General features: G+C 43.1%; 1 protein-coding gene across 1 annotated transcript; it reads right to left on the bottom strand.

Moving 5' to 3' along the window:
* Positions 1-8,647: 8,647 nt before the first annotated feature.
* On the bottom strand, positions 8,648-109,765 carry LOC126235428 (protein decapentaplegic-like). The gene is made up of 5 exons (XM_049944152.1): positions 109,507-109,765; positions 64,871-64,972; positions 48,625-48,872; positions 29,744-29,983; positions 8,648-8,881 (listed from the first exon to the last, which is right to left on the bottom strand). The coding sequence occupies exons 1-5, from the start codon at positions 109,763-109,765 to the stop codon at positions 8,648-8,650; spliced, it is 1,083 nt and encodes a 360-aa protein (XP_049800109.1).
* Positions 109,766-128,939: the final 19,174 nt, after the last annotated feature.

Raw genomic sequence — 128,939 nt, 5'->3', positions numbered from 1 at the left:
GTAGCGTATCCCCGATGTTATTCAATATGTATATTGAGCAAGCAGTAAAGGAAACAAAAGAAAAATCGTAGTAGGAATTAAAATCCATGGAGAAGAAATAAAAACTTTGAGGTTCGCCGATGACATTGTAAGTCTGTCATAGACAGCAAAGGACCTGGAAGAGCAGCTGAACGGAATGGACAGTGTCTTCAAAGGAGAATATAAGATGAACATCAACAAAAGCAAAACGAGGATAATGGAATGTAGTCGAATTAAATCGGGTGATGCAGAGGGAATTAGATTAGGAAATGAGACGCTTAAAGTAGTAAAGGAGTTTTGCTATTTGGGGAGCAAAATAACTGATGATGGTCGAAGTAGAGAGGATATAAAATGTAGACTGGCAATGGCAAGGAAAGCGTTTCTGAAGAAGAGAAATTTTTTAACATCGAGTATAGATTTAAGTGTCAGGAAGTCGTTTCTGAAAGTATTTGTATGGAGTGTAGCCATGTATGGAAGTGAAACGTGGACGATAAATAGTTTAGACAAGAAGAGAATAGAAGCTTTCGAAATGTAGTGCTACGGAAGAATACAGAAGATTAGATGGGTAGATCATATAACTAATGAAGAGGTATTGAGTAGAATTGGAGAGAAGAGAAATTTGTGGCACAACTTGACTAGAAGAGGGGATCAGTTGGTAGGGCATATTCTGAGGCATCAAGGGATCACCAATTTAGTATTGGAGGGCAGCGTGGAGGGTAAAAATCGTAGAGGGAGACCAAGAGATGAATACACTAAGCAGATTCAGAAGGATGTAGGTTGCAGTAGGTACTGGGAGATGAAGAAGCTTGCACGGGATAGAGTGGCATGGAGAGCTGCATCAAATCAGTCTCTGGACTGAAGACCACACCAACAACAACAACAACAACAACAGTTCACTGCGTCACTGTGGTGCCATCTGCTCAACTGCTGCTGAACGTGCCGTACGGTGCGCCAGAGCCATACGACGAACATGATAATCTTCCCTCTCGGTAGTGCCAAGTGGCGTCCGGAGCCAGGTCATCTTGCGACCGCATACTCTCGTGACCACAGCTGCCACCAGTCATGTACAGAGGCTACATTCCTGCCAAGTCTTTCTGTAATATCGCAGAAGGAAAAGCCAGCTTCTCGTAGCCCTATTATGCGACCTCATTCAAACTCACTGATGTGTTGATAATGGCGTCTTTGTCGCCTTTAAGGCATTCTTGCCTAACATCCACTCATCACATCCAGTGTCGGTCTCTGTGGCCGAGCGGTTCTAGGCGCTTCAGACCTGATCCACGCGGCTGTTACGGTCGCAGGTTCGAATCCTGCCTCTGGCATGGATGTGTGTGATGGTTCAAATGGCTCTGAGCACTATGGGACTTAACATCTGAGGTCATCAGTCCCCTGGAACTTAGAACTACTTAAACCTAACTAACCTAAGGACATCACACACATCCATGCCCGAGGCAGGATTGGAACCTGCGACCGTAGTGGTTGCGCGGTTCCAGACTGAAGCGCCTAGCACCGCTCGGCCACACTGGCCGGCTATGTATGTGATGTCCTTAGGTTAGTTAGGTTTACGTATTTCTAAGTTCTAGGGGACTAATGACCTCAGATGTTAAGTCCCATAGTGCTTAGAGCCATTTGAAGCATCACATCCAGTCTCGAAGGTAAGTAACGCTCACGACCGTTACAGTGTGTATTTAAAGAAAACTTTATCTGCATCCTCATTGTGGCTCTAGTAGCGCCACTCTTACGTGACTGACGCGATTTGAATACACATCATCTTTCACATGTAGAAAAACATCTACCAACTTTCGTTTATGTCACACAACTTCTTGTTGGTGTTGCGATTTTTTTCCGTCAGTGTATTTACAATGGAGGGCGAAGCCATTTCAAGTAATACAATTTTAAATACTTATTTCATTGACGAGCATGATCTCTCAACCACAAAGTCAAGTGTGTCGCTTGCACCAACCAAACTTAAGTGAACTCATGAAACATACAGGTGAACAGAATTAATCACCGACGGCCATGTAACAGCCTTACAGTTGGTGGAGGTGCTTCAGGATTAACAGAAATTAGTAAGTATTCGGGTGGATCTTAAGTTTAAACATAGCTTTACACCGAAATGGCCGAACGAAACATGAGATGAAACTTGTACTAGAGCTCGCATCTAGGCGGTGTCGCTCATATTAACTCAAGCAGGATTTAGATAAGTTGCTTTAAAACCATACACGTTCGACATATAAAACACCGATGCAAGACAAGCTCTTAATTTCAGAGGTTGCTGGAAAGTAAATAGCGGCAACAGCCGACCAAATACTCCGTAGTCAACAACAATAAATAAACCAACTACATGACAATTAGCAAACAGGCGTCTTGTTCGGAAAACAGCAACAAGTATTGTGGACTTCATGTAATCAGATCGCCAGGTGTCTTACCAAAATCGATACATTTTCCGTGGATATTTTACGGAATTGCTGTGAGTACTGGGCGTGAGTCGTGCTTCGGTAGCTCAGTTGGTAGAGCACTTGCCCGCGAAGGCAAAGGTCCCGAGTTCGAGTCTCGGTCGGGCACACAGTTTTAATCTGCCAGGAAGTTTCATTTTACGGAATTGTTTGGTGAATCTCACCAGCACAACCAAAGAATAAAAGGTGGCTCCTAATGCATTGAATATTGTTTAACCTGTCCTGTAACATACACGTATAGACAGAATTGAACATTATTCTTATTATATACAAAATCAGTGCATAACACACGAGTGACCTGCACTGAAAGTATTAAACACAATTCTAACGAAATACAGGATTCCAATGAATTGGGAGTTGGGCAAGCATTAAGCGGCAAACACTACTCTAAAGATATACAAAACCCAACAATGAGCAATGAATAAGGAATATTTTCGTAAAATAAAAGACACTAGATTATGTGGCCGGCAGGTAGTTATGGTTAATGTTATCTATAACTACCTGTAACACTATTTTCATAAAATACAAGTCACATGAAAAAGTTGACGAGAACGACGTAAGCAGAAAAATGAGACAGGTAACTTAGAGATGGATATGACACAAAACCCGTCTTACCCATAAAAACAACCCAGTAACGCTGCTCCACAGCGTGGCAAGTAGACAAAATCTGAAATGTAATATAAGTTCGCCACAGATCGCGAATACGTGTCCAAAAAACTGGCCAGACACAGCCAAAAGTAGCAAAACACAAACGAGCGCCGATGGCTCAAAAAAGCGAACCGGAAGAACGACATAGATGCCAAATAAGCCTGAGAGGAACCAGGATGCAGTAGCCCACAAAATGCCTGAGAACGAATTACTGCCCATTACTAATAGAACTCACTATATATTCCACAATTTTGTCACGCCACCGTACTCTGAGCAGGCAAGCTTCCTTCCGCTGTCGAGTAGGAGGCAGTAAACTCCAGCTGGCTTGATGTCGCCAGACACAATCCTCAGCTCAGTCCGGAACCTTCCAGCAACGTTCAGCTCAACACAGCACTCACACTTTGCCCTTAAACAAGGACTTCCAACTGCCCATTCCTGCCCCCGTAGCTAGTCGAGCACGGGCCTTCGTCCGCGTCCGCCGCAGCTTAAACGCGCCCTCTTCCGGTCCAGCGTCATCTGGTCTCCCAGAAAAAGCCAAACAATGGCCCGATGCAATCGGTACCAGAACTTCAAAGACATAGCTCACACATGGTGCGAATGTTATTCGCATAAAAAGCTGAAAGTAAACTGCCATTGTTTTGAGTCATCAGTTTTCTGACTGGTTTGATGCAGCTCGCAACGAATTCCTCTCCTGCGCCAAGTTCCTCATCTCAGACTAGCACTTGTAGCCTACGTCTTCAGTTATGTACCTTATGAATTACACTATCTGTCTTCTTCTACAGATTTTAAACGTTATAGCTCCGTCTAGTTCCATGGAATCATATCTTAGCAAACGTCGTACCGTTTTGTCCCTTCTTGTCAGTTCCTTGTAGTGTCCCATACCCATTATCTTCATTACTCGCAGCATTTCGTAGATTCCGATAAGAGTTCGAGCCTGGTGTGCGTCTGCGGTGAAGAGACCATTGGCCGTCTCGCCAGACTTATATATATGTGGTGGCAATTCTTTTGGAAGTGTCCGAAAGAACAAACACCAAGTACATTTCCTACAGCTTGGGTCGCTGATATTTCGGGAATGTAGCAGTGCTGTTCCCAGGGTATCGCAGTCATTATATTGTCACCGATCTTTTTAAGCATGATGTTGTGCCTTACCTTGAGCTGTGCTCATTCCAAGGCGATCTCTCTATAGAAAGCCGCTCAGACATCACAGCCATTTAAATTCAAAAGATCTAAAGAAAGTTTAACGACACCAAAAGTTTAAAAAATATTGCGTCAAAAAACTTATAATAAAATTAAACAGTGTAACTTCTACTTTTAAAACAACTAACTCTTACACCCACAAAATTCTTAAGCCCAGTTAATTTCAGCAATTTCAAAGACCAGACACACACCCGAATGTCCGAAACACGAATGAGCCTTTTCCTCTAATGTCGTTGTAAAAATAAAAAAATAAATATATTTACATTCAAATGTGACACTCACTATGCACTGAAGTGTTGCCTCGTTCTCCGCCAGCAAACATATGTTGGGAAACATCCACAGTAGGCGACTAATACTGGGAGTGGCTGACAACTCTGTTGTTTCTGGTCGCCGATGTGCAGCACCTCCGTTAATAGACCGCATATGGCGACCATCCACCTATGGCTACCACGGTTACTTCACTGCTAGGTGGGTTACTTCGGCAAAGGAAGGACACAATACGTCCAACTGTGAAAGCGCCACCACACAACCCCTGCAGGATCTTCCCTCACACCGCAACAACAATACACTAGCCGGTGCAGACACTACTCGTCCGGCATCACATAGAGCGCTACTCGCAGACGGACCATAGAGCCCTTTGCCGAGCAGTGCGTGGTGCGTGGTGCGTGCTGCCCTTTGGCAGAGTCGCGACTCTATCGCCTCCTAGCGGGGCGGTAGGGTGGTGTGGCCTCGAGCGCCGTCAGAGATCGTTGACAATCGGTGACGGGCCGCCCCAGGAGAAATAATTTTAAGAGATAATCCTACAAGTCAAAGCTTCCAACTAAATCCAAAAGTGGACTTCCGACCACCGGTTCAGCAGCAAGTGCTCCATCTGGCAGAGGTTGTGTGGTTGCACAACCAAATGCCGAAGTTTTGCAATGCAACAATACCAGCTGTACTTTGTCTCTAGAGCCTAGTAACTGCCCTCCATGATGAACTAACGGAATGATATAGACAGACTGGTGTAGTGCACTCTAGGTTACAGATCCAGCCAGAGACGGTAGTTGACTCACCACTAGCGGTAGTGTGACTGCCATTACTGACAGTCAGTTGGCAATATGCGTGTGGAGTTCCACACTGGAGTTGCAGCTATTGCTGTCATAAGCAGAAGACTGCCATGGTAGTTTTGATAATGGCTCTGAGCACTATGGGACTTAACTTCTGTGGTCATCAGTCCCCTAGAACTTACAACTACTTAAACCTAACTAACTTAAGGACATCACACACATCCATGCCCGAAGCAGGATTCGAACCTGCGACCGTAGCGGTCACGCGGTTCCAGACTGAAGCGCCTTTAACCGCACGGCCACACCGGCCGGCTTTTTTTTTTAAGTTCGTTGTTGATCGATTAGCTCAGTTTTTTTATTACAGAGGGCTGCTAACCCTCTGACCGAACACGCTGAGCTACCGTGCCGGCTTTTTGATAATGCTCTGCCATCCTGCATAAATAGTATTTGGCAGCATTGTGCGTAATACATCCTCTCTTGGCTCTTAGTAGCACTGTGCCTTCCAGTCTATATAATGCTGACTCGCATTCGGGAGGATGATGGTTCAATCCCGCGTCTGGCCATCCTGATATACGTTTTCTGTGATTTCCTTAAATCGCTTCAAGTAAATGCCGGGATGGTTCTTGAGAAAGGACACGGTCGACTTCCTTCCTCATCCTTTCCTAATCCAATAGGATCAATGACCTCGCTGTGTGGTCCCCCAACCAACCAACCAACCAACGTATTGCTCAGTCGATAACTATGTAACGCTAAGTCGATATGTATTGGATGGGAAATGGAGCATCTCTATATTGAATTTCACATCAGGATTTTGTGCTCTCCAAAGCGGACCTGAGGGCTTCACGACCTTTTGTAGGAGTGTGGTCTTGGCGCACTTTACGAACGAAGATGATGCTCTTGACTGTAGCAAGAATTTTGTGAGCTTGTATCGAAGATATCAAACTTAGTACGTGTACTTCCTGTAGATAACATTTATCAATCAATAAGCAGTCTCCCTTCACATCAAGATTTGAATCTATGAATTAGCACAAGCTTACCCTGAAATATTTCAGTTTTTTGGATTTTCTCAACACTGAGTATAAATTCATGGACCACCTGCAAGCTCTAAGAACGTATCTCCTGCCGAGTCAAACAGACTTCCTTGAACGCCTTATGGAGATACTTCAAATAGAGTCGGCAAATCCTGCCTCACAGTTGTATCTTTACTATTTATATGGCATTATTGAGCCTGCTGTTCTTCCGCTAATACACAATATGAAGATATTCTTCAGAGACTGGATGTGGGATTACTTGAAATGTATAACGGTGATAGTGGCTGGGATGTTTCCCGTTGGGCACAGGAACGGTTTTTGCTATGACCATGCCATCCTATAAGATGCTGCTTAGTGTCGTTTGACGATCAAAAAGAACGAAACTCTTACTCAGCCTGGCCGTCAAGCGACAGATAACAGCTGCTAAGCAGATGAGATGCCTATCTGGAATGAAGCCTTTATTGGAGATATTAAATCTCAGAAACGGTGCACTTTGTGCATCAAATGTAGTATTGCACACCATCTGAGGTGTTCGAATGCTCCGGGGAGACATTGAACAAGGACGTGCAGCAAATAAATGGCCTGGATGATCATACCAGAGTACATTTTGCACTCCTGGCGACGTTTCGAGCAGGGGCTTTCCTATACGAAGGAACACAGATTTTGGCAGTCAGATGTGTTCTGTGTTTGACTTGATGGTACAGCTACAACGCCTAGAAGGAAAGTTGCACGGTGGACCTTCAATGGAAGTGGAATATGAGAAGCTAGTTGGAAAGGGTGGTTTGAACATTACAGTGGAGGAAAGGGAATCTACACGAATCAGTGTGTACCAGAGACAGTGCTAGAATAGAGCAGATAAAAGCTCTTGGTACTTTTTTTTCCTTTCTCGGTCCTTCCCTGTTCCGCAATTTAGTCGACTGTTTTTACCCTGCGTTTGTAGCAGCAAAAATGACCTGCCGAGACCGTTGATGAGAGCACCAGAAATGACCTGCCCAGATCATTAATGACAACTGATTGTTAGTGAAACCTGAGATGGGCGCGACAAAAATGGAAGGAAAGAGAAGATAGCGTCTTTCAGAGTCGTGAATATGTAAGTGCACCACAACGGTCAGGAGTGAGGCGAAGAAGAAGAAAAATTGTGAATTTATGGAGTGAGTTAAAAGAGTTTGTAGCAGGAAGATGAGCCAACAGGGACATGTCTACTCGTTACTTTCAAGTGTGTTCATAATTCAACCAACTATCTTCAATGTTGATGCAAGTTTTTTGTTATGTAGGCATTCTGAAAGTTTTTCCCCACTCCCATCTGCAGAGCCTGTTTAGAGGCAAGCTGTGCGTCTGTAATAAGTGCAGCGGCACATCAACTGCGGTCGAACACTTCTAGAGAATACTAGCTGCTTGTCTACTCGTTTTAGTTACTCACACCAACATCTAATTTCTTCTTGTAAAGTAGTTTGGTCCCCATCCACAGGGGTGATGTAGAGTTGTTCACCGGTGACTACACAATAATCACACTAAACACTGTACGAAGCAGAAAAGGCTGTCCCTCCAATAGTGCCAATATGTGTCAAAATTGTGAGGTTCCAACTACTTACTAAACAGACGCCTTCAACTGAGACAGTCGGTTGTTGGAAGATTATGAGGATGGAAAGATTAGTACATAGGACACAGAAACAAAGGATCTGGAAAAAATAAAATGAGAGACTGACGACTAAATATTGTGTTCTTTAAACACTATCAGTGCTACTCCTAGGTATTTAAATAACATCAATCTGTTGCGTTTGGTGCATGCATTTGTCCATACGGTCCTTCACCAATCATTTTACAATACAAATTTTCTGAAGTTCACATTATATTCTGTCATTATAGGTAATCGGTCAGATACGTAATAGTCTGCTTTACTTTTTAATTTTTATAAAACAGCAGATAGTGATGCAGCTGCAGTGACAACTGTTCACGCTAAGAGAGATGTTTCAGCAATGAACTCAGTCTGTGACGACAGTTATTTTACAGGCATCCACAGCCTTGTGTCGACCATATAGCGATACACGATGCTCTTGTAGTAAGAAATCAGGTTAAGTGGCAGCTGCAGTCTGTGATGACCATCTTGTGAAGAGCTGCATTGGTACATGATGAGGCTCCGTGGCAAGCTGTCGTGGCAGTTCGTCATACCGTGTCGTCGAAGAAGCAGCGGCAGGTAGTGCAGTTTGCTGAGAGCTGCAGTCTGTAACAGTCAAATCGAAGTATGTGATGCGGCTCAGCGGCAGCCACACTCTGCGACCACCATGTCGTGGTAGCTGTAGTGGTAGGTGACGACGCCAGTGGGCTCCATGTAGAGCACGGAGATGGGCAGGAGGCGCGTGGGCACGCAGCAGGCGCGCGGGGCCAGCCCTGGCCGGAACGTGTGCAGCAGCGCCTGCACCAGCGCGTGCTTGGTGGGCGACAGGTGCTCCGGCAGCGGCCACGAGCACCGACCCGCGCACTGGAACGCCTGTAACTCACGAAGCACACACACCTCACTCCCGGCATCAAATGGGACTAGCGAGAATAGAGTGGTGGGGTGGGGTGGGGTGGGGAGGTGAGGTGAGGTAAGGTGCGGCGAAGGGCGGTGAGAGAAGGGGTGGGGGAAGGGAGAGGAGGGGTGGGGAGAAAGGGAGAGGAGGGGCTGGGAGGGAAAGGTGGGGAGGGGGGAAAGGGAGAGGAGGGGAGGGGGGAAAGGGAGAGGAGGGGAGGGGTGGGAAAGGGAGAGGAGGGGAGGGGTGGGGAAGGAAGGGGCAGGGAGGGGAAGCAATGTTCTAGTCGAAATGGACGCTTAAGCCTGTTGAGAGATTAAGAACTACCCACTTGTTCCATTTTTGGGATCTGCAGGACAGACCCTATACTCCGTATGGCGGGAGAAGAGCTCTGACAGTTGAAGTGGCCTTGCCGCACGTGCTTGGCCAACCAGATTACGAGATTTTACATTACCATGGCAACACCCAGTGTTGCCGAGTTGCTAGGTGACCCTTGCTTTGTCAGTGGTGGCAAAGGCATCGTTCAGCTTTGTGTGTCTACATGTGCATTCCACTAATTTTGCAAGTCTCTTGCTGTGCGTGTGTGCGTGCGCGCGCGTGTGCGCGTTCGGGCGTGTGGGGGTGTGGGTGTACATGCAAATTTATGTACAGATTTTGTGTTTACTTTGAAAGGGAGAATTGTGGGCTTTTAATACAAGTGCGTAAAGCGATTAATAGAGTAGCAGAAGTATTGAGCATCTCTACAGCGACGGTGAAGAGTGTCACAAATGATATTGAGGCTACCTATTCAGCTGGGGGCCTTGTTATTGTGATGCATGGAAAGTCAGGGAAGAGATAGTGTTGTGTGACAAACAGGCAACGTTGAAAAATGCTCTCAGACAATAAGTATACGCATCCTACAGCATGAGGGAATATCTGACACTTAAAAAGTCGAGGGTGTAACAATTGGGTAGTGGTTCGTTCACAGGCAGGATCACAAGGCTCTCCATTACTTTAAAGGAATTGCGTTCGGGTGGAAATAATTCACAGGAACAAAGGTGCTACAGGAATGGAGAGACATTTTAGCGTGGAGATGTTGTTTCCTGCATGAGATGCTAGCAGCGAATCAGGTCAATGTAATATGGATTCACGAAACATGGACCAACTTGCGTCACGAATGGTCCGTCGGGTGGGCAGACTACACGCACCATAGAAATATGAGCGTGCCAACTGGTAAAGGAGGACGACTAATCGTTCATGCTGGCTCTGTGAACGGTTTCGTGGCCTGTGCTATGATAATGTTTCAGTCAAAATAAAACTCGATTTGCATGAGGAGGTACATTTAAAGACCGGCTTGTTACTTGTTTGCTACCAAATGTTGTTTTGGTTATGGACAACGTGCTGTATCATTTTGGCTGCTGTAAGGGGAGATGACAGTCAGCTGGTTGAAAGATAATAAAATAGGCTTTGAAAAGAATATGAGAAATGTGGAACTGCTGGAATCAGTGAAACGATACAAGCCACAGAAGATGCTGTATGCTATTCGTTAGTAGAGTACCACAGCTATAAAGCTATACTTCTTCCATCGTACTGCTGCCATTAAAGTACCATCGAACTTATCTGGGCCCAAAGAAAAGATGTCGCAGAGCAAAATACAACCTTTACATAGCGAGATACAGAGAAGTTCGTAAATGAAGCAGTCACACGAATAAAGCTACAAAATTGGAGGAATGTAATGAACCATTTGTGTAAAGATATTACAAAGTCGAATTTAGAAGAAGATGGAAGAGTAGAATCCACACAAAATTTTGTAATTTCTTTATCAGACGATGCGGACAGCAGCAGTGAAGATACGGAAGCCTGTGTGGCCATGAATACAGATGATCATTAAGACGATTATGATCTCGGAGTTCCCGTTCTTCAGTACAAAATATAAATATAATGTCTTCATTCGATTTCTTACACGTAACATTTGTGACTTTTGCTGTACCTTGTTAAAATCGAAAATCTATTTGTCTGTGTTTGTGTAAGAAGACAAATACCTCTAGCACACGAGGAAAAAAAAAAATTATCAAGCAACGCATCACTCAGTGCAATGCTGCCAGCAAGAACGCTGCAATGATTCATGCGGCATTGTTAGGCTTTGTAGACCTGGTTGCCACGCTGCCGAAGGGTGGGAGGGAAAGGTCCGTTGCCCCTCACCCCGCCGACCCAGTAGCTGGCCAACTGCACTTCCATGTCGAAGACCGGCAAGTGAGCTGGTAGCTGTCAGAGCTCTTGTCTCGCAGAACGGAGCATACCTACACCAACAAAATTTTGAAGGTTATTCACATGTACTTTCTGACTATACTATTTTAGCACGAGTGGCCCCGTAATGTGTAACGTGACAATTCCTACTACTGCATAGCCTGTTGCATCGTGATCATCACCTAAGGCGAGGTTGTTCACGTGAGGTCTTGTTTTCTCACCTCTCCTTGGTTGGTCGTAACATTCCTTATATGGCAGCGTTGCCTTTCCTGCCCTTTTATTGGCTCGAACTAAGAGAAAAACAATTCCATTGCAACTTGAGCAAAGTCCGAAGGCGTACGTTATCAAAAGTATCCGAATACCCACAAAAACATACGTTTTTCACATTAGGTGCATTGTGCTGCCACCTACTGCCAGTTACTCCATATCAGTGACCTCAGTAGTCATTAGACATCGTGACGGAGCAGAATGGGGCGCTCTGTGGATCTCACAGTCTTCGAACGTTGTCAGATGATTGGGTGTCACTTGTGTCATACGTCTGTACACGAGATTTCCACACTCCTAAACATCCCTAGGTCCACAGTTTCCGATGCGATAGTGAAGTGGAAACGTCAAGGGACGCGTACAATAAAGGTGTACAGGCCGACCTCGTCTGTTGACTGACAGAGACACCGTCAGTTGAAGAGGGTCGTAATGTGTAATAGGTAGACATCTATCAAGACCATCACACAGGAATTCCAAACTGTAACAGGTTCCGCTGCAAGTTCTGTGACAGTAAGGCGGGAGATGAGAAAACTTGGATTTCATGGTCGAGCGACTGTTCAAAAGCCACACGTCACGCCGGTAAATGCCAAACGACGCCTCACTTGGTGTAAGGAGTGTAAACATTGAACGATTGAACAGTGGAAAAACGTTGTGTGGAGTGACGAATCACGGTACACAATGTAGCGATCCGAGGGCAGGGTGTGGCTATGGCGAATGCCCGGTGAACGTCATCTGCCAGCGCGTGTAGTGCCATCAGTAAAATTCAGAGGCGGTGGTGTTATGGTGTGGTCATGTATTCCGTGGAGGGGGCTTGCACCCCTTGTTGTTTTGCGTGGCGCTATGACAGCACACGCCCACATTGATCTTTTAAGCACCTTCTTGCTTTCACTGTTGAAGAGGAATTAGGGGACGGCGATTGCATCTTTCAACACGATCGAGCATCTGTTCAAAATGCACGCACGGCCTGCGGCGGAGTGGTTACATTACAACATCCCTGTAACGGGCTGGCCTGCACGGAGTCCTGACCTGAATCCTACGGAACACCTTTGGGGTGTTTTAGAACGCAGACTTCGTGCCAGGACTCACCGACCGACATCGATACCTCTCCTCCGTGCAGCACTCCGTGAAGAATGGGCTGTCATTCCCCAAGGAACCTTCCAGCACGTGATTGAACGTATGCCTGCGAGAGTGGAAGCTGTCATCAAGGCTAAGGCTGGGCCTAAGCCATACTGAATTCTAGCATTACCGATGGAAGGCGCCACGAACTTTTAACTCATTTTCAGCCAGGTGTCCGAATTCTTTTAATCACATAGTATATATACAGGGTGTAAATTTTAAGTTGACAAACCAGAATACCTCGAAAAGTAAGCTTCATACGAAAAAGTGTGTAGAATCCAAAGTTGATTGTTTTCGAGGGGGACATCTGCTGGTGCTAAAATTAGCCCGCCAAACCAGCGCCCTGGGGATGGGGCCGGAGGCAACTTTAAAATTTCAAATGGGAACCCCCATTTTTTATTGTAGAATTAGATTCTACATAAAAAACTACGTAAATTTTGTCTTCAACATTTGTTTTGATTGTTGGTAGTTGGCGCTGTAATTCTAGAAAATCCATGTTCTCATTTCTGCGTGGAAAATGGTTACGGATAAATAAAAAAATATTTATTTACTTCGTAATTTTTGATTCGCTAAAATTAAAATTAGAGATTTACAAATGTTTACCCAAATACTGCATTAATTTTTTCCGCAGGTTAGGATAAGTTTTATTTGTTTCGTGGTCATGAGGCCAAACAATTTTAATTATCAAACAAATCATCTAACTAGCTACCTAACTAACCAAACAACCTACTTACTAACGAGTGAACTCATTTTTATTTATCCGTAACCATTTTCCACGCAAAAATGAGAACATGGATTTTCTTGAATTACAGCGCCAACTACCAAGAATCAAACAAACGTTTGAGACAAAATGTACGTAGTTTTTTATGTAGAATCTGATTCTGCAATAAGAAATGGGGGTTCCCATTTGAAATTTTAAAGTTTCCTCCCGTCCCACCCCCAGGGGGCTGGGGTGTTGGGCTAATTTTAGCACCAGCAGATGTCCCCCTCGAAAATCATCAACTTTGCATTCTACACATTTTTTCGTGTGAAGCTTATTTGTCAAATTATTCTGGTTTGTCAACTTAAAAATTATATATATATATATATATATATATATATATATATATATATATATATATATATATATATATATATATATACGCCTTCGAACTCTGGCCAAGATGCAACGGAATTGTTTTTCTCTTAGTTCGGGCGTATCAAAGGCCAGGAAAGGCAATGCTACCACATTAAGGCCATGTTACGACCAACCAAGGAGAGGTGAGAAAACAAGACTTCACGTGAACAACCTCGCCTTAGGTGATAATCACGATGCAATAGGTTATGCAGTCGTAGGATTTGTCATGTTGCACAACATTATATTACGGGGTCAGTCGTGCTAAAATAGTGTAGTCAGAAAGTACACCTGAATAACCTTCGAAATTTTGTTGGTGGAGTTATGCTCCGTACGGCGAGACAAGAGCTCACTGTCATTGATTTGGAAGCATGTAGGAGGAAATAATTGTAATAGCATCAGAACTGTTTTTTAGCGTTGCGACATACATCGCAATTTGGAATAGATTTCTGACATTCCTGAAAAAAATTACATATACATTACTGGGAAGTAGACCTGCTCATTCCCGTAGCAGATTGCCAGAGCTGAATCATCAATGGAAACACGATCGTGCGAGATAATCTGCGAAAGGGATCAACTCTAGAAGACGCAATAGCAAACAAACTTTTGTACGTGTGCGTGATGTATATATTTCTCTTCCACATGAAATGTTAGCTTGTTACATCTAGGGACACACGAACGACCTTGAGATTATCAACCCGAGGTCGCCAGTGGCTCACTGCAGAGTAATTCCATTTCGTGTTATTTCTTACTCGTGTTTGTCTTTGTACGCGTATTGATTGACGATATCTGCACAGGAGTATAAATGTCGGCGGTATGCGTTACGTGTCTTGCTTCGAAACAAACATGACAAACACGTTCCACTCACTTGCCACTTTCGTAACTCTTAACAACAGTAATGTCGCGTTTGTCTTCGACCTCAGCCATGCATTCTGTACTGTTCTGTGTAGGGTTTGTTTTTTTCCGGCAGTGAAATGAAACGTCGTGCTGCTAGGGCCTCCCGTCGGATAGACCGGTCGCCTGGTGCAAGTCTTTTGAGTTGACGGGGACTCTGGCGACTTGCGTGTCGATGGGGATGAGATGATAATGTTCTACTTTAACAATGGTATACAGCTGTATGGATTGGTTTAATGAAGAAGAGTTGGCCGATATCCATCTTGCGTTTGTCTTCACTGAATGCAATGGAACAGTGGCTCAACGTTAAGCTGTTCCTAGACAGGCAGCAACCTAATCACAGTATTTTTGCATCTGTACATGTGTTTTACTTTTTGGCAATAGCTTATTATAGGCTTTCTCACTTTTAAGATATTTCCACTGCAACAAAGGTAACTGGGGTAATAAATCCAGATCTTAGTTCTATTATTACTCGGTAACGACACACCGGAGACCTTGTACCCCTGGTACTAAAATACTCAGAAAATATGAATGAATAACTCATTAAATTTTGTTGGAGTTCGATTTATCCTATATAAGCTATCAATAAACTTTACTGTATGATTAAATGATGATGGCGTCCTCTTGGGTAAAATATTCCGGAGGTAAAATAGTCCCACATTCGGATCTCCAGGCGGGGACTACTCAGGAGGACGTCGTTATCAGGAGAAAGAAAACTGGCGTTCTACGGATCGGAGCGTGGAATGTCAGATCCCTTAATCGGGCAGGTAAATTAGAAAATTTAAAAAGGGAAATGGATAGGTTAAAGTTGGATATAGTGGGAATTAGTGAAGTTCGGTGGCAGGAGGAACAAGACTTTTGGTCTGGTGATTACAGGGTTATAAATACAAAATCAAATAGGGGTAATGCAGGAGTAGGTTTAATAATGAATAAAAAAATAGGAGTCCGGGTTAGCTACTACAAACAGCATAGTGAACGCATTATTGTGGCCAAGATAGACACGAAGCCCACGCCCACTACAGTAGTACAAGTTTATATGCCAACTAGCTCTGCAGATGATGAAGAAATAGATGAAATGTATGACGAGATAAAAGAAATTATTCAGGTAGTGAAGGGAGACGAAAATTTAATAGTCATGGGTGACTGGAATCCGCCAGTAGGAAAAGGGAGAGAAGGAAACATAGTAGGTGAATATGGATTGGGGGGAAGAAATGAAAGAGGAAGCCGCCTTGTAGAATTTTGCACAGAGCATAACTTAATCATAACTAACACTTGGTTCAAGAATCATAAAAGAAGGTTGTATACCTGGAAGAATCCTGGAGATACTAAAAGGTATCAGATAGATTATATAATGGTAAGACAGAGATTTAGGAACCAGGTGTTAAATTGTAAGACATTTCCAGGGGCAGATGTGGATTCTGACCACAACCTATTGGTTATGAACTGCAGATTGAAACTGAAGAAACTGCAAAAAGGTGGGAATTTAAGGAGATGGGACCTGGATAAACTGAAAGAACCAGAGGTTGTAGAGAGTTTCAGGGAGAGCATAAGGGAACAATTGACAGGAATGGGGGAAAGAAATACAGTAGAAGAAGAATGGGTAGCTCTGAGGGATGAAGTAGTGAAGGCAGCAGAGGATCAAGTAGGTAAAAAGACGAGGGCTAGTAGAAATCCTCGGGTAACAGAAGAAATATTGAATTTAATTGATGAAAGGAGAAAATATAAAAATGCAGTAAATGAAGCAGGCAAAAAGGAATACAAACGTCTCAAAAATGAGATCGACAGGAAGTGCAAAATGGCTAAGCAGGGATGGCTAGAGGACAAATGTAAGGATGTAGAGGCTTGTCTCACTAGGGGTAAGATAGATACTGCCTACAGGAAAATTAAAGAGACCTTTGGAGAGAAGAGAACCACTTGTATGAATATCAAGAGCTCAGATGGCAACCCAGTTCTAAGCAAAGAAGGGAAGGCAGAAAGGTGGATGGAGTATGTAGAGGGTTTATACAAGGGCAATGTACTTGAGGACAATATTATGGAAATGGAAGAGGATGTAGATGAAGACGAAATGGGAGATAAGATACTGCGTGAAGAGTTTGACAGAGCACTGAAAGATCTGAGTCGAAACAAGGCCCCGGGAGTACACAAAATTCCATTAGAACTACTGATGGCCTTGGGACAGCCAGTCATGACAAAACTCTACCATCTGGTGAGCAAGATGCATGAGACAGGCGAAATACCCTCAGACTTCAAGAAGAATATAATAATTCCAATCCCAAAGAAAGCAGGTGTTGACAGATGTGAAAATTACCGAACTATCAGTTTAATAAGTCACAGCTGCAAAATACTAACGCGAATTCTTTACAGACGAATGGAAAAACTGGTAGAAGCGGACCTCGGGGAAGATCAGTTTGGATTCCGTAGAAATGTTGGAACACGTGAGGCAATACTAACCTTACGACTTATCTTAGAAGAAAGATTAAGAAAAGGCAAACCTACGTTTCTAGCATTTGTAGACTTAGAGAAAGCTTTTCACAATATTAACTGGAATACTCTCTTTCAAATTCTGGAGGTTGCAGGGGTAAAATACAGGGAGCTAAAGGCTCTTTACAATTTGTACAGGAACCAGATGGCAGTTATAAGAATCGAGGGGCATGAAAGGGAAGTAGTGGTTGGGAAGCGAGTGAGACAGGGTTGTAGCCTCTCCCCGATGTTATTCAATCTGTATATTGAGCAAGCAGTAAAGGAAACAAAAGAAATATTCGGAGTAGGTATTAAAATTCATGGAGAAGTAGTAAGAACTATGAGGTTCGCCGATGACATAGTAATTCTGTCAGAGACAGGAAAGGACGGAATGGTCAGTGTCTTGAAAGGAGGGTATAAGATGAACATCAACAAAAGCAAAACGAAGATAATGGAATGTAGTCAAATTAGATCGGGTGATGCTGAGGGAATTAGATTAGGAAATGAGACACTTAAAGTAGTAAAGGAGTTTTGCTATTTAGGGAGTAAAATAACTGATGATGGTCGAAGTAGAGAGGATATAAAATGTAGACTGGCAATGGCAAGGAAATCGTTTCTGAAGAAGAGAAATTTGTTAACATCTAGTATAGATTTAAGTGTCAGGAAGTCGTTTATGAAAGTATTTGTATGGAGTGTAGCCATGTATGGAAGTGAAACATGGACGATAACCAGTTTGGACAAGAAGAAAATAGAAGCTTTCGAAATGTGGTGCTACAGAAGAATGCTGAAGATAAGGTGGGTAGATCACGTAACTAATGAGGAGGTATTGAATAGAATTGGGGAGAAGAGGAGTTTGTGGCACAACTTGACGAGAAGAAGGGACCGGTTGGTAGGACATGTTCTGAGGCATCAAGGGATCACAAATTTAGCATTGGAGGGCAGCGTGGAGGGTAAAAATAGTAGAGGGAGACCAAGAGATGAATACACTAAGCAGATTCAGAAGGATGTAGGTTGCAGTAGGTACTGGGAGATGAAGAAGCTTGCACAGGATAGAGTAGCATGGAGAGCTGCATCAAACCAGTCTCAGGACTGAAGACCACAACAACAACAACAACAACAACAAGCTATCAATGTTAGCTTTCTGTGAGAGGAAACAAGTACAGTTCATGAACGAATTTGCTTGTTTTATGTATCCATTATTTATGGTTGTTAGATTCACACACCATTGAGTCTGACGTTATATAGCCATGTAACATCAACAAATACAAGTGGAGGGAAAAGTTCTCTTTCAAGCAACTCACGTCCCTCCAAAGTTTGGTTCAAATGGCTCTGAGCACTATGGGACTTACCATCTGAGGTTATCAGTCCCCTAGAACTTAGAACTACTTAAACCTAACCTAAGGACATCACACACATCCATGCCCGAGGCAGGATTCGAACCTGCGACCGTAGCGGTCGCGCGGTTCCAGACTGAAGCGCCGAGAGCCGCTCGGTCACACCGGCCGGCCCTCCAAAGTTTATTAACATGGAAGAAGATGTGGAAAGCGAGCTGTGTGCGATAGGGAACCAAGATGCTGTGTTTATTCTGGTGTGATTGTAGTAACCTTGTAATTAACATACATTAATGCGAAAGGTAATGTGATAGATGATCGATATATCATGTGGCGAAGTAAGCATTGTCATTGTGTGAGATACAGATACCCCAATTCACTACTATGAGCGTCACATCATTATAACGTGCCTGTGCTTAGAATACAAACGACTGCACCGTAATCTGAGGGTGAAATTAAAAATTAAACAATGGCTCTGAACACTATGGGACTTAACATCCGATGTCATCAGTCCCCCATAACTTAGAACCACTTAAACCTAACTAACCTAAGGACATCACAAACATCCATGCCCGAGGCAGGATTCGAATCTGCGACCGTAGCAGTCGCGCGGTTCCGGACCGAAGCGCCTAGAACCGCTCGGCCACCACGGCCGGCACTAAAAATTAAATTAATTTTTCCAAACTTCGTCAGTGCATGCTTCAGTGTATTAATGTTAACATAGTGAAGTCTCAGAATGAGCAAATGAATATGTTTTGCTGATTATATTTGTTTTAAGAAAAAATTAATAGGTGCTAAACAATCAAGCTGGAAAGCTAAAAATTGTTGAGAATGTGCAAATTTATGTCACAATCATAAGTTAGAAGTCTCAACTCGATCGGGGCAATGTTTTGGTCAAAATTGGCGTTTTTACGCAAAGACGAAGGCGCTAAATATTAAACTCATGGGATGAAAATTCGTATGCAGCCTCATTTTGATATAAAAACATTAACTACGTGACTCTATTAAGCTGCCTCTATTAGTTTTCAAGTTATTTACTAAATGCCAAATTTGGGAAAAAAGCATCCTTATTCATAATAGATTAAGTATCATTTGTATTTGTTGTACAAAGTTCTAAATACAGCAGCAAATGAAACAATAATCACAAGGAATCTTAAAGAGGCAGTTCAGAGGTCACGTTCTACTATCGGTACCATCCTAAAAATTCTAGCCAGCAACATTTAAATGCAGTCGAGCTAAAACTTTTTCAGTAACTAAAGCAAACTGAACTTTAATTATACGAAAATTAAGACGTTTGCAAATTGTTAAACGACAGAGTTATTAATTAATGTGGGTTCAAGAAAGGGGCAATTTAGATGCTGCTACCTGTGCCTACAGTGGCTGACAGCACTTGTTCCGTTCGGCGTTCCGCTGCGCACATAAATAAATACAGTCAGAGAGGCACAGAGAAAAGATACTTCGCACCGAGATATACTTGACGCAGTCAATCAAACGCTTGCGTATGCTGTGCCTGCCGGCCGAAGTGGCCCTGTGGTTAAAGGCGCTGCAGTCTGGAACCGCAAGACCGCTACGGTCGCAGGTTCGAATCCTGCCTCGGGCATGGATGTTTGTGATGTCCTTAGGTTAGTTAGGTTTAACTAGTTCTAAGTTCTAGGGGACTAATGACCTCAGCAGTTGAGTCCCATAGTGCTCAGAGCCATTTGAACCATTTTTTTATGCTGTGCCTCACATGACGCCACAGCCAGGCAGCTCCCAAACACATTTTCAGTGAAAGTAGGAAATCAACTCGCGTGGATTGTACACTGTCCTGGATCGCTTAGATTTCACGGAAGTAACTGTGTGCCAACCACAATGTTGACTAAACCGTGTGGCGAGTGGCGAGATTATTTTCCACTTTTAAGGCGAGCATTTAACTTTTTTGATTACAAGTCAGGGCGATAGATCGTTTTACTTGGAACTTTCTGTACAGGTCGTCTCTGAACTGTTAATAGTGCTGATTCACATAAGGAAAACATTATATATTGAGCGTGTGAACTTTTACTGAATATATCAGTTAGTTAAAACTCTAAACTTTTATTTATAGTGATAGTTTCCTGATCCTGCTGAATAAATAGCAAGTAGGAACACTTTATTTCAGTGAGAACAATGAGTAATGTGGACTTGTAGACTGGAAATTATGATCAGTAAGTTCTCCATCGCTTTCTGGCTGACTGCAAAAATAGTTTTCAGGCTCGTGTAAATGGCAGAGATCATAGATTATTTTACCAGTCACCCCACAATGTTTTGATGCAATTAAACATTATCACTATCTGAGAGAGCTAAATTCAAGCGGGAAAACTGAAACAGAGCATGAGAATTGGAATCAAGTTGGGTGGAGAAGGAAAACTAAAGATAAAGGAAGACAATTAAGTTAGCAGCATTTTGGAAATGTGAACTACACCATTACTGTTTCCTCTATGACAATGTGAACGTAAATATTGTAAAAGTTTAAAGAATTAGACGGATCCTAACCACAACAATACCCAAAGATGAGCTAAGAACATCTTGAAAAGTTCTTTCTGGGTATGTCACATCACATTAGACCATTAATCAAAGTGATGATGGATGTAATTATGTTGTAACTGGAGACATACTGACCAGGGTACATAGCTTTCATATTGTTAACTCCTCCGCTTCGTTGGTAAATATTAAATTGTGGAGGATTATTTTATTTTGTTATATTCTCTGATCACAATTTAGAACTGTTGTTGTAGTAACACATTTTTAATGTTTGTTTTATTGACCTTTTGCTCATAAATATGGGAATACATTGAACAAAAATTAATTTATGTAAGGGTATACAGGTTGCACGCAGCCTTACGGTACGTAACATGCGCTCGCCAGCCGGCCTATCTGGAATGCTGACAATCTGCTTGGTCAGTACACGTGCGTCCGGCCACAGTGCGATGCAGCGAGTAAGCGGTCCACAGAGCGCTATATAACTAGCCTCAGGCGCGAATATGTCTTTTCTTAGCTCACCATGGATACCCTCGATACGAGTGCAATTAACCGCTGTTAGGATGACAGACACAGTGATGATCGGTGCGCGTAGCGTGCGTGTTTTATAATCAGCCTTTGTTAATAAAATTGTTTAAACTTACTTCTTGTGTTCGTGTATTGTCGTACTTCAAGGACCCACTGCTTACAAATCCTGACAAATATTCGGGTAATCATCATCTGGGGCAACAACACAAACAACCCCCTTATAGAAGTGGTGTCACGAAGGGGGTGATTATGGAAAATCTACAGTCCTGAAGTGGTGCAGCACAACGTGAACTTCGAGCAGCAGCAGCAACAACATTAACATCATCTGATTATGTGGCGACATCCAACGTTGGAATTCAGGTTGGTCTACTCCAGTTTGGCAATAATACGAAAGGCAGTGATGGATTTTTATTTTGTATTTGAGTGACTCATTGGCGTTGTATTAGACGAAATGTCGCAATCCAGAGTAACGTTATCGACCTACAAACTGTTATTAATGAACTGCAAGAAGAGATTCGGCAGTTAAAAGCAGAAAGAAGCGAGCGTAACATTCCGAAAGACTTGGCAAATGATAGTTCATGCAGTACACGTACAACTACAATAAAGAATTTTTCATTATTGCCATCAGTACCAGTATTTAGCGGGAAACCCGAAGATGATGTGAAAGTGTTTTTTCGTAAACTTGAAGGTGCCGCCCTGTTCGGATTATGGACATATTCCGATAACCTAGCGGTTGCCAAATTAAGAATTTAGGGAGCAGCACAAGATTTCATTAGCGCGGAGCCTACTTGCGTGAATACAGAAGATTACAATGAGTTTAGAACGATTGTTGTTCAGAGATTTAAACGTAAAAATGCGATCAGATTTTACAGAGAGCAGCTTTACTTTTTGCGAATGCGACGAGACGAATCTATCGGCCAGTTTTCCGACAGAATTCGAAACATCAACGCTCAAACGTACGAGTTAGTAGAAGATGAAAATGAAAATCGCATTCAGTTGTTCGACGCCGACCAGAGAGCCTTGGACACATTTATTCAGGGGTTGCACGGAGAGGAAGTAAGCAAGGCTGTTCGATTGGCACGATGTAAAACGTTTCAGGAAGCAACAGAATCAGTTGCTGGTTTCGTTGAAGCACTAAGACGACCGAATGAGAAGCAGAAACAAGAACGCAGTCTTCAACACAACAGTACAATGCTACAGATGCAATAAGCTGGGTCACAAGCGTAAGGATTGTAAAGAGAAGCGAATCTGCTATCATTGCCGGATGCAGGGTCATGTTTCGAGGGATTTCTGTAACAAGAAGAAAGGTAATGCGAACAAGAAACAATCTGCCAGATCTTTAAACGAGTACGGGGCGTACGCCCGTTGCCAGAGACAGTGATTCCTGTTAGTTCCAGTGAAAATCTGACCGAAAATGACTTCGTGATAGGTGCTGTATATCGTGGGAGAAACATCAAACTACTTATTGACACAGGAGTACAGACCTCAATGTGGTGTGGCATAGGTAAACGGGATAAAGTGCGAGGGTTAAACGGAGGAAAGCTACGTAACTATGGAGTAGTTGACGTAGAATTAATTCTTGGCCAAGACCAAGATGAAGGTGAAAATAAAGAAATACACAGCATTGGTGCAAATAGTTTCAAATAACGAAACGCGATACGACGGTGTTCTTGGATTTGGTTTCTTGTCCACTAATGAGGCAGAGATATTTGTCGCAGAAATAAAGATCAGACTAGGCCGTAGCAACTACAACCTAGGAAATCGTTCTTCAGATCGTACTCAAAGGAGCAGCAATACCAACGTCGTGGGAATAGACCGTCCAAACGATGCACCAGTTCCGAGTCCATGTTCAAATTGATCAGCCTCAGCACATTCCCAAGGGAGCAGGAAAGACAATCTACGTTGAAGTTAGGTCACCCCGATGCAAGGAAGGAACTCTGTTATTAATTGAGCGATCCGAGAAAAGTGAGTTACTGGATACAATGCATTGTTATGTTGCTAGAAGTGTAGGTGTCACTACAATGGTGAGACAATGTCGCAAAAGTCCCGGTTAAAATAACGAATATGAGCAATGAGGATGTTTTGCCACGAGGAACGAAAGTTGCTGAAGTGTCGAGCGGAAGTAAAAGTGACGTAATACAGAATCCAGATGAGGTAACAAATTCTACAGTTAAAAACACAGATTTTTGTAACAGTACCGCAAGATTGCGACGAGGAGACGAAGTTAATAATAAACCGAAGCGCAAGATTTGGAAGAAGACAGAACATTTGACAGCTGATGAACAGAAGATTTTAGCACCTTTTTTGTTGGAGTCCGCAGATTTATTCCGAAAACGTGCAAATTTACCTGTCACTCGTTTAGTTTAGCATCGTATTCATACAGGGAGCAGCAAACACGACAATTGCTATGTCTGTTTACCGTACTTGGTAAGTTGTTACAATGCCAAAATGCACAGCTCAACTGGCCTAAGTCCATATGAGATCGTCTATGGAAGAAGAATGCATTCACCCTTGGACTTTGCACGATCGACTGCCGGAATCAGCAATGAACACGTAAGGGATCTAGCACGCAAGCTAAAGGAAGCATGGAGGGGAGTGAAACAGCGAAAACATCGATCCTTTCAGCAAGCAAGATAACACGACCGCCAAGCAGCAGTGACACAGTATCGAGTTGGAGATACTGTGTATCTAAGCAACGTGGTGCTAAAGAAGATTCAAGTCAAAAAGTTTAAGAAGTTCTGGAAAGGACCATATCCAATCGCGGAGGTGTTATCGCCAGTCACTCTTAAGCTCCGACTGCTCTTTCGTTCCATTGTCGCTCACGTCAATCGTGTAGAGCCATTTCTGTGTACTTTTCCTGTAGTGTCGCAAGACGACGAGGACCGACTGAGAGGCAGACCTGCTGTTCTCAAACCCAGGAAGAGAGAATCGCGAGGTCGCAGTCCAGACTTCGAGGCCGAGGCATCGCCACGTTCCGAGCGATCCTGTTCCAGACATGTGCGTAAACGTGTGTAGTGTCTGAGAATGCAATGCATGTGTTTATTTCAGCCATGTGCTTTTGTGAATGTGTTGTGAAAATTTAGTATTGAAGCAATTGCACGAGTGCACAAGTGAACTAAACCTTTTATTCCGCAGGTTAGCACAAGAAACTCATTTATTTTATGTTCATTGTTAACTCCGGTATTTAGAACTAATTAACCATGTTCATTTTTATTCTAATGTTTGCTATGATAGCGTATTCTACTAATGCTGTATTGATAGTACCACAGAGAACAGGTGTTTTGTTTGAAACACGATCAGACATGGTAGTTTCAACAAGTGATGCAATACTTGTCCTCAAGTACAATTTGAATGAAATCCAGCAACAGTTCAATTCTGTAAAGAAGCAAATTGATCTAATTCGTTCTGTTAAGGGCAATGATACAATTTTGGAAATGGGTATCTTGATATAATAACTGGATCACAGCCAAAATGCAGGTAGAGTCTACATTTGCTAATTATGAACAAGAGATGTACTGTTTCTTTGTTTTTTTTTAAAAGCTTTTGCAACACAAAACTTTAATTAAGCGTAAACGTGCCTGGTTTGATTTTGGAGGGAGTATCCTTCGTTTTGTACTTGGTACTTTAAACTAGTCTAGATCTACTGGCAGTTAAAGGCAAAATATTAGCTCTTGAACAACAGTCCAGTACAGATTCAACTAACCTCTCTAATGAAATTGTCGTATTAAAGAATATGTGAAGAACCATCACTAACCACACAGTTTTCATTGAACAGCTTGTAAAGCAGTTTATGTCACATTTCCACGTAATTCGTAGTGAAACGAGCGCAAATATCCAAGAACTATTCTAAGGATTAAATGCTGTGAGTGCACACTTAGATTTAAACACTCTTTTGCTGAGGATTACTGATAGTTTATCAAACGCTAGAATTGATGCCCTTAACTTAAGAACAGCCTTAGAAAGTACCTCAAATGATTGTTTGAGCAGCGTACTACTACATCCAGGACAATTTTTACAGGTCCTAATATCAACTGAGCGAAAGTTAGATGCAACCTATACTATGATTTATCCTGTTAACTCTTACAATTTATGTGATTACTATAAGTTAACCACCACACACTCTTTAATGATTGAAGGTGAATTAACTGTTATTGTTTCTATACCCATTGCTAGATCAAAGCATAATTTTGAAATGTATAAGATTTATACTTACCCTGTGAAACAGAGACAGGCAGGTATCCATGTAAAGTACACACTGAATGATTATCTACTGATCAGCAAGGATCGAAGATATTTTGTGTCCCTAAATGAAAACGATCTGCATATCGTAAACGTAGTCATAAGTTAATTTGCCCTGAATTGGTAGTATTCTTAGACAGCAGAGTGTACAGCTGTGAGAAAGAATTGTTTATGAATCATCCCCCAAGAGATGATTGCCCTAGAATTTTAATGCATCTTTGTCACCCATTTCTTAAAGGATGTTCTGAAGGTATAATTTTTTCATTTAACTCCACCCTTGATGTCACATTTACATGTAAAAATTACGACACACCTGAGCTACCCTTTACACTCAAATTGAATGACAGTGGATTAATCATGATTGCCATACATTGTCATTTATTATGTGAACTATTTGATATGCCTGGTGTATTGCCAACTACATTTCATGCAACTGAACATTTGCCATTAACGAGAATGTTATTTTTTTATTACAATGATTCATACATATCAACATATGGAAAGCATTCCTTATCAAGTTTTTCTGAAGACAACAATTTAATTAAGGATATCCATGAAAATTTAATTTCTTCCAATAATGAGCTAAGCTTCATTGAAGCAGCAAATAGAATTAAGTTCTTCGATTCATCCAGTAATGTTAATGCATACCTGATTGTCAGTATTGTGTTTTTATTGCTTTTATTAACTTGTCAACAGCATTAGCCATGTATGAAAGTGTCATCCTGAAGACACGCTTCTCTGTACAGAAAGTTACTGTGTGTGCAAATGAAATACATGTTGCAATGCCTTCTGATGCCACAAATGATGAAATAGATTCATAATGCCCAATGGTCGTTTTGAGCCACCTATGGTTGCTCTTTTTCTCTGGGGAGAGTGATGTAAGGGTATACGGGTTGCACGCAGCTATAAGGCACGTAACACGCGCTCGCCAGATGGCCTATCTGGAATTCTGACAATTTGCTTGGTCAGTATACATGTGTCCGGCCGCAGTGCGATGCACCGAGTAAGCCACTGGCTGCGGTCCACAGCGAGCGATATAACTAGCGTGGCCTCGGGCGCGAATATGCCTCTTTCCTTAGCTCACCATTGAGCCCTTCGATACGACTGTAATTAGCCATTGTTAGCATGACAGACACAGTGATGATGGGTGCATGTAGCATGCGTGTTTTATAATCAGCCTTTGTTAACAAAACTGTTTAAACTTACTTCTCGGTGTTCGCATATTGCCGTACCTCAAGGACGCATTGCTTACAAATCCTGACAAATATTCGGGTAATTATCATCCGGGGCAACAACACAAACAACCCCCTTATATTTAACTTAACCACTCGTGCAGTCTTGGATACACTAATATTTTGGTTAAAACTGTACATAAAAAATTACAATCCTTCCCATCTTGAAGCCATTACCTTAAATTTTGTATGGTGTCGTTCCTGTTGTTGTTGTTGTTGTTGTTGTAGAAGTGGTCTTCAGTCTGAAGATTAGTCTGATGCAGTTGACCACACTAGTGTTTCTGGTGGAAACATTTCTGTAAAACTGCTGCAACGGACATCCATGTGAACCTACTTATGCGTTCATGCCTAGGCCTTCCTTTATAATTGTTAGCCCCGACACTCTTCTCTACAAAAAATCTGAAGATTTCATGATGCTTCAGGATGTGTTCTACCAGCTGATCCTTTCTTTAGTCAAGAGCCACAAATATCTTTTTTTCCCCAAATTAGGTTCAGTGCTTCTTCATTATTTACTCTATTTCCCCAGCTAATCCTTAGTAATTTACTTTAGCGCCACATTTCGCTAGCTTCTACCCAAAAGTTTAAAAAAGTTCACTCACCAAAATTTAGTACTTGTAATCCAGTGTTTCAGTATAAATAAAATCTACATCTTCCTAAACAGAGGATTGAAGTACAAAATCACTTCTGAAACGAATGCAGAATTTATAAATACCACAACTGTGGAACTAAAAAGCACATATGCCTTGGTGAAGATCGAGGAAAAGCGCACACACAGATATAGGTGCTAACCTCAATAAAGTCTTACCAACGAGCAGCAAAAAAAATGGCTCTGAGCACTATGGGACTCAACTGCTATGGTCATAAGTCCCCTAGAACTTAGAACTACTTAAACCTAACTAACCTAAGGACAGCACACAACACCCAGCCATCACGAGGCAGAGAAAATCTCTGACCCCGCCGGGAATCGAACCAGGGAACCCGGGTGTGGGAAGCGAGAACGCTACCGCACGACCACGAGATGCGGGCCAACGAGCAGCAGTTAGCTGTGAAGAATGTAGGGATCCATGCACCTTCAAGAACGATTGTATTTTGGTGGCATTTGTAAACGAAGTTGGAATTCCAGAGGGGGTGGGCGGTGAAAATGTGGTGGGATCGTAAACCAGTACGCATACCCATTAAGTATCCTGTTCAAGTAACTAAAATTTACTGAAGTATCAGAAAATTCTATGAGTCGAATGTATAGAAGTAATTGAACATGTAGAATTGGTATATTCTTTTAACTCCTTTAACTTTAGCCACTGCATTGATCAGCAGACAGATGCTATATCAAAGGGCAATAGTTTATCTGGGACATAAGCAAATAGTTTTTTAAATTACCTAGAAGGCAAATTCTTTCCCAAAAAGCAAGATAGAGAAAATAAAATTGTATTCTTGCTATACTAATAACAAATCTGTAAAACCGGCGTTTCTGTCAGTCTTTGAACACGATAGTTTCCAAAACTGCTAGACGAATAGAATAGCTTTGGGAACCTACCAGACTTTAGTTCGCCGAAACCAGATCGCCGGCCGCTGTGGCCGAGCGGTTCTAGGCGCTTCAGTCCGAAAACACGCGGCTGCTACGGTCGTAGGTTCGAATCCTGCCTGGGGCATGGATGTGTGTGATGTCTTTAGGTTAGTTAGAACTAGTTAAACCTAAGTTCTAGGGGACTGATGACCTCAGATGTTAAGTCCCATAGTGCTCAGAGCCATTTGAACCATCTGAAATCAGATCATGAAAAAAGAAGATATCTACACATGTTATAGAAATGTATGTATGTATGGATTTATTTATGCTTGTTTGTTTGATTTCCTCTGTAACCATTTGACCGATTTCGTCCGAATTTGGTACGCTTATCTTGTTGGAAAGAATCGCTTTGGGGGTAAGAACTGCCTACGTATCAAAGGTGTTTGAGTGAAACAGAAGTGTAGGCCACTATACGCGAATACAAGAATTTTATTCATCCTGTATTTAAGAACAAGAGCATTTTGTGAATTGCAATAAACTTTACACATAATTTGAAACCTTTAAGAAACTTATTCTTGCCGACCCTCCGCCCCCTCCCCCCTCCCTCCTGTTCATTTTCGCATCAGGCATGGCTATGTAATTTATTCCTTCTTTACTACTAATCGTATAACACATTTTGCAGACATTGTTCAAATAACCACCAAATGTATCTGCAAAATTATATCACTATATGACACATAGTTCAGAATATATGATGTTAAACACTGAGATGCCTGAATAAATTCCGCATCATGCTTAACGTTTAAATTTGTTATTGCTAACCCGCATAACCGATTTCGATGAAATAAGCAAAGGATATAGCTTGAACCCTGATGAAGAAGATAGGCTACTTTATAAAGTGTAAAGTACTTTGCTAGTTATTGAGGTGAAGACTGTTACGCGGATTAGGGAAAAGTATTTACTTCGACTTCTGAGCTTCACCATATTTGTAAAAATGCTTTTATTGATTGGTGTGTCTTACGTAATACAACTGGAAGTAATGAATACAATGGTTATACAATTTTCAATGTCTTTAATCCATGCCTCCAGACTGCTTCAGTAGCAGGATGCATAGGAATGCGCTCTTGATTGGCGACTCCATGGAGTGTTCTGTGCACCACGACCAAATAGTGGATAGAATTGGAAGGAGAATCAGCATTGGTCGTATTTTTTTGTTTTATTATCCACAAAATCGATTTTCGGTCACTTAGTGACCATCCTAAGTGCTGTAATACACAATTAAAATGGGTAGGTACTGGTATCAACAAGCTTAGAGCGCTGATTCTCCTTCCAATGCGCTCTTGGCTATGCTCCTCTGTACTTAGGAGAGGCGGGGCGGGGGGGGGGGGGGAAGGTCATACTTGACATACTTGCTATGCTTTATTTGCATTCGTTACCTCGTATCCAGTAGGGGCGACTATCCAGGTGTCGTAGTTGATCTCCGAGAAGTCGACGTAGAGCGGCTTCCTGCGGCAGTTGCCGCGCGCCCGCCGGCCCGACCTGGCCTTCACCTGGAGCTGCAGCTCTCCGCCCCCGCCGCCCCCACTGTCCCTGCTCCAGACGCGGTTCGTCTCTTCCTCGTAGTCCTCGGCCTCCACCTGCCGCCTTCTGCGTGGAGACTCACGACCGCCGCCCACCTGCGAGACAACACGCACACTTTGGCAGGCAACGCGGCATTCGCAATACTCAGTGTGCACGCACACGCACGAGGTGGCGAGCTGTTACAATGACAGTGACACCCTTAGTTTCACACACAGTAGAAGACTGATCATCCCGATTCTGCTGTTTTCGAGTTCTTCGAATACAATGATTCCCAGGCTACCGTGCAGGTGCGCTTTGACGCGGTGGCTATCTTAGAGGCTAAAGCCCGTTAGCTTGCACCACTAAACATTAAAACAAAACAATTTCTTACGTTTTGCACTTTACTTCGGGACACATCTTATAATCGTGAAAGATAAGAGAGTTAATTAATTTGTGTAACACTGAAAGTCGCGAGTTCTATCTCCTTATCTCGTGTTTTCTACTGAAAATCTCGTGCTTGTACTCTTGTTAACTTTACTGTTACAGAGATCGCCTAAACTTTATTTTTTTTATTGGTCCTGTGCGCAACAAATAACTTACTTGGTCTTTCTGCTGCCACTGCTTGATCTGCTACATTCCATTATTTAACAAAAACATAATAAAACCTATTATTCATGCTGAGTGGAATGCATGTTCTGTATGGCGGCTCCTGCTGTTGCTTGCGGCTTCTGCTTACTACAACTACATATAATTCACGAGAAAGTATTTGGTCAGATCTAAACTCTATAAATGATAACCCAAACAAGTAATTCCTTTTTTCAAAAACTATATTATGAAAGCGATTCTTTCTCATTCAATTAACAAAACGCTAGAAGCTCTTTGAAGAATCGCTTCGTATGTAAATCTGCCTCCAATGGCATTAAAGCAATATTACAAATTAATCAGACTCTTGAGACGGACTGAAATAATTCTCAATTAAATACATAGTCAAACAATTGCCTGACAATTACAAAATAAATCAATGACAAAAATCAATACTTAATCTATTCGCCTAACAATGGTTTCCCTTCAGAATTCAGCTCCTATTTTTATCAAAATTACCGTCTACTGCTACGCACATACACAAACCCTTTTCCTTAAATTAATAAGTGCGCTGAAAATTATAAAAAATATCAACTCAATACCAAATCCTGTGTCGCTGCTGGCGGTCACGGCAGTACGGCTGCTCGGCGACGACCCCTCGCCCAACACGTGCGCACCACAGCAGGCGGGCTCCTACACTGGCTTCCAAACTGCCACTAATTAATCCGTGCGTTGTGAAGCGTGACAACAATATCTTAGATTCCAGAGCTTGTGTATGCGCGCTGTAGCCAACCTTTAAATCCTAAGAGAGTGTTGCCAACTCTCAACATCACTCATACAGTGCCTCCATAGCCGAATACTTAGATCTGCTGCTTTTGGCGCAGAAGAGCGCCAGTTCGATTCCTGCTAGCACCTTAATTTTCTGAGGTATGGATGTGGGGCATGGCCTGCCGCTGTGGACGAGCGGTTCTAGGCACTTCAGTCCAGAACCACGCAGCTACTACGGTCGCAGGTTCGAATCTTGCCTCGGGCATGGATGTGTGTGATGTCCTTAGGTTGGTTAGGTTTGCGTAGTTCTAAGTCTAGGGGACTGATGACCTCAGATGTTAAGTGTCATAGTGCTTAGAGCCATTAGAACCACTTAATTGTGGGGCATGGGGCCCATTTAACGCTTCTGAGGTCGAATGACGAGCTGCGTGAATAAAGAACGAGCGGCAATATCATGATTCGTCTACTGGCAATAACGGCTCGGGGAATCGCCAGCATGCTGATCACATGTCCCGTCATCACATGTAACTCCTCAAACTGCCTTGTAGACAGCAGTCGCCAGTCTGAACAGTCCTAACGCCTAAACCGTAAGTGGTGTTTATATACTTCACTAAGATTGTTCACCAACACAATGAACCATCGATCTCGGCGATATAGGTTGGCTTGCATGCCACTTCGATACAGATACACTATGCCATCAAAAGTATCCGGACACCTGGCTGAAAATGACTTACAAGTTAGTGGCGCCCTCCATCGGTATCGCTGGAGATCACTATAGTGTTTGCCTACCCTTAGCCTTGATGACAGCTTCCACTGTCGCAGCCATACGTTCAGTCAGTTGCCGGAAGGTTTCTTGGGCCCATTCTTCACGGACTGCTGCACTGAGGAGATGTATCGATGTCGGACAGTGAGACCTGGCACGAAGTCGGCGTTTCAGAACATTCCAAAGGTGTTGTATAGGATTCAGGTCAGGACTCTGTGCAGGCGAGTCCATTACAGGAATATTATTGTCGTGTAACCATTCCGCCACAGGCCGTACATTATGAACAGGTGCTCGATCGTGTTGAAAGATGCAAACGCTATCCCCCAATTGCTCTGTAACAGTGGGATGCAACAAGGTGCTTAAAACGTCAATACAGGCTTGTGCTGTCATAGAGCCACGCAAAACAGCAAGGGGTGCAAGCCTCCTCCATGGAAAACACGACCACACCATAACACTACCACCTCCGAATTTTACTGTTGGCACTACACACGCTGGCGGATGACGTTCACCGGGCATTCGCCATCCTCATACCCTGCCATCGGATCGCCACATTGTGTACCGTGATTCGTCACTCCAGACAACGTTTTTCCACTCTTCAATCGGCCAATGCTTAGGCTCCTTACACCAAGCGAGGCGTCGTTTGGCATTTACCGGCGTGATGTGTGACTTATGAGCAGCCGTTCGACCGTGAAATACAAGTTTTCTCACCTCCCGCCTAATTGTCATAGTACTTGCAGTGGATCCTGATGCAGTTTGGAATTCCTGTGTGTGATTCGGATAGATATCTGCCTATTACACATTACGACCCTCTTCAACCGTCGGCGGTCTCTGTCAGTCAACAGATGAGATCGGCCTGTACGCTTGGACTCAGTGGACCTAGGTATATTAGGAGTGTGGAAATCTCGCGTACAGACGTATGATACAAGTGACTACCTATGACCTGACCACGATCGAATCCGTGAGTTCCGCTGAGCACTCTATTCTGTTCTCTCACGATGTTTAATGACTACTGATGTCACTGATATGGAGTTGTGGCAGTAGGTGGCACCACAATACACTTAATATGAAAAAGTATGTTTTTGGGGGTGTCCGTATACTTTTGATCACAATATGTAGCTATCTACCGGGTACAACCACATTGGAGGGATGTCTATAGAGAAGCCAGACAAGAATGTAGTCCTCAAAGGAGGACAGCTGCCTTCAGTAGCTGCACGAGCACGTCTGGATGACTGGCCGATGTGGCATCGCAACAGTGGCTGACATGGGCTTGCTATTTTCATACTGCTGGGCGGCTGAAAGCAAGAGGAAACCACAGACGTTATTTACCTGAGAACAAGCAACTATACGGTATGGTTAAATGATGATCGCATCCTCTTGTCTAAAATATTATGGAGGTAAACAGCCGCCCATCCAAATATTCCGCTGAATACTATTCAAGAGGTTGATCTAGTCTGAAAAAACAAGACTGACATTCTACGGGTCGGAGCGTGGAATGTTCTGTCCTTTAATTGGATAGGTAGGTTAGAAAATTTAAGAAGGGAAGTGGATAGATTGACCTCAGATATTGTTAAAGTTAGTGAAGCGCGGAGTCTCTAAGAACAGAACTTCTGGTCAGGTGAGTACAAGGTTGTAAGTACAAAATTATTTAAGGGTAGTACAGGAATAGGTTTAATGATCTTCTCTTTCCTCGCCTTTGTGCCCTATCTTCACAAGGTCGGTATGTTAATTATTGGATTTGGTATTAGGTAACGACTGACTGAAACAGGACCAAGGAACACAATATAAGACGAATGGGTAGTCTAGAGAGATTAAATACAGATGAAATGAAGGCAGTAGAGGACCAAATACGCAAAAATGTAGAAATCCTTGGATAACACAAGAAAACAGAGTCTAGCCGACGAAAGAATACTCAGAGGAGACAACGTATTTTCGTTTTGTGAAGTGCACAATTTTACTTTTCCGAATATTAAAACCGAGTTGCCTATCGTGGCATCTGACATCTTACCAAGACCTGACTGAATGTATATGCAGCTTCTTTCAGCCAGTACTTCATTATAGGTAACTACTTCATCTGCACAGAGCCTGAGGTTAGTATTAATATTGTGCGCCAATGTCATTAATATAAAACATGAACAGCAAACGTTCGAAAACACTGGCGCAACCCGCTGTCACTTCTGCATCTGACGATAACTCTCCAGCCAAGAGAACATGCTGCGTCCTGCCTGCCAAGACATCCTCAGTCTAGTCACATATTTCACCTGATAGGCTATCTGGTCGTACTGCGTCTAAAACGTTTTGGGAATCAAGAAATATTGCAACTATCTGTGTACCTCGATCCCAAGTTTTGAGTGTGTCATCTGACTAAAGTGGGAGCTGGGTTTCACATGATCGATGCCTTCAGAATCCTTTGTAAGAAAACATTTGAAAACGGAGTTCAACATTTCAGCTTTTGCTTTGCAATCGTCAGTTTCAGTTCATGTCTCATTCCGAGTCACTGGACACTAACTTTTTTACCACCAGCAGCATTTACACATGACTAGAATTTCTTTGGGTTCTGAGAAAGTTCATGTGACAATATTCTTCTACAGCATTCAATGAAGACTTCACGCACTGCTCTCTTGAAAGTCAAAGCCGTTTCGTTCAGCACCTCTGTCTGTAGCCCTATGATTTGTTTTACATCTATAACGCAGTAGACTCTGGAAGTTTCTTTGCAGTGGCTGTATACCATGGAGAGTCCCCTCCGTTTTGAACTGTTCTACTGGCTACATATCTATCCAGTGCATGGTCAATTATACTTTTAAACTTAAGTCATAGTTCCTCACACGCTCCCGTCCTGCGCTGAAAATTTCAAGTTCGTCATTGAGGTATGACACTACTGTTTTTTTTTATCTAGTTTACTGAACATATATATTTTCTACTATTTTATTTTTTCTTTGTACTTTGGTAATCATTGCTGCCACAACAGCAACACAGAACTGACACGTTTCGATAGGGACATCCTCAAAGAAGTCAAATTTGGCTCTGAGCACTATGGGTCTTAACATCTGAGGTCATCAGTCCCCTAGAACTTTAAACTACTTAAACCTAACTAACCTAAGGACATCACACACATCCATGCCAGAGGCAGGATTCGAACCTGCGACCGTAGCAGTCGCGCGGTTCCGGACTGAAGCGCCTAGAACCGCTCGGCCACAACGGCCGGCTCAAAGAAGTCAGGCCTGTTTGTTGCCATCACATCTAATGTATTTCCATCATGTATGAGGTTCCGAAATATCTGTTCTAGGTAAATTTCAGAGAACGCATTTAGTGACGTTCCACACAATGTCTTCACATGCCCACCACTACCTGAATAGTAATTTTCGCAGTTGATTATTGGATGATTAAAGTCACCGCTGATAACTGCAGTATGATTACTTATACTTATACTTTTGAGTCTCCTAAAGCCGTCGTTATCTGGATTGGATGGTGAATCAGCTAAACGAAAAAAACCCTTGTGTGCATCGCCCTCAGCCCCCCCCCCCACACACACACACACACAGTCAGCTGCTTTGGTAGCAGCTTCTGGTGTGCATTGGTCACTTGACGCATTTAATGGGACCCTATAGTTCTCAACCCCATGGTTCAAGTCCAGGAAGTCGCAACCCAGCTTGTCATAGATCCATTGAAGTCTCTGGTTCAGTCCTATCAACTCAGAACCAGGGGGGGGGGGGGGCACGAATAGTTCTGGGGAGTATGCTGCCAATTGTGAGCTTCGTTGAAACTCTATGAGAGAGGGTGGTCTTCTCAATCTACTCTGCCAGTCGCTGCAATGATCGAAGTATGAACTCTGAGCCCAGACGACAGGCATAGTTTTTTCCTACGTGGGCCACCATCTGCAGTTGGTCGCACCCCGTTCCCTCCCTAAATAGCTGCTGGAATAGCATCGGCAGGAAGGTAGCAACAGCGAGGCGATGGTGATTCTATGGTCACCCTCCCCTCCCCCCCCCCCCCCCTCGCTCCTCAGATTTAGAGGTAAAATGGCCCAGTGGATAGCACGACAAAACCTGGATACAGATCAAGCATGAAAACAGGAAGGTATACTGAAATGTGAAAGACAGAAAAAGAAAAATAGAAATAGTAGCTCGAAGACATGCAACATCGAGCGAAGTGTAACAACCGTGCCGTCGTGGGTGTGTGGTTACAGCGCTGGGCTGCAAAACGAGAGCTCCGTTATCAAATCTCCATCGAGCCCATTTTTTTCAGATAATTATGATCTTCCCGTCAGGTCATCGACGTGTCTGTTTCTATTTTGCTTCTTTTTTCGCAGTGTTGTACAACTTGTTCCTGTTGTCGTGTCTGACATGTGTTCAGTTTTTGACGAGTTATCCACTGGGCGGTCTTACCAAATCTGAGAGGGGTGCGATGGGGAATTTCCCTTCTTAGAAGATAGATTGAGGAAAGGCAAAGCTATGTTAATACGATATGTCTATAGGCAGTTTTGAGGATGTTGACCAGAATACACTCTTTGAAATTCTGAAGATAGAAGGGACAACGCACAGGGAGCGAAAGGTTACTACAACTTGTACAAAAATCAGACTGCAGTTGTTAAGATCCAGGCACGAAAGGGAAGTAATGGTTGAGAAAGGAGTGAGAGATTCGTAGCCTCTTATCAAGTTACTAATCTTTAGCCCGAGCAAACAGTAAAGGATACAAAACAGAAATTTGGAAAAGGAATTAGGGTTCAGGAAAAAGCATTAAAAGTCTGAGGCTTCCCAATAACATTCCAGTTCTCTCGGAGACAGCTAAGTACTTGGAAGTGCAGTTGAATGGAATAGGCACTGACTTAAAAAGAAGTTGTAAGATGAATATCAGCAAAAGTAAAACAAGGCTAATGGAATGCATTCTAATTAAATTAGGCGATACCCAATAAGTTATGTTAGGAAATGAGACACTAAAAGTGGTAGACGAGTTTCGCTATGTGGACAGCATAATAATTGAGAATGACTGAAGTAGAGAGGATATACAAGAAGACTGGCCATACTACGAAAAGCATTTCCGAAAAATATTTCTTTTTTAACGTCTAACAAGTTCAAGTTCTAGTGTAGCACCTATAATATTATGTAAATAACAGCATCAGTTAATCAGTAATAATTGAAGGACAACAGTCATATAAATTATATTTTGATACACTAATCAGTTTAGCCTTGTAGAATTTTGCACAGAGCATAACTTAATCATAGCTAACACTTGGTTCAAGAATCATAAAAGAAGGTTGTATACCTGGAAGAATCCTGGAGATACTAAAAGGTATCAGATAGATTATATAATGGTAAGACAGAGATTTAGGAACCAGGTTTTAAATTGTAAGACATTTCCAGGGGCAGATGTGGATTCTGACCACAATCTATTGGTTATGAACTGCAGATTGAAACTGAAGAAACTGCAAAAAGGTGGGAATTTAAGGAGATGGGACCTGGATAAACTGAAAGAACCAGAGGTTGTAGAGAGTTTCAGGGAGAGCATAAGGGAACAATTGACAGGAATGGGGGAAAGAAATACAGTAGAAGAAGAATGGGTAGCTCTGAGGGATGAAGTAGTGAAGGCAGCAGAGGATCAAGTAGGTAAAAAGACGAGGGCTAATAGAAATCCTAGGGTAACAGAAGAAATATTGAATTTAATTGATGAAAGGAGAAAATATAAAAATGCAGTAAATGAAGCAGGCAAAAAGGAATACAAACGTCTCAAAAATGAGATCGACAGGAAGTGCAAAATGGCTAAGCAGGCATGGCTAGAGGACAAATGTAAGTATGTAGAGGCTTGTCTCACTTGGGGTAAGATAGATACTGCCTACAGAAAAATTAAAGAGACCTTTGGAGATAAGAGAACGACTTGTATGAATATCAAGAGCTCAGATGGCAACCCAGTTTTAAGCAAAGAAGGGAAGGCAGAAAGTGGAAGGAGTATATAGAGGGTTTATACAAGGGCGATGTGCTTGAGGACAATATTATGGAAGTGGAAGACGATGTAGATGAAGATGAAATGGGAGATAAGATACTGCGTGAAGAGTTTGACAGAGCACTGAAAGACCTGAGTCGAAACAAGGCCCCGGGAGTAGACAACATTCCATTAGAAATACTGATGGCCTTGGGAGAGCCAGTCATGACAAAACTCTACCATCTGGTGAACAAGATGTATGAGACAGGAGAAATACCCACAGACTTCAAGAAGAATATAATAATTCCAATCCCAAAGAAAGCAGGTGTTGACAGATGTGAAAATTACCGAACTATCAGTTTAATAAGTCACAGCTGCAAAATACTAACGCGAATTCTTTACAGACGAATGGAAAAACTGGTAGAAGCGGACCTCGGGGAAGATCAGTTTGGATTCCGTAGAAATGTTGGAACACGTGAGGGAATATTAACCTTACGACTTATCTTAGAAGAAAGATTAAGAAAAGGCAAACCTACGTTTCTAGCATTTGTAGACTTAGAGAAAGCTTTTGACAACGTTAACTGGAATACTCTCTTTCAAATTCTGAAGGTGGCAGGGTAAAATACAAGGAGCGAAAGGTTATTTACAATTTGTACAGAAACCAGATGGCAGTTATAAGAGTCGAGGGGCATGAAAGGGAAGCAGTGGTTGGGAAAGGTGTGAGACAGGGATGTAGCCTCTCCCCGATGTTATTCAATCCGTATATTGAGCAAGCAGTAAAGGAAACAAAAGAAAAATTCGGAGTAGGTATTAAAATTCATGGAGAAGAAGTAAAAACTTTGAGGTTCGCCGATGACATTGTAATTCTGTCAGAGACAGCAAAGGACTTGGAAGAGCAGTTGAACGGAATGGACAGTGTCTTGAAAGGAGGATATAAGATGAACATCAACAAAAGCAAAACGAGGATAATGGAATGTAGTCAAATTAAATCGGGTGATGCTGAGGGGATTAGATTAGGAAATGAGACACTTAAAGTAGTAAAGGAGTTTTGCTATTTAGGGAGTAAAATAACTGATGATGGTCGAAGTAGAGAGGATATAAAATGTAGACTGGCAATGGCAAGGAAATCGTTTCTGAAGAAGAGAAATTTGTTAACATCGAGTATAGATTTAAGTGTCAGGAAGTCGTTTCTGAAAGTATTTGTATGGAGTGTAGCCATGTATGGAAGTGAAACATGGACGATAACCAGTTTGGACAAGAAGAGAATAGAAGCTTTCGAAATGTGGTGCTACAGAAGAATGCTGAAGATAAGGTGGGTAGATCAAGTAACTAATGAGGAGGTATTGAATAGGATTGGGGAGAAGAGAAGTTTGTGACACAACTTGACTAGAAGAAGGGATCGGTTGGTAGGACATTTTTTGAGGCATCAAGGGATCACAAATTTAGCATTGGAGGGCAGCGTGGAGGGTAAAAATCGTAGAGGGAGACCAAGAGATCAATACACTAAGCAGATTCAGAAGGATGTAGGTTGCAGTAGGTACTGGGAGATGAAGAAGCTTGCACAGGATAGAGTAGCATGGAGAGCTGCATCAAACCAGTCTCAGGACTGAGGACCACAACAACAACAACAATCAGTTTAGAGTCATTAAAATATATAGTCGAATTTTACACGTTTAATTACGTTGGACAGGGAGTATTTCCGTCTGTCGTGGAGTTGAGATGTGTTAGTTGGTGCGCTCCTGGCGGTCGTCAGTTGTTTACGTTTCGCGGACGAGTGTGGCGACTCGTACTCGGCTATAGTGCTTGCAGTGGGTCGACTTCCACATGATATTTCTTCACCGTGTGCGTCAAGCGACCCGACCGTGTAGTTCATTACTAACAATACGTCTCCAAGGATATTAGAACTCTGACACTGTATGTTGACCGTTTCGGTCTTTCGATACTCTTAGTAGCTTACTAGTCTTCACATTGGTTATAACATTATCCTGCTAAGGCCTTAATCTTACGAGAATATTGGAAACTGTTCCACCAATACTGATTGGGTCGATATCACCGTTGTCTAGATTTTAAGAGTGTCTTGGTAGCAAAGTATAGATGTATTAAGACTTCATGCATGATATGGCGTTTTTTCAGACATCTCAGCGTTTATGACGTCATATCTTTTGACATGTGTGTCGTACAGTGAAGTATTCGTGCAGATACATTAAGCGGCTTGTGTGTATTCTGTCTGCGAAATATGTTAGTTAGTAGTAAAGAAGAAATTTAAACGTCATCCGTGATGCGACACTTTTCCACGCATCTCAGTGTTTATTACGTCGTATCTCCTGTACTACGATAAGAAACTAAACTCCACCTGAACAGGCCATGAAGTCCCAAAGGTATCGACCGGCCGCCGTGTCATCCTCAGCCCAAAGACGTCACTGGATGCGGATAGGGAGGGGCGTGTGACCACCATACCACTCTCCCAATCGTATGTCAGTTTAAGAGAACGGAGCCGCTACTTCTCAGTCAAGTAGCTCCTTAGTTTGGGTCGCAAGGGCTGAGTCCACGACGCTTGCCAACAGCGCACTGCAGACTGGATGTTCACCCATCCAAGTGCTAGCCCAGCCCGACAGCGATTAACTTGGGTAATCTGAGGGGAACCGGTGTTACCAGTGCCGCAAGGCCGTTGGCCCTGGACTATGATAGACAGGTAGTTATTACCCCCAAAGCGATTGTTACCTGACAATAAGGAATAGGAGTGCCAAGTCTGGCTGAAATCGGTCCAGTGGTTTAGGTTCAAATGGTTCAAATGGCTCTGAGCACTATGGGACTCAACATCTGTGGTCATAAGTCCCCTAGAACTTAGAACTACTTAAACCTAACTAACCTAAGGACATCACACACATCCATGCCCGAGGCAGGATTCGAACCTGCGACCGTAGCAGTCGCGCGGTTCCTGACTGAGCGCCTAGAACCGCTAGACCACCGCGGCCGGCAGTGGTTTAGGAGGTGATGTTAGACAGACAGACACACACACACACACACACACACACACACACACACACACACACACACATTTTTATAATATGTATGGATCTGAGGCTCAATGGCCTGGTTCAGATCTTCCAATTGGACACCACTTCGGCGACTTGCGTGTACCTAGCGTACCCCAGTTACCCAACCGGAGAAAGGGGACCGTCAGTTTAATGTGTGGTGTACCAGGGTGGGTAGAAACTGACGTACCCACCCCTCAGGCAAAACCGCCGCAGCCGAGAATGTATAATCGTGATACCGTCAATGGCCCGCGCACCTAGGTTACTGATGTTGAGCGGGATGTAATGAGGAGTTACGCCTTTAGCGATGGGAAGTCGTTGGCGGGCTCCAGGCCGCGTCGGGAACGCCCCGAGCAAGGCCAGGTAGCCGCAAACGGGAACGGACCACAAAGGAAATTCCCAGGCGTCTTTTTCGTGTTTTTTGTGTCACTGTTTGCTTCCCCTGCTTCTCCAGTAGCAGTTTATGGTGTGGTTTTGCTGTTGAGGTACTTTTCATTTCACATTCATAAGTCAAACGGAAGTTCGTCGACCAGTCTCAGACTGTTAGCTTCTATGACATTTTCACACATTTTCCTTTCCATTTATTACCTAGTTTCTTGTTTTGAGCTTTGCTGATTGGCTTCCTTGTTTTTTTTTCTCGATTTATTTACGTTGTTTTTGCTGTTTCTTTCTGTTTTGTTTTTCTAGTTTGTTCCTTACCTTCTATTTGTCATGTCAGACTTCCGGGTACTTTTTGTCGGTGCCAGATTCTTAGTATAACTGTTCCGATGTTCTCTAGTTATTTCGGGGTGCTTCTCAATATGTCTATCGTATTACAAACTTTATTGGTGAATCTTCGTATGATTTGGTTTAGTGTGTCCGTTCCTACCGCGTTTTGTAAGTCTACGCAACTGAGTGAAGAAGCGCAATGGGTACCATACGGGACTCTCATTCTGGATGGAAACAGCTCATATCCGCGTCCGGTCATCCAGATTTAGGTTTTCCTTGATTTCCTTAAATCACTGCAGGCAAATGTCGGGATGGTTCCTTTGAAAGGGCACGGCCAATTTCCTTCCCCATCCCTGACGCAATCCAAGCTTGTCCTCCTTCTCTAATGACCTCGATGTCGATGCGACGTTAAACCCTAATCGTCTTTCCTCCCTTCCTCCCTCCTCCATTCCTCCCACCCTTCCACAAACACCTGACGATAGCAACAACACAATGTGCCTCTCGTCAGACACGGCGGCTGGTCGACACTCCTTGGGCTCTCATCGCGTAGACGAGGAGGTCGTATAGAGGCTGGTTGTCACTTTAATTCCCTGTAAATAGAAGAAAACTGCGGATGTGTTAAACGACGACGAGTTTGACTTTAGGAAAGTCAAAGGCACAAGAGAGGCAGTTTTTCCGTTGCACTTTATTATCGAAGCAAGACGTACGAAAAATCAAGACACGTTCATAGGATTCGTTGACCAAGAAAATACGTTTGACAATGTAAAATGGTGCAAGACGTTTGAAAATCTAAAGAAAATAGGGGTAAGCTATAGGGAAAGGGTACTACTCTATATATGTATAAGAATCGAGAAGAAACAGTAAGAATGGAAAGACCAAGAGAGAAGTGCTCGGATTAGAAATGCAGTGAGACAGGGACGCATAGAGTGACGTCTACCAAATGGTTCAAATGGCTCTGAGCACTATGGGACTCAACTGCTGAGGTCATTAGTCCCCTAGAACTTAGAACTAGTTAAACCTAACTAACCTAAGGACATCACACACATCCATGCCCGAGGCAGGATTCGAACCTGCGACCGTAGCGGTCTCGCGGTTCCAGACTGCAGCGCCAGAACCGCGCAGCCACTTCGGCCGGCGTCCACCAAAAAAAGGTGAAAGTAATGAGGAGTAGCAGAAATGAGATTAGTCATAAACTTCATATCAGAATTGGGAACCACGAAGTACACAAAATGAAGGAATTCTACTGTCTTGGAAGGAAGCTAAATGTGATGCACGAAGCAAAGCGAATGTAAAAAATAACGCTAGCACAGGCGAAGAGCGCACTCCTGACTAAAGAAAGTCTACTAGTATCAAACATTGTAAAGTTTCTAGTTCATTTTTGGTACGCATTGAGAGTGATGTGAGCTCTGTTTTCTTTCGATGTGTTGTACTTCACATTTGTAATCTGTACATTTTCCAAAGAGAGATCTTCAGTTGTCAGTATGTTACACCACAGACGTTCTGAGTACAAGTAATGTGAACTTTGGTTGCTGTAGCATTCTGTAAGAGGTAAGTGAGTGACTCGAAAATTGGTCACACTATAGAGCAGTCCGGAAATAGCTTGCAGAGCACAAAGATGAAGATACAGAGGATGCTGAATATTGGAAATATGATATGGTAAAGATTAATTTGAGAAGTGTGAAGATTTTCAGTTAATGCTGTTGCTGATTTGCGTGTCTGTGCGAAATTTATGATTTGTTTCGAAAACGGAATGTTTTAGTGGGAATTTTTTTTTGGGCAGGTTAATTAGTTTGATTACTGAGATGTGATGAAGCAAAGTTATCTGTTCAGATGATTTGCCCTGAGAAGTTTTAGATTTACCGTTACCATTCTACAAATTTATTTCATGGCAGATTCACTTTTACTAAGAAGTAATTTTTGTAAAGATGATCACATTTGTCAAAAGCTAGAGTTTCAATATAGTTCTTGAATGTTAGTCTCTTTTACATCAATCAGTAAATCCGACTGTCTGCTCACGAATTTTGTGTGTGTGTGTGTGTGTGTGTGTGTGTGTGTGTGTATCGCCGCATTGCGCTGAGCGGAACACAATTGCATAAAAGTAAAGTTGAAGATTAATACCTTTAGTATAGCAGCATGTTCTTGCATTGCACTGCACAAGGATTTTCTTTTATTTAGCTGGTTTGTTGCTGAACTGTATTTTTATGTTCATCACTTCGAGCAGTACCGAGTTTCCGTTGCCACAGGTAATCCATGAAAATTTGCTGGGGCCAGTTACGTTGCAGTCAAGACAATAAGAGCATCAAGAGTTATAGCTTTGAATTTCAGAATTAGCACCTGGCTCAATTTAGGTAACGTTCAATTCAGATTACATTTCTTTGTTAGACAGACTTATTCTCACAGTGCAGTGTCACATTTGCGTGAGCGTTATTTAATATTTGGAATTCTGTTCAGGCAATTTGCTTACGCAAATTCACAGGGTAGTTTCACATACATTTTTGTTATTTGTACGTTCAAAGTTCAATTTGTAATTTTATGCAGCATTTTGATTCTGTTAGTTTTGTGTGTTGGAGCTGCAAGTCACGTATGGTGATTTCACGCTCTGTAGCACAATATAGAATTTCACAGCATAGTCTCTTTAGTTTACCGCTTTAGGTTTTCTGTTAATTTGGTTGACTCTAATTGCAATACCGATATACTGTTATACAGTCTCAGATTGGTTTGGCGACTCATTTTTGTTTTAGAGTGTTATGTAGGCGCATCACCTGCGTTGTTCAACATTAAACTAAGCAAACCAGTTCAGTCCAGTACAGTTACAATTGACAATACTCATCTTAACTTGAGGAAGAAAATTTCAGAGAATGTTCATCTGGAGTACAGCATTATACGGAAGTGAACTATGAACTGTTGGGAAACCGGAGAACAAGAGAACTGAAGCGTTTAAGGTGTGGTGTTAGTAAATGCGACTTCTCGTAATGGTCGTCTTACTCCACAAATAATAGCATTATGAGACCTTAGAAAACATGGACATTTTATTTCTCTGGGTTGAGAGCAACAGTGGTCTCAACAATGATTCATTTCCCTTTGTTTCTTTACTGTTTCCTGTTCAGTGGCACTTAGTCCAGTGTTTGATACAACTGTGACTGAACATGTGTCGACAGTCACTTACTGACGGAGAAATATCACAGATTTTGGAAAAATCTAAAGATTCTCAAATTGAATTTGATGAAACTGACGATGTAGTGTGTGAACGTGAAGAAGAATGTGTTGTGGGCGAGGACGTGGACAGTGATAGAGTACCTACAGACGCTGAAGATTAGTTCTGCGCACCTGAAACTGATGACAACTCAACTTGCGAGGTTAGTGACAAGGATATTACAAGCACTGGAAAACTTTATAGCTTCAAACCACACATTAGAAGACGAATAGCACAAAACATAGTGACAGAAGCAGAAGCATAAGAGACAAAGGTAAAGTAGGATCAATAAGAGAATCATTTGAAAAGTTTTTGTCTCCAGAATATGTCAACATCATAATAAAGCATACCAGTGAAGAGGCACTGAGGAAGAAAATACCCGAGACAGACAGACTTGAATTCATGGCATATGTAGGGGCTACTTATTATTATGGGGAAGGAAAACGACAGTACATCATCTGTTACAGATTTATGGTCCTACACTACAGGAAGGTTTGTTTATACTGCTAGAATGAGCCGAACCATACTGCAGCAGCTTACTGAAATGGCAAGATTTGATGACAGAGTGTCACGAAGAGATCACAGGAAACGTAATAAGTTTGCTGCAATATGAGAAGTTTTTGATAAAATGAATGAATTACTGTCAAAATATTATTCCTTGGGACGCCCACTGTTATTGACGAAATGTTGTCATTGTTCTGTGGCAGGTGTCCCTTCAAGGTCTTTATGAAGGAAAAACCTTGTAAATACGGTATACTTATACGCATGCTCATTGACGCTAAAGCCAGAGATGTTATCAGCATGGAGTCTTATGCTGGGAAAAGAAATGACGGTACATAACAATCAAATTCCACTGCAGCTGTGGTCAAACATGTGGTTCTTATAAATAATCCGGGGCGAAATGTCAACACAGACAGATATTACACTTCAGTTGATTTGACAGAAGATTTATGGAGGAATCATAAGCTAACTCTCGTGGGAACATTAGTAGCTAATAGAAAACATATATCTCAAGAACTGAAAGGTATTTCAAGAACTGAAAAGTATCTCAAGAACTGAAAAGTATCTCAAGACGAGAATTATACTCTAGTAAATTTGATTTCAGTATACTGGTACTGCAAATATTCCAATCACAATTGTTTCTTATACCGCCCGTGAAAAACCCAAAAGAAAACCGCTGTTTCTATCATCTCAACATTATGACGCTGCAATTGGTTCACCTACTGACATTAAGAAGAAAGCAGTTATAAATTTATACTATAATTATATTATAATGAGACTGAAGGTGGCGTTGAGATGATAGATCAAATGGTGAGGAAATATTCAACTAAGTGGGCTAAAAGGAGGTGGCTGCTCTCTGTTTTCTATACTCTTGTGGACATAGTAGCGGTAAATAGCTAAACACTACTTTTGCTGAATTTCCCAGACTGGAATAAGAAAAAAACCTAATAAGCGACGACTTTTTCTTCAAGAACTGGGACTGCAGCTCACGAAACCATACATTGAAGAAAGGGCTACAAATATTGCGGGACTGCCAAAGTTTCAAGTATGGAGGGTATTCTCGGATGGAAAATCAAGCAGAACTTCGGTGCAAAGGAAGCTAATGGACGTAATGTTAGATGTCTTTTGTGTGTTAGTGAAAGCTGTTCAAAAGCAGAAAGGAGCAACAAAGTGAACAAAAGAACAATAATCTGCAAAAATTGTAAGAAATGCAAGTGTGGTAAACACGGCAAAAAAAACAATTGTATGTTCCAACTGTGAAGTAGATTCCGAAGAAACTGGTTAATAATTCTTCTCAGAAAACTGTGTTATGCACCTAAGCTCAAGTTTTTGTAATATTTTTTTAATTATAGTAAAGTGTGCTTCAACAGTACCATAACGACTTTTACTACTAATTTTTCTCAAGATAATTAGACTTAGTAAACTTACATGACGACGTGAGTGAAAGATATAAAATGCATGTTTTAAAAGAAATATTCAGGTTCTGGACCCTGATTATGCATCAATAGATCTTTCAAAACTATGTTATTAATATAATTCAAGAACAATTAATCAATTTTACTTACTTTTTAAAGTTTTTATGGGGGCAAAAAGTACCCCCCCCCCTTTGGTAATATACTTCACTGAAAATGGATTGGTATTGCGAGGGTTAATATACGAACGAATAACACTTTGGTATGGCGCGCCGCGGAATTTGAGTCCGCATCAGACGTCAGGGACGTCGAAGACCCCTAGAGGTCTCTGCACCATTGCGCTGTAAGCTGTGGCGGCGCGCGCCTCCTGGCCTGCATTTAGAGTGAGGGCGCCACAGTGGAACACGTGGTTCCAGCAGCCAATAGCGGCGCCCCCGATCGTGTATTTAAGCGCCTGCCTCTCGCTCGGTCAACACCTCCCGCCGCCTTGATCCCCCTCACCCCCTGGTTGTTCCTCTCCTCTCCCATCCCCGCCCCCTGCCACGTCTTCACTGTTGTGTCCCCCCTACTCTCCATCTCTACACCCTTCATCTCCTTTCCCAAGATGGTTTCCATCAACTCCCCCTCCCGGATGATGCCCTCTCTCCCTCCATTTATCCCTCCTCTGATCCTCACTCCCCCTCCTTTCCTCTGTCCTTTTCCCGGGCTCCCTCTCCCTCCCTTCCATCCTCTTTTTTCCCAACCTACCCTGTCTCTGCCCCCCTTCTCTCTCCCGAGTCCTTTTGCATTTCCCTCCTCTGCCTTTTCCCATTCCCTCTCTCGTCTGCCCTGCCCCTCTCCACCCTTATGAGTCCTCTCCCTCCTTTGGTTCCCCCCTTTCGTTTTTTCCTCTCCTCCCTCCTGTTTTCCCCCTCATCCAGGTCCCCCCCCCCCCCCGCCATCTTCCCTTGGCTAGGGAATGTCATCTTTGTGCCGACATTTTCGTGCAGTGTTTTACAGTGAGTGTTTTACAGTGAGTGTTCCGTGTTGTGTGTCTTTTGGGAAGTGTTGCGAACAGCCATCATACTGTCGCTGGGTGTGATTTTTTATCTCTTGCGAACAGAAACCAGACTGTCGCCATGTTTTTTTAATTGTGTGTCTACTATGTTATTTCTCTGATTTCTGTGTATTTTATTAACATTGCCAACCCCTTTGCTTTCTGTTTTAACTTTCCACAATTTTCCGCCGTTTTACAATTTAAGTCACCGTTTTATCGCCTGTTTTTCTTGTTTCTTTTCTTCTTACGTTTCTAAAAAAGTCTGTAGGCTGTAGAGCAGCGTACTAAGCTGCTGCCAGCCCGCCCCCTTTGGGGGGCATTGAAATTCAATAAAGGAAATAAAAAAGCTAAGTCAGCGAGTCTAATCGTTGCTTGATTCTTGACATATCGCCTCGACAACAGACAGCGTGTTTACCGTTATTTGTATTCATTACTAGTGGACGTCTTGGATTCATTTGGTTGTCTGTCATTCCGTTGCTTCTTGCGTGTTGTCGTCGTAAAGTCTCTCTCCATCGTCCGCCCTTTCCATTCGTTTGTTTGTTTGTTCGCGGGCCGCTCTCCGTTTGGTCCTGTCGCACTTTCTCGGCCACCCCGCGACCGTTCCGGTTGCGGTTACCACAGGTTACAACAAACTTCCAGACTACAGGGATCTGTCGAGTATGAAAACTGTGGGGGGACTGGAGTATATCCAACAAACAATTGAAGATGATTGATGTAAGTGATACTCTGAGATAAAGAGAGCAGAGTGGAAATTGCAGCGAGCTTCATCAAACTACTATGTGGAGTAAAGAAAACTAAATAAATAATTTGTGCAGGTCGCCGTTCTGATGGTACATGGAGCAGTACCTTAAGGTCAGTTGCGGTCCTGTGTGGTGGCTCGTACTGCAGCAGCAGTAGCGGCGCCTCGCCGAGGCGCAGAGGGCCGTGCAGCGTGACGTTGATAGCGAGTGACGTCACAGCGCCGCGGCCTGGCAGCGCCGCAGTCACGTTGAGCGGAGCGAGCCAGGCGGGGCGCGAACCCACGGACCGCAGGCCGCCGTCCAGGCGACGTGGGCCTGACCACGCCACCATTGCGACCACCCCTGGTGGACCGCCTACAAAAGGGAAATGGCACAGCTGTAACCGGCGACTCAGCTAGCTATACTACGTACTCGTTCCCACAGCTACGGGCGCCACATACGTGCAGCAGGCAGCGAGCACATCGTAACAGTCCAGAGACGCGCCCTCCTCTGCCTCATTATATCACGTGGACTGTCGTAATTCCTCAGTCTCTGCGGCCGTGTCTTATTCAGTCTACAAGTTACAACAGATATGCCAGCTGCATTCTTGTTGCCGGCCGCTGTGGCCGAGCGGTTATAGGCGCTTCAGTCCGGAACCGCGCTGCTGCTACGGTCCCAGGTTCGAATATTGCCTCGGGCATGGATGTGTGTGATGTCCTTAGGTTATTTCGGTTTAAGTAATGCTAAGTTTAGGGGACTGATGGGCTCTGATGTTACGTCCCATAGTGCTTAGAGCCATTTGAACCACTTACACTCTAGTTCACAACACGAGCTTGAACGATGTTTGACGTCTGTTTGGGTGTTTCATATGAATACGAGTGACAGGATTTTTTAAAACGACTTTTCGTTCTTCGGTGTTCATTCTTTCCATAACTACAGTCAGCCAGAAGTTGGAATTGCGTACCGAACTCTCAACAAGTACCAAACTTTTAACTACTGATTCTACTGAAATAAAGATAACAGAACACATTCCCAGTAGGTGTCTCCAGTAATGTAGCATAAAAATGTTCCCCTTGTTCCTGCAAGATAACATCTACAGTATCCCCTGCCCATCATAAGGTTGTGACCAAACGGAATGCGTCCTGAGAGCTTATGGTCAAGACTATTGACACTTACCAAGCATGATCCAAAGTATATTATATACAGCTTGTTTGAAGTTTTTTATTTTTCAGTCCGAAAATTCTCTGCATAAGCCTTCTGCACGTCAGTGCCAACTTCTGTATCTCCTATCAAAATTCTGACTTAATTTTGAAACAGAACGTCTATTTTGATTGAAGGATCGACTGCAGACAATGACGATATGCAATTAACAAGTGTAAGACTTGTCCATTTCAACACAGGTTAAACAGATTAGAAAGAGAGGAAAGGGGAAGATATTGTTCTGACGTTCCAGATCTAGACTCAAATCACGCTTGGCTAAGTGCACACATGTTCACTATACATCACACATAGGGTGTTTCACTGAAAGTGTTTGCCTCTGTAAGTTACGAAGTAATAGGCGACGGAAATATTTATTGCGGTAGGTCACCATAAGAAACGTTTTACTGCCTGCGGAGTTATGAATTTATTGTGTTATTGTACAAAGAGTTACAGCAAAAAGATACAATTTTTTAAATGGAATAGCTGTTTCTGCCATGCACTGGAACCAGTAACACCAGCTGTGTATACATCAGTTTAAATTACATTCCTATCACTTTTAGTTTGGGAGCTAAAACTCTTCAAAGTTTCGGGGGCAGATACCACACACGCTGCGCATAACGCCATGCACCTTCTCAATGTGGTGCGGCCGAGTTGTAACGTCGCCGGTGTCACGAAGCGAGAAGCTTCCTCGATGCGCTTTTAGACTGCCGACTGTCGCCGCACACGTACGAATACCCGACAGTTCGAGCCACACAAACAAACGGGGCTCAATATACCACAGTTACTGACATCGGATGAAGATGGCACACACGAAGAACGAGTACGTTGACATGCTGCTGATGCTCGGCGAGTGCCGACACGATGCCACTGAAGCAGCCATGGCGTATGCGGTGAGATATCCTAGGCGAAGAGCTGCGGCTGCCATTACGTTCTTACGTGCCGAACAACGACTTCGGGAGACAGGCAGCTTGGTAATGCGCCGCAGGATCAGTCTAAGAACTGCAAGAAGTGAGGAGACGGAGGTGTTTGTTTTAGCTGCAGTACACCGCGATCCTCATGTCAGCTTACGAGCCGTTGCTGCAGTCGCTGTTAACAGCCTCCCATCTGTGTGGCCTATAGTACACGGCCACAGGTTTCACCCGTACCGCCTGTCACTGACCCAGGAGCTGCATGGGAACGATTTCCGTGCGAGAGTTATATTCTGAGGATAGGCCACGCGTAATTTCACGCTGGAGTCTTTACAAGGTGTTATGTTCTTTGATGACTCCACGTTCACACTTTATGGTGCAGTGAATCGCCATAACGTTCAATACCGGGCCGCAGAAAATCCTCGGTGGGTACGACCTGTCTACCGTCAAGGTAGGTGGTCTATTAATGTATGGTGTGGAATCCCTGGGGATGAAATCATCGGTCCACACTACTTCCCAGGTACGCTGACAGGTGAGTTATATGGCGCGTTTGTAGTCGTCAGTTTGGGTGGTTTCCTTGAACATGTGTGTCTACACGCGGGAGTCCATATGTGGATGCAGCACGATGGTCACCCTGCCCATTCTGCCCGTGCTGTTGTGGAAGAACTAAACAACAGATTTGCAGGAAGGTGGTTGGGGCACCATAGTCCTCATTCATGGCCCGCAAGGTCGCCCGATTTAACACCATTAGATTTCTTTTTGTGGGGATATCCACAGAATCGTGTTTATGTCACTGATCCCACATCCCCAGATGATCTAAAACGGTGCATCGAGGACGCATGTCACTCCGTGACATCGGCGATGTTACATCTCGTCCGCAGATCCTTTAGAAGGTGCAGTGCATTGAGCATCAGGAACATGGACACATATTTGAACATCTCTTTTGAATCAACTTCCCACCGCCAGAACATCCATCACCCAGCAAACAGCCATGTATTATGTACAGTGTGTGGTATCTGCCCCTGAAACTTTGAAGGGTTGTAGATCCCAAACTAAAAGTGATAGCAATGTAATTTAAATTACTGTATATACAACGGGTGTTACTGATTCCAGTGCATGACAGAAACAACTATTGTTCCATTTAAAAATTGTTTGTTTTCGCTTTAACTCTTTGGATAATGACATAGTTTCTATGTTCATAGCTCCGCAGACAGTGTAACGTTTCTTATGGTGACCCACAGCTATAAATATTTCCGTCGCCTATTACTTCGTAACTTACAGAGGCAAACACATTTAGTGAAACATATTCGGTAATGTGGACGAGGATTCGTAAAGTCTTCACAGTCAAGGCGTATTTACACTTCTTGCTGGTGATCCCTCCTCCAGTACTGGAAAGGCAAGCCTCTTTTGTGTTACGAAGTGTAATGTGGATTCTACGAGATAGCGATTCAGCTAACTGCGCTCTAGTGTCTGGCGTTTTCCTATGTAAGCTTCCAATCACTGGAACCTAAACTGTCAAAATTCTTTTCTCTCCACCTTGAAGTGCATGGGAAAGAGGGGGGGGGGGAGGGGCGGAAGAAAGTATGGAAAAAGCAAAAACAAAATACACTCCTGGAAATTGAAATAAGAACACCGTGAATTCATTGTCCCAGGAAGGGGAAACTTTATTGACACATTCCTGGGGTCAGATACATCACATGATCACACTGACAGAACCACAGGCACATAGACACAGGCAACAGAGCACGCACAATGTCGGCACTAGTACAGTGTATATCCACCTTTCGCAGCAATGCAGGCTGCTATTCTCCCATGGAGACGATCGTAGAGATGCTGGATGTAGTCCTGTGGAACGGCTTGCCATGCCATTTCCACCTGGCGCCTCAGTTGGACCAGCGTTCGTGCTGGACGTGCAGACCGCGTGAGACGACGCTTCATCCAGTCCCAAACATGCTCAATGGGGGACAGATCCGGAGATCTTGCTGGCCAGGGTAGTTGACTTACACCTTCTAGAGCACGTTGGGTGGCACGGGATACATGCGGACGTGCATTGTCCTGTTGGAACAGCAAGTTCCCTTGCCGGTCTAGGAATGGTAGAACGATGGGTTCGATGACGGTTTGGATGTACCGTACACTATTCAGTGTCCCCTCGACGATCACCAGTGGTGTACGGCCAGTGTAGGAGATCGCTCCCCACACCATGATGCCGGGTGTTGGCCCTGTGTGCCTCGGTCGTATGCAGTCCTGATTGTGGCGCTCACCTGCACGGCGCCAAACACGCATACGACCATCATTGGCACCAAGGCAGAAGCGACTCTCATCGCTGAAGACGACACGTCTCCATTCGTCCCTCCATTCACGCCTGTCGCGACACCACTGGAGGCGGGCTGCACGATGTTGGGGCGTGAGCGGAAGACGGCCTAACGGTGTGCGGGACCGTAGCCCAGCTTCATGGAGACGGTTGCGAATGGTCCTCGCCGATACCCCAGGAGCAACAGTGTCCCTAATTTGCTGGGAAGTGGCGGTGCGGTCCCCTACGGCACTGCGTAGGATCCTACGGTCTTGGCGTGCATCCGTGCGTCGCTGCGGTCCGGTCCCAGGTCGACGGGCACGTGCACCTTCCGCCGACCACTGGCGACAACATCGATGTACTGTGGAGACCTCACGCCCCACGTGTTGAGCAATTCGGCGGTACGTCCACCCGGCCTCCCGCATGCCCACTATACGCCCTCGCTCAAAGTCCGTCAACCGCACATACGGTTCACGTCCACGCTGTCGCGGCATGCTACCAGTGTTAAAGACTGCGATGGAGCTCCGTATGCCACGGCAAACTGGCTGACACTGACGGCGGCGGTGCACAAATGCTGCGCAGCTAGCGCCATTCGACGGCCAACACCGCGGTTCCTGGTGTGTCCGCTGTGCCGTGCGTGTGATCATTGCTTGTACGAGGGCTATTCCGAAAGTAAGGTCCGATCGGTCACGAAATGGAAACGACTATGAAAATCCGATAAAGCTTTGCACAGATGTGTTGGGTAGTGTCCCTAGTATAACCCCAGTTAGCATCACGTCGCTCTTCTCATTTCTGAGCTCGCAGTGAGTGCGTAAAGATGCCTAGAAAATAGTGTCTGCCGCCAAGTACGGGGGCCTGGTGAGAAATTTCCCCTGAAGCTATGCAGCTAACATTACATAACTGTCGTGCTGTTTCGTCTTCAAGACAATTCTCAGCCGCATTCTGCAGGGGCAATGAAGATGCTCCTGCATCGTTTTCAAATGGAAATGTGAGATTACCCACACTACAGCCCGTAATTGTCTCCCTCTGAGTTTCAGCTCAGGTCACATGAACCGCTGGTTATGAAGACAACATTTCGGCACAAGACAACGAGCCGTAGGCCAGCGTAGAGAATTGGCGGAGAGCACTGGCGGCTGCCTTCTATAGCGAGGGTATGGGAAAGTTGGTACAACGCTACGATACACGTCTAAGTCGGGTCGGCGACTATGGAGATAAGTAGCTGCAAGGTGTATCTAACTGTTGCAAATAAAACATTTTTGATTTTTACCGTGGTTTCCATTTCACGACCTATCGGACCTTACTTTCGGAATAGCCCTCGTACAGCCCTCTCGCAGTGTCCGGAGCAAGTATGGTGGGTCTGACACACCGGTGTCAATGTGTTCTTTTTTCCATTTCCAGGAGTGTATACTAATATACGTAACACGCTGTAGGAAAATCATCGGCATTCCTAACAGCTTCCAACCGTCTCTGGATGGTTACATAATTCCCTTATGCTTTTCAGTGGATTCTTATACCATTCTTCCTGCAAAATAGATGCAAGTTCAGCTAAGAATGATGAACGTGGATAACGATTAGCACCCTTCTTCCCACAGCAGAACACAAAGGCTCAATAATACTGATCTGGTGACTGTGATGGTCAAGGGAAATGCAATAAATGATCCTCGTGCTCATAAAACCAGTCCTGGACGATGCGAGCTGTGTGAACAGCGAGAGTGTTATAGAACATAGTGTCACCACTGGAGAACAAATGTTGGACCACGGGATGGACCTGATCAGCCAAAATGGCCACATAATCCTTGGCAATAACGTGATCTTCCGTAGGAACGATGAGGCCCATGTAATACACGATAAGGCTGCCCAAATCATCACCGAACCCCCGCCGTGAATCCCTCTTGGTAGGCAACCGCGGCTAGAAGTTAGAAATACTGTGAAACAAGACTTCTCAACCAAATGACGGTCTTCCGTTGCTCCACAGTCCCGGTTTTATGGCTTCTGCTTCACGTTTTCTGGCTACGGGCATTTTCATCACTGATTTGAAATCACAGCTTTGAAATTCCAGCTCGCCCTTAAATTCCTAGCTAATGGACATCTCTTCGTATTGTTTCGGTGCTGGTACGGTTCGCGAGTGCGACATTCAGTTCTGCAGTGACTTTTGGAGTCCTCTTATTTTTCATGATAATCCCGTTAAATGACTGTTCCTCACGAGCACTCAACAAGCACGTTCGTCCGCGTTGTAAGTTTTTCCGCTTTACCTGTACGCGATATAAATTTCCATACGTTGCCTCTTGAAACACCAAAATTTTGGCTAGCTTGATTACGAAAGCACGCACCATACGAACATCAAAAACTTGCAGGTTCGAAGTCACTCAGCTCCAATATAACGCACTCACAGCTTCACGGATTACCGTTATAACTGCGACTGAAACTTCAAAATATTGAGGACATTGCACAGATACCATTCGTGTTCAGACACAAACAGCGCAACCTGCAGCTTGGCTAGCATCAGCATTTACAGTATGTTGACGCATACATTCGTCGCCGTGTTTCCATATTTTTGTCGAAGCTCTGTACCTCCCTTTCCTGTTGTAAGTGCATATGGCCATTTTTGCTCCGTGTCCTCTCAGGTGAAGGCAGCAGGTGATCAAACAGTCAAAAAACCAAGGCCGATGTCACAGTATATATTGATTGTAAGTAATGAAAGGAGAAAAAATAAAACTGCAGCAGATGAAGCAGGCGTAAGAGAATACTGTAATGTCCACGACACTATGTTCTAGCCACAAGATGTTAAAATGAATTAAGTGTACAAACTTCAACAAATGTTATCGATACTACGTATAAAAAGACTGTATCGTGTAAAAATGACGATAATTATTTCATTATTTCTGTAATAATTTAATTTCTGTGTGAATTAAAGCTTTTATCAGAGAATTACATTCATAGACAACGACATTTAAATTTTTTTTGTGTTATCTGTGATAATTGTGGTTCAGTTGTACCTTCTGTGCTAACCGATGAACTGTTCGGGCGTGAGACGTGTGAGGTCTGTAAAGAGAAAACCTGTAACTATATTTTTAATTATTATTTCAAAAATAGTCGCTATTGTCTAGACGTGGATTTGCATTTATTTCAATTGTAATCCAATCGAATTAATGTTTTTAAGAGTTAATTTTCAGTTCCGCAATTAGGAGCGTAGCCATTAGCGCTAGTAACTTACAGCGGAGTTTACTAGTAGCCGGTATAAAAAATATGAAACTTTTTCATTGAGAATAATTTTAAATGCTAAAGGATAGAGAACAAAAGGCTTAAAGACTTTTATCTGAATATATTAACTTGATATAAAAGGAATCGAGAATAACAATAGACAAATTGACTATTGCCTGTCTGCCGCCATCTTAGCAAAAGTATCTCCGCGGTAGTTTTGAATCGAGAATTTTAACAAACATAAATGTTGTTAGATATAAATGAATGGAAATAAATGTGCACCGTTGGTCCCGAATATACTGTACGAGACAGAATTCAACTCAGATTGAATCTTTAAAAATAGTGTTCACAGCACGTTACGTAATATCAATTTCTTATTTGCTGATGTATGAAGCCTAATTATTTCGGACGATTTACATGAAATATTTTAATAGGAGACATACGTCAGTGTTGTGCGCGGGTAGTATTTTGTGAATAAATTTTCATTTTGCTAGAGAAAAGTGCTTCCATCTTAAGTAACAGTTGTGTAAAATCTGGTAAATGATATGCAATTTAGTGCCACTCACACGACTTTACAGACATTTCTACAGAACGTCAAGTGGAGATTTCTTCAGCAGAGTGACAAATATTAGCCGGGACAATCATTTTTGAGATCAAACGAATTGTCACGCTGACAATAGGTAACTGGTTGGAAGATCAGATAGAAAATATAATACTGCAAGAAGGATTTCACAGACTTCTGGAAGATCCAAGTCGAGACAAGGCTCCTGGAGTAGACATCTCCTCAGAACTACCGGTATCCCTGGGAGATCCAGCCATTACAAAAATATTCAACCTGGTGTGCAAGATATACGAGAAAGGTCACATACCCTCAGACTTGAAGAACAATGTAATAATTAAAATTCCAAGGAAACCAGAGGCTGACAAGAGTGAATTTTAGCGAACTATCAGTTTAATAAGTCATGGTTGGAATATACTGACGCGAATTATTTACAGTAGAACGGACATCGACCTGAGAGAAGATCAGTTTGGGTTCAGGGGTGTTGTCGATGCTAGTTGCCCAGCAAGAGGTTCGGGAGCACTCCCGAGAGGGTGCGGGCTGTCCACACCCGAGACTTGAAGCCACTCGCCACGCCAGTTTGAGGAGTTCTATTTTCGGTCTCCTATGGGAGCGGATGGGAAGAGGCTGAGCTGGCCGAGCACAACAAACCGCGGCAGTGCGGGCCCACAGGAGAAAGCGAACGTTGTGACTATAGGCTGCTAGGCTGCAATACGCAGTGGTCTAACTGTCGCAATCGACTGCAAGCCGTGGTTGGAAGCAATGGTAATGCCTTTCCAGAAGCGTGCTGGGTGAACCTAGTTCAGCCTCGGCAATCATAGGAGGAAGAAAATACGGTGAGCACGTTTCTGAACACTTGCTTCCCATATCTGTGCGCCTTGGGATGGACACGTGTGGAGGCTCGGCGAGATCGCTTGGTCCCTGGCTTCAGCAAGTGTAGATAATGCTCGTTGTAGACATTATTTTAGCAGTCTGGCTTTTCTGTACTTGTATGATAGTTGAGATATGAGAACATTTTTTTTCTTTAAGCTTCACGAATTCACTTGTCTTATTTGTGTTTCGGCCTTAAAATTATTTTTAATTTATTTCACCCTACATTGTGGATAGCTTTAAATTTTTTGTTGTTGTCAAATTCCTGAGTTTTGCGGATCTAGTCAACTAACTTGTGCCAAGTTAAAGTTCTTAACAGCTTTCACAAAGCTGTCGAGAGTCTTGGCTGCTTACAAGCAACCTGGTTTGCCGTGTATTTAAACTTCATGTTATCATTTCATTGACGTGTTCAGTATGAATTGTTTATTTTTGTAGTGTAGCTATTGTATTGTAGAAGCCTTTGTATTTCCGGTGCTTCGGGGGTTTATTAATTCCTATCAATGTTTTGAGCTTAAGAATCACTAAAGCGATTACCCTGGTTGTTAAAGTTGTTGTATTTCATTTACTCCTTTTTTGAATGTTATAGCGTGCCTGTGTCTACTGTAGAAAAAGACGGAGAGTCGTGTAGGGCGCCACCCCCATTACTGGTTACCCTCGGTGACTTCTCTCTGGGTGCTACTGGCTTAGCCGGCCGGTGTGGCCGAGCGGTTCTAGGCGCTACAGTCTGGAACCGCGCGACCGCTACGGTCGCAGGTTCGAATCCTGCCTCGGGCATGGCTGTGTGTGACGTCCTTAGGTTAGTTAGGTTTAAGAAGTTCTAAGTTCTAGGGGACTGATGACCTCAGATGTTAAGTCCCATAGTGCTCAGAGCCATTTTTTGCTACTGGCTTATTGTAAAAGTTTTCCCGATCGTTTCAGCACATTTCGTTTTAACTGCGCGACTTTTCGCAGCTATTTGTGCTTTAATCCAATTAATGCACTGGGCAGAGCGAATGAAACTTTGTTCTTTTATTGTAATCATATTTATTTGGTCGTCTGGAACTTTCACTTCCAGCTCCTCTCCGCTTTGAAATGTTGACTGAAACACACTATTTGACATTCTAAAGTAGCAGGAGCAAAACCGAGAGAGCGAAAAGTAATTTACAACTTGCACATAAATCATATGGCAATTATAGGAGTCACGAAGGTTGGGAAGGGAGGTAGGGAGGGATATAGCCTACCCCCCGTTGTTCCCCAGTCTGTACGATGAGCAAGCAGTGAGGAAAACAAAAGAAAAATTACGAGGAGGAGATGAAGTTTAAGGAAAAGAAATAAAAACTTTGAGGTTTGTCAATGACGCTGTAATTTTGTCAATGACAGCAAAGCACTTATTTGGAAGAGCACCTGAATGGAATAGACAGTGTCTCAAAAGGAGGATATAAGATGAACATCAGCAAAAGAGAAACGAGTGCAATACAATGTAATCGAATTAAATCAGGCGATGCTCAGGGAATTAGTTGGGAAATGAGACACTACAAGTAGACGAGTGTTGCTAGATGAGGGGCGAAGTAGTAAGGATATAAAACGTTGACTGGCAATGGCCAAAACAGAAAAAGTGAAGAATTGGTGCTGATGATTCATTGCCACCATTCCATGGGGAATCTCCGTAGCCCACAGGTGGGTATTGTGAAGGTTGCTGATAAGGCTCCTTACAAAGATAGCGTCATCCTTGAATAGGATGAATGACAAATCTCTGCACCGTGGTGGCCTGCACGAAGAACCAGCAACAAACTGTCGTCGCGTGCGCAAATCCGTAGAAGATAAAGTAAAAGTTTAAGAGATGCGTATAGTGCAAACTGTCGTGGAGAATATTCCAAAAGGTTACAAGGTTGACTGGCTTATCGCACGACGGTGAGTCACCTGGCATGTGCTGATACCGGGGTCACTGCTACAGATCTTTTATCTCCAAATTCAAGTGGGGTGTACCTCCCTTGGAACGCATTTTGCTTATTATCCTCTCAGGAATCGTTTCCTGTACCTTTTTCCCATTTAGCAAAATCACCCATTATATTAACATTCAGTTATTTTCTTCGTTATCTCAAGACTGCTTTATTTTATTCACTGCATAACATTTTGAAATTAATGTTTGTTATACTCGGTTACGAAAAAGTTTAATGATCTTCTCCTTTCCTGTTGCACATCATTCATGTTTATGAGCTGTATTCGGAGTCTTAATAATAGCACAGAAAAAAATCAAACTGCGACAACTAAACTCTACGTATTCACCCTTCAGTGAGACGCCAGTATCACAAGGAGGGCAGAACAGAGAGAACTGTGTTGCAGAAGTGTGGATTTTGGATATTCAGGAAAAGTTGCACCTCGGAAAACTATCTCGTCATTCTGGAACTGAAGAGCGATAAAAAGGTCAGTGATTGGCACATGAGGAGAATACAGAGGGCTGAGCCGAGGCAGAATTTGGTAGCACAAGAAGCAGCATCTGTACTGTCCTGAACTGAATGACTGGGGCGTTGCTTGGAGGTGAAATGATGGCCTTTCACACTTTCCCGCCAAGCTCCGTTATGACAGCCTCACATAACCCCTTCAGGGAATTTAAATAGTGTGCTACTGTGGCTGTTTGCCCTTTACGAGAATTATCTGAAAGCACCACACAATGGCAGTCTCGAAATTCACTGAGCATCACCTTGTGCCATTATGGTCTTCGAATTAGTCGGCGTTTTTGAATCTACGTGTTTACACTACTTGCTCCCCTCCCTTGGCTCTGAGCACTATGGGACTTAACTTCTGAGGTCATCAGTCCCGTAGAACGTAGAACTACGTTAACCTAACTAACCTAAGGACATCACAAACATCCATGCCCGAGGCAGGATTCGAACCTGGGACCGTAGCGGCCTCGCGGTTCCAGACTGTAGCGCCTAGAACCGCTCGGCCACGCTCCCCTCCCTTGTCTCGGGGTCGTAGTGATACATGCAACACTCATCTATGGTTAGGCGTCTACAGAACTCATCTTGATTAGCCTGCAATCAGTTTCAAACTAATAAATCTTCGGCCTTAATCTGAGGAAGAAATATCTAAAATTTTGTATTTGGACCACAGCACTCTTTGGTAATTAATCGTAGACTGTAGGAATGTCGTGAAAGAAGAGAGGGAAGCTTTTGACATGTGCTTCTGTAGAAATAAGTTGAAAGTTAGATGAACTGGTAAGTGATGAGGAGGTTCTCCGCAGAATCAGCAAAGACGTAACATACGGAAAGCACTGACTAGAAGGTGGAGACAGGATGGTACACTAACGGGAAGAAATCGCAACACTAAAAAATAATTAACGCAGAGTAACGAAATTTCGATAATACGTTTGTCTAGGTAACATATTTCAGTGATAAACATCGGAAGATCACTAATTAATGTAAGCGCGAGATAAACCATTGAAAATGTGAAATGCTGGTACATTAACAACCGGTGTAACCGGCAGAATATTGAATTCAAGGATGCAAAAGCAAGCACTGTGTTGTACATGTGCCGTATGTCAGTTTGTGGAATGGGGTTCCTCGCCTGTTGCACTTGGTCGTTTAATACAGGAACGGGCAGTGTTGTGTGTGAAAGACGCTGGCGTTGTTCTTCTACGATGTCTCATACGTGCTCGGTTGGAGACAGATCTGGTGATCGAGCAGGCCCAAGCAACATAGCGACACTGTGCAGAGCATTTTAGATTGCAACAGCGGTATGTGGGCGAGCTTTATCCTCTTGACAAAAACCCCATGGACTACAGTTCATGAACGACAACACAACAGGTGGAATTACCAGACTGACGCACAGATTTGCAAACAGGTTGGGTGGGATAACCAAGAGAGTGCTCCTGCTGTCATAGACAGCACAACAAACCTACACCCTGCCCTTCAATGAGCTCTCGCTTGACACCGCTGAAGTCGCAAGTGGCGATGGTTTGAGGTCAGTGGAATGCACGCTACAGGGCGTCTGGGTAGGAGCTGCCAAAATAACCGACTTTTAACACTTCTTTGTGTCACTCTGGTGTCAACTGCTGCTCAAATTGCTGTTTCACATGCAATACGATGTTCCAGAGCCATACGCCGAGCACGTTGATCTTCCCTCTCTGTAGTGGCACGTGGCTGACCGGAGTCCGGTCTATTGCGGCCGTACATTCCCGTGACCACCGCTGCCAGCAGTCATGTACACTGGCTACATTCGTACCAAGTCTTTCTGCAGTACCACAGAAGGAACATCCAGCTTCTCGCAGCCCTATTACACGACATCGTTCCAACCCAGTGAGGTGTAGACAATTGCACCTGTCGTATAAAGGCATTTTTGACTAATTCTCAACTCACCACATCCTATCTCAAAGGTAACTTACTTTCACGACCGTTACAACGCAAATTTAAAGCAAACCTGATTTTCAGGTTCATAGTGGTGCCACTAGCGCTACCTGTATGCTAATGGCGCGAAATTTGAATAGATATCATCTTTCAAATGTACACTAAAGGCCATTAAAATTGCTACACGACGAAGATGACGTGCTACAGATGCGAAATTTAACCGACAGGAAGAAGATGTTGTGATATGCAAACAATTAGCTTTTCAGAGCATTCACACAAGGTTGGCGCCGGTGGCGGCACCTACAAAGTACTGACATGAGGAAAGTTTCCAACCGATTACTCATACACAAACAGCACTTGACCGGCGTTGGCTGGTGAGACGTTGTTGTGATGCCTCGTGTAACGAGGAGAAGTGCGTACCATCACGTTTCCGACTTTGATAAACGTCGGATTGTAGCCTATCGGGATTGCGTTATATCGTATCGCGGCATTGCTGCTCGCGTTGGTCGAGATCCAATGACTGTTATCAGAATATGGACTCAGTGAGTCCAGGAGGGTGATACGGAACACCGCTCTGGATGGCAACGGCCTCGTATCACTAGCAGCTGAGATGACAGGCATCTTATCCGCATGGCTATAACTGATCGTGCAGCCATGTCTCGATCCCTGAGTCAACAGATGGGGACGTTTGCAAGACAACAATCATCTGCACGAACAGTTCGACGACGTTTGCAGCAGCATGGACTATCAGCTCGGAGACCATGGCTGCTGTTATCCTTGACACTGCATCATCACAGATAGGAGCGCCTACGATGGTGTACTCAACGACGAACCTGGGTGCACGAATGGCAAAACGTCATTTTTTCGATGAATCCAGGTTCTGTTTACAGCATCATGATGGTCGCATCCGTGTTTGGCGACATCGCGGTGAACGCACGTTGGAAGCGTGTATTCGTCATCGCCATACTGGCGTATCACCCGGCGTGATGGTATGGGGTGCCATTGGTTACACGTCTCGGTCACCCCATGTTCGCATTGACGGCACTTTGAACAGTGAACGTTACATTTCAGATGTGTTACGACCCGTGGCTCTACCTATTATTCGATCCCTGCGAAACCCTACATTTCAGAAGGATAATGCACGACCGCATGTTGCAGGTCCTGTACGGGCCTTTGTGGATACAGAAAATGTTCGACTGCTGTCCTGACCAGCACATTCTCCAGATCTCTCACCAATTGAAAACGTCTGGTCAATGGTGGCCGAGTAACTGGCTCGTCAGGCCGCGGTGGTCTCGCGGTTCTAGGCGCGCAGTCCGGAGCCGTGCGACTGCTACGGTCGCAGGTTCGAATCCTGCCTCGGGCATGGATGTGTGTGATGTCCTTAGGTTAGTTAGGTTTAAGTAGTTCTAAGTTCTAGGGGACTGATAACCACAGCAGTTGAGTCCCATAGTGCTCAGAGCCATTTTGAACTGGCTCGTCACAATACGCCAGTCACTACTCTTGATGAACTGTGGTATCGTGTTGAAGCTGCATGGGCAGCTGTACGTATACACGCCATCCAGGCTCTGTTTGATTCCATGCCCAGATGTATCAAGGCCGTTATTACGGTCATAGGTGGTTGTTCTGGGTACTGATTTCTCAGGATCTATGCATCCAAATTGCGTGAAAATGTAATCACATGTCAGTTCTAATATAATATATGTGTCCAATGAATACCCGTTTGTCATCCGCATTTCTTCTTGGTGTAGCAGTTTTAATAGCCAGTAGTGTAGAAACATACCTACGAACTTTCGTTTATGTCGCACTACTACTTGTTGGTGTTGAGATTTTTTCGGCCATTGTATGTTGAGACATCAGGGAATTACAACCACGGTAGTAAAAGGAGCTGTAGATGGTAAAAGCAGTAGAGGAAGCCAGACGTTGGACGACATCCAAGAGATAACTGAATACTTAGGGAGCAAGTGCTGCTCTGAGATTAAGAGGCTGACAGAAGAGAGGATCTCGTGGCGTGCCACGTAGAACGGGTCAGAAGAGCGAAGGGTAAAATAATGAAAAATTAAAATCCTGATTTCCATTGCTGCCATCGTTTGCTGGCGAAGCATACGGGGAACCCAGTGTGCAGCGATCTTCGTCATGTTCGAAACGCAGAAATGCAATTCCATACGGAACTCCAGTTTGTCTGTGGGTCCCAACTATTCGTTTTGGCTGCTCTAACGGCGTCCTAAGACAGTACAGCGCGGGGATTTCTGTGTTTACAAAGTCTGCAAACATGTGACTACAAACAAGTATTACATAATACTTTTTGGAGGTGGTAATTGAAAGTTCATGCCTCTTGTACTGTACTGAGAGACTGACAGTAAAATTTATTGAAATCTGTGTACGGATTTCACTTAAATATTTTTCCATGTTAACAACGGTGTCATACTCATAGCTTTCAATTTTTTTAGTCCTTTTATCACACTTTTGTGTGTTTACACAAGTAACGGCTTCTGCAGTGGTTACGTTTCATGTGGCTGTACGCTTGACGCTTACAATGGCGTACAGTGAAGTCGGCGACAGAAAATCCTTGACATTTGCAGTCGCTGCACCGCACATCACTATCAACCTATCACGTAAAGTCTGTATGGCAACGCCCCAGTGTTGGTTGGTTGGTTTTGTGGGAGGGGACCGTACAGCGAGGTCATCAGTCCCATCGGATTAGAGAATGATGGAGAAGGAAGCCGGCCGCGCCCCTTTAAAGGAACCATCCTGGCATTTGCACGAAGCGATTTAGGGAAATCATGACAAAGTTAAATCAGGACGGCCGGACGCAGGTCTGAATCGTCGTCCTCCCGAGAGCGATCCACTGCGCCATCTCGCTAGGTCGCCCCAGTGTCATCGTAGCTCTATAGACGACTATTGTCTCCGTCACCGCAGTTGAAAACCGCCAACTGCGTTGCCAGCTGCCCGGAACTTCCTCTGGGCGACTGTTCCATGGCGCAGCAGTGCGAGCAGCCATGGTGTCGGTGACAGCCACTCACCTGCAAGTCTGGCGTGCAGCCGGAGCTCGGCCGCCGTCAGCCGCTCGCCCGCCTCCGTGGCAGGCAGCCGGAACTCCAACGAGGCGCGGCCCGGCGCCCAGCCTGCAACACCCGACACACCTTAATGTTGAGAGTGGTACATTCATCAGAAGTACGTCACACACCGCGCTGGACCTCTTTTGGTGTACCTTAAAAGGTTAGGGTTGAATGAAGCAGATTCGAAAGGCCTGTGACCACTAGCAAGTATCCATCGCGATTAAGCCTACACCTTCATCTTGTAATGGTTCTTTATTTACATGACCATTACGGTACTCCAACCCCAGTTCTCGATACCAGTAATATCGTACTACTTTTCTGCGAAGTAACAGACATATTTTTGTGACAATATTCACATTTGGTTTTATTAATGCATAGGTACTCCGATGTATCGATATATTACAGTTCTTGTGTGTATTCATTTCTGTGAGACTGTCATCATCTTTGACTTACTTGTAACCGTTTTGGCGCGAATCCGCACAGAGCAGTCTTTGTTTAATTTTGCAGAAGTTAAGTTGTTATTTCGCTTTGTAAAAGAACTGTCAAGTCTTGTGTTTGGTTAAAGTGGAAATTAAATATATGAAGATTGATAGAAAACTGTTTTCTGATGATATGACAATTAAGAAGTAGTATATGTGGATTTACAAGAAGTTTAATTAAAATGTGGATCGTGAACACCAACTCAAAAATTATTTCTGCCATACCATTGTTCCGATCTGGGATTATTTGATCATTAAGAATTTCCTGAAAAACGCATTTTTTAGGTCTTCAAATATTGCTAAAATACAGATCTGGACCTTCTACCAGTCAAAGTGGAATCACCCTAGAATCAGCAAGATGAGCCATAACAACTTCGACGAAATCTACCTGGGAATCCATTCAAGATAAGTGCCAACATTAATGACTTTTTTTACAGTGACTTCATTATCCCATTCTGATGATACCATCCACAGTGAATAGCCTTGTTGTTGCCCGATAAAGCGAACATATGCTGCGTGAGCAACATTATTAATCTGATTTCTAACCTACTTTGCAAGTGGTGGTATTGTTAGAATCTCCATACATTTACACAATCCGAAACCCACCATATCGTGTATGCTGGAGGATACCTTGTACCAGTAATAGTCATTTCCTTTCCTGTTCCACTTACAAAAACAGCGAGGCAAAAATGACTGTCCATATGTCTCCATACGAACTAGGGATGGCAGTTATTGTTGAAAAAAAAAACCGGTTTTCGGTTACAGTTTAACATGACTGTTAAAACTGTTCGAAACAACCGGTTTCTGAAATTTTCAGATTTTTGTTCTTATTCATACTCCTTAGAAGTCGAACAAAGATTGAAAAAATTTGACTCACTATCAAGGTACATAGAAACGAAGTATTAAATTAAACAGGCAAATAAAAGAAAACTTATTACATCCACCGTTCGCTGGTTTTCTGGAAAAGCTATAAGTGGCTGAATATTACAAAAAATTACCATCCAACTGATTCTAATTTTTTGAAAATGTTCAAAAATCATGTTGTAATTGGGGGACATATCTCTATTTGGGCACTGCGAATAATCGGTGCTGCCGGCCGCGGTGGTCTCGTGGTTCTAGGCGCGCAGTCCGGAACCGCACGACTGCTACGGTCGCAGGTTCGAATCCTGCCTCGGGCATGGATATGTGTGATGTCCTTAGGTTAGTTAGGTTTAACTAGTTCTAAGTTCTAGGGGACTGATGACCTAAGATGTTAAGTCCCATAGTGCTCAGAGCCATTTGAACCATTTTAATCGGTGCTAAGAGGAGAAAACTGAGGTTGAAGGATTATTTTTGGTGTTAATTTGTCCGTTTCAAGGGATACAAGCAGATAAAGGCGTGTTGTGTGGACACAGGCAGCAAATCACTTTCTATTTTTGTTGTATACTATGAATAAACTGTTGTTAAGATTTTATTTTATTACTGTTCCTCTTTATTGTTTCATAGAAATTGCAAACAAATCTTTAAAAGATTAAAGCAAATGAAGCATTGTACTTAACTGCTACGTCACTTCGTAAAAGTATTTTCAGACTAGGGTTGGTGCCATTTTGCAACGTAATGGATGTCCGGCGGCGACAGCGAGAAATACCGTACAGACCAGGTGGGAGCAAGTCTTGCACACTGCAGGCACACTCCTACCTTAGGCAACCACACATGTCATTATAGACATAATTGTCTAAGCAATGCTGCACCAATCTTACGGCATCTTTTTGTTGCTCGTTTCTGTCGGCACTGTTACTAAAATAGCACTCATCGCTTCTCCCATTTTCGCTAATAACACAATATTTCAAACCGATGCAAATTTTACGAATAGAAATCACTACTTTTTTAAAGAGGTTTATTTAAAAACTAAAAATTTCAGCGCCGTTTCTAAGGCTACTTGATATATCGTTTTTTTAATTCGGTTACTAGTAAATAATAGAAAACATCTGCTGTAGCCCAGACCAAACAAATAGTGAAAAATACCTGTTATTCTGAACTAAAAGTCGGTTTCGGTTTTAACCATCCCTAGTATGAACCAAAATTTCTCTTACCTTCGCGGTCATGTACGTTGGCGGCAGCAGAATCCTTATGCTGTCAGCTTAAAATGCTGGTTTTCTAAATTTCCGCAGTAGTGCCGCGCGAAAACAACCTCGTCTTCCCTTCAGGGATTCCCATTTGAATTAACGATGCATCTCCATAACACTCGAGTGTTAATCGAATCCACCGGTAACAAACCTAGCAGTATAGCACTGAATTTTTTCGTCATCTTCCTTTCATCCGACCTGGTGGGGATCCCGAACACTCGAGCAGCACTCAAGATTGTCTCACACTAGTGTTCTACATGCGATCTGCTTCATGTAAGGGCTACACTTTTCCAAAAGCATCCCAACAAACCGAAATCGACCATTCCACTTCCCTACTATCTTCCATACGTACTCATTCCAGTACAGGTCGCTTTGCAACGTTACGCCCAGATATTTAATCGATGTGACTGTTAGACACCACACTACAAATGCTGTGCTCTAACATTTTAAAGCAAGCTCCCGTTCATCACATCAACTAGAAATTCTGTCTAAATGAGCTTGTATCCTCCTAAAGTCACTAAACGACGACTTGCTGAAGGGTTTACATTAGAACAAAAACTAGCATAAATTTACTCGGCAAGTTGATTGAGCAACTTAATTCCAGTAAGTTACTGCAGATACTTGCAGAAGTGCTTCCAGTAGAATCATCTGATGAAATAGGCAAGTGGTTTTTATGTCATGCTGGAAAATCAAGCCACCTGGCCCGTATCCCACAATACAGAAAACCACTCCACCTCCTAAATTAACAATTGTGTTTTTTCACTGGTCCACTTCTATTTCTCATTTCTCAACACTGACGTTTTCGTACCGACACTAACACACGAAACACCTGCTAGTTTGAGAAAAAGTCATAGCAACTCACAAGTTCGGCAGATAATTGACAAAAATGAAACGAACTGTTTACGCATGCGGAAGCTACTTCTGGATGTTGACGAAATTTGCAGAAGTAGACTTACTGGGGAAGTTTTCACGCCAAAGGAAGTATAGAAGTAGCTTTTAAATAGACTTGCGGATGTTTACACGTTAGCGGACACACCCTTCCAGCAGTTTCAAGCGTCTCCTACTGACTCTGGTGGATAGAAACACTAGCATGTTAAACTAGTATTTCCCGTATCTTCCAACTTCGCCAGGTTCTTAACAAGCTTCTGACTTTGCCAGGAACCTGACTAACACAAAAAGTGAACTGCTATAGTGGGGTGAGATAGCGAGGGGCGATCGATAAGCCATGCAACACTTCTTTCTGAAAGCAGGTTGGTTTTATTTAGGATTCCAATACATCGTATTATTCCCAGGACTTTTGGCTACAAATCCTGTTTTTCAATATAATCTCCGTTCAATGCACCGGCCTTCTGCCACTGACTGGAAGGACTTGTATGCCCGCATGGACCACCCTACCGGGCGACGTCGGAGCCAACGTCCTGCTGCATTAACACACTACTGGCCATTAAAATTAGTACACCAAGAAGAAATGCAGATGATAAACGGGTATTCATTGTACAAATATATTATACTAGAACAGACACGTGATTACATTTTCACGCAATTTGGGTGCAAAGATCCTGAGAAATCAGTTCCCAGAACAACCATCTCCGGCCGTAATAAAGGCCTTGATACGCCTGGGCATTGAGTCAAACAGAGCTTGAATGGCGTGTACAGATACGGCTGCCAATGTACGAGGGTTGTTTTTTAAGTAAGGGCCGTTTTTATTTTTAAAAAAAAGATACAAATACTTTTGTAAAAAACTTTTATTTTCTGATTCTACACACTTTTACCTATTTTTCTGCATAGTTGCCTTGTTTATTTAAGCACTTGTCATACCGTACAACTAAGTTTTTAATTCTCTCTTCAAAGAATTCGACCGCCTGCTCCGACAGCCAAGAGTTCACGGCCGCTTTCACTTCATCGTCGTCATTGAAGCGCCAAGATGGTGTTTCAGGTACCGGAAAAGCTGGAAATCGCTAGGAGCAAGGTCGGGGCTGTATGGTGCATGGTCCAAAACTTCCCAGCCAAAAGAATCAATCAAATCCCGAGTGTTTTGAGAGGTGTGAGGCCTAGCGTTATCGTGCAGGAGCAAAACTCCTTTTGTCAGCATGCCGCGCCTTTTGTTTTGAATTGCTCTGCAGAGCTTCTTTAGAGTTGCACAGTAGGCATCTGAGTTGATTGTCGTTCCTCGTGGCATAAATTACACTAGCAAAACACCGCGCCGGTCCCAGAACACAGTTGCCATAATCTTGCGATTTGACAGCGTCTGTTTGGCTTTGACCTTGACGGCTGAGGTTGTGTGTCGCCATTCCATCGATTGTCGCTTGCTTTTGGGAGTGATATGGGATACGCATGTTTCATCTCCAGTGACAATTTGACTCAACATGTCATCCCCTTCTTCCTCGTAACGAATCAAAAAGTCCAATGAAGTGGCAAATCTCTTCCCTTTGTGGTCCTCTGTGAGGAGTCTGGGTACCCACCGAGAACACAGTTTCTTAAAGTTTAGGTTTTCAGACACAATTTTGTACAAAACCGATCTTGAAACTTGTGGAAATTCCAAAGAAAGAGTGGAAATTGTGAATCTTCTGTCCTCACGAATCTTTGTTTCGACTGCAGCCACCAAATCATCAGTGATCACAGAGGGCCGGCCTGAGCGTTCTTCGTCATGGACGTTTTGAGGCCATTTGTTAACTATCTAACCCATTGACGCACTTTACCTTCACTCATTGCATTCAAGCCATAAACTTCTGTTAACTAACGATGAACTTCTGCAGCTGATAGGCTTCTTGCGGTCAAAAAACGTATCACTGACCGTATCTCACACGCGGCGGGCGATTCAATAATCGTAAACATTATAAAGTAGCACAGCGATGCGTACGCGTCAGCTACAGAGCTGCAACTTGCATCAGTGTGAACGGGAAGGATGCCGGCAAGTGGCGCGGTGGCTTGTTGCGGCGTCCGCGCGAACTACGGGACTATACGCGCGAACGGCCCTTACTTAAAAAACAACCCTCGTAGCTTCAACACGATACCACAGTTCATCAAGATTAGTGACTGGCATATTGTGACGAACCAATTGCTCAGCCACCATTGACCAGACGTTTTCAATTGGTGAGAGATCTGGAGAATGTGCTCGCCAGGGCAGCAGTCGAACATTTTCTGCATCCAGAAAGGCCTGTACAGCACCTGCAACATGCGGTCCTGCATTATCCTGCTGAAATGTAGGGTTTCGAAGGGATCGAATGAAGGGTAGAGCCACGGGTCGTAACACATCTGAAATGTAACGTTCACTGTTCAAAGTGCCGTCAATGCGACCAAAAGGTGAACGAGCGTGTAACCAATGGCACCCCATACCATCACGCCGGGTGATACGCCAGTATGGCGATGACGAATACACGCTTCCAATGTGCGTTCACCGTGATGTCGCCAAACAAGGATGCGACCATCATGATGCTGTAAACAGAACTTGGATTCATCCGAAAAAATGACATTTTGCCATTCGTGCACCCAGGTTCGTCGTTGAGTACACCATCGCAGGCGCTCCTGTCTGTGATGCAGCGTCAAGGGTAACCGCAGCCATGGTTTCCGAGCTGATAGTCCATGCTGCTGCAAACATCGTCGAACTGTTCGTGCAGATGGTTGTTGCCTTGCAAACGTCCCCATCTGTTGACTCAGGGATCGAGACGTGGCTGCATGATCCGTTACAGCCATGCGGATAAGATGTCTGTCATCTCGACTGCTAGTGATACGAGGGCGTTGGGATCCAGCACGGCGTTCCGTATTACCCTCCTGAACCCACCTATTCCATATTCTGCTAACAGTCATTGGATCTCGACCAACGCGAGCAGCAATGTCGCTATACGATAAACCGCAATCGCGATAGGCTACAATCCGACCTTTATCAAAGTCGGAAACGTGATGGTACGCATTTACCTTCCTTACACGAGACATCACAACAACGTTTCACCAGGCAACGCTGGTCAAGTGCTGTTTGTGTATGAGAAATCGGTTGGAAACTTTCCTCATGTCAACACGTTGTAAGTGTCGCCACCGGCGCCAACCTTGTGTGAATGCACTGAAAAGCTGATCATTTGCACATCACTGCATCTTCTTCCTGTCGGTTAAATTTCGCGTCTGTATCACGTCATCTTCGTGGTGTAGCAATTTTAATTGCCAGTAGTGTAATATCCCTATAACCCACGTACTGCTTTTCGCAGAGTGCATCCTTCATTGAGCCAAACAGATGGAAGTCGGAAGTGCGTGATCCGGGCTGGACGGTAGATGAGGAAGAACAGTCCAATAAAGTTTAATTTGTGGCAACGAGCACTATGAAGTTGTTTCTTCAGTTACCTGAGGGTAGTACAACACACTTAAGAGTTGACCGTTGCACCATGAGAGAGCAAATCTCTCAGAATAAACCATTCAGAGACCCAGAAGGACTTTACCGGCTGAGGGTGCGGCTTTGAACTTTCTTCAGAGGAGAGGTGATGTGGGCGCCACTCCATGGATTGCCGTTTTGTTTCCGGTTCGAACTATGAACCCATGTTTCATACCTGTGACAATTTTCGACAAAAAAAATTGTCCCGATCAGCCTCACAACGAGCAAGCAATTGCACACGTACGGTCCGTCCTTGTTGTTTATAGGTGGCGGAACCTAGCGGGCACACAACTTTCAGTACCCGAACTTGTGAATGAGGTCAGCACTACCGACGGAGACGTAGAGCAGCGAGCTGTTTGTTTGTGATCCATCGATAACCTCGAATGAGAGAATGTGCACGTAGCAACATTACAGGAAGCAGAGACGTGCGTGGCCGGCACGTGGGAGATCGGACAGGTTTGCGCTACCTCGTTGCGATGATGACAGACGCCTCGCCCAACGACTCACCGTGCTTTTGTTCATTGCCAGGTCTCCATTAGACTTTCTGCGCCTATGAATATCTACTTTGTTCTGGTTTCCCGCCAGAAGAAACTCAATGACAGCTATCTGTTTGAAACCCACCTCCATTACGGACGCAAATTTGAAGGCTACGTATAGTGCTACGTATAGTGCTGCTGGAATTTCATGTCCTAGATGACCCACAAAAAATGTCGCATTTTTTCAACCGAAACTGGCCGAGGAAAAAATATGTTGCATTACTTATTCAACGCAAGAAGCATAAATCTTGTTGGATGATATCTAAGATACGCTCGATGTGATTCTCGTCATGAGAATGAATAAGGGACGGGGGTGGGCACACCTGTACCCGACGATCGTGTAGTGCTGCTCACACCACACGGAAACAATTCGGGAACGTTGATGTGGTGCGTTTTCTTACTGATACTCTAGGCCATAAGTGGAGAACTTCAGGCCAGCAAATGGATAGCACGTTGTAAGACGGCTGTTTAGGTTTTTATGTTGGTAACGCCACGTAGCGCAGTGTATGAAAATCACTGACTGTGCTGTGTGCAGTCTGTGGCTGGTCGGACTCATTATCGGAATATTCGCTAGTGTAGTGTTGGGTAGTTGGATGTGAGCAGCGCATAGCGTTGGGCAGTTGGAAGTGAGCCTCCAGCAGTGCTGGATGTGGAGATATATATATGACTTTTAAACATTATTAAGGTAAATACATTGTTTGTTCTTTATCAAAATCTTTCATTTGCTAACTATGCCTTTCAGTAGTTAGAATCTTTTATTTAGCTGGCAGTATTGGCGCTCGCTGTATTGCAGTAGTTCGAGTAACGAAGATTTTTGTGAGGTAAGTGATTCATGAAAGGTATAGGTTAGTGTTAGCCAGGGCCATTCTTTTGTAGGGATTATTGAAAGTCAGATTGCGTTGCGCTAAGAATATTGTGTGTCAGCTTAGTGATGATCAGATTAATTAAAGAGAGAAAGGTCTGAGAATATACGCTTCCAATGTGCGGTCACGGCGATGTCGCCAAACACGGATGCGACCATCATGACGCTGTAAACAGAACTTGGATTCATCCGAAAAAATGACATTTTGCCATTCGTGCACCCAGGTTCGTAGTTGAGTACACCATCGCAGGCGCTCCTGTCTGTGATGCAGCGTCAAGGGTAACCGCAGCCATGGTTTCCGAGCTGATAGTCCATGCTGCTGCAAACGTCGTCGAACTGTTCGTGCAGATGGTTGTTGTCTTGCAAACGTCCCCATCTGTTGACTCAGGGATCGAGACGTGGCTGCATGATCCGTTACAGCCATGCGGATAAGATGTCTGTCATCTCGACTGCTAGTGATACGAGGGCGTTGGGATCCAGCACGGCGTTCCGTATTACCCTCCTGAACCCACCTATTCCATATTCTGCTAACAGTCATTGGATCTCGACCAACGCGAGCAGCAATGTCGCTATACGATAAACCGCAATCGCGATAGGCTACAATCCGACCTTTATCAAAGTCGGAAACGTGATGGTACGCATTTACCTTCCTTACACGAGACATCACAACAACGTCTCACCAGGCAACGCCGGTCAACTGCTGTTTGTGTATGAGAAATCGGTTGGAAACTTTCCTCATGTCAACACGTTGTAAGTGTCGCCACCGGCGCCAATCTTGTGTGAATGCACTGAAAAGCTAATCATTTGCACATCACTGCATCTTCTTCCTGTCGGTTAAATTTCGCGTCTGTATCACGTCATCTTCGTGGTGTAGCAATTTTAATGGCCAGTAGTGTAGCTTCATTTCGTAGCGGAGAACAGCCTGCGAGACGCGGCCTACAGAAGTGGAGTCGCCTATGACCTTCGCATACCGAAAGTGTTTTCTGCAGTGATTGACAGTGTGGAGCCCAGGACGGACATTGTTGACATTGTACTCTGTAACGAACGCCCTGACAGGCCACTACTTTGCTGTACCTCTCCACAACCACATTCAGGAAGTGTTGCGAAACTTTATCGAAGTGCTCTACGCAGACGACCTGCGTCCGTTAATGTGGTGATGCACAGTGGGAAAGGGACAGTGGTACCATGTGACACTCCAGCCAATAGTCATCTTGCCATGTCTATCTGTAGCACATGCTTCAGGTTGCAAACAGAACAATTAGCGTTGAATTTTGTGTCAGTGTAGGTCTGATGAGGCTCTTTGTCAATTGCAGTGTAGAATAACAAAAGAAAAGAGCTCTAGAGGAATCCAGTCGCAGACTACTACAGTCGTTAGGAGAGGCGGTATGCGGTGGTGAGGACTTAATTACTCTCGACAGCGCAAAGAAAACATCTTGACAATAACGCATGCATTAGGCAATAACACAGGATCGTCTTCCAAAGCACCACGCCACTGCCGGACCAGCGGAGCAGCGCCTCATCAGCAGCACAATGGTAGCGTGCGCTCGACTCACAGTACGGTCAAGATAGCAAAGATTGGGTGGTGGCTGCTACGCCACGGGGTAGCCGTCGACCAGGGACCCTGGTAGCCTCCAGCTCTATGTATCTATCTCCAAAGTGCTCTCATTGACGTCAAAGATTTGGGCTCAGGAATATGAACTGGGTCCACCTGAAGTATTCGCTGGCTCGCAGGGGGCGGCTCTCAGCGCCGGTTTAGGAGAGAGGAGCCAGCAGCATCACTGTCTGCAGCAGGAACGGGTTGAGTAGCTGGAGTGCCGCGCCCCCTATCGAAGGCGGATGACGGACAGCGTCCAGGTCACGCAGGTCAAGCGTCCAGCAGGCCTGCGGGGTGATGGCGGCCTCCGTCATCCATCAGTGCTGCCTAGGGAGTTGACAGTGCAAGAGTGGCCTTCCAGCCGGACCTGTAGGTCCATAGACGCCCGAAAATAGCTAGGCGTGCCGAGGGTCGACCTCCATAACGTCCTCTATAACTGGATAGCTAAAACTGTCAAGGGCTGAGACAACCCACTGGGCAGTCGGCAATCAGCACTGAGCAATCAGACATTTGTTAAGAAGGGTGGGGTTTTTATGTACGCGCTTCACGTGCGCTCTGCGGTGATGGGGATGACTGTGGCATCATGTATTCAGGTTTGCCCTCACTGTCAGCTCTCCTAGTGACTTCAGACTTGGGCAACTTGACCTTTCAGAGGCTCTTTTCTGTTGGCTCGGCACCTGAGTACTTAAAGTTGCGTTGTATCTAGCTCGACTTACAATGACTCTGAGCACTATTTGACTTAACATCTGAGGTCATCAGTCCCCTAGAACTTAGAACTACTTAAACCTAACTAATCTAAAGACATCACACACATCCATGCCCGAGGCAGGATTCGAACCTGCGACCGTAGCGGTAGCGCAGTTCCAGACTGAAGCGCCTAGAACCGCTAGGCCACACCGGTCTGCAGCTTGACTTAAGAAACTATTTGTAACAGCGTGATGGTATCTCTGCTTCCATGATATCATTATGCTTCGCTTGTGGACTTGGGAGCTTGGTCGTTTCTCCGTGCTGCGACAGCTTGTGTGTTTGCCACAACTCGCTCATCATTTCCCCCTAGCTGGCAGTCGACTGGTCATTGACTTAAGCGGTTCGGCTTCCGAGAGCTGCCACGGTAGAACTTGAATGAATTTTTAGTGCCCGCCAAGTAACCGATCTTGGAGTGAAAAGCTCATTTCTCGATAATAAATATCGACTGGTGCGAAACAGATCTTAATTTGAGAAGGAAATTTCTACTATTGCTCGTGTGGGGAATAAAACTGTACAGAAGTCAATCACGGGCTGTGAGAAAACAGAAAAAAATAGAGAATTTAGAGAATTTAAGATGCTGGAAATATCTGGATAAAATATGAAGAGGATCTCCAGAGACTCCATGAGAAAACAAATATCTGTAAAATATTAGCTATAATAAGGAGTAAATGAAAGGACGTATGTTAAGACAGCAGAAACTAACTTCCATCTGTAAGAGGGGGTTGTCGAACGCAAAAACTGTAGAAGAAGAGAAAGTATATCCAGCAAATAACTGAGGACGTTGGATAGCAGTGCTACTCTCAGATGAAAAGATTGACATAGGGGAGTCTCATGGTGGTGCGCATCAACCTAGTCAAAAGACTTAAAACGCAGAAAATTACGATTATAGTTGGCAGAACAATAAAGCACGCAGGCGCGCGGCTAGTCCGCAGGATCTTCACTGAGATGCAGTCCATGGGAGGGAGGGGAGAAGTATCTAACGGCTCTTTCCTAAGCCTCAAGCTAGGGTCACTCGCATGTTGCGTAACACACAGCGTATGGTTGCAGGCGAGAGGAAAGTGCCGGCCCATTGAAGCTTAGTCTCGTGGAAAGCGAGTGATCGGTAGCGGGATCCACTTACACGGTTGCGTCACGCTATTGCAAACAACACGAGTTACGTCAACAAAAGACAGTGATAGCGCTACGTTGTTTATTATCACGTTAAGTCGGTCCAAGTGCTACTGAACGACTCTGATAGCTTTCTGTAGTCCAAAGCAACAGCAGATGCCACTAACGGAGGGTGTGTTAACGCTTCCAAATGCGAGGACAGGAAATAGGGGGAGGGCGAGTCATGGAAAAACAGGGAGCTCACTGACACACCCGCTAATTATTCTCCGTCTTCCTCCATGCAGAAAGCGTCACACATCCGTCTTCAGGAGTCAAAGAATCGGTATGTATGTGACAGCATTCGTAAATAATATTTTCCGAAACGCCGCGCATAAAAACCAGTTTTTCCAATGGCCCTACCTCGGGTTTCGTTGGTGATGAAAAGGTAGGGTCAGATGTTGGATAGCCCTGGAGCTAGGGACCATTTTAAAGCCAATAGAAGGGTCGGCTTAGTGTCACTATCTTACAGTAGAGGGTCAAATTATGAATTACACATTTCCTCCTGCTTAGAAAAATGGAGCGAATCGCCTTGATGTAGTCTACGGAGGAACTGATGGAGCTTATGGAGGCACCAGTAGCTCATAGGCGGTTCCTCGTAAAACCCAAAGAAGGGGTTTTTCACTATATTTTTTTCGTCACCAGCCCAGGATTCCAGTCTGCTAACCACAGCCAAAGGCTGTAATTTTTACAATGTATTCCTAACATTCTGATCTCCAACAGCCTTAAAAATTTTCTTCATATCTTCATATCTTAATCTGTTCCCGAGACCAGATGCTCAAAATTTTTCTACTTGCAAACGTTTAGTGGTAAACTCTTCATCTCAAAGTAGCACTTGCAACATACGTCCCCAATTATTTGCTGGATATGCTACAGCCTGTCTTCTTCTACAGTTTTTACCCTCTACAGCACCCTCTAGTACCACATAAGTTATTCACTGGTGTCTTCAAAAAATGGTTAAGTTGCTCTGAGCACTATGGGACTTAACATCTGAGGTCATCAGTCCCCTAGAACTTAGAACTACTTAAACCTAACTAACCTAAGGACATCACACACATCATGCCCGAGGCAGGATTCGAATCTGCGACCGTATCGGTCACGCGGTTCCAGACTGTAGCGCCTAGAACCGCTCGGCCACACTGGCCGGCTACTGATGTCTTAACACATGTCCTACCATCCTGTCCCATCTTCGTGTTTTCCATATATTCCTTTCCTCACCGATTCTGCGGAGAATCTCCTGATTCTTTACCTTACTAGGCCACCTAATTTTCTTCATATTTCTGTAGCACCACATCTTAAATGCTTCGATTCTCATCTCTTCTGGTTTTCCTAGAGTCCATGTTTGACTACCATACAATGCTGTGCTCCAAACGTACATTCTCGGAAATTTCTTCCTCAAAATTAAGGCCCGTGCTTGACGCTAGTAGACTTCTGTTGGCCAGGAGAGCACTAGTCTGTTTTTTGTGTCTTTCTTGCTCCTTCCGTCATTGGTTATTGGCCTGCGTAGGTAGCAGAATTCGTTAACTTCATCTACTTCGTGATCAACAGTCCTTATGTTATGTTACTCGCTGTTCAGTCCACTCAGCAGATCACCTAATTCTTCTTCACTTTGACTCAGGACCGCAATGTCCTCATCGAATCGTATCATTGATTTCCTTTCACTTTGAATTTTATTTTCGTCGCTGCTTCTTCGATGTACAGACTGAACAGTAGGGGCGAAAGAGTACATTCCTGTCTTACGTATTTTTTAAACCGAGCACTTCGCTCTTGGTATTGAACTCCTACTTTTTCCTGTTGGATCTTGTACATATTGCATACTACCATTCTCTCCCTATAACTTACCTCTTTTCCCAAAGATTTCTAACATCTGGTCGGGCCGGTGTGGCCGAGCGGTTCTAGGCGCTTCAGTCTGGAACCGCGCGACCGCTAAGGTCGCAGGTTCGAATCCTGCCTCGGGCATGGATGTGTGTGATGTCCTTAGGTTACTTAGGTTTAAGTAGTTCTAAGGTCTGGGGGACTGATGACCTCAGATGTTAAGTCCCATAGTGCTCAGAGCCATTTGAACCATTTTCTAACATCTGGTACCATTCGACATTGTCGAATCCTTTTTCCAGGTCAAAAAATCCTTTGAATGTGTTTCTATTTTTCTTGAGCCTTGCTTCCATTATCAACCACAACGTCAAAACTACCTCTCTTGTGGCTTTACCTTTCCTAAAGCCAAAGTGATCGTAAAATGCGCACGTAAAATCCTTTGAGGGGTAAACGTGGTTTATAGGTGACGTAGCACGAAGAGATATGCTCTAAAGTTTTTCTGTTATCATCTAGAAACAGTATGCTGTAGGACACGTAAAATTTTTTTGCACATAAAATTCGGTCTGAGATGTAACATTATTTTTGCGTTATTTTAGTTTCACATACGTAAACTGTCTGAACACTGCTGATCAATACATTTCTTTTCATACGAGTCACATGCCCTAATGCACAGGGTACAGAAAGGAACCAGAGGAAGAATGCTGCTAATGGGGCTCACACAAAAAGAATAAGCTCTTGTTTATTTAACAGACTGACTGAAAAATCGGGTCCCAGCTGCCGCGTTCTATCTTCCGCCGCACCCTTAAAATTTTTTCCTACAGATGTTGGCATACGAACATATTCGCGCTTTTTTGTTGTTGAGGAAGAAGAAGAAGAAGAAGAAGAAGAAGAAGAAGACAGTGGAGTGGCAAAGAGAGTGAAAAGCAATAAACGCTGGAAGGTAGTAGGCAATGTTTGTGTTATAGAAAGAGAGAAGAAAAAAAGACTTGTATTAAGGTACGGAGAAAATCTCTAAGAAATCTTGATACCGATGATTCTTATAGTAGATACACTCAAAGCCAGGAGGACAGTTGTCGAGACCACGAGATCAGTTTTGTGACTCATTCAGTGCACCTAGACAAAGCAGTATAGTGGCAGCAAGTCGCTACTCCTGCAACTTCCCTCCAGCAACAGATGTCGAACGGTACACCCACATGCCAGGCGGAGCAAGTCCGCCAGTAAATTCCACCCGTCATCTAGAGACGTCGCTAGCAGAGAACGGTACGTTTTTCACATAAAGCATTACGCGCAACAAATAGTGCAGAGCCGTACCAGGATATAAGCCGTGCTCCATGGCTTAAGCGGCTTGGTTCCAGAAAGAGGCAGTCCGAGTTACAGTCGCACTCAATTCATTGCACTTCACCTGTCCGAAGAAGAAGCCGCAAAGCATCGAAAACACACGACACTGCCACAGCAGTGTCTACACTGCGAAGTAGTGTTCACTGATTGAAGTGTCAGATCAGGATTGGCGCAGGTTAGGACTACTACAGAACCACATCCTGAAGGTGCGTGTGCTATTGACTGAGTGAGTGTTTTGGAATTAGAATTTGTAGCTGTTTTAGTATTTATGTTTTATACGTATGTTGTTGGTTCGGGAGAGCTCGCCCTGTTCACCCTGACATATCAGCGGCATTTCGGGGTTTGTTGACAGCGTACGAGTGAAGGTACAAGACCGATAACAGACACATAATTGTCAAACCTGGGAAATATGATGGTATTTACGTACAAAAACATGTAGGAGAGAGAAACATTATTTAGTACCATTTCTCATTCTAGGGTCGCATAAATAGTACTGCGACTTTTTCGTTTTATGACCAAGTCATCATCGTACGGTGCCTAAAAAAAAAAAAAGGATTAGAAAGCTAGTAAAGTGGATTCAACGTTAAACTGCTGCATGTAACAGTATGTACTGATTTCATAGCATAGCAACTCTTCCAGTGAACTAGCCGGCAGCGCACATGCAGCGTGAATACATCTGCACTCTAATCGTTGCAACTGAAGGTTACGGTTAATATAAATATTATGTTAAGAAATCTTAAATCGCAAACATAAGATTAAACAGACGTAGAATTTAAAATCGATTTTCAGAGAAAGTCTTCTCAAGGTGAAACTAGGAATACATATCTTAACTACTGGTGTAAGAAAGTGGTAAGTTGACGATCACAAGTGTGATTTATCTATTGGATTTTGTCTCGGGATCTTCTGCCGACGTTTATTTTTAATGTTTTTACTAACGTTCCCCGTATGTTACCTGGAACAGTCGTTCGATACAGTAAAAGGAACCCAAATGCTGTAGCTAGCGGTCCAGAGGATAAGACTACATTACCTGATCAAAACTGTCAGAACACACGTATGTAAAGCTGACATAAAGCAGATATGTAAAGCTGGTTACTAGATGTTACGAGAGGTAGGCCCGTCAGCATTAAAGGGAGACAGGGTGTGTTGTGTTGTCAGTACAGAAGCGGCAAAGGCAAAATGAACCGGTCAGAGTACCTCAGTTATTTCGATCATAGACTAGTCATTGGATGTCTTAAGTAATATATGCATGAGGAACATAAGACAAACCGTCTACAGCTGCCAATGTCAACTGTTGATGACGTTACTCGGAAGTGGAAACGCGAAAGAACAACCAGTTAAGCCGAGACCTGGCAGACATCATGTAATGACATACAGGGAGCATCGAGCATAGCAGAGGCCGGTTGTAAAAGATAACACGAGATTGGCGGAAGGAATCGCTCGTGATTTCGAAAGCGCTACTAGCGGTCCAGCTACCAGGATGAATGTGCTTATGGAGCTAAAAGGAATGGAATAGACTGGTAGAGTAGCTCCTCATAAGCGGCACATTTCCGTAGTCAGTGACAAGCGATCATACGTAGCGCCGACACTGAAGTACGAGGGCTATTCCGAAAGTAAGGTCCGATCGGTCACGAAATGGAAACGACTATGAGAATCCGATAAAGCTTTGCACAGATGTGTTGGGTAGTGTCTCTAGTATAACCCCAGTTAGCATCACGTCGCTCTTCTCATTTCTGAGCTCGCAGTGAGTGCGTAAAGATGTCTAGAAAATAGTGTCTGCCGCCAAGTACGGGGGCCTGGTGAGAAATTTCCCCTGAAGCTATGCAGCTAACATTACATAGCTGTCGTGCTGTTTCGTCTTCAAGACAATTCTCAGCCGCATTCTGCAGGAGCAATGAAGATGCTCCTGCATCGTTTTCAAATGGAAATGTGAGAGTACCCACAATACAGCCCGTAATTGTCTTCCTCTGAGTTTCAGCTCTGGTCACATGAACCGCTGGTTATGAAGACAACATTTCGGCACAGACAATGAGCCGTAGGCTAGCGTAGAGAATTGGCGGAGAGCACTGGCGGCTGCCTTCTATAGCGAGGGTATGGGAAAGTTGGTACAACGCTACGATACACGTCTAAGTCGGGTCGGCGACTATGGAGATAAGTAGCTGCAAGGTGTATCTAACTGTTGCAAATAAAACATTTTTGATTTTTACCGTGGTTTCCATTTCGCGACCTATCGGACCTTACTTTCGGAATAGCCCTCGTACATAAGACTGTGTTACAGTGTGGGTTGCGTTTTTCGTGGTTACGGTATGATCTACTTACTACGATAGCGAAAAAGCTACATGCCGAGGATAGAAACATTTTACAACATTATGTACCACGTACAGATGGACAGTTCGAAGACGATTATTGTATCAGCATGACAATCCACTCTGTCAAAGCTGGATCGGTAAACCAATTGTTTGTGGACAGTAACATTACTGAAAAGAACTTGCCTCTCCAGAGTCGTGACCTGAACCGAATGGAACACCTTTGGGATGGGTTAGAATGTTGATCTCGCACCAGATCCGAGCGTCCAACACCACCATCTTCTCTTGGTTTGGCTCTTGAGGAAGACTGGGCTTCATTTTCTCCACAAAAATTCGGAAGCCTCACTGAAAGTGTCCCAAGCAGAGTTCACAGTTTCTTGCAGGCGGACACACCCTATATTAATGTCCACTAATACGTGCCAGGATATTTTTGATCGGACAGTGTGTTTACTCGCTCTATTAACGGCAACGCCAAGTAGGCGCAGCAAGCATAAAGTCAGGGAGCGGACTGGAGACACGCCCTCCTCCGCCACGTCAGGTCAGTTGGCATGATCCCATAGATTCCGGAAAGGGATAACGTTTCCCAATCAGCGACAACGAACTACCATCGTGTTGAGTCGGCACGTTTAGAACATCACGTCGCGTTGTGGCGGATCAAAATTATTGAATCGGTTTTCGTGTCGTCGCGATTTAATTTTATCGCTTCAGTCTGTAGTAATAGCAGGCAAAGAAGTAAGGTAAATCAAGGGAAAGGGTGTTATATTTATCCTTTCATTGTAAATTTCGAAATTTGTGTTAAGGTCTTATGGGACCAAACTGCCGAGGTCATCGGTCCCTAAGCTTACATACTGTTTAATCTAACTTGAATTAACTTCCGCTAAGGACGACACACACACACACACACACACACACACACACACACACACACACACACACACCCATGCCCGAGGGAGGACTCGAACCTCCGACGGGGGGAGCCGCGTGGACCCTAACAAGATGCCTCAGACCTCGCGGCTATTCTTTCATTGTAACTGAAGTTTATGTTGCTGAATATGTTCCCGAAAAAAATTCGTACTGCGTCCGTCCAAGCAAGTATTCGTACAGAGACGGCAAAGATCATCCACGCATCGTTGCCCAACAGCGGAGCTTGGACGCTCAGGAGACCATCCTGGGCGAGATGGCTTCTAGAAGAGAGACGACCACGAGATTCCCTATATTAATTCTTAAGAAATAATGGTGGCGCCCTACATCTCACACTCGAAGGTAGTTGAGGGTCTGCCGTAAGTGTCATTTTTTGAGTACAGAGTCGTACAACGAGGTAGTAACATTGTGTATGTAATAGCTTATCGAGCATTATTCCTGAAGCTTTTCTTGATCAGTGAATAAAGCACGCAAAGACACGGATAGGAGGTGAATTATTATAGAAAGCGTATTTTCCCTGTACATATTGTTAGAGACTTAACCACTGAGACCACATTACCCTAGTTGAATAATTTCAGAGCGGAGATTTTAACTACTACCATTATTTCTGTAGTAAAAGTGATGGCTGACAATTTCATTTAGGATCTGCTTGTGGGTACACGACAGGCGAATACCTGAAGAGGATGATATTTTGGAAATCTGAAGTTGAGATATAAAGCGTGTAAGTAGGCTGTGTAGGTTTTTGTATTGGTAACGCCACGCAGCGCTCTGTATGAAAATCACTGACTGTGCTGTGTGCAGTGTGAGGCTGGTCGGCATTGTTGCAATATTCGCCATTGTAGTGTTGGGCAGTTGGCTGTTAAAAGCGCGTGGCGTTGCGCAGATGGAGGTGAGCCGCCAGCAGTGGTGGATGTGGGGAAGTGAGATGGCGGATTTTTGAGAGCGGATAATCTGGACGTGTGTCCATCAGAAACAGTACATTTGTAAGAACGGATGTTATGAACTGCTATATATATTATGACTATTAAGGTAAATACATTGTTTGTTCTCTATTAAAATCTTTCATTTGCTAACTATGCCTAACAGTAGTTAGTGCCTTCATTAGTTTGAATCTTTTATTTAGCTAGCAGTATTGGCGCTCGCTGTATTGCAGTAGTTTGAGCAACTAAGATTTTTGTGAGGTAAGTGATTTGTAAAAGGTATAGGTTAATGTTAGTCAAGGCTATTCTCTTGTAGGGATTATTGAAAGTCAGATTGCGTTGCGCTAAAAATATTGTGTGTCAGTTTAGTGTCGATCAGAATAGGTAAAGAGCGAAATGTCTGTGTGCGTTCAGTTCTGCTCTGCTGTTTGAAAATCAAATAATGTAAGAGGTTTATCAGCACAGTAATTCATTAATTTTTCTAAGGGGACGTTTCATATGTCGACCCTTAGCCGAGGATACCTCACTGGAATCTTCTGATTTTTTCTTGTAGTTTCTGTAATTAGTGTAGCTATTGTTTATTGCTAGCGCGTAATTATAGAGACAATTTCCTTTGTAGTTGTAGTTTTTCATTGTTGTACAGTAAAACAGTTGTGGCATGCATGTAGATTTGCACCAAGTATTTCGCAGCTGCGCTTTCAACTAACGAGATATTATTTTCAGTGCTATGTTAATGTGTTTTCTTATTTTGCTCTTCAAATTGTGCTTTTCTGTGTTAACATGTGAAATATTGTGACAATAATGGCGTGTGAAAAACGTAACACTAGGCTCCAAAGTAAACTGAGAAATGACAGTGAAGACGAAAGCTGTGTGTTAGCGCCACCGTGTAATGAATTAACTAATGTTCAAAGTAGTAATTTGATAATTTTGCATAGGGAAATGGAGCGGGCTGCAAATAAAGGTGTAGACAGTGAAACAATTAGTGAACAGGGAAGCATTATCGATCGATCGGTCGGCAACATCTCGCCTCAGGAATCCGAAATGACGGACACAATCTCAAATAAGTGAAGACACGTTTTCTGCTTTTCAAAATGCGAATATTGCCGGTTCAAATGCACTGGCGAACAGCACTGAAGAACATGTTTCAGACACCAGTGCATTGTTATTACAGATAATGCAACAAATGGGACAAAGGTTACAAAAGTTAGACACAACGCTTGAACAAAATCAGAAACAAATGGGACAAAATCTTCAAAAGTTAGACACCACACTTGAACAAACACGTGAAGATTTAACTACTGAGTTACATAAAATCGAATCGAAATGTCAAAAAGTCTGTAATGACGTAAAAAAAACAAATTTGTGAGTATTTTCAACCTATTTTTTCGCGGCATGAAAATACATTACAGAATCATGAAGCAGCCATAAAAGAACTGCAAACTATTGTTCATGAAAATCACGACACCTTGCAAGCTAAAATTGACTCAGTGGCATCTACCGATTCGGTTACACAACTTGCAAAAACTCAGGAAAACTTAAAGGACACAGTAGATACGATTTCAACACACATGGACACTTTGAAACTTGGTTAATAAAAACACACAGAGGAAATAAGTACACTATCGGATAAAGTAGCCGAACTTTCGGATCAGTTTACTAACTTATCTACAAAGGTAGATGATGAGCTGAATGACACAAGACCTGTAGCCTTCACTGACACAGAAGAGTATGAACAAATTAAGAAATTCAAACAAAATCAGAATCAAATTAATACGCAACACCAAAGAGAAATCCTGGAAGTACAAGATCAGTTGACACAGGTAATACAAGAATTACATATTTCAGAGGACACTCGCGCTCCAGTACGGGAAGAGGGACATAGAAATACGGAACAGCCACAAAATAATAACACAGGGCACTTCGGAAATTATGAAAGAAATTGGCGAGGTACACCGAATTTTGAGATGAAACCGCTGAAACGACCTAACAATGACCGAAATGCGACTCGCTGACACGATGATTTTGACTATAAGCTGTTTATTATTACACGTAAATTCAAAATATTTAAGAATTCTGGCAACGACATTCATCCACAAGCGTGGCTTCATCAATTCTCTCATTGTTTTCCTCCCAACTGGTCATTAGAGCACAGATTAGAATTTATGTGTGGCTATTTAAAGAATGAACCTGCTGTAAGAATGCGATCTGTCATTCACGATTGCCACAGTGAAGGAGAATTTTATCATGCCTTCCTCTCAGCATATTGGTCTCAAGCTACACAAGACTGAGTAAAACATAGCATCATAATGATGAAACATTTCGAACAATCTGAATTTTCCAGTCTTGTGAAATATTTTGAAGACATGTTGCACAAGAATCAGTACCTGTCAAACCCATACAGCCCCTCAGAACTCATCCGTATTTGCTTAATCAAATTACCTGAACATTTACGACATATTATTTTGGCAGGACGTTGCAAAGACGACATTGAAGTTTTTCAGGGACTCTTACAAGACTTAGAAATTGACACTGACAACCGCGGAACGCGAAAACAGGGACACAACAATTACAGGTCACATCCGTCGCAATTCCGCGATGAAAGAAATAATAACTGGACACGACATGGCTATTCTTACAATACAAATCGTGACCAAAACAGACACCACCCATATGACAACCGTTGTCAGAGTAGTAATAATTACAGGGAAAGATCACCTCACCGCGGTAATGACTATCGCAGAGACAATCAGAGAAACAGATAACATGGGAACCAAAATAAATATTATCAAGGGAGACAGAATAACTTCAGACGCAACGGTCCAGCGCGCAGTTACGTTTCAGGGAGAAATTCTCCACCATGTGACCGACAAGAAAGAAACTATGGAATCTACCAACATGACGACAGATGATAGGATCGTAACGACAGACCTGAATTGCATCAGAACTGGCGGGATTCAAACAGGTCAGGGCCCTCTCGACAAGGTGAATTTGTAGAAGTTAGGTCTCCTAATCCTAATAACGATGCGCGCCAACAAAGAGACAGACAATGACTCGCACCGCAGGCACCCACGTGCGCCGGCTGGCTCAGAGAAAAATAACATAGACGCTAACCTTGAGAAAAATTCCAGTATTCTTTACCGACGTATACCACATGATGATTGCGTTGAAGTTGAAACTCTGCGTACTAGGAAGAGTAAAGGTTTACACCACATTTCACACGTAAAACCGTTTATTGATAGAATCTGCTTTTTAACTTTGTCTTTTCCATAAAACTTTTCACTTCACATTTCTAGTATGCTTTGTCAGACTTAAGAAACTGTTACCATGCAACAATGTTTGAAGTTAAATATCCAGTCAAGAACCAAGAGAACTTATTTAAACAGAAATTACGAATGCATTGTTATAGTGAACAGAAGACACAATGTTGTTATTTGTACATTCTTGCTTGTTAGTTGCACAGCTACGTAACGAATATATGGCTTACATACTTAGAACATATACTGCTAATGAGATTTTAATGCAACATTTTGGTTTACTTGAAAAGATACTCTTTATTTGAAGTACATTCAGTGAGATTAAAGATGACTTATCATTTGGTTTCTTTGATAGCTACACGATTATATCACGACACTACTAATATGTGACACAATTTACATTGTTGCTTTTGCGGTGTATCTGTTTTATATCTGCACAGTTTTTCTGAATTCTTCTGGAAAGTAAAACATGTTTTAATAGGAACTTTTGTGGTATAGCTACAATGAGACAGCCTTTTCCGTAGCACAACAATACGTTACATTATAGTACTTTCTTGATCACGGTAAGGTACGTAATAACCACGATATCTATACGCAAAGAATTTCGCTTTTGTTTATAATGAGGTAACTACATTGACTTCAGCAGAACTTTGCTTACAGGGGACGATAACTATGACATTCCCACAGAATTATCTTACAGCAAGACGCACATTTACCACTACAGGACACGCATTTGAGTGATTAATTTAGTACTTAAAACATTTATTTTTAAAGAGTTTTTAATTACAAAGATACAAATATTTTCCGTGATACATTTCACTCCATTGCTGTAATCTGTAACACCTGAGGGTATAATTACATTAATCCTCAGGGGGGTACACACTTACTTTGTGTACCATGTGTTTGGCAAGCACAAGGAGCCCTAGCTAATATGGTATTTGCTTATACAACTTTACACATCGGTACCATATTTCTCTAACACAAAATTACACAGCTATCTGATTATTTAACAGAGAAACAAAATTTTTTTTTACTACGTCAGCGACATGTTCACGCAATTACACAGTTGGATAACTTCACACTTATGAAATGGTATTTTGTCTGTACTTTGTGAACTCTTCATATTTTTTCGGAACCATTGTGATACTATGAGAGCTTTGAATGATGTATTTGGTATGGGATCATGATTTTTAAAGTACGTTTGAGGTAGATGACACTATTGAAATGAGCAGAGAATTTTTTTTAGGTTTTGAAATTATTGGAGGAAGCTATGACGATTTTGAGAGTTGACTGAGATGTTATGATATTATTACGACGACGATGTGTATTATGCTATTGAGGTATGTTTATGATCAATAAGATGATGCTACCGTATATGAGGAATTTGATTATGATACATATTTATAATGATGAAATATTGAAGAAGTGTCGACGAATGTGTATATGTGTATATGTGTAATAAGGTAAGGAATAATGAGTAGTGGTTAGGGACTCTGACTTGTGAAAAAGGATGTTGGAAACCAAGAATCGTACTTTAAGAGTTATGAAATGTGTGTAAATGCATGAATGTATTACAATGCCGACGAAAATTTTTTGGACACTTTTATATTTATAGGATTTTGTTTCTACACATTCGTAACGCAAATTCTCGTCCTGTGAATTTTTTTATGTGAGACTGTCACTGCTGTCGTAAATATTTCGGTACGAAAGTTAAGTGACCTTCACGTAATGCATAGTGGACGTCCAGCAGTGCCACCTGCCTGGAGAAAAAGCCATTAGGTGGAGAAAAAAAAAAGAGGCCATTAACCTCTCTATTGACATTCCTTTGTAGAAAGTATCGCAAATACGACACGCTCATTACTTGGAAACATATGATTATATTGTGGAGCGCGTACTTTGTGCTACTTACTGAAATACTTATAAATTGATGGGAAATATTCTTACATCTGCACACCTGATTATGACAAGTGTCTTTCTACGAGAGTTGAGAGAATTTCTACTAACTTATGAAATGGCACATGACTATTGAATGATATTTTTATGCTTTGCTTTTCATAGTTGCTTATTTCATTTGATATCTGATTTCTAGCTGTGTTGCAGCATTGGTTTTACGAAATAAAATTAAATGCATTTGCTAATGTGAACACTTTCTGTCAACAGATCTATTAAATAATAATTTTATGATCCACATTCTTCGAAAACGGAGCACTTGGAAAGGAAAGAACAATAAGAAGGGATTAATAACAGTTACTGCATACATAATTTTCTTTTCAACTACTTGGTAATTTTTTTGGTAGAATAACTTCTTGTGGTGCACCACTTTAATGACATAGATATTAAGATGTGAATAGACATTTCCCTTTCCTGCATTGTTGTCTTTAGTGTACTATTTTTGCTGCTTGAGCTATGTCATATTTAGGTATAAGTTATTGCATTTGCTGCTGCTGTTTGCCAGGCATAGTGCTACTGAATGTCACTTTGCACTACTCTGTTAAGCCAGTTTTACTACTGATTTATTTTTCTTGTTGCTGCACATTGGCTCCTATTAGTTGTAATGTTGCATTTGCTCTGTTAATTTAGATTTACTGCTGCTTGCTTTGCCACTTTGCATTTTTTTTGTCATTGCTGTCTGTGACAATTGTTTTGTGCTGCTGCACTGCCTCGTCACTTAGTTTATGCATCTGAGCTCAGTATATTTAAGTTAGCTTAAGAGGGGGAAGACTATATAAGAGAACGAGTTGCGATGAATTGGAAGAAATGCATTGAGAAGTTATATGAAAAAAGTACAGAAAGCAGGTATAGATAGGACTTTTTGGAAATAATGAAGAACGAAGGGAGGTATCTGAGAAGTAAAGAAAGTTTTGTTTGCAAAATACTGCAGTAAAACAAATCCTCTCCTTTCCTTGTGCTACCCCACTATGTGTTTGTGTACCCTTGGGTATTTGTGTTCTTCGCGTCTTTATGTGTTTATCTGATGAGAGTTACGTTGTAGAATTTTTCTGATAATATGTTATTTACTTTGTAAAGATGTTTAGACATTATTTATTCTGTTTTGTTTTAATGCTCATGTGTGAAATTGATGTTTCAAAAGTTTTTCTGATCTTTTATTTAGTTACTTATGTCATAATTCCTGTAACACTGATGTATCTGTTTACTTCTATTCTTTTGTAAAGCCTGTACTACTACAAATGTTATCTGTATTGTTATGTTCTTTAATGATGTATTTTGTACCTTTTTTATTGTATTCTTATGTTATAAAATTGTAATTGACACCAGTTCATCAAAGTATTAACTTGTTACATTCCACTGCACACGTTTTTGTTGGTCATAGTATATGGACAATATGTGAGAAGTAGGGACTGATAGTGTTTGCACGTGTGTTAATAATTCAGCAAGGGACTGGATAACAGCATTGCTGGTTCTAAGGAAAATTAAAAAAAAAAATTTTTGTGAGTGCACAAGTGGTGGTTCATGGACTTGCTGTATTGTCCGCAAGACTCTTCGATGGTGATTGTGCACCTGCACAGTCGCAACAGATGGCTGCTGACCATCTCTACAAGGACTACAGTGGGTCTGCAGCTTTGATGGCCCACCAATACCACTATTTCTACAAGGACTGCAGTGGGTCTGCATCTCTGGTGGCCCACCAATAACGTAATCTCTAGCGGGACTACAGTGGGTCTGCTCTGTGATGACCTACCTACCAATATTCTTCAAAACTTCGACTGACTCGGTTGTGGGTTTGCTTTGTTGTGGCCCATTACCTGTTTGCATGTCGAGAGTCAGCACTGTCTTTCCGTTGGAAGGACAACACTACTTTTTCAAGACTGCATGGAAATCCACTACTTCCAAGTGAATTTTCTTATACTTTGTGAAAAAAACTGTAATTACTACTGTGATGAATGATCAGGACTGCCTTTACGGACTGTAAGAAAATTTTAGCTTTTGACCAACATTGTATCAATAAGTGTATGCATTTTGCTTTGTTATTGTAATTATGAAAAATTTTTTCAAATCTGTATTGGCCACTGCCTAAAACAATTTGTAAAATTTTTTGTGGGGAGCATGGGGGCTGTGTAGGTTTTTGTATTGGTAACGCCACGCAGCGCTCTGTACGAAAATCACTGACTGTGCTGTGTGCAGTGTGAGGCTGGTCGGCATTGTTGCAATATTCGCCATTGTAGTGTTGGGCAGTTGGCTGTTAAAAGCGCGTGGCGTTGCGCAGTTGGAGGTGAGCCGCTAGCAGTGGTGGATGTGGGGAAGTGAGATGGCGGATTTTTGAGAGCGGATAATATGGACGTGTGTCCATCAGAAACAGTGCACTTGTAAGAATGGATGTCATGAACTGCTATATATATTACGACTACTAAGGTAAATACATTGTTTGTTCTCTATTAAAATCTTTCATTTGCTAACTATGCCTAACAGTAGTTAGTGCCTTCAGTAGTTTGAATCTTTTATTTAGCTAGCAGTATTGGCGCTCGTTGTATTGCAGTAGTTTGAGTAACAAAGATTTTTGTGAGGTAAGTGATTTGTGAAAGGTATAGGTTAATGTTAGTCAGGGCCATTCTCTTGTAGGGATTATTGAAAGTCAGATTGCGTTGCGCTAAAAATATTGTGTGTCAGTTTAAGCACAGTCATGTATAATTTTTCTACGGGGACGTTTCAAGCGGTGATGGCATCTAGGATTTATTGTGAGATTTTTTCTATTGTTCATCTCGCTTAGTGTGGGGCTATCAGTTTTTGTAGTCACTCATTCATAATCGACGTTTGGTCATTGTAAAGCATTTACATTTAAAAATAAAGAAAACGAAACCTTCATTCGTTAAAAATAAATTTTAGTCCCCGAGTTATCATTCACCCACGACGAACCTTCAGTAATTAATAGTAAAACAGCAAGACTTTAAATTGTTCTGACATTTAGCAAATAGCCCAAGCACGCTCTAGTCAGCGATAAGATCTAGACAACAGAATTGAGAATAATTAAAATCAAAGGCTAGCGCCCCTTGGCGTAAGACAGTAAAGCAATGTCGTAAGAGGTCGACACTGAAATATTGCGATTAATTAAATGCTAGTTGGTCAAAAATATTTCTAAAAGATTTAGTAAAGCAATGAAGTGATTATATAAAGATAATACTAAGCATTTGTTAGCAGCGAAACGAATAATCAGAGATGGTCCCTGAAGAAGGTTATTCAAGTTGTCTTAGTAACAGTTTGTATCTCTGGATTTTGATGTCAGATTCTATTACGAAAATACTTTAATTCTGACACTGTTCAACACTTAAGGGATTTGTAAGTGATTGATGGTATATAAATGTTAAAGTCTTTAACTATCGAAACATTGAAGAGTCTGTATTAATTTGAGAGCTGTTTACTAGTGTTGTTTAAACAAAGGGAGGGTAATTGAAGCAACGTTTCCATACCCAACATGGTTTACTGCTAACAGATTGTGCTCCTAAGGAACAATCACAAAAATATACTATTGAAATCTCCTGACAAGGTAATGGAAGGGTGTCAAGATGAAGCTGCAGGGCCAAGTGTCCAGTGCGGGGATTTTGCTCCAGCCGTTTCTGCATAGAATACAGCCACACATGTTGCTGTTTTTTGCTACCAAATTTTGCCTCACTCCCGAATTCGACTGACAGGACATAGAGTGACATCTTCGCTTGGATGAAAGAACCATTATATGGCTGGTACTTCCACAATGAGTGCATGATTTTAGAAGTGGAACATTGCGTGATAGACAAAGATACAGATTTCTACAACGAAGGTCACCATCAATCCATCTGTCGTTGAGAAAAAAATGTGACACATTGAAAAGTTGAATACGTAGCGAAAGACAAATACCATCGGTAAGTATAATGATCGCAGCTTCTTTTTTTCGAGTTGATACGCAATTCCATATGTGGGAAAGACCTCTGTATCCGTCCACAAGCTGCTCATTCTCAACGGGTTCTGTAACGTTACGCATGAGTAGGCGAAGTAATCGGCCGCCCAGTATTGGTACAAGGTAAGATGAAATTATTGTACGCCTGAATGCTAGTGGGCCCAGGGTTCAGGGCCGGCCAGGTGAGCGGTTTAGGGAATATAGGTACAAAGATGAGTACCTTCGCAGGCCGGAAATGGGTAAATCCCAAAGTTTGGAATTTGAATAGCTGTTGATCACATGGCTTCTGTGTGGGAGACAATGCTCCAAGGAATGTCAGTGTCAGACCAGGCGAAAGATGGCCTCTACAGCTCTTCAAGAATCCATAACAAATTCACAATCAAGTATTAAAGCAAATCTGAATATATCTGCGATCTTAGAAAAGTGAGGAGCAGCCAATAACTCAACAATATTTCAATATCTTCAAGACTACAGAAGTTAATATTCCATAGCGAATAAACTTTTTCTCAAGAAATCTCTGAATTAACAACTTTTAAACGCTTCATGCGATTTCAGCAAATGGAATCTCAGTTGATAGCACTGCACTATAGCTATCATATCTAAAGCTACATATCTGTATCTATTTTATTTCTTGATTCATTACATTTCTTATATCTGTTCACTATGCAAATGTTTGTAGTAACATTGTATCCTCCTCAACTTCACAGCAAATGAATACAACGTGAATATCTCATATTTTGTCATACTTTTGTATTTATTTAATGAACAGTTTACTGTTTTGCCAGTAACATTATTTAAATTTTAATTACAATTTATAATAAAGAGTCAATGTAATTTTGTAAGTTGTCAACCGCATGTGTTGGCTGACACCATCATCTTTGTAAAGGAGTACCAAAAGACACGTCTGAGAAGCAAACCTAAATAATGGGTTAAACCATGTTTAACGATAATCTGTGGTCATTTATCATGAGAGCACTTTGGCAAGAATACTGGCTTATTTATTTATGAAGAAATTTATGTATATTCATTGTGAATGGTCTGAATGGAAACAAATGTTTGTAACATTCCTTTATTTAAATATTATTGTTATACTTTAGTCTGGAAAGTGGTCACATTGAGTCAAATCATGTCTTTAGAGCTTAAGAACGATGTATTTTTGGTGGGGATGGCCTTCAGCCAATGGGAAAGCATTACAGGAGTCAAGTAGAGACTAGGACTTATCGAGTGAAGAGCTCAAGGGAGCGATTCTGGACATTTACGTTCATTCTTGAAGGAGGCAGACCTGCCTCTGATAATGAGTATTACTCGACTGTGGAGGTGTTCGATTCTGGAGTGAACTTCTGTGTATCTTATTAACTCGCGAGTGTAGCAAATGCGTAGACTGTTTGACTGCAGGATCACAACTACAGGTTATTATTTGCACCGCATTAGCTGTGAAGCATGAAAGCAAACGTGTGCGGCTCGAGCCTATGACTACATCGAGCTGTTCTTTTTAAACAGAGTCGTGGACTGCCCAGGTTCCTAAAGTACGAGTAACCACAGGTAAAGACGCAACTGGTTTGCTCATAGAGGATGCTGTTCAGAAGAGCAAGTAGGCCAGCAGTAACCGTTAGTTATCGTTGCAGTTCAAGGGATATATCTGTCCGTAACATTCTGTGGCTAGTAGCTAATGGGAATAACGAGTTTCAGTGTTATATTGCCATTAGGTTCCTTCCGTTAGATGGTGCCTCTTACTAGTCAAGATGCTCTGTTCTCGGCAAGTTATTACGTTTTTCGTTGGAAACTGGTGAGTCGCAATATATATGACAGTCATTACAGTGAAGAGAAAATAACTTTCTGAATTATGTTGGAGTCTGCACATGATTTGCTTGGAAAGGATTACAGTATTTGCTCAATTGGTACAGTAGCCCAGATTTTGTTGTGAAACTAACAAGTAAGATGGTGTCTGTACAGTGCAGCGAAACAGAAAGGATGACAAAATGAAGAAGGGCGAGTACTAACGGCGTAAGGAGAGAAACGTCATGGCCGTCAGTATGTTCCACGAACATACATGTCAAGAAGTAAATTAGAAGAATGGCATCCTGGAAAAGCCAAGTGTTGACATGGATTACGAGATTCGCAATTGCAAACCTACCTAACGGCCAGGAACAGAATGAAAATAAATATTATCAGAAGCTTTTTCGCCTGTTATTGGACTGTACAGGTGCAGAAGTGGTATCTGGTCAGCATGGAAAAGGGGGTGGGCATCTGGAGGGAGTGTGAAGTGAAATGGGAACAAACTGTATTGTTATACCAGCGAACTCTCAGGGCATAATGATTAAGGGCTCCCCTGTGACGGACTGTGAGGCCACCTGAGAGTCTAGGTGATCATAGTGGGCAGAGTAATAGGAAGAGAGAGAGAGAGAGAGAGAGAGAGAGAGAGAGAGAGAGAGAGAGAGAGAGAGACGACAGTTCAAGTCTGGATCAGCTGGTGGCCGGTCATGAAGAGCGAGAGCAAATACAGATGTAACTAATCCGCTTCTCGTATGCGCTCTATTGGCTCACAATGGTGGCGTGTGTGGCTGGTTTTGTCAGCTGATTACCAGACTTAACAGCCTGTCTTGATGCCTCAGTTTTACCTGGCAGATAGGCCGGAAAGAGATTGTGCTGAACGCATGATTGAAAAACAAAACAAAAATTCGAAATAAAATTTTGTACCCAGACCCTAAAATATTCCCAGACTGGGTAGGTCTCTAGCACAGGACGTTGCATGCTTCAATACGAACGCTATCTAATCGAAAGAATCTGGACATCTATAACTGGACATTAGTACGAGATGAGACGATCTCTGTCGCTTTCAGACAGGTTATCGCTGGCGCGCGTGTTCTGCCTCTCCGCTAGGTGGTGCGAGAGGCTACGCGAAGCCTTCATGAGCGGTACAAGAGACCGTCTCGCGGCAGTTGGATTCCGGGTCGCATGTGGTAGGTTGTGGGAAATGCGTCGGCAGTCGGCTCGTTGATTGTTAGCTCACTTTGTAGTGATACGGATACACCCCACGACGTAAGAAGTATGCCGGTGAAATCATATGGACTTGTTGCAGTGTGCTCCAGAGCAGTAAAGCAGAGTTGTGCCTTGGCTCGAAGTGTGCATCAGTGCTTGGGAGAAGCTTCTAAGTAATCACTAGATTCTAGCCGGAGGGATGCGGCTTGGTAAAGTGTGGTTCTGTGTTGTCGGATCCACAAGTTGGCTGCGGCGCGGAAAAAGGTGCTGATCCTCTGTTTAAAATTTCTACGTGGCTCAGCAATGGATAGAAAGCTTTGTGGGAACCGAAACCAAGGAGTTCCCACATAATTGGATTTTGTGGTGAGAATCCATTCTTGTAATCTCGCGGTAAGGAGTGAGTGATGCCTGTTTACTAGTCACTTTCAATGACTTCTTTAGCGCTGGTTGGTTAAATAGCGACAAATAAGTTTTGTAATTTGAGTGCAATTTTTAAGGAGGCGTTGTCTTCGTCCTTGTAAATTGCCTTAAAGCAAAAGCACCGTAATGTTCAGCTATGAAATTACAAATCTGTTATTCAGCACTTAAGGTTTTAAGCGAAATTTTACTTTGTGTTCATAAGTAATAGAGCAGCCGTCGCTTTTGGACTTTTATTATTCTAATAAAGTAGTTAACTAAAATAAACAATGGTCAATGTAATTCCCGTTTTTTAAAAATTTTTGAATCAGCTGATAAAACAATAGACTGGTTGGGTGAGATTAAGATATGTGAACACAAAATAAGCAGTCTTGCATATGCGGATGACTTAGTTGTGATGGCAGATTCGATTGAAAGTTTGCAAAGTAATATTTCAGAGCTAGATCAGAAATGTAAGGACTATGGTATGAAGATTAGCATCTCCAAAACGAAAGTAATGTCAGTGGGAAAGAAATATAAACGGATTGAGTGCCAAATAGGAGGAACAAAGTTAGAACAGGTGGACGGTTTCAAGTACTTAGGATGCATATTCTCACAGGATGGCAACGTAGTGAAAGAACTGGAAGCGAGGTGTAGCAAAGCTAATGCAGTGAGTGCTCAGCTACGATCTACTCTCTTCTGCAAGAAGGAAGTCAGTACCAAGACTAAGTTATCTGTGCACCGTTCAATCTTTCGACCAACTTTGTTGTATGGGAGCGAAAGCTGGGTGGATTCAGGTTACCTTATCAATAAGGTTGAGGTTACGGATATGAAAGTAGCTAGGATGATTGCAGGTACTAGTAGATGGGAACAATGGCAGGAGGGTGTCCACAATGAGGAAATCAAAGAAAAACTGGGAATTAACTCTATAGATGTAGCAGTCAGGGCGAACAGGCTTAGATGGTGGGGTCATGTTACGCGCATGGGAGAAGCAAGGTTACCCAAGAGACTCATGGATTCAGCAGTAGAGGTTAGGAGGAGTCGGGGCAGACAGAGGAGAAGGTACCTGGATTCGGTTAAGAATGATTTTGAAGTAATAGATTTAACATCAGAAGAGGCACCAATGTTAGCACTGAATAGGGGATCATGGAGGAACTGTATAAGGGGGGCTATGCTCCAGACTGAACGCTGAAAGGCATAATCAGTCTTTAATGATGATGATGATGATGATGATGATGATGATGATGAGCTGATAAAATAAAATTAAAAAAGCCATAAAGTTCGCTCGAGCGTTAACTTCATACAAGTAACTGATGTTCCGTAAACTTTTTTTATGTGACTTACTTAATTCCTTTGGCCCCTATGGGGGGCATAGGGCTCCAGGAGAACTCGCCATCCGTCTCTGTCTTTTGCCATTTGCCTCAATTCTGCCCAGGTCTTAGCAACTCTTTTTGCTTCCCCTTCCACTGTCCTCTTCCATGTGCCCCTTGGTCTTCCTCTCTTCCTTGTTCCCTGGGGATTCCATTCCAATGCTTTTTTCTCGATGGCTCCATCTGGTTTTCTCAAGGTGTGCCCCAACCAGCCCCACTTTCTCTCTCGTATCTGGTCTTCTATAGGTATCTGGTTTGTTATTCGCCAGAGCTCCTCATTACATATTTTTTCTGGTCACCAGATATTCATGATGCGTCGAAGACATCTATTTATGAAGCTTTGTAACTGGGTTGTTGTCTTTTTATCCATTTTCGAGCTTTCACTGGCGTACAGAAGGACAGCCTTCACATTTGTATTAAAAATACGGATTTTTGTTTTGTATGTGATATTTCTATTTTTCCATATTGGATACAATTGTATGAAGGCAGCATTTGTCTTTTTAATGCGGTTTTTCACGTCATCTCCAGCTCCACCATCTTCCGCCACTATACTAACCAGATACAGGAATGAGTTGACAGTCTCCACTCGCTGCTCACCTATTAACAGGGGCACCTCCATGTTCCCTGAATTTACTCTCATTTCCTTTGTTTTGCCTGTATTTATCTTGAGGCCAGCAGTCTCTGCTTCTTCTTTCAGCAAGTTTAATTTAGCGTGCATATCAGTCAGCCTTGGAGCTAATAAAACTATGTCGTCTGCAAAATCCAAATCCTCCATACGTTTGTGGATCCCCCACTGGATTCCTCGTCTCCTGCCTGCTGTGAATCTTCTCATAACAGATTCTAGAATGAGTAGAAAAAGAGTTGGTGACAAAATGCAACCCTGCCGGAGTCCAGTTGTTACTTTTATGGGCTCTGTCATATTTACCTTGTGGAGTACGCAGCATTCGTAGCCATCATCTAGATCTTTTATGATGTTTAAGATCTTCTGTGGTATGCCATACTTCCGCAACATCTGCCAGAGCACTTTATGTTTCACGGAATCGAAGGCCTTTTGAAAATCAATGAATGCCAGGTACATGGTTACTTGGAATTGTTTGCTTTGCTCTAAGATGATCCTAAAGCGTTAATAAGATCAACGCAGCTGCGTTGTGCCCTAAAACCGGCCTGTTCTTTACGCAGTCGCTTTTCAAGGGAGACACCGCCTTAGCGAAACACTGTCCGTGTGGGCGAGGGGGTTTTTGTGATCCAATGAAGTGGAGGGCTATGCCGGCGGTGGTGTAACTACCGGCAGGGCCTCCCAAGCCGGACAGGTCTCCATAGAGGATCCAGACAAAGTGTGTCTCACAACGTCCCGTCTAGTGTCCTGTCCTATCCTATTCTGTTCTGTCCCATCCTATACATTCCCTTCCGTTCCTTTCCTTTTCCTCTTTGTGACTGTGGCAGCAAACACATATCACAGAAACTAAAAGGAGAAACAGCCGGATGGATCTTAAGGATATGACCTTTGGCCTGAAAAGGAAAACCTGTATCGGTTTTTGGAATGTAAGGACGTTGAGAGAGGCAGGGAGGCTGAGACAGGTTGAAAAAGAGATGGAGAACTATCGACTAGATATATTGGGACTAAGTGAAGTAAGGTGGCCAGAATCTGGGGAATTCCAAACACAAAATGGTGGAGTGTTGCTGTATGCGGGTCAGACAGGTGAGGACGCGATGCATAGGAATGGTGTAGGGCTCTTACTATCTAAAAGCAGCAAGAAGGGCTTACTGGAGTGGAAAACAGCCTCAGAACGGATAATAACCGCACGCTTTAAAACAAATGTGCGATATGTCACTGTAATTCAATACTATGCACCTACTGAAATAGTTAAAGGAGAATTGAAAGATGCATTTTATACAGAGCTTAACGGAGTCCTTAGACAAACAAATTCTAGGGACATAAAAATTTTAATGGGTGACTTGAACGCAAAAATTGGTTCAGAAAATGAAGGGCTGGAACATATCATGGGCGTGCATGGCATGGGGATCAGGAATGTAAATGGTGAACTGTTAACAGATACATGCGCTCAACATGACCTAGTCATTGGAGGCACATTGTTTCCACATCGTAACTGCCATAAGATAACGTGGGTTTCTCCAGACCACGTTACCGAAAGTCAAATAGACCACATAGTCATAAGCCGCAAGTTCCGACACTCTCTGTTAGATGTCAGAAATAGAAGAGGGGCAGACGTTGGAAGTGACCACCACCTAGTTTTGGCGGAATTCAGACTGAAGATAGTGGCAAATAGAACCAAGCTCAATCATAGGTGCAAGAAAATAGAGGTGGCAAGATTAAAAGACCAACAGATCAAAGAAACATTTGCCCTTGAACTACAAAACAGATTCCAGGTCCTCTCTGAAGAAAACTTTATGGAAGAGGGAATTGAAACATGCTGGTAAAAAATCAAGAACAGTTATTTAGATGTGGGAGAAAAAATCCTAGGATTTAAGGCACATCAAAGGAAGAAATGGATCTCCGATGCTACGTGGAATGAAATCAGCCACAGGAAAGAACTAAAACTTAAGTTAAATTTTTGTAAGACAAGAACGCAGAAGAGCGAAGCGCATAAAGAATACATGGAGGCGAACAAAAAAGTAAAAACATTGCTACGTCGAGATAAAAGGAAATGGATAGATGAGCAAGCAAAATTAGCAGAAGACAAGGAAATATGAAAGAGCTCTACAACATTACCAAACGGTTGTCAATGAAGAACTTCAGACATGAAGGACCAGTTAAGAACAAGAATGGTGTGATGCTTACAACTCAACAGGCACAGCTACAGAGATGGGAGGAGCACTTCAGGGAACTGTTAAATTGTGAAGACAACCAAGAGGAACGGTAAGAGATGTTCCAGAGGAAGTCGAAGAAGATCAAGATATAAATTTACAGTGCCCCACAATGGACGAAATTAGGATTGTCTTGAAAATACTAAAAATTACAAAGGCTCCAGGCCTAGACAACATAGCACCAGAGCTCTTAAAAGCCGATATTGAAAGTACTGTTAAAATGCTCCATCCTTTGCTGAAGCATATTTGGCTTGAAGAGAAATCTCCAAAGGAGTGGAAAAATGGCTTGGTGGTAAAGCTCCCAAAAAAGGGAAATTTGTCAGACTGTAACAAGTGGCGTGGTATTACATTGTTGTCAGTACCCAGTAAGGTCCTCACCAGAATTATTTTAAACAGAATTAAAGAATCCCTTGAAACTTTTTTTATGTGGAAGAGTATAAATGGTATCTTATTTCTGTTTTAGAGTAATTGCTGTTTCAAGGTTGTTCCAGTGTTACCTTGCCGAGGGGTGGCCGCTGTCAGCGCCATGTTTACCGGGCTTATCGTACCCGCTCGTGATTAATGTGAATACCAATTTGAATTGAAGAATATTTTGATTAGTTGTTGTAAATCTTTACTTATAATAAAATGTCAGTTTGTGAGACATATGGCGTCCGGAGACCAGTTAGCTTATAACGTGAACGTTAATCGTCCTTCCTACCCTCCCTGTATTATTCCCCCTTTTGTAAATGTCTGCTTGCGATGTTTAAATACTTGCTTTCTGACATTTACTTATAAGAGTAACTTGTGAAGTTTGTGGTAGTAGAGACTGTGTGTTCAGCCTTCGCCTTTATGAAAGCTTATAAGCACTCTTTATTCTTGTAAAAATTTTGTTTAAAGTGTGTTTTGCAGCACTGCGTACTCGCACTGAGACGGAGTACGGCATCTGTTAAGAAAGCACGTCTCTCAGCAAAGGCAGTGGTATTCAGATAATGTACGAGAGGACCTGCAGTTGTTTGTACACTAAGATTAATATTAAAGCTGAGATAATTAATGATAACGTTATATATTTATTTTTCCTTCTTTGTACAGGGTCCGCTACATCTCGCAATATAAGATACACAATTAAGTAAGATTTACTCTTCCAGAAAGAAATTAACTCCTTTTCGGAAGCATACAGAAATTGCACTCCGTCTTCAGGCCACAAGTGGGCCATCGGGTCCATTCCACCGCCGTGTCGTCCTCAAAGGAGGATGCGGATGGGAGGGCCGTGTGGTCAGCACACCGCTCTCCCGGTCGTTATGATGGTATTCCTGACCGAAGCCGCTACTATTCGGTCGAGTAGCTCCTCAATTGGCATCACGATGCTGAGTGCACCCCTAAAAATGTTAACAGTGCATGGCAACCCGGATGGTCACCTATCCAAGTGCCGGCCACACCCGACAGCGCTTAACGTCGGTGATCTAACGGGAGCCGGCGTATCCAATGCGGCAAGGCCGTTGCCATACAGAAATTGTCTTCCACTAATTTCTCGGTTCTTTCCCATCCTAAAGAATTTCTTAATTTTGATCAAACAAATCCATAGGTAGAGGAGTAGATACTCGTAACGGATGCAGGACAAGGAATGAGGCACTAATAAATTAGTTGTAAGTACGGGTTAGTATGAGCCCGCCTGGTTAGCCGCGCTTCCCGAGTGGGAAGGCGTGCCGGTCCCTGGCACGAATCCGGATTTGTGTCGAGGTCCGGTGCGTCGACCAGACTGTGGATGGTTTTGAAGGTCTAATCTACAAGCCGTAAATTCAACTAAATACCTAGGTATTAGAATTGTGAAAAATTTAAATTGGAAGGAAGACATAGAAAATGTTGTGGGGAAGGCTAACCAAAGACTGTGTTTCATTGGCAGGACACTTAGAAAATGTAACAGACCTACTAAGGACTACGCTTGTCTGTCCTCTTTTAGAATCCTGTTGCGCAATGTGGGATCCTTACGAGACAGGACTGACTGAGTACATCGAAAAAGTTCAAAGAAAGGCAGCACGTTTTGTATTATCGCGAAATATGGGAGAGAGTGTCACCGAAATGATACAGAATTTGGGATGGACATCATTAAAAGAAAGGCGTTTTTCGTTGCGACAGATTCTTCTCACGAAATTCCAATCACCAACTTTCTCCTCCGAATGCGAAAATATTTTGTTGACACCGACTTACATAGGGAGGAACGATCACAAAGATAAAATAAGGGAAATCAGAGCTCGTACGAAAAGATATAGGTTTTCATTCTTTCCATGCGATATACGAGATTGGAATAATAGAGAATCGTGAAAGTGGTTCGATGAACCCTCTTCCAGGCACTTAAATGTGATTTGCAGAGTATTCATGTAGATATAGATATAGAAAGCGGTTTTCCATCTGCCTCGGCGAATGCGGGCTGGTTCCCCTTATTCCGCCTCAGTTACACTATGTAGGCGATTGCTGTGTAAACACTGTCCCCACGTACACGTACACCATAATTACACTACCACGCAAACATTGGGGTTACACTCGTCTGGAGTGAAACGTTCCCGGGGGAAGAGGGTCCACTGGGGGCCGAACCGCACAATAACCCTGGGTTCGGTGTGGGGCGGCGGTGGGGTGGGTGGACTGCTGTGCCTGTAGTGGGGCTTTGGACCACTGGGGGCAACGGCGGAACGAAGCCCCTCCGTCGTTTCTAGGTCCCCAGTTCAATACACACTGTGGTTAGTGTTTCGAATAAATTAATCATGTTGTTGATGTTGTTATTGTGGTCTTCAGTCCTGACACTGGTTTGATGCAGCTCTCCATGCTACTCTATCCTGTGCAAGCTTCTTCATCTCCCAGTACCCACTGCAGCCTACAGCCTTCTGAATCTGCTTAGTGTATTCATCTCTTGGTCTCCCTCTACGATTTTTACCCTCCACGCTGCCCTCCAATACTAAATTGGTGATCCTTCAATGTCTCAGAACAGTCCTACCAACCGATCCCTTCTTCTAGTCAAGTTGTGCCATAAGCTCCTCTTCTCCCCAATGCTATTCAATACCTCCTCATTAGTTATGTGATCTACCCACCTAATCTTCAGCATTCTTCTGTAGCACCACATTTCGAAAGCTTCTATTCTCTTCTTGTCTAAACTATTTATCGTTCACGTTTCACTTCCATACATGGCTACACTCCATACAAATACTTTCAGAAACGACTTCCTGACATTTAAATCTATACTCGATGTTAACAAATTTTTCTTCGTCAGAAACGCTTTTCTTGCCATTGCCAGTCTACATTTTATATCCTCTCTACTTCGACCATCATCAGTTATTTTGCTCCCCAAATAGCAAAACTCCTTTACTACTTTAAGTGTCTCATTTCCTAATCTAATTACCTCAGCATCACCCGACTTAATTCGACTACATTCCATTATCCTCGTTTTACTTTTGTTGATGTTCATCTTATACCCTCCTTTGTCCATTCCGTTCAACTGCTCTTCCAAGTCCTTTGCTGTCTCTGACAGAATTACAATGTCATCTGCGAACCTCAAAGTTGTTATTTCTTCTCCATGGATTTTAATACCTACTCCGAATTTTTCTTCTGTTTCCTTTAGTGCTTGCTCAATATACAGATTGAATAACATCGGGGAGAGGCTACAACCCTGTCTCACTCGCTTCCCAACCACTACTTCCCTTTCATGCCCCTCGATACTTATAACTGCCATCTGGTTTCTGTACAAATTGTAAATAGCCTTCCACTCTCTGTATTTTACCCCTGCGACCTTCAGAATTTGAAAGAGAGTATTCCAATCAACATTGTCAAAAGCTTTCTCTACGTCTACAAATACTAGAAACGTAGGTTTGCCTTTTCTTAATCTAGCTTCTAAGATAAGTCGTAGGGTCAGTATTGCCTCACGTGTTCCAACATTTCTACGGAATCCAAACTCATCTTCCCCGAGGTCGGCTTCAATCAGTTTATCCATTCGTCTGTGAAGAATTGGCGTTAGTATTTTGCAGCTGTGACTTATTAAACTGATTGTGCGGTAATTTTCACATCTGTCAACACCTGCTTTCTTTGGGATTTGAATTATTATATTCTTCTTCCCCCCCCCCCCCCCCCCCCCATGAACCATGGACCTTGCCGTTGGTGGGGAGGCTTGCGTGCCTCAGCGATACAGATAGCCGTACCGCAGGTGCAACCACAACGGAGGGGTATCTGTTGAGAGGCCAGACAAACGTGTGGTTCCTGAAGAGGGGCAGCAGCCTTTTCAGTAGTTGCAAGGGCAACAGTCTGGATGATTGACTGATGTGGCCTTGTAACAATAACCAAAACGGCCTTGCTGTGCTGGTACTGCGAACGGCTGAAAGCAAGGGGAAATTACAGCCGTAATTTTTCCCGAGGACATGCAGCTTTACTGTATGATTAAATGATGATGCCGTCCTCTTGGGTAAAATATTCCGGAGGTAAAATAGTCCCCCATTCGGATCTCCGGGCGGGGACTACTCAAGAGGATGTCGTTATCAGGAGAAAGAAAACTGGCGTTCTACGGATCGGAGCGTGGAATGTCAGATCCCTTAATCGGGCAGGTAGGTTAGAAAATTTAAAAAGGAAAATGGATAGGTTGAAGTTAGATATAGTGGGAATTAGTGAAGTTCGGTGGCAGGAGGAACAAGACTTGTGGTCAGGTGACTACAGGGTTATAAACAGAAAATCAAATAGGGGTAATGCTGGAGTAGGTTTAATAATGAATAGGAAAATAGGAATGCGGGTAAGCTACTACAAACAGCATAGTGAACGCATTATTGTGGCCAAGATAGATACGAAGCCCACACCTACTACAGTATTACAAATTTATATGCCAACTAGCTCTGCAGATGACGAAGAAATTGAAGAAATGTATGATGAAATAAAAGAAATTATTCAGATAGTGAAGGGAGACGAAAATTTAATAGTCATGGGTGACTGGAATTCGAGTGTAGGAAAAGGGAGAGAAGGAAACATAGTAGGTGAATATGGATTGGGGCTAAGAAATGAAAGATGAAGCCGACTGGTAGAATTTTGCACAGAGCACAACATAATCATAGCTAACACTTGGTTTTAGAATCATGAAAGAAGGTTGTATACATGGAAGAACCCTGGAGATACTAAAAGGTATTAGCCGGCCGAAGTGGCCGTGCGGTTAAAGGCGCTGCAGTCTGGAACCGCAAGACCGCTACGGTCGCAGGTTCGAATCCTGCCTCGGGCATGGTTGTTTGTGATGTCCTTAGGTTAGTTAGGTTTAACTAGTTCTAAGTTCTAGGGGACTAATGACCTCAGCAGTTGAGTCCCATAGTGCTCAGAGCCATTTGAACTAAAAGGTATTAGATAGATTATATAATGGTAAGACAGAGATTTAGGAACCAGGTTTTAAATTGTAAGACATTTCCAGGGGCAGATGTGGACTCTGACCACAATCTATTGGTTATGACCTGTAGATTAAAACTGAAGAAACTGCAAAAAGGTGGGAATTTTAGGAGATGGGACCTGGATAAACTGAAAGAACCAGAGGTTGTACAGAGTTTCAGGGAGAGCATAAGGGAACAATTGACAGGAATGGGGGAAAGAAATACAGTAGAAGAAGAATGGGTAGCTTTGAGGGATGAAGTAGCGAAGGCAGCAGAGGATCAAGTAGGTAAAAAGACGAGGGCTAGTAGAAATCCTTGGGTAACAGAAGAAAGATTGAATTTAATTGATGAAAGGAGAAAACACAAAAATGCAGTAAATGAAGCAGGCAAAAAGGAATACAAACGTCTCAAAAATGAGATCGACAGGAAGTGCAAGATGGCTAAGCAGGGATGGCTAGAGGACAAATGTAAGGATGTAGAGGCCTATCTCACTAGGGGTAAGATAGATACTGCCTACAGGAAAATTAAAGAGACCTTTGGAGATAAGAGAATGACTTGTATGAATATCAAGAGCTCAGATGGAAACCCAGTTCTAAGCAATGAAGGGAAAGCAGAAAGGTGGAAGGAGTATATAGAGGGTCTATACAAGGGCGATGTACTTGAGGACAATATTATGGAAATGGAAGAGGATGTAGATGAAGATGAAATGGGAGATATGATACTACGTGAAGAGTTTGACAGAGCACTGAAAGACCTGAGTCGAAACAAGGCCCCCGGAGTAGACAACATTCCATTGGAACTACTGACGGCCTTGGGAGAGAAAGTCCTGACAAACCTCTACCATCTGGTGAGCAAGATATATGAAACAGGCGAAATACCCTCAGACTTCAAGAAGAATATAATAATTCCAATCCCAAAGAAAGCAGGTGTTGAGAGATGTGAAAATTACCGCACAATCAGTTTAATAAGTCACAGCTGCAAAATACTAACACGAATTCTTTACAGACGAATGGAAAAACTAGTAGAAGCCAACCTCGGGGAAGATCAGTTTGGATTACGTAGAAATATTGGAACACGTGAGGCAATACTGACCTTACGACTTATCTTAGAAGAAAGATTAAGGAAAGGCAAACCTACGTTTCTAGCATTTGTAGACTTAGAGAAAGCTTTTGACAATGTTGACTGGAATACTCTCTTTCAAACTCTAAAGGTGGCAGGGGTAAAATACAGGGAGCGAAAGGCTATTTACAATTTGTACAGAAACCAGATGGCAGTTATAAGAGTCGAGGGACATGAAAGGGAAGCAGTGGTTGGGAAGGGAGTAAGACAGGGTTGTAGCCTCTCCCCGATGTTGTTCAATCTGTATATTGAGCAAGCAGTAAAGGAAACGAAAGAAAAATTCGGAGTAGGTATTAAAATTCATGGAGAAGAAATAAAAACTTTGAGGTTCGCTGATGACATTGTAATTCTGTCAGAGACAGCAAAGGACTTGGAAGAGCAGTTGAACGGAATGGACAAAGGAGGGTATAAGATGAACATCAACAAAAGTAAAACGAGGATAATGGAATGTAGTCGAATTAAGTCGGGTGATGCTGAGGTAATTAGATTAGGAAATGAGACACTTAAAGTAGTAAAGGAGTTTTGCTATTTGGGGAGCAAAATAACTGATGATGGTCGAAGTAGAGAGGATATAAAATGTAGACTGGCAATGGCAAGAAAAGCGTTTCTGACGAAGAAAAATTTGTTAACATCGAGTATAGATTTAAATGTCAGGAAGTCGTTTCTGAAAGTATTTGTATGGAGTGTAGCCATGTATGGAAGTGAAACATGGACGATAAATAGTTTGGACAAGAAGAGAATAGAAGCTTTCGAAATGTGGTGCTACAGAAGAATGCTGAAGATTAGATGGGTAGATCACATAACTAATGAGGAAGTAGAATAGGATTGGGGAGAAGAGAAGTTTGTGGCACAACTTGACCAGAAGAAGGGATCGGTTGGTGGGACATGTTCTGAGGCATCAAGGGATCACCAATTTAGTATTGGAGGGCAGCGTGGAGGGTAAAAATCGTAGAGGGAGACCAAGAGATGAATACACTAAGCAGATTCAGAAGGATGTAGGTTGCAGTAGGTACTGGGAGATGAAAAAGCTTGCACAGGATAGAGTAGCATGGAGAGCTGCATCAAACCAGTCTCAGGACTGAAGACCACAACAACAACAACATATTTTTCTTGAAGTCTGAGGGTATTTCGCCTGTCTCATACATCTTGCTCACCAGATGGTAGAGTTTTGTCAGGACTGGCTCTCCCAAAGCTGTCAGTAGTTCTAATGGGATGTTGTCTACTCCCGGGGCCCTGTTTCGACTTAGGTCCTTCAGTGATCTGTCAACCTCTTCACGCAGTATCATATCTCCCATTTCATCTCCTACTACACCCTCTTCCATTTCCATAATATTATCCCCAAGTACATCGCCCTTGTATAGACCATCTATATACTCCTTCCACCTTTCTGCTTTCCCTTCTTTGCTTAGAACTGGGTTTCCATCTGAGTTCTTGATATTCATACAAGCGGTTCTCTTCTCTGCAAAGGTCTCTTTAATTTTCCTGTAGGCTGTATCTATCTTACCCCTCGTGAGATAAGCCTCTACATCCTTACATTAGTCCTCTAGCCATCCCTGCTTAGCCATTTTGCACTTCCTGTCGATCTCATTTTTGAGACGTTTGTATTCCTTTTTGCCTGCTTCATTTACTGCATTTTTATATTTTTTCCTTTCATCAATTAAATTCAGTAGCTCTTCTGTTACCCAAGGATTTCTACTAGCCCTTGTCTTTTTACCTACTTGATCCTCTGCTGCCTTCACTACTTCATCCCTTAAAGCTACCCATTCTTCTTCTACTGTATTTCTTTCCCCCATTCCTGTCAATTGTTCCCTTATGCTCTCCCTGAAACTCTGTACAACCTCTGGTTCTTTCAGTTCATCCAGGTCCCATCTCCTTAAATTCCCACCTTTTTGCAGTTTCTTCAGTTTTAATCTACAGTTCATAACCAATAGATTGTGGTCAGAGTCCACATCTGCCGCTGGAAATGTCTTACAATTTAAAACCTGGTTCCTAAATCTCTGTCTTACCATTATATAATCTATCTGAAACCTTTTAGTATCTTCAGGGTTCTTCGATGTATACAACCTTCTTTCATGATTCTTAAACCAAGTGTTAGCTATGATTAAGTTATGTTCTGCACAAAATTCTAAATCATTAATCATATTAATTTGAATTGAATTATTTAGTGTTCAATACAAAAAAATCCCAAAAACCCAGTAAAACCCATAAGTACCAAATACTACCAACTGTATTGGTTTTTTTTTTTAGGAATACCCGAGTTTTTCTCAAGTGTGCGCCAGGCAGACGAACCTTGCACCGTGGGCCTGAGTCCGCGGATGAGCTCCGCCGGCGGGGGCGGGTGCGGCCGGTGCCTGAGGTGCCTGTGGTACAGCTCCAGCATGGGCTGTGGCACGGCGGGGAGCGCGGGCCGCCCCCTGGCCGCTGCTGGCGACCACCCCCTGTCCGTGTCTCTGTGCCTGCCTTCTGCCGCGCTGCGCCACACCCACCAGCAGCTGCACGCCAGCGACACGGCCGCTGCGAGTAACACCAGCACCCAGCGTCGCCACATCACCACTGCAACAGCAGTAGGTCCAGCAGTCGTTACCGCAAGTCTCCCAAACAACTTCAGATTCTCTGTTCGCTACAGGAACGCTTGTAAATACACTGACGGAAAAAAGTCGCAACAGGCAAGAAGAAATTGTGCGACGTGAACGAAAGTTTGAAAGGTCTCTGTTGGATTCCTTTCGTGTTAATTTCTTAAATCTGTTGTCATTTACGGCATACATTCCACTTCTAAATTTACTGTGGTGTTTCTGACTATCTGGGAGGAGACTGAGCAGTGAAACGTGTTACTTTTACACATAAACAAGAACGATCTGTCGCACTACTACACTTTAAAACACAGTTTATATGTAATTCATGTCACACAGTCTCATACGGAACCTACATCCGCTTTCTTTTATATACTGTATATGATAAGATACTCTCATCCCCCTTCCCTTCTGTGTGAAAGGATGAATGAGCAAATGTATTTCTAGTTGCATGCTTGATTGTAGCAGACAAGCCTGTCTGCTAGAGAACAGTAGGACCAACGTCGGAACAGGTAGCTACGCTTTCTAAAAGCAGACAGGTTTCTATTCTTAGTATGGTCCTGTACGTCCCTTGTCATGTTGCTATAGGAAGCTACCTTCCTGGTCACTTCCGTTTGTATCTGTGAAGCACCCTCGGTAGGGGCCCAGGCGGTCTGTCCGCGGCGAGTGTCTGAAGTGGCTCTGAGCACTATGGGACTTAACATCTATGGTCATCAGTCCCCTAGAACTTAGAACTACTTAAACCTAACTAACCTAAGGACAGCACACAACACCCAGCCATCACGAGGCAGAGAAAATCCCTGACCCCGCCGGGATTCGAACCCGGGAACCCGGGCGTGGGAAGCGAGAACGCTACCGCACGATCACGAGATGCGGACAGTGTCTGAAGTGGTAAGATCTCCGGCTAAGCGCGTCTCTCCCAAGTCCGTAGGATAATGGATTTCTTAAGTTCAGCCTAACTGAAAATTTAATCACCTTTATTTCAGGTTTAGATCTAAAATATGTTATCTTAAATTGCAACGCAGTGTAACTCGAGAGTGTAGTTCAGAATATCTTCCAGTAGCAGCTTTGTCACTACTTTGTGAGTAAAGTGGAACCACGTGTTGAGGATCCGGAACTCTAAGATCATCAATCTTAAATGCGAATGTGCGTGAGATTATAACGTCTCGTCTTGACAATATTTTTCAATATAGCACATTTTCTTTATGTTTAACCCACGTGGTGTGTACTTTGTGAGACCAGTACCACGTGCTTATACAATTGTTTGAGCCATCGGGTTAGCAGTAAGAAGCTAGTAAGCAGTTCGAGGTTTTTCTTTTGTAAATTGCGTTTTGATGTAATTTATTTATTTATCAAAGTTATTGTGGTGTTACACTCTTTGTGTAAACCAAGTTGATCACGTGAAGCATGTGGTGTAATCACCAACGTAGCCCTCAGCTATTCTTTTCGGGAAGATTTCACAGAGAGTTAGTATGAATTTAGTATACCAGTGTGTGCTAATTTCATGACGGACAGGTGTGCACTACGACCGTAACTCCTTTGGGTGAAAATTGAATCGGATGGTTGTGGTTAATTTCCTCTTGCATATGTTTCAACGTTCTTCGTGTGTTATTTTATGAATGCAGTGTTGTATACAGTCTCCCAATCTTGGTTCCATATTTGATGTGTTCCGGAAGATTACAAACTCACATTTTCACAATCCTAAATAAGGCACCAGTTTAGTTATGAATCAAGTTTAATATGCTGAAATTTTAACGGAATAATGATCAATGTTAAAATAAATGTCCAAATATAAACTGATTTATTTCTTTTTATTTAAATTGTCTTTTCATGTATATATCACCTGTTATCGTAAGATGAGTGCTAAAAGATTATAATTAATATTAGTCTGGTTGGGAATTTGGTAAGCTAGACTGGATACCTGGTGAAACATTTGCTCAGTAATGCAAGGTTAACTTCCCCAGATAGCTCACAGCTTTTAACCCGCTTTTATTGTCTTTAATATCAGCACCGCTTTCAGAACAACTTAATGCATCAACATTACAAGTTGGTAGGCATGTTTCTACGTCTGAAAGATGATGATTATTCATATTTCGCGCCAGTCGCATAAGGATGGTACTAGTAGCGCCACTATGACGATGCAAACAGGGTTTGTTTCAAATACTCGCTGTAACTGTCGTGAGCGTTAGTTATCTTTGAAGTTGGACTTTGTAAGTTGCTGTTAGTCAATGATCCCTCTAAGGCGACAAAGACGCCATTGTCAATACTTCATTGAGTGAACGAATTCGTGTAATAGGGCTACGAGAAGGTGGACGTTGCTTCTGCGATACTGCAGAAAGACTAGGAAGGAATGTAGCCACTGTACATGACTGCTGGCAGCGGTGGTCACAGCAATGTACACTAGCAACATGACCGGGCTCTGGACGGCTACGTGGCGCTGCCAAAACGGAAGACCATCGTCCTGCTTCTAAAACAGCAATATGAGCGGCATTTGGCACCACAGTGATACAACGAACTGTTACAAATCGGTTAGGGGAGAGTGGGGTACTCTGAACCACGGGGCGCAATGAATCACGTAGCATAATTTCAGTATAAGGTGATAAATTATTTTTTCCGTCTGTGCATATGTTGTCACTACTGTTCTACCGACTTCCATTTGTTTTCTGCAGGATCTAGTTCCTGCCAATAGTGTTGTACTGGTGGTATGTTAGTTTCACGACAGTGAAGTAATTTTTGGAGATGTAGATAGATTGAATTTTGTTCAATCCTTTGTCACCAAATTTTAGAGAAACTAAGTCATTGTAATAATATCACTGCTGTATTTTAATGATATATATCTTAAAATATTAACAATGTTCATACATAACCTCACATGAGCTTTGTTTGAAATATGTACTGTTGGGGTATATTGAACCAAGCTCTCCCGGGGCACAAAGAGCCATGGTTCATTGTGCCCCAGGAATCTTAATTGTCCAATAGAAGCACTCTGTACTTTCTTTCCTTAGCACGGGTAAAAACATATGTGTAGGTATTTAAGGCATTTAAATTACAGACATTCAGCAGTCCTGTTTTATATTATCAGGTTTGAAGATGGTTCGTTCATACCGCAGGAAGACGGACAGAGATAAAACTGACCACGATGTTATGCAAGAAGCTGTGCAGGATGTTCTTAATAAGGGCATGGCAGTTCACCAAGCAGCTAATTCTCTGTTTCGAATTTCTTCAAAAACTTGAAAGACCTTTACCGGAGATACCCTACTTGCGCTGATGGTACAAGGGTTTTCAATCTGGATGAAACCAGTACCTCACCTGTACCAGATAGGCTTCCAAAGGTAGGGGCACAAAAGGGAAGTAAGCAGACTTCTCACGCTACTCGTGGAGAACGTGGTGTCTTAGTGACCACCTGTTGCATAATCAGTGCAGCTGGTACTTTCCTGCCCCCAGCATATGATAAGTAATGCACCAACAGGAACCCTGGGGTTAGCAACATAGACTGGCTGGATGAATAGCGAACTTTTTGTGGATGTCATTAAACATTTCATCCACAAATCCAGTAGCAGCAAAGACAATCCTGCGCTTCTAATTTTAGACAATCATGAAAGCCATCTGTCAACTTCCTCAGGTAAAGGATGAAGCTTTTGTTCCAGCTATTAACATACTTTATGTGCTCCCCGACCTGCTACTGATGGTGTCACAAAGAGAGAAAAATCATATTTCAAATTTGGAATCGGCTTCGAGTCCATTGATGTTCGGTAATTCCAAAATAAGTTACATGATTGTGTCCCTACAAATTTAATTATATGATTCACATGTGGAATATATGTAAACATTATGTTTAAAGTACATTTACACTTACTTTGTATCCTAAGTAGGTTCTTTCAATGAACTTATTTAAAGTGGTTCGTTGAACCCCACATGTGGGGCTCAATGAACCAAATTTTCTTCAAAGGCGTGCAGCTAAAAAACAATTAATAACAATGAAATCATAAGACCATTTGATAATTGAATGAATAAACTGTAACATCTGTAAATCACAACTCTGTAATAAAATTATTGGATGAATAACACAGAGAAATATTTTTTATGATTCAATGTGCCCCAACTCTCCCCAACTTCAAGGAGAACTCACAGCCAAACGCCACTTGCGGCTACAATGGTGTCAAGCAAGACCTAATTGGAAGTCAGAGTTGAGGTCTGTTGTGTTTTACGATGGAAGTTAGTTCTGGCCGTGTGTTGGTTAGACAGAGGCCATCTGAGAGCCTGCAGCCGACCTCTCAGATAGTTACACTGTAACTACACCTGGATCTATGGTCCGGGGTGCGGCTTCGTATGACAGCAAGAGCACTCTCGCGGTCATCCCACGCGCCCTCAATGCAAATTTATACGTCAGTCTGGGGATTAGACCTGTTGTGCTGCTATTCATGGACAGCGTTTCAGTGGGGGTGCTGCCCGCATCTCGTGGTCGCGCGGTAGCGTTCTCGCTTCCCACGCCCGGGTTCCCGGGTTCGATTCCCGGCGGGGTCAGGGATTTTCTCTGCCTCGTGATGGCTGGGTGTTGTGTGCTGTCCTTAGGTTAGTTAGGTTTAAGTAGTTCTAAGTTCTAGGGGACTGATGACCATAGATGTTAAGTCCCATAGTGCTCAGAGCCATTTGAGCCAGTTTTGAAGTGGGGGTGCTTTCCAACAGGAGAACACTCGACCGCATACCGCTGTTGTAACGCATCGTGTTTTACCGAGTGTCGACATGTTACCTTGGCCTGGGCGATCACCAGATCTGTCTCTAATAGAGCACACATGGGACATCATCGGATGACAACTCCAACTCCATTACTGTATTGACCGATCAAGTGCAACGGGCACGGAACTCTATCCCACAAGCTAATGTCCAGCACCTGAACGACACAATGCATGCGCGTTTGCATGTTTGCATTCAAAATTTTGGTGGTTAGACTCGTTATTAATGAGACCACCATTTCACATTTGCAATGGCTTGTCTCTCTCTTACGTTCACCTGTGATTTTCCAATGTTAATCACTTGAATGTTACCAAGACAAAAGTATTCCCGAAATTTCATTACATAATTTATTTGAGGTTGCTATTTTTTTCATCAGTGTAACATAATTTTTCTATCACCTATAAGGACACATCATAGAATAGTTTTCTTAGATTTTCTTCATTCTTAGAAGATTTGAAAGTTAGTGTCGACACAAGATTTTCTTAAAGCAGTAGCGAGCACTAAAAAAAGTGAAGAAAAAGGACACATTTTAAGATTAAAAGACTTCCGAGAACTGTTAATAAAAGTCGAAATAATATGCCAGGAACTGGATCCGTCGATTAAAGGCTCTGAAACCATAAGGTCGTTGGTTCGAACTCCGCTGCACCATTTTTTTAGTTTTATTTAAATTCCAGATTAATTAACAAATCAAAATATTACTTTACTTTGGACTATAATTTTTAATAAAACTAGATTGTGTTTTTAATTACTAATCGCGTGAAAATGTGACTATTTGATATGAACCAAAACCTGGTACAAAAATGTGAGCCGGCCGTGGTGCCCGAGCGGTTCTAGGCGCTACGGTCGCAGGTTCGAATCCTGCCGCGGGCATGGATGTGTGTGATGTCCTTAGTTAGGTTTAAGTAGTTCTAAGTTCTAGGGGACTGATGACCTCAGAAGTTAAGTCCCATAGTGCTCAGAGCCATTTGAACCATTTGAACAAAAATGTGAAACAGCATAAGAAAATAAAATGCTTTCGATTTCTAGAGATTGGAAAGTATCATTGATGTATATAATTGTCATTTAACAAAAAGCTATTTCCCATGTCTGGATTTAATAAAATTAAAGGGAGTTCTCGATCAGAACCTTTAATTCTGTGCACCCCTTTACCTGCACCTAAGCAGAGACTTCATACACCTTGTGAGTAGTGTCTTACTGTTGTAAGAAAATAATGTGGGGCACTTTACAAAACCTGTAATTACGAGGACAAATCAAAAGGCCTGTACGTGAGGTCACCACAACTTTTACTGTTATTATTATTATTATTATTATTATTATCATTATCATTATGATTATCCACAACTTTGTTATCAATTACAATATACAAAGAGTTCTAAAACATTAGGTTGTGGTCAAGATCTAATACACGAACCGATTCAAAAACGAAGTGAGAAACGTATGTTTAACATCTAAGAGCGCCCCACGTTAACTGAATGGTACCATTTCAGGACGTCGGATTGGGAGAGGAGGGGCAGAAGACGAACTTCATCGTCGGTGGCCTCATAGATCTCCAGACCTCACACCTTGTGACTTATCTGTGGCGTTACGTAAAAGATACTCTTGAAAGTCTGCAACGTAGCATTGTTGAAGCTGTGAATTCGATAATGAGAGACCAGCAGCTTCGTGTGCGGCACGAAATGAGCCACCGTTCTGATATTTTTGTGTAACGCATGGTGCTCACATTGAATTCATAAAAATTTGAACTTTTCTCTTTCCAGGAACGTTGGAGCTATGTTACTATCTTTCGTACATGTAAGCAATAAGTGTTTGAAATCTGTACCTTCTTTTTGAATAACCCTGTATAAATGGCACCATATGACAAGCAGAAATTTGATAGTATGACAAATCACTTTACGTCATTGCTCGAAAACAGGCTAACAGACGTATCACTTGGTTTACCCGTCGCAACGTACAATTAAAGATCCATTTCAAACGTTGCGATCATGTTAGAGACAAGTTCATTGCTGTTGTAAGTACGGAAGCGAAAACATATGTCGCTAGAAACAGAAACAACCACCATCACCTAAACGTGTGACTTCAGTTCCACATCTTATTGAAATCCTTCGTGTTGACTGTCAACTCTCGTCTTCATCGCGACGGGACTTAACTTTTATCTTCCTCCTAATAGTCACCAGAGCGCTCCAATACTTGTCTACCACGCCCTGCTGGACAAACCGTGCACTTAGGTGAAGAACAAATAACCAGAAAGCAGCAATGGCACACCAATTCTGGTGTTAAATTTCTCGCTGGTATCATTTCTGCTAATTCTCATTACTTTCGTCTTTCTTCGATATACTGTCAGTCCATATTCTGTACTCATCAGACTTCACTCCATTCAAAACATCCTGTAATTCTTCATTTTTACTAAGAATACAAGTGTCATCGGCAGTCTTACGGATATTCTTTCACCCGACTTTTAATCCAACTGTTGACTCTTCCTTTTATTTCTGTCATTCTTCTTCCATGTAGTATTGGTGAAAAACTGCATCCCCGTCTTACACCCTCTCTAACCCCAGTACTTCATTCTTTATCTTTCACTCTTATTGTTCGCTCTTGGTTCTTGTACATGCCGTATATTACTCGTATCTACCTATAGCACACTCCCACTTTTCTTAGACTTTAGAAAATCCTGCACCAGTTTACGCTGTTGAATGCTTCTTATAGGTCAACAAATGCAATGAAATGGGCTTGATTTTTCTTGTTTTGCTTTCATTATCAAGCGTAAGGTCGGAACTGCCTCTCTAGTGCCTTTCCTAAAGCCCAACTAACTATCAACTAAAACATCATCGATTCCAACTTTGGTCACTCCATTCTCCGATTCGTAGAATGTTATCCCTTTGTTTGTTGTTCCATATTTTTCCTATGGTCCCCTCCCCTTGGCATCTCCTCTAGGAGATCGGAAAGGGACTAATCCAATATCTTCTGCCAATGAAGAGATTAGCATGACACTTTTTCGATTACAGATCTCATGCCCAATGGATATACCTCATGTATCTTAATGCAGAAATTCCCATTGCCTTCTGCATCCTCATGCCCTTTATCACCACTGTCTACAATCCTCAAAGGAACTAACATCGTGAAAGCTCTAGCCTTTTGCTGTTTTGTGAAACAACGCTATTTTCAAAACATTTGGTGTGTCTAAATAGTTGGCGTTGTCAAATGGTTCAAATGGCTCTGAGCACTATGAGACTTAACTTCTAAGGTCATCAGTCCCCTAGAACTTAGAACTACTTAAACCTAACTAACCTAAAGACATCACACACATCCATGCCCGAGGCAGGATTCGAACCTGCGACCGGAGGGGTCGCGCGGTTCCAGACTGTAGCGCCTAGAACCGCACGGCCACATTGTTGGCGTTGTCCAATGATCTTTAATAGTAATGAAGACCGTTGACTATGTGTGAAAACTCGATACCATGAGTGATAACTCATGTGTTTCGATAGAAGCACGAAACTTTCCGACGATGAATGTATAAAATGCTTTTGCTAATGTGAGAGCACGTTTTACAACACATTACACCTTCGTATGTTTTTTATGCGTAGCAAGAAAAAATACAGCTCGGTGCTGTACGGTTGACTTCTGTTCTATGATGGGCAATCAAAACGTTTCCGTTCGAAGGACGTAAGTTCAGAATCGGTATGTCAATCAGGTAAAATCGCCGTGAATATTGAGAGAATCATCCCATCGACGCACTAGGTTGACAATACCTACATTCCTGGAAATTGAAATAAGAACACCGTGAATTCATTGTCCCAGGAAGGGGATACTTTATTGACACATTCCTGGGGTCAGATACATCACATGATCACACTGACAGAACCACAGGCACATAGACACAGGCAACAGAGCATGCACAATGTCGGCACTAGTACAGTGTATATCCACCTTTCGCAGCAATGCAGGCTGCTATTCTCCCATGGAGACGATCGTAGAGATGCTGGATGTAGTCCTGTGGAACGGCTTGCCATGCCATTTCCACCTGGCGCCTCAGTTGGACCAGCGTTCGTGCTGGACGTGCAGACCGCGTGAGACGACGCTTCATCCAGTCCCAAACATGCTCAATGGGGGACAGTTCCGGAGATCTTGCTGGCCAGGGTAGTTGACTTACACCTTCTAGAGCACGTTGGGTGGCACGGGATACATGCGGACGTGCATTGTCCTGTTGGAACAGCAAGTTCCCTTGCCGGTCTAGGAATGATAGAACGATGGGTTCGATGACGGTTTGGATGTACCGTGCACTATTCAGTGTCCCCTCGACGATCACCAGTGGTGTACGGCCAGTGTAGGAGATCGCTCCTCACACCATGATGCCGGGTGTTGGCCCTGTGTGCCTCGGTCGTATGCAGTCCTGATTGTGGCGCTCACCTGCACGGCGCCAAACACGCATACGACCATCATTGGCACCAAGGCAGAAGCGACTCTCATCGCTGAAGACGACACGTCTCCATTCGTCCCTCCATTCACGCCTGTCGCGACACCACTGGAGGCGGGCTGCACGATGTTGGGGCGTGAGCGGAAGACGGCCTAACGGTGTGCGGGACCGTAGCCCAGCTTCATGGAGACGGTTGTGAATGGTCCTCGCCGATACCCCAGGAGCAACAGCGTCCCTAATTTGCTGGGAAGTGGCGGTGCGGTCCCCTACGGCACTGCGTAGGATCCTACGGTCTTGGCGTGCATCCGTGCGTCGCTGCGGTCCGGTCCCAGGTCGACGGGCACGTGCACCTTCCGCCGACCACTGGCGACAACATCGATGTACTGTGGAGACCTCACGCCCCACGTGTTGAGCAATTCGGCGGTACGTCCACCCGGCCTCCCGCATGCCCACTATACGCCCTCGCTCAAAGTCCGTCAACTGCACATACGGTTCACGTCCACGCTGTCGCGGCATGCTACCAGTGTTAAAGACTGCGATGGAGCTCCGTATGCCACGGCAAACTGGCTGACACTGACGGCGGCGGTGCACAAATGCTGCGCAGCTAGCGCCATTCGACGGCCAACACCGCGGTTCCTGGTGTGTCCGCTGTGCCGTGCGTGTGATCATTGCTTGTACAGCCCTCTCGCAGTGTCCGGAGCAAGTATGGTGGGTCTGAAAAATGGTTCAAATGGCTCTGAGCACTATGGGACTCAACTGCTGAGGTCATTAGTCCCCTAGAACTTAGAACTAGTTAAACCTAACTAACCTAAGGACATCACAAACATCCATGCCCGAGGCAGGATTCGAACCTGCGACCGTAGCGGTCTTGCGGCTCCAGACTGCAGCGCCTTTAACCGCACGGCCACTTCGGCCGGCTATGGTGGGTCTGACACACCGGTGTCAATGTGTTCTTTTTTTCCATTTCCAGGAGTGTATTTAGTAAAATACCGATTCCTGCTCGGTGAAGAAGTCCATAACTGCTGCACATGCACGTCCAACAGGAATCGTTGACCCTTCAAGGCCTCTCTAATGGGAGCGAAGGCATGACAATGGCATGGCAATTAGGACTCTACGGTGGGAGCTCTGGTGCCTCACACTTGAGTCGGCGTAACATCTGCGTTACGACATTTGCGATATGGGGACGTGTGTTGCGCAGAATCGCGACAAGCATGGAACTTCGCGCATCATTCCACAACGGCGGTTTTCTCCGGGCATGCTGTCCCATTCACATTCTTTATTCTCCGATGGATAGAGGTGTTTGTCCTTCTGCAGCCAAGGAAAGAGTAACAGCACGCTGGTCCTGTTTGGATGCTTATAGTAACAACTTCGCCAAGTTCACGCTGCCGCATTTATTGCACGCATGTCGGAAAGACACGAATACCACACTAATGACCTGCCTACATGTCAGTGTTTATATACCCGCATCTGAGTCGCTCCAAGTTGCATATACGCTGCAGCAACTCCTCAACCAGAAATTGGTTGATCGCCTCGTATATATTATGTGTTTTAAATCTTCTCCGATCCTCTTCTCTACGCATCTGCTGTGATTGTGTTAGAGCGCCATCGATTTTAATTACACATGCACAACTTATACTTCACTAATCGTCGTGAGATGGAACATTAACATGCCGGATAAGATCGTCACAAAACCATCACTTTGAATAGAAAGGCTCTGATTACAATATCTTGTGTGAAACAATATATTTTAGAAATAGAAAAAACAGTATCACCAACCTCGTACAGTTGTCACTCCAATGACAATTTCATCCGTGCAACTATGTTGCATTCGAGTCATATTTCCTTAGAGTTCGTTATCAGTATATGTTGGTCAAATTATTAAAGTATTGACATCCACAAGATATTTCTGTTGGAATGGCTGGAATATAATGTTTACAAACTAATCGAGAATACCAAGCGTCTCTATGCGAGCTTCATTTTTCCTTGTTCGAGCGCGAATGGACAATCCTTTTTATCATGGAAACGGACTAACAGCTGAAATACTTGCTATCGGACAGGCCATATTATTGCATCATCTGCGAGTAGACTGTCCCTCCATCTACCGATTATGAGAGTGCTTTGCTGTCTCTTGCATTTACATCTGTACCACATGTATACGCCCTACCACATGTGACAAACAGTACTTCTGATATCACTACATTTCCCCTTTCAATGTTCCATTCGTAAATCGTTCGTTACAAATCAACTGCAGAGAAACCTCCACAATACCACCAGTTTCTCTTTATTTTATCGTCGCTGTAATTTAATGATACATATGTGAGAAGAAGTATTGTGTTGCCCGACATCTCTTGGAAGAGAATTTTAACGTAAAAACCTTTCAATGGTTCTCAACATCCCTCTGCAGTTGTATAATTTTTTAAAAATTAACATGTTCAATGTATCGTAGTGGCCTGCAGAAAGAAAGTGATTAATACTGAGTAAACTGCCCATTGTGCTTCCTGCTTTTATGCGTGGATGAACTAAGTTTTCGAGTACGTAATGGACGCAGATCTGTGGATCACTGTTGAAACGACGCGTGTGGACAAACACTGTCACTTTTAACATCGTCGTGTCAGCCAGTGGACTAAAACTGTTTTGCGAGTGCCACGGAGCACGACACTGTCTAGAGCAATACGCTCCGTAAATACTTCAGTGCAGCGTATTTCAGATTGTGCACGCTCTGGAACATCTGTTCCACAACACCACGCTCACGACAAGAACTGCGATAGTACAGTGTTCCTGTCAGTAACTGCAACAGATGTATAACGGGTCTGGAGACATTTTCAACGCAGAATCGCCAAATACCAGCAAAGCAAGTCATAGCGGCCGCACCCTACAACGACGTGATGTACAGCCAAGCGGACATTTTTGAAAAAAATGCTGTTGAATAAAAGCAGGCTCACGAATTTCTGAAGCAATGTCTCAGTTTTCTCTTTAAAATAAAATATTGTTCCAGTCGTAATACTGTAATTTGTCTATGAGAATGATGTGGCTCCATCGGTACCGAGATATGAATATAGCATTTTTGCTCCCCAACCTTAGGTGCAATTTTTGTTGTTTGTAAAGGAATACTCACGCAACTTCTCATCGTTCAGAGCATTAACTCTATTTCATAGATTCTGGTTTGTCGCGTACTAAATATTTTTCTGAAGAGAGCAGATTGCAGGCTGCCATTACATGACGTGCACACAAATGTGTCACAGATGTGCTTTGTTCCGGATGGCTGAGACCAGCATACCGCACGATATTTGAAATTCATAGTGTCTGGGGCTGGTTTGTTTACAGTATTAAGCGAACTGCATGGATTGTTCGCTTTGGCGTTTTTCGAGTAATAGAGTACATTTCTGGGTGCACCTGTTATTCAGTGCTCTTATGCTTGTGGCAATTACCTAATGGCAGAAAATGACGTTTAATTTTCCTTTCTAATTTCTGCATGTTTGAGTAAATGTCCAGGACGAATATATGAGTATAACTTCTTTGCTTTTGAATTGCACAGTAAATTTAACATCACCGTGTTGTTGTTGTTGTGGTCTTCAGTCCTGAGACTGGTTTGATGCAGCTCTCCATGCTACTCTACCGTGTGCAAGCTTCTTCATCTCCCAGTACCTACTGCAACCTACATCCTTCTGAATCTGCTTAGTGTATTCATCTCTTTGTCTCCCTCTACGATTTTTACCCTCAACGCTGCCCTCCAATGCTAAATTTGTGATCCCTTGATGCCTCAGAACATGTCCTACCAACCGGTCCCTTCTTCTAGTCAAGTTGTGCCACAAACTTCTCTTCTCCCCAATCCTATTCAATACCTCCTCATTAGTTACGTAATCTACCCACCTTATCTTCAGCATTCTTCGTGTATGCAGCAATATTTTGCCTCCATACATGTAATGTTATGTTAGTTCATTTGCATATTTTATTCGATATGAGATCGAAATTTACGATGGGTGACCGGATGATTGATCATTTCTTTGTTTGATTCTGGGTAGCACCACGAACTAACATCTTTCTGTAGTGTTGCAAGTATGGGAATTCATTTAAGCTGAGAGCATGGTGCGGTGGCCGTTACGCGTTTCTGTAAAAGCAGCGATTGACAGAAGGGAAGTCAGAAAAGAAGCCCTGTCTTGTTCGACCAGGAGGGATGTTTTACTGCTCTGAGCCCCCACTCCCCTTTGGCGATGTCGGTGAACGGATGCGAGACGCACTCCTGCCATTAAAACAATTGGTGAAAACTGGAAACAGCTAGGTGTCGGAAATCGGGGTTGGAGAGCGAAAGCGTCTTACAAGAAAGGAGGCATCCTTTTAGTGCAAAGGAATGCATGGGGTCTCGAACGGCGGATGCAAGTTAACCCTTTACAGATCTTCTCCCGGGAGATGGCGAGCCACGTTTCCCACCAAAAAGCAGAGAAGTGAATTTGATTGGAGGAGTCCTTAGTTGGAGGAGGTGTTGCAGCATGGTCTAGAACAGTGTTCTGTAAGGAGTACGGACTGCACTGCTTCTGTAACTGACGCTGGGATTCTTTGCAGGGAGCGCACATGCAGACGCCGCGGGCTTTGCCGCAAATAGGCGTTCGGCGTGAAACGGAGACTGTCCCGTTCGTTTCGAAAGAGGCCACCGCCTGGGGAGCAACTTTGACTTCATTGACAAATGCGTCTGTGAAGAATCTAACTGTTACAATTTACAAAGTGTCGATTTCGCCACTAGGTGCAAGATAAGTAGTTGCTTTGTAAGTAGAGTGATGATTCTTCGCTCACGCTTCAGGCACTGAAGAGCTTTTTTACGTGCTAATGCTTTAGTTCCTGTTCCTGGATCATGAGCAAACAAAAATCTTGACTCGTTCTGTGTTCTACTGAAGTAGTTTCAGCTCTAGGAGTTAGTGGACGGTGTATTACATCCGTTGTGTAAATAGAATTTAGAGGTACGCAACATACCTGTAACGGCTCCGAGCAGATCGATACTGCAGTGCCACTCCTCCCAGCACTGTAATCGGTGATACACGCACTACGGCTTGACGGATAGGGATACAATCACAGTAAATGTGTTCCATTTCCTTGTTCTCTTAGCTCTTTACTGACAGTACCAGTCAGGTTGAGGTCTTCTGTTTCTTGGGGGTAATCAGTACCAGCCAACCTAGCGTATCCATCTAATAAATGGGGGAGAGATTTCGAGGAATGTTACAGATGTTCTCCCAACCTTAAAGCTAGAGTAAGAGTAGAATTTAACATTCTGTATTGACTTTATATATTTCTGGTTTATTCTCTTGTTTGAGAATAATATCCAGTGAATGTCAATCTGCATCCACTTTTGCTATATTAGTTTTATGTAATCATTTCACTTTAGATCGTTTAGGACAGCTAATCCTTGATATTTTATGGTGATTTCTGTTTCCCGCGATTGATCGCCAATAACGTAGTCGACCAAGAGTGGATGTCTTCGCCTATTTATGTCCAAAGCTGGGCAGTTGACAAAATACCGATATATCGTAATTTCAAGTGACGTTTTCTCCGATATATCGATATCGAAATGGCGTTATCGAATGCCGTTATTTTTATGTTACATTATATTTTTCTTGCAATGTTCGGTAAATATTTGAAATTGTTCTTTTGAAAACGTAGGAGAACATAACTTTATGTTAGCTGTGTGAAGGAATCTTACTACTTGTTGAGCTTTCGTCATGGCCAGTATTTCTCTGTCTGTGAACCAGGTATAGGCAGCACTAAGTAGTCCGAGTGCGCTGGAGTTGGCGGTGTGAATGGAATAACAAAAATGGTTCAAATGGCTCTGAGCACTATGGGACTCAACTTCTGAGGTCATTAGTCCCCTAGAACTTAGAACTAATTAAACCTAACTAACCTAAGGACATCACACACATCCATGCCCGAGGCAGGATTCGAACCTGCGACCGTAGCGGTCGCTCGGCTCCAGACTGTAGCGCCTAGAACCGCACGGCCACTACGGCCGGCTTTGTTGGTGTACATAACTTCTAATAATAAGCCAATACTTAAATATACAGCTCTAAAACCGACAGTTTACTCTATGTGATCGAAAGTATACAGACACCTGGCTGAAAATGATTTAAAAGATCGTGGCGCCCTCCATCGGTAGTGCTGGAATTCAGTATGGTGTTGGCCCACCTTTAGCATTGATGACAGCCTCCACCCTCGCAGGCAGACGTTCAATCAGGTGCTGGAATGTTTCTTGGGGAATGGCAGCCCATTCTTCACGGAGTGGTGCACTGAGGAGAGGTATCGACGTCGGTCGGTGGGGCCAGGCACGAAGACGGCCTCCCAAAACATCCCAAAGGTGTTCTATAGGATTCAGGTCAGGACACTGTGCAGACCAGTACATTACAGAGATGTTGTTGTGTAACAACTCCGCCACAAGTCGTGCACTATGAACGGGTGCTCGATCGTGTTGAAAGATGCAGTCGCCATCCCCGAATTGCTCTTCAACAGTGCGACGCAAGAAGGTGCTTAAAACATCAATGTAGGCGTGTGCTGTGATAGTTCCACGCAAAACAACAAGGGGTGCAAGCCCCCTCCATGAAAAACACGACCACACCATAACCCCATTGCCTCCGAATTTTACTGTTGGCACTACACACGCTGGCAGATGACGTTCACCGGGCACTCGCCATACTCACACCCTGCCATCCGATCGCCCCATTGTGTACCCTAATTCGTCACTCAACACAATGTTTTTCCACTGTTAAATCGTCCAATGTTTACGATCCATACACTAAGCGAGGCGTCGTTTGGCATTTCCCGACGTGATGTGTGGGTTATGAGCAGCCGCTCGACCATGGAATCCAGGTTTTCTCACCTCCCGCCTAACTGTCATAGAACCTGCAGTGGTTCCTGATGCAGTTTGGAATTCCTGTGTGATGGTATGCATAGATGTCTGCCTATTACACATTACGACCCTCTTCAACTATCAGCGGTCTCTGTCAGTCCACAGAAGAGATCGGTCGGTACCCTTTTGTGCTGTACTTGTCCCTTCACTTTTCCATTTCACTATCACATCGGAAACGGTGGACCTAGGGATGTTTAGGAGTGTGGAAATCTCGCGTACAGACGTATGACACTAGTGACACCCAATCACCTGACCCCGTTCGAAGTCCGTGAGTTCCGCGGAGCGCCCCATTCTGCTCTCTCACGAAGTCTAATGATTGCTAAGGTCGTTGATAAGGAGTACCTGGTAACAGGTGGCTGCACAATGCACCTAATATGAAAAACGTATGTTTTTGGGAGTGTCCGAATACTTTTGATTACATAGTGTATTTAAAATGTGCAGTTGATATTTTTATAGGCCATTACATCGATACCTTTCCTGCCGAAATATCGATACTGATTTCCGAAATATCGAGTGACGACAATGAATTGTTTCAAATATCGTTAAATCGAATTTCCAGTATTTTTAAAAACATCAACAATCCTAGTCCAGAGCTATTCGCCAGTGTCAGCACCTGTCTTCGATCTCCTGCTGGTCTCCCTACATTTCGCCACAGCCTTCTGACATTTCAAGCAGCCTATAGACAAAAGCATCGTTCGCGGATAGCCTCATGGAGCTCCCGACGTTATCTACCACGTCTTTTATATGTACTGTAGACAGTAACGGCCCTGTATCATTTGACTGGGGTACTCCCGAATTTACCTTTACATGTCTGTATTTCGTTCCGTTAAGAATAGTGTTTTGATTTCTACCCGTTAGGAAGTCCCGAACTCAGATCCAGTCAAAAATTTAGTCCAATACTTGCTGGGTTCTCATTTTATTTTAAGGAAGTCAGAGTCTGTATCGAGGACAGTTTTGCGGGAAACTGTAAGAACTATATAGCGCATGAAGTCCCAAGGAATCTTATTAAATCGAGATGTGTCCATAAGTGTTTCCAGTGGACGTCCAGCCACATTCTCTTAAAGCGGTAACAAATGTCCCTAAGCCAACTTTAATTTGCCCATCAACACTGCGATTAGTCTCCAATACTCGGAGTTTAGATAGAATGCACAACGCCGAGGAATGAGGACGTTGATTTCAAAGCGATTTATGATTGGGCTGTCCAACAGTACGTAGATCATTCATTCCTTATATCTTGTCCAACAGTACGTAGATCATTCCCTACATTCCTTATATCTGCCCCAAAGCGGAAGCAGACTTGTGCCGTTAGAAAATTAAGAGATAACCATGTGTAAAAAAATGCAGTCATATTAATGTATTTGTAACGAGCCGAGATTTCATATTAATGTAAGTTTTATTTCTTATCTAGTTTTGTCCATTAGTTTATTTCACGGGTTTACTGTTTAACTCCACATCACATGACACATTTGTTTATGTAAAAGATAACTTTCAAGTTGTGATATGAAATCTGAAAGTTTATCTGAAGCTATTTAAAATAAAATATGAACAGAAACTACCCGGGATACTGTAGTTACACATCTGCATGCTATGCATGTTTCTTTGTACGACTATTTCATAATTTGAAAGGAACATGGAAGTGAATTTTTTTCGATTTTACACTACAGACATAGTTCATTTTTCGTTTTCGTTTCTAACAGAAAATTGGCAAAATAAATCTACGGGCAGGGTTGGGTTTGTCAGCTACTACCCGTATGAATCCTTTTGTTGGATTTTTATTTTGGTTCCTCCAAGTTCAATAGCATGTCAATAAGAATTAACATACTATTCGCATCATGGTTACCACAGTGTACCAAAGCACGTGAACTAAAACAGCTGCAACCCAAACTTTGGTTCAGTGGCACACGCATGATGACAGACAGAAAATTTCACTCACGAATGTAAATGGGACGAAGAAAGAAAATAGAGCTGTATTCAATTCACAGCGACATTAGTGACCTACGTGTCACAACAATCGCCAGTTCATACGATTCATATGAGAATCGTAGAGGGACTGAAGAGAGCCCAAAGAATGTACGTAACGAAGTAATTTCTTACTAAGCAGATTTCTATTTCTGTGCCTAACGTTTTCAACAAAATTCTGAAGAGAAAATTCCATGTCTTTCGATTTGCGAGTGATTCTAGACGAAACAGAGGAAATTCTCACTTGCCTGGGCTATGGCTGACAACTTGCCTCGTCGTATGCCAACTTCTCCAGCGCCGTCCAATGCAAAACGTCAACGCGTCGATGAGGAATGCAGAAGCTCGACGACAATTTCGTATTCCAGCGGAGCCAAAAGTTGCAGCCGTTCCAGACAGGTTCCTTTTACCTCAAGCTGTCACCAGTGGTAGGTTGTATGACGGTAGGAACTGACGGGAAAGATGTCGCGAAGTAGGAAGTCAGAGTTTGAAAGGTTCGGCGGGGAACGAATTTCAGCACAGAAAGGACAGTATGTCCCCCAGCGCTTCCCGATCGCGGTAAGGCAGCGACTGGAGCAGACGTCGACCGCCGAGGTGCTGGGTGCCGAGTGGCGGGTGGCGGCTGATGGGGCTATCGGCGTACGGGCCTCTTGAGCGGGCATCGGCAGCTGTGGTAGGGACGCCAGGCGCACCGTCGTAAAACACGCTGCAGCTGGGGATCGCCCTCTGATAGGCCGTGTTTGCCTGCCGCGTGGCCTCCACCCAGCGAAGCTGGTGCGAATAGTGGAAGGCCACCACACATACAGTCTGATTTAAACTGTTCGTCATTCGATGTTTAATCTCCAAAGCCTTGGCGTCCGCAGGCAGCCGTCACATGGCATTTCTCTCTGTGGCGATAAAATCGCTTTAAGGCCTGTATATTCCACAAAAATGAAGTAAAAATCTCAAGTTCACATACGAAATAGATTTCTATAGCGCCTCTCAGCATGTCAAAAATCTGTTCTCAATTTTAAATAGGGAAAGTTCAATTTTTTTGAAACTTAAATTTTCCAGTTCCTAAACAGCTTCAAACTTACGCCATTTCCCAAAAACTATTGCTCTTATGGCGATATCTTTTTTCGTCGAATATCGAAAGATCTCGTTCCGCAACGAATCTTTCAAAATT

This window comes from Schistocerca nitens, chromosome 2 (assembly GCF_023898315.1).
Source record: "Schistocerca nitens isolate TAMUIC-IGC-003100 chromosome 2, iqSchNite1.1, whole genome shotgun sequence".
Taxonomy (NCBI): domain Eukaryota; kingdom Metazoa; phylum Arthropoda; class Insecta; order Orthoptera; family Acrididae; genus Schistocerca; species Schistocerca nitens.
This window is presented reverse-complemented; position numbering and strand designations above follow the sequence as displayed.

What these genes read in the sequence shown, in the direction of transcription:
- LOC126235428 (XM_049944152.1), bottom strand. Translation starts at nt 109,765, where the DNA reads ATGTGGCGACGCTGGGTGCTGGTGTTACTCGCAGCGGCCGTGTCGCTG. An exon ending in ACTCAGGCCCACGGTGCAAG is followed by an intron (nt 64,973 to 109,506) that starts GTTCGTCTGCCT and finishes CGGGTGTTGCAG; the next exon opens with GCTGGGCGCCGGGCCGCGCC. An exon ending in TCGCCCCTACTGGATACGAG is followed by an intron (nt 8,882 to 29,743) that starts GTAACGAATGCA and finishes CGTGAGTTACAG; the next exon opens with GCGTTCCAGTGCGCGGGTCG.